The following is a 127,530-nucleotide window of genomic DNA, read 5'->3' on the forward strand; positions in this document are numbered from 1 at the left end:
TGTGGTCCCTCACAGTATCCAAGGTCGCGGCCGACTCTGGAGGCGCTGCCCTCGAAGACGACCCCGACTTCAGGAGACTGTGCCAGTCTGGAGGTAAGGCCATCTCCTACCTCGCCCATCAGACGGCAAACCTGTGGGCCAACTTGGTTCTCCGTCGTAGGGACGCTGTCCTTACACGAGTAGCCAAGGGGGCTGGGCGTGAGGCGGTAAATGGACTCCGTAACGGACCCAATGAAGAGTTCCTCCGCTCTCTTCCCGGAGAGATGGTGGACGCTGCGGTGGAGAGACGGCGCACTGATGACAGTGGACCGTCTGGTTCACCAGGCAGTTACGAAGGTTCTGGGCAACCTCGTACAACTGCGGCTAAGCCTAAGAGTTTAGCTAGCGCTTCCTCGGCTGCTAAGACGGCTGCTCCATCGAAGCCCCGAGGAAAGACTCTTCCTGCTTCAACTTCTGGTAAAGGAGAGGCCGTAACCAGCCCTCCTCCCAGCCCTCCTTTCCCCGAGGAGGTGCTGGGAAGAAGTCGAAGCGAGGTGGGAAACGCTAAGGACGGCGTTCCCCCTCACCAGCTGCCGGAAGTGGGGGGTTGCCTAGCGAGCCATTGGGCAACTTGGCAGCGCTACGGTGCCGAGACCTGGATAGTAGACGTCCTTCGGGAGGGATATCTACTACCCTTCGAATCTCGGCCACCCCTCACCTACCAACCCGGTCCATCTTCAGGACATATGTTCTAGGATCCTCAAAGGACGACGCTCTTCGGCAGGAGATCAAGACCATGCTGACCAAACGAGCTGTAGAAGTCGTAGTAGATCGGTCACCGGGCTTTACAGCCGCCTTTTCTTAGTGAAAGGCATCGGGGGGCTGGCGCCCGGTGATAGATCTCTCTTCCCCTGAACCGATTTGTTCGCCAGACTCGGTTCAAGATGGAGAAGGCACGTTCCGTGCTCGACTCCATCAGGGAGAATGATTTTTCATGCTTTCAGTGGACCTGAAGGATGCGTATTTTCAAATACCCATCCATCAGTCTCCAGAAAGTACCTCCGCTTCATCTTCGACGGGACGGTGTACCAATTCAGGGCACTTTGCTTCGGTCTATCAAACCGCCCCACAGGTGTTCACGAGAGTGTTCACGCTGGTGTCTGCTTGGGCCCATTTGCACGGGATACGTCTTCTGAGGTATCTCGATGATTGGATGGTCCTGGCGAGCTCCCCGCTCGCAGTTGCTGCAGGACAGGGATCGACTTCTAAAGTTTTGTCGCGATCTGGGGATCGTGATAAACTACGAGAAGTCCGATCTCGAACCCAAGCAGAAGATGAAGTACCTGGGTATGCTGATCGATACGGTAGCAGCTCAAGTCCGCCCCGCAGACTTGCGGATCAGCAAATTCAGGGAGGCAGCCGGCCGGTTCCTGTCTCGGCAGGAACAGGCAGCTCAGCAATGGCAAGTCGTGATCGGCCACCTGTCGTCACTCGAAAAGTTAGTTCTTCACGGACGTCTTCACCTGCGGTCTCTCCATGGAGACTAAGGGAGAGTTGGTCACAGGTAAAGGATCCACCTTACTCCCCGTCGTCCATCACGGAGGAAGAAAGGTGAGGCAGGACCTAGCCTGGTGGCTCGACGACAGGAACCTCGAAGAGAGTGCCTCTACGCACTCCCCCCCCGGAGATGCTGCTGTTTTCATACGCATCGACCGAGGGATGGGGCGCACACCTGGAGGAGTTGCTGGCTGCAGGAGGTGTGTGGGACCATCACGACAAGCACCTTCACATCAATGTCCTAGAACTCAAGGCGGCGTTTTACGCTCTCCAAGAGTTCCAGGACCGCTTGGTGGGACACTCGGTGGTGTTGATGTGCGACAACACCACAGTAGTGGCATACACGTCAACAAGCAGGGGGGCCTAGTGTCTCTCCCGCTACACCAGTTGACCGAGCAGGTGCACGAGTGGGGCCACGGCTCACAACAATAGAGCTGTCAGCACGCTACATTCCAGGCAAGAGGAATGTAGTAGCAGACAAGCTCAGCCGTCGGGATCAGGTGATAGGGACCGAGTGGTCCCTACACCCAGAAGTGGCGGAAAGGCTCTTCAACCTGTGGGGGCGTCCGGTCATAGACCTGTTCGCCACCCGGCACAACAACAAAAAACTTCAAGTTTTTTTGTTCGGCCGTGCCGAACCCATGGGCAGCTGCAGAGGACGCTCTTCAACACCCCTGGGACAACCTCTTCGTCTACGCCTTTCCTCCCTTTTGTCTGATTCGGAAAGTGATCAGTTGAGCGCTGGTCACTCCCAATCTCAGGATGATCCTGGTGGCTCCCAAACGACCTCAGGCCGTTTGGTATCCGGACCTGCTGGTCTTCTTGCGGAAGAACAGAGAGAGATGCCCCACTGGCACAACCTTCTAGCCCAGCCACACGTAGAGCGGTACCCACAGGGCAGTCCACCTTACAACTTCACTGGCTGGCTGTTATCCACCATCTCTTGCGAACGAGAGGCTTTTCCTCGCAGCGCAGCAACAGAGATGGCTGGACACGTCCGACAGTCCTCTGCAAGCTGTGTACCAGGAAGTGGCCCGTCTTCTGTGGTTGGTGTCGTAGACGGGGTCTATCTCCTCTCAGAGCCACTCTTCAGCAGGTAGCGGATTTCCTCGTGTTTCTTCGCCGAGGAGAAGCTCCTCTCAGTACCCACAGTTAAAGGATATAGAGCCACCCTGGCCCTTGTCTTAAAACTGAGGGGACTGGACATCTCGAACTCGTTCGAGATCTCCTTGCTAATGAGGAGCTTCGAAAGGTCTTGCCCACCCAGGGAACTCAGGGCCCGCCCCCTGAGTGGGGGGATGTGACTCTCGTCCTTAGGAGTTTGACTCGAAGACCATTCGAGCCACTCCGAGAGTCGTCAGACAGGGATCTGACCCTCAAGACCCTCTTCTTGCTGGACCCTGGCATCAGCGAAGAGAGTAGGGGAACTTCATGGTCTGTCCTTCAATGTTAAACATACCAGGGGCTGGGGATCTGTGACGCTCGATTTCGTCCCGAATTTCGTAGCTAAGACTCAGAATCCGTCGATCCCTGACGACAGGTTCGAGTCTTTCACGATCCCCTCCCTAATGGATTTCACCGACAACGATACGGATGAGATGCTGCTTTGTCCTGTGAGGGTGCTACGGCGCTATCTGAAGAAAACTCGACACTCAGGCCTGAGTGTCGACGCCTCTTCGTTAGCACTGGGGTTACCAAGAAAGAAGTATCCAAGAACACACTTTCTTTCTGGCTGCGTGAGGTGATCAGGAGGGCGTACGAGGCTGATGGTAGTGACGACATCCGTACGCTCCGACCGAGAGCCCACGAAAGTCAGAGGTATTGACCCTCTTTGGCGTTCCGTAAGAACTTCTCCGTGGCGCAGTCCTGAAGGCAGGTGTCTGGGTCCAAACCAGACTACCTCACGTCCTTCTACCTTCGGGATATTGCCCACAAAGTCCTTGGATACTTTTTCCTTGGGACCTGTGGTTGGCTGCTCAACACGTTGTGTAAGCTTACCAGCACCCGTAGCAGGCAGAACAGCATCGATTCCTGGTGTGACTGTAGGAATGAATGGTTGAATGAGAGTGCGACTGGCTTCTCTTCTCCTCTTTCTCTCTCTCTACCTGTGGGCAGAGGGTCACGGTCGTCACCATACTGGGAAGGAATTCCGATGCAGGTAAGCTACTCGACCGAGCCCCAATCTATCCCTTTAGTTGGGATCGAAGCAAATATCTCCACTCCCTCCAACAAGGGGAAGAATGTGGATGCCTACTTGAGACAAACCCATAACTTTATGTTGGCTCTTGTAAAGGAGCAAGTTCTTACTTGCTGGTACAACGAGATACGCTTGCCTCTCTCTTAGTACTTGGCTCAGAGGTCTGACCATTGATCCTGCGGTGCACACCCGATCAATCGGACAGAGGTTTGGATCCCTCCCTTGCTCTTACGACCAGGGAGGCATTCAAGGTTGGACGAACACCAGTCTGTTCATCAAAGACTCAGATTCCTCCCACCAAGAAGTGAGTCTTCCTATTGTTAAAGGACCGAGGGGTTTGTATTACGTATCGGAACAAATGACAATTTGTCCAAAATTGCATTTTTCCTAACTATACAAAACCTGAGGTCCTTTACATATAGTCCCACCTCATACCACCCCTCACTCTGCAACTTTTTGCATGGGCTAAAGCAAAGTGATTCTTCACCGCTCGGGCACGCGGCGCGCGCACGATCGACAAGCAGTTAACCTACCGTTGTCCCCTTGTTCGAAGCTTACGACCGTTTTCCCAGCTGCCGCTAGTTTACCTTCCATTGTTTAAAGGACCTCAGGTTTGCATAGTTAGGAAAAATGCAATTTTCGACAAATTGTCATTTTTGGGTGGGGGGAAACTGCCTCAATTGTATACAATATCCAAAACTTTTGTAATTCCCGGTGTTGAGCCACATGAATGTACATATTTATAGTTGACCCGGTTTCTATGTATACAAATCTTGGCTCACTACTTTGCATAAAAAAAGTTTGACCCATTACTTTGTGTATATACAAAACTTTGACCCCCTACTCTACATATAAAAGGACGGCTAGCCTAGGCTGCTACTGACTGACATTGCTGTGAAATTAGATTTTAATGTTAATTTTTTTTAAATATGCTCTGCTGTTAGTAAGGGGGTGGCAGAACGGTGCTTCATGCATTATCCACAGTTTTTAAAGATTATTGGCAAGCTCGTATATACTGGCAAGTGGTAATGTTGCATTGAACACAGTAGCCACAGGGGTTACAGGAGGTTAGTGATTAGGCACGCTACATACATAACGACATGGCTACTGTAGGTTATAATTCCTCACATAGCTGTGACATTAAACACCTTACTCGTTATTGCAGACTAACCTACCACTTTACATATAAACGGTAAGATCATGGATGTACTGATGTGCCCATTGTGGGGACTATAGATCTGTTTGAACACGTGCTTCGGCACTGGTTGCGATCTAACCAAAACAAGGCAAAACGTAACTTACCTAGAATGTCATGTCCTGACCTAAACTAACCAAACCATCCTAACCTTACTTACGGCGCCATGCCCATACTTAGCTGAGGCATTGGACCCCCCAAAGTTAAAACAGTAACCAGAAAATTCATGCATGTCCCGACGTTCGGTTGGCTGGAACTGAAGATCTGTTTGAATATGTCCTTCGATACGAACTAAACGACCCCAAAACGTTGTTATTCATAATGCAGGGACATTAGGCTAATAAAAATTAATTTACAACTTGCCTTATTCGAAATCTCTGCTGTCCGATGACCATGAAGGCATCAGTCTTGGTTTCTTTGGAGCGGGCGGGTGATCAAGTGACTTGCTTACGCTAGGTCCTGGTCTTATTGTTTTTGGCTGGGAAATTAAATCTGAGACAGGGCATGTTGGGTGGTTTTTGAACGGATAGACATGGTTGATTAGATCCAGAACAAACATCTGAAATGGACGCGAAAAACATCTATACAAAATAAAATTGTCTGCATACACTAGATTTGGGGACAAAATACTGTCAAGACTTAACATCGTGGCGGCTAAGCACTGAAAGAAACTGTGTATTTGAGTCAGGGCATAGGTTTGTGAATCATATCCATCAGACATATTTATTGGTCCGGTGTATTTTACCCATGTCCTCAGGGAATGACCTGGGACAACCTGACACATGATTGCTTGGATTTAAAATTCCCGCGATGAGGTTGGGGTGTTGTACGGCGCCTTACTGCGGCCTTCTTAAGAACTACTGGAGCTTCCTGCTTCATGTTACCGTTCGCATCACTGGGTACTACTAAGAAAAAGTTCTGTTCCACGGGCAAAATTGCGGTGGATGGCAATTTGGCATAATTTGGTCAGGTAAATGACTTTGGGTAGATTTCAGAATGCTGAACCACTTTCATTCTATGTAATTTTTCATTTGGAGTCATATATTAGGAGCTGTAGGCGCTTACTGTGGATATACGAATTTTAATAATGCAAAGCCAAGAATCATTTAAACCTAAACCTAGATTTGCCCGGGTGTGGAAAAGCAACAGTGCAATTGCTTTCTTTTTTCACCCTATGATGTTGATCTGCACACCGTTTACACCAAATGCTGTGAACATGTGTTCCATAAATGATACTTGCCCTGAGTGTTGCGAGTGTTCCCTGGAGCAATGGATAAGGTTCACTGGAAGAGGAAGTCAAGAAGATTGCTCGTCCTTCCTCAGAGAGATATTCCCCTCCAAAGGACACCTTGTCTCTTCCCATGCAATTCCAATCTGCTGCTTCTGATAGGGGAGAATTCATCTCCTCCACACTCCACTGGTGCTTTGCTCCTTGGTGCTTTGGGAATGCGGAGTTTGCATGGGGGAGAGAAGGACTGGTCTCAGTTCTCTCAAGTCTTCTGTTTTTTCAGCGGGGGAGCATTCCCCCTTAGTCAAGGTATGGTAGCCACTAAAATACCATCTTTTCGCAGGTTTAGGGGAAATCAGGAGGACCTTCTAATAATGAGAACCTCTGGCCTTCCCTAGGTCTTCTAGGAAAGACCATTGGTAAGGGGGCCTTCGGTTAGCCATCCGATCCCATCAGCATCGACGCACCCTCCGATGTCCTCCGATGCTAAGGATCATCTCCTAGCAGAATTAATGAAAAGGTACAAACAGAGTTGAAATTGAAGAAAAAGACCCCGTTCTCCTTCAACATCACTAGTACCTTCATCTCCATGTGCTTTCGCCGCCTCCTCTTCTTCTCCTGAGGGTCCTGTTAGGCGGACAGACCTGAAGAGGAAGAAGTCAGTGGCGCTAGATTACAAGGAAACCTTCTCCTTCTGAGGGTCACGTTAGGCAGACAGATCCGAAAGGGAGAAGGGCGGCAGATCTTTTCCTCTCATGATATGTCTTCGTCTACAGAAGAAGCACAAAGATCTCTCTATAGCACTCCCCAGGAACTCTTGTCTTGAGTGTCCTGGACATTCGAGGGCGCAGAATACAACTCTCCCACTGTCCCCAGGACAGGGGACCTGTCTCGGACGTCTCCGGACTTATGAGGTGTAGAATGTGCCTACCCCCTGACTTAGGACCAGGGACACAAGTCTCGATGTCTCTGGACATCTGAGTGCGCCATGTGTAGTACCAGCCACCCCCTTGAGGATACAGGTCAACTCCTGTATTCCCATTCTCGAGATTCGCGGACTCACCTATTTGTGGGGTTTTCTTTGGACCACATCTACCCATTATTCACGGGAAATTCGCCTATTCACGTTTTTGCCGATGATAAATACTATTCACTAATTAGTGTATTTTTGAATTTTCTTATTCCTCCTATTCTTCTATCTCCTCGCCTTTTTTTTAGGAAGCCTTAGGGTTACTGTGGCACCTAGAGTACCCTCCAGTCATTGTTTTTAATAGATGGGTGGGTTGTGTTTGTTCCTATACATTATACAAACCATTGGTCATTTAACATAAGGAATTACTTTCAGCTCCAGCTGGAACTCGGTCGTAAGATTCTAATAACAGAGTAGTTAGCAGTAACTGCTTGTCTGATAGTTTGGGAGTCCCCCGCCCGACTGGATGTAAACATTCCACTTTTGTACATGGAACTTACCCAGCAGATATATACTTAGCTATAGACTCCGTCGTCCCGACAGAAATTCGAATTTCGCGGCACACGCTGCAGGTAGGTCAGGTGATCTACCACCCCTGCCGCTGGGTGGCAGAAATAGGAACGATTACCGTTCTAGAACCAGATTTTCTCTGTCGCGGTAGTGTCAACATACGTTGTGCTACCTCCTGACTTGATTTTCGTTTTTTCATCGCCATCGACCTCTGGGCTTTCTTTTGCAGGGAAGTACTGGGTCTTTGGTTTGGCATACGCTTTTATTAACTTTTTAATGAATTTGGCTTCGAAATTTCGAAGAAAATATTACGTGAAACTACCGAATTTTTCTTTTTTCGGTAGACACTCATATATTTTGCAATAAGGGAAATATTTATTTTTTTTTTTTTTCACTAATACGTGTATAAGTGTTAGAACTTGATGAAGGAAATATAAGATCTAACTTCCTACTTTAGGAAGTCAGAAAGCATATAACTAGATACGCTTCCTTTAGAAGCTTTAAGAGCTCTCGTACTAACGAGCAGTTAGAGTATTGACAATTCTAGTAGTTGTTGCATCCTCATCACCTTACTCCACAGAATCTACAAATTCATATGTGCAAATTTGAAGATAAATGGATGGAGCTCAAAAGGCGAGCTCTAAAAAGGTAAGAAGTGAATATAGTGTTCCCAGTGCAGTGGAGGGTGCCTTTGATCGGCTCCGTAGCGCTTCCAGGCCTAGACCTCTTCCAAACTCCCCAGACCCAGTGGAGGAGGAAAGTCGACAGCCGCAGGAAGGTTAGGGAGAACCCCCACCGGTCAGGCGTCCCCTCGGCAGGTTCTGTAGAACGTCCCAGACTGCCAAGGATAGCCATTGATAAGGCATCCTTAAAAAAGTGCGTCTCTTCATCTTACATCCGAAAAGACGAAGAATGTATGTTTGGAGTTTCGATGATCTAGCGCGTTCTCTGAAAACTAAGAGAACACTGAGCAAGAGCCAGCCGCTGCCACACCTGCCAGGAAGCCGCGTTCCAGCAAGCTAGCGTGAGCTACGTTCCAATAGCCAGCAGCGAGGCGCGTTCCAGCTAACAGACTAGCGCGAGCCGCGTTCCTACAACCAAACGCGAGCCGCGTTCCTACAACCAAACGCGAGCCGCGTTCTAGAAAATTTTTCTTGGCGCAAGGCGCCTTCAAAGAGACGAAGCGCCAGCCTGGCGCAAATTGCGCCAGAAAAACAGCGGCTAGAGCAAGGAGCCTTATAGTAGCGTGGCAATCATAACGATCCTTCCAGTGAACGTTTCCGGGCAAGAGGCTCTTTCTAAAAGGGGTCTGGTAGGCGCTCGGAACTATCAGGGCGCACGGGTACCTTCCACGCAAGCGGAACGTTCCAGGAGCGAGCTCCCTTTCTAGCGTGCGGAACATTCCAGGCGCTAGTGCAAGGAGCCAGGCGCCAGAATATTCCTAATCTTCTTATGAGAGAGAGGTCAGTGCGAGGCTCCTCTTTGAGTTTTTAACTTGAGCAACTTTCCCTGGCAAAAGGTGCAAGATGTCGCACAGCGGCCGTCGCTTTTGCCAGAAGGATTCTGATACTAAGAGAAGCCATTTTTTCATTATTCAGAGGACTCTCTCCTTCATTCATGCTCTTCCCTCGTTATGAAGAGGCAAGAGCTTTGGGAGTTTTCTTATAAGAATCTCATCGATGTTTGGGTATGATGGCGGATAGGAAATATCTACTTCCTTCCGTGAACCCTACAGATGAACAGGAATTCTGTCTCTTCCACGATTTATGAGGAAATCACGAAGATTTAAAGAGTTCCTCCCGGATTAACTTCCTTCCTTAGGAGATATATACTCTTTCTATCGTTCTATTAACGAAAAGAACGAAGATAGTAAAAATTTTTCCTTTCTCTCTATCTGCCTCGGCAGGGAAAGAAGGTAGTAGAGTATCTGCTGTATGAGAATACAATACGGCAAATCATAAGCACATACCGTAGTTACTTCTTTGCTGAGGCAACTCAATTACCAGTATCCTTCCAGGAATTTCCTAGGAAGGACTACGCTTAATGGGATTGTTAAGACAACACCTACTTAGCTTCTAGATTTATCGAAGTCTTGTTTCTTCGCTTAGATATGCATTATAAGAAACTTCCCGAAGTTCGATAATAATTTTATAAGATTCCTTTATTAAATGGAGTAGCTGGCAACTCTGGAAGGATAAGGCCAGTCGGCTAACGAGGACTGCGATCGCTTAGACACCAACGCAGTCGCAGTATCATGTAGGTGTCGGCCATGAGTGGTCGGTTACATGTCTCTCTCCTGCGGGATGGAATGACTAACCGTCTCTCCCCTACAATCGTGGTTTTAGCCTCGGATTGAGGGATAGTTAAGCAAACATAAATAACAAAATATTGTCTGCCTTTTGCTAAGAAGCTTTCAATAAGAAAGATATTACAACATTTCAATGCTGTTACCGTAGGTAACATTTTTTAAAGGATTCTAACGCAGCGGAACTCTATATATTGTATAATGCTCTCATGCTTACGAAAAGCATGGCTTATTAGAGTACATGCTTAGTGAGAAGATGAATGTAGTAGAGAATTCACTTTAAGACTACGGTATGGTCAAGTCTTATGCACATACCGAGGTTAACTACAGAATTCCTAGTATCCTTACAAAGGCTTTCCTAGATTATGCTGTTTACCACAATGTGACAGTATTATAAAGGATTCTAATACGGCAGAGCGCGATATATATAATTCTCTCATCCTTTCGAGAAACGCACACAACCTTTTTAGAATCGGATATTGCTCAAGAGAAGTTGGGTGAGTCGGATGGAAACATTCTCTTAGTGGCAGAAGTTGTTCCTGGAATGGACTATACTACGTATATAAAAGTTTTTTCAACCCACTAAGAACGGAATTAAACATGTGAAGGATGTCGGGTACCCCATAAAGGCATAGATGTTATGGCACATAACCTAAAAAGAACTAGAAGGAAGAACGCCAGCCTGGCGCAAAATTGCGCCAGAAGCACCATCCAAGATATTTTCTCGTTTAGCGAGTATTAACCTAAGAGTCCAGTAGCCTCTCGGACAGCAGGTTCTCGGTAACGGCAAGATTCGTTCCTGATTTCGTTACCCATTTAATCGAAAAGGGGTAGCTTACAAGGAATGATGAAATGATTTATTTTAATCACTTAGGCCAATTCACGACTCTCTCATATCGCAAAGAGCATCGAGAATCTCTTTTTTTTCGCCCCTGTTCGCGTTAACAAAAGAGAACTATTTTGGGAACAGACACGGAACGTAACGATCCTTAAGAGGTTCGCTGCAAGATTTTGCATGTCCGTGAGAACCTTCTCGATCGAAGATAATAACTGTTAACGTATGTCTAACATTTATATTGAAAAAAGTTGTGAGAACCTGCGGAAAGGTCTTCTTCTTAGATCTCTTTGTAAGGTAGAAGACGAACAGGCTTCCTTTAGACTGCTTCTTTTTCCTCGAACCAAGAGAGGTAGCAATATAAGACATCTTCAAATTTAAAGAAGGGGAATAAACTTAAGTCTTTTTTTCCCCTAGTTATAAATTCTTAACAGATATTAAGATAAATGGGCGTCAAAGGAAGAGAGGATGTATGCCTCATTTTGGCCTTAGAGAGGTTGGATTCACAGAAGTCACGTTCTTCTCACAGCATGTTTCGTAAGGCTTTTCCAAGAGTATCTGGATATTCTATCAGAATCATATTATAAATAGACCTATAAAACCTCTCCACTCTGAGTCTGTCCGCGTGCAGACTGACCAGAAAGGGACAGAATGAGAGGTTTTTTCAAGGAAAAATGACAATAGTCATGGCTAAAGACATAGAATTGCTGCATATCGTGCTAGATGGAATGAAGAAAACTGTCCTCTTCCGATACCTCTGTGAACCACATAGCGAGGTTTTTCTTCACTTTCAGAGGAAGAATCACCTATGAATATATCTGCTATCAAAGAACGCAGTAGAAAAGGCTATACTCTGTCTCTACAAGGGGAATTAGAGATAACAGAGGATTAAGATCTTCGGGATCTTATACGATACCGCAATACGACAAGAGTAGGATATCATGTACTTCGAATGGAATCTTTTTGTGGCCACAGATTCCGTGTTTCCGACAAAATGGAACTGATCCTCATCAAAACATTCTTTTTGGGGAAGTTATTGAAGGAATTCTTTGTTTCTCTTAGCCCTAAACGACCAAGAAGACAAGTGAATTTTTGTGCATTGGAATCTCGCATCAGATTCAATGGAGACTCGGCAATGGGTTCTTGCCAGCATAGTATGTCTGGCAAAAGAACTAAATCCCTCTATTTCCTGACGCAACGCTTTCAGATAGAAGTTTCGTTGACCCAGGCAGGGTACTTACATTTTCATCTACAGAAGAAGAGATGGTTTAAACGTTTGCCTACAGAGTCTTCGGGGTCGTTGAGGGCTCAAAATGCTTCCAGAAGGTATTCAGAAGGATACAATAAGAGCTAGAAATCAGGGTTCCGCCCAATTTCAGCTCAGAGTCTCCTTCGACTTCCAGACTCCTTCCCTTCGTTCGGACAAGGATAGGGAAGATTCTGCAACGAGGAACCTCATCAACAAGTAAGAAGAGATCTCGTTAGCAAAAGAAGTGTTCACGAAGGATCCTCCTCGGAGGAAGACTTCTCTCTCGTATTGTTAGATATCCTGTCGTCTACTGGGTGTAGCTGGACTAAAATCACCTCCCCTTGCCAGCCAAAAGGGCCAAAAGCTCAAGGGGGAAGAATTTCTTCCACCCTTCTCCAGTCTCCTGATAAAACTATGTGGTTGTTCAGGACTCTCGGACAATGTAGCGCCAGCCAAGCGCCAAATGCCAATACGTACAAGCGAAAAACGCCAGAGGCGGACAGTTCCAAGGAACTCTGTCATGGTCGGATACTGAGAAGGAGCGGGCCTCCAACCTGGCGCAAATGCGCCAGAGGCGCGAACAAATCGGACAGATATAAGAGTGTCCGATGTGGACATCGCCAGACAGCCTAGAGAGACTTCCAAGCTCGAAGCTCCAGCAAGTGTGGAGGAGCCAAGCCAGGCGCGAGGTGCCAGCCAGGCTCTAGGAGCCAGCCAGGCTCTAGGAGCCAGCCAGGCTCTAGGAGCCAGCCAGGCTCTAGAAGCCAGCCAGGGCGCCATCCAGGTGCCAGGCTCCTTCAAGGCTAGGCTCCAGTCAGGATTGAGGATCCATCCAGGCGCAAGGCTCCTTCCAGTAAAGAGAAACCTAAAGCTCTGTCATGTAAGAGGGCTAGTCCCCATTGATATGATACAGGTAAGGCTCTGCCATGTAAGTGGGTCAGCCCCCATTGGCACGATCCGAGAAGGCTCTGTCGTGTAAGCGGGCTAGCCCCCATTGACATGATCCAGAAGGGTTTGTCAGTCATTAGGTCCCTACTCGCTGAAACTCTGAGGCATGCAGACTCATAGACAGTAATCATGAAGTCTTCTGCCAGGCTCCAGGTGCCTTCAGGCGCAAGGCACCAGCCAGACGCAAGGCTCCAGCCAGGCGCGAGGCGCTAGCCAGGAAGGAGGAGCCAATCAGGCACCAGCCAGGCGCGAGGCGCCAGCCAGGCGCAAGGCGCCATCCAGGCACGAGGCTCAGCCAGGCTCCTAGGCGCCATTCAGGCGCAAGGCTCCAGCCAGGCGCGAGGCGCTAGACAGGCGCTAGGCGCCTGCCAGGCACGAAGCGCTAGCCAGGCTCCAGGCTTCACCCAGAAGTGATCTATATCAAAGAACGCCCTGGCCTTCTTTGAGACATTGTGATCTCCTAAGCACTTGATAAGTGCATTGATGATTCCTTCAAACAGCTGAGAATTAAAAGCGCATGAAGTGCGAGCTTTTCCGAATTCTTGTTCTTTCCCTAACAATATGTCATAAGGACATATTAGCTGTCAAATACGGGAGATGCAACTCTGTGTTGACTTCCCATTATCGAAGGATGTCAAGATAACCTTCGAGGGATCCTTCTCTCTTGGTTGATACGTGTCTGCGGATACATTGCTGGGATAGGGAGCAGATACTGATCCTTAACTAGTGAGTTAAATTTTATTTAACGTCGTGTTTTTTCTTTGGGTTGTTTGAAAGGAGTTTGTAGATAACTCTTTTCAACTTAAGCACTAACCCTCGTGTTAGGATCAGGTGATCGGGATCGGTGTTGTGCTCCTTAATTATGCCACTAGGCATAGGCATATCTGTAAGAGGCTCTGTCGAGTAAATGGATAAGACCCCATCGACAGACCCACAGAAACTCTTAGCCATAGGTCACATCCTCGCTGAGGCTCTTGAGGCGAAGCAGATTCCTAGGCATTAGCCATGGAGTCTTCCGCCTGATCAAGTAGGAACCAAGGTTTTATTTATTTATTACCCACAACGTATGTTGTTTACCTGTCTATTCAGTAAATAGTTTGTCTCTTTCCCACCACCAAGGGTGTCAATCAGCTAAGTATATATCTGCTGGGTAAGTTCCATGTACAAAAATGATATTGTTAAGATACAATAAAGTTTTGTACATACTTACCTGGCAGATATATACGATTGATGGGCCCACCCAACCTCCCCTCAGGAGACAGGTGGAAGAGAAAATCTGGTTCTAGAACGGTAATCGTTCCTATTCCTGCCACCCAGCAGGCAGGGGTGGTAGATCACCTGACCTACCTGCAGCGTGTGCCGCGAAATTTGAATTTCTGTCGGGGACGACGGAGTCTATAGCTAAGTATATAGCTGCAGGTAAGTATGTACAAAACTTTATTGTATCTTAACAATATCAGTTTGCTTTCGGACCGCCGCCGTATGCAGATGTTCTCTCTGCCCGTCTCTGTCATGAGATCTTTCCATACTTTTTTTTCTTTTGCCTAATATAATTGTGATGTTTTGTATGATTGTATATTTAATAATGCAAACCCACGAATCAGATAAACCCTCTTGCCTCCCATCTACACAGCGAATGTGCCCTGGAGTAGGGGGCACACTCGAGCCTCGAGGTTGACCCTCACACCCTTTGTGCGAGGTGCCGAGGGCATGAGTGTAATAAGGATAATACATGTGATACTTGTATCTCTTGGTTGGAAGAGCAGTGGGAGAGATACGAGGGAAGGAAGAAGCCGTGTAAGTCTTCCAAAGCAATGTCAGAGTGGTTCTCTTCAGTTCCCTTGGCGACTGATACGTCGTCTTCTTTCCTTCCTCCACTAGACTCCCCCGTCCCGCTCTTCTTACGCTTCTTCTCTTGATGTGTTGAGTGCAGAGGATGGAGTGAGGCATGCCGACTTGGAGTTGTACTTGGGAACTTCTGTTCGCTCAGTTTGGGATCCTTCCCCTTCTGGGCGAACAGAAACTCCCCCCATTAACCCGACTTCGCTCCCTCAGGTTCGTCTGACTCCGCGGGGTCGGGATCTGGGGCAGGTATGGCGTACCCTGAATCTACTGGCATTCCTTTCTCTTCAGGGACTGCTGAGCCATCTCGCAGCAGCCCCAGTGACCTGTGGGATCAAGTCAAGGATGACCATGACCATCTCGACGCTGGGTATGTGGCACCGCCACATCTTTGTATATCCAGCATGTAACATCAGTCACTCCATCTGCTTTGGTTGCACTGGTGTCGCATACCTCGAGGGTGGAATATTTCCCACCTCCTCCCCCAGACTATGCCGTCCTCACTCCCCCTCTTGATTTCAAGTGCCCGAAGAGCTTGCCCTTTGATTCCCTCCTGTCACTGTTGCTGTGCCTGTTGCCCCTGTTCCTGCCTGTGGGAGTGCTGCAGCAGCGTCAGTTCCTCCGCCCCAGGCTGTGCTGGAGCCCGCTGCTTCGGCAGCCGCTGCAGCCCCGTCCTGGGTGGGGAATCTTTTCTGTTGTTCTGAAGAAGCTGGCAAAAGAAGAAGTCTAAGAAGAAGCGGAAGGTGTCGTCGTCGTCTTCTTCGTCTTCATCTTCTTTGTCGTCGTCTGCCGCCTCCTCCACTTCTTCTGAGGCTGCCCGGCCGAAGAAGAAGGTGGTTTTGCCCCCCCCCTAAGAAGTCTCGTTCAGGGACTTCTAAGGGCCTGTCTCATCATTCCGGTGAGACAAGTGGGCCTTCCGCTGGTCCTCCTGTTCCTTCTGGAATGGGAACCGCCTCGCTGTCCCCAGGGACAAGCAAGGCGGGGACCGTAGAGGTACCAGCTACTGCCAGTACTTCTGCTCCGGATCTTGAGGCTCTGCCTCTGGGCTGAGAACCGTCTCGCGTACTCGGAGAACGTTGCAGCTAGGGTCTGTGTGGTGAGTACGCTCACTATCAGGACTTCAGTACGGGGCGGAAAGAAGTTGGGAGTCACCCAGGTTATTCTCGCCTAACTGGTGATCGTTCCTGTAATGATCATCCGATTCCCAGGGTAGAAGTGACAGTCCTGTGGGACTGTGCACGAGGTGAGACCGGGAGGAGGTCCCCCCAGTCTCCTGGAACAACTTCGGCTGCTTATGGACAGTGACGTCGAGTGGACGGTGCTCGCTCCCATCATGTTGGTGTACGCTACCTGTCGCCCCGACCATCGATAACACCAGCGTGATTGGACGGTCAGGACAGCCGTAGTGGTTCCCCTGAACTCGAGAAATCGACGCTACCGTCCTCGGACCAGTGCTTCTCCACAGTGAGAATGCTTGTCTAGACCTGAAGACTGGTCATCACACCGGGCCGGGAGGAGTGAACGCGACTAGGGGGTATAGTGGAGGAGTGCGCTCCTCACGGTCCATCCAAGAGAGCGTATGTTCCCGGTTCGGTCCTAGAACCGAGAGGTCATATGCTCAAGTGGTCAGAGGAGATCACAGGGGGTCTAATGAGGTTCTTCCTGCTGAAGGAAGAGTATCTCAGGAGGGACCTGATGGACAGTCGTCGCCTCAGGATGCTGGCACTCCGGAGATACAGAGGTCTTTTGCGGAGGTAATAGCACTGATTCGTCAGCACAATGACCTCGGGGAAGGATCAGTGGTTGCCCCCTCTGACCGCCCCTTCCGATTAAGAGTTGTTCTGGGGGCCTAAGAAGGAACCCCAGAGCTTCCTTAGGGCTTCCATGGTCCTCTTTGGCTGACAGTGTGCTGGACCAGGTGAACACTCTTGTCTCAGGACAGGAGGCTTCGATTAAATCCAGCAGGTCGCACAAGTTGCTTCCCCTCCTCTGCCTCGTCAGCGGCGCTTTTATGTGCCCTTGGAGAATCCTTTCCCAACCAAACAGGTTGACCCAGAGTTAGCTCGTCTAACTCCTCGCTTGCCTCTACAACACCTGCTGTCTGAGAACCTCTGGTTCATGCAGCAAGAGGCAATGGTCTTGGAGTCTACTGCTATGCAGCCTTCCAGTCCATCTCCTGGGTGGATCTGTGGTCTCTCACATATCCAGAGCGAGCTTCTTCAGGACTGGTAGTTTCTTGGAGAAGACTCGGCTTTCGGGAGACTTTATCAGTCTGGGGGTAGGGCTATCTCCTACCTGGCCCACCAGACTGCCAAACATGTGGGCCGACCTGGTTCTTAGGAGGAGGGACGTTGTCCTGAATCGAGTATCCAGGTCGGCTGGTCTGGAGTTGGCATTAGGTCCAAGGAATGGACCGTTGCTGGGTTCCTCCCCTCCCTACCCTAGAGAGAAGATGGATGCTGCGGTGGAAAAATGGAGAGCTGAGGATAGCGACCATTTAGTACACCAGGCAGTTACGAAGATGTCTGGGCTGTCTCGTTCAACTATGGCTAGGCCTTAGAGCCAAGCTAGCTCTTCCTCCACCCACAAAACTTCTGGACCATCGAAGGGGCATGGGAAAAACCCAGCCTTCCTCCTTCACTTCGAGTGGCGAGTGTCAGCCCTCCTCTCAGCTCTCCTCTTGGCCTACTCTCATGGGAAGGGAGGTAAATGAAAGGGGAAATGCTAGGGACGGCATTCCCCCTCACCTGCTGCCAAAGTAGGGGGGATGCTGACGAGCCATTGGGCAACATGGCAGTGCTATGGGGCAGAGACCTTGGTAGTAGATGTCCTTCGGGAGGGGTATCTTCTCCCCTTCGAGTCGAGACCACCCCTCATTTTCATCCGGTCCATCACCAAACGTATGTTCCCGGATCAGCCAGGGACATAACATTCAAAGAAGAAGTGCAGATGATGCTGAGCAAGGGAGCTGTAGAAAATCGTGTGAGAACTGTCACGGGGTTCTACAGTCAGCTTTCCTGGTGGAGAAGTCTACGGGGGCTGGAGACCGGTTGATATATCTCACTCCTTTGAACCGGTTCGTTTGCCAGACACGGTTCATGATGGAAACTGCACGTTCCGTGCTTGATTCCATCAGGGAGAACAATTTCAATTTCATGCTTTCGATGGACCGGAAGGATACATATTTCCAAATACCCATCCATTGGTCCTCCAGAAAGTACCTACTCTTTATCCTCGACGGGACGGTGTTCTAATTCAGGGCACTTTGTTCCCGTGAGTGTTCACACTGTTGTCAGCTTAGGCCCACTCGGCTGGGATAGTCTTTTGAGGTATCTCGACGATTGATTAGTCCTGATGAGCTCTCGCTCGCAGTTGCTACAGGACAGAGATCGCCTTCTCAACTTTTGTTGTGATCTGGGGATCGTGATTTAAAATTTCGAGTGGTTGGATCTCATTCCCAAGCGGAGGATAAAGTACCTGGGCATGCTGATCGACACGATAGCAGCACGAGTTTTCCCGCAGACTCGAGGATCAGCAGGTTCAGGGAGGCAGCTCAGAACGGTTTCTATCACGATAAGAACAACCAGCTCAGCTTTAGCAGGTCGTGATCAGTCACCTGTCGGTCACTAGAGAAGTTAGTCCCTCACGGGCCGTCTTCACCTGTAGTCTGTGCAATGGAGACTGAAGAAGTGTTGGTCACAGGCTTGGGATCGGCAATCCTTCCTTGTTCCTCTCATGGGGAGGAAGTGGGAGGAGGAACCTCTTAATAGGAGTGCAGTTGCACCACCCCCTCCAGAGATGCTTCTGTTCTCTGATGCATCGAACGAGGGTTGAGGAGCACACCTGGAGGAGTTGCTGGTTTCAGGTGTGTAGGATTGATACTACGAGCACCTTCACATCAATGTCTTGGAACTCAGGCAGCGTTTCTGATGCTCCAAAAATTTCGGGAATGTGTGATGGGACACTCCGTGGTGTTGTTGAGCGACAAACACCATGGTAGTGACATTCGTCAACAAGCAGAGGTGTAGTGTCGCTCCACCTGTTGTATCAGTTAACTGTGGCAGGTGCACGAGTGGGCTGCGGCTCACTCGGTGCTGTCAGCCAGGTACATTCCAGGTAAGAGGAATGTAGTGGCAGACAAGCTCAGCCGCCAGAATCAGGTGATTGGGACAGAATGGTCTCTACACCCAGACGCAGCGGAAAGGCTGTTCGACCTGTCAGGGCGCCCAGTGGTGGATCTGTTCGCCACCACCCGGCAGAACAGAAAACTCCCAAATTTCTTCTCCATCGTGCCGGACCCATGGGCAGCTGCAGAGGATGCGTTCCAAACACCTGTGGGACAACCTTGAAGTGTACGCCTTTCCCCCCGTTCTGTCTGATTCACAAAGTGATCAGCAGAGTGCTGGTCACAGCAACCTTTGGATGATTCTGGTAGCTCCCAAACAGGCCTCAGGCCATTTGGTATCTGGACCTGCTGGCTCTTCTCTCGGAGGCACTGCAAGAGATTCTCCCATGGCACAAACTGTTGTGCAACCACACGTGGAACGGTACCACCAGGCATTACATTCCCTGTGTCTTCACGGCTGGTGGTTACCCACTGTCTCTTGCGAGCAAGAGGCTTTTCTTGTCAAGCAGCAACAGAGATCTTCAGCAGGTAGCAGATTTCCTAGTCTTTCTTCGCCGAGGAGAAGCCTCTGTTTCAGCAGTTAAGGGATGTAGGGCTGCTTTGGCCATAGTCTTAAAGCTGCGGGGCGTGGATATTTCCTCTTCCATGGAAATATCCCTCCTTATGAGAAGCTTCGAGAGGTCTTGCCCACCCAGGGAACTTGGCCCCCTGAGTGGTATGTGACTCTCGTCCCAAGGCGTTTGACTTGTAGACCCTACAAGCCTCTCCGAGAGTCATGAGACAGGGATCTGGCCTTCAAGGACCATCTTTCTGCTGGCCCTGGCATCGGTGAAGAGAGTAGGGGAACTTCATGGTCTCTAACACTTAAGGGGATGGGGATCAGTTACGCTCAATTTCGTCCCAGATTCGTAACAAAGACGCAGAATCCCTCGGTCTCTGACGATAGATTTGAGTCCTTTACAATCCCTTCCCTAGAGGACTTTACTGGTAATGATGCAGAAGAGATGCCACCTTGTCCTGTTAGTGTTGCTGCCTCTTCATTAGCACCGGCGTGACCAAAGTGTCCAAGAAGACTATTTCTTTCTGGCTTCATGAGGTAATCAGGAAAATGTAAGCCTAAAAGGAGTTTCTACACCAGTACCTTTCATCCGAGAGTTCACGAGGGTTAGAGGTATTGGTCCTACCCCCCCCCTGCATTCCGCAAGAACTTCCCGGTGTCGCAGTTGCTGAAGGCAGGGGTGTGGTCCAACCACCTCCTTCTACCTTCAGGATATTGCTCACAGGTTCTTGGACACTTTTTCCTTGGGACCCGTGGTGGCTGCTCAACAAGTTGTGTAGCTTACCCAGCTCCCTCTCATAGGACAAGGTTGCAGCTCGTCCTTGTGGTGACAGTGGGAATGAAAGGTGAATGAGAGTGTGACTGGCCTCTCTTCCTCCTTTCTTCTCTCTTCCTTCAGGCAGAGTGTTGGTCATCACATACTGGAGAGGGTGACAGATGCAGGTAAGCTATGTGACTGAGCTCCATTCTTTCCCTTTCAATAGGATAGAAGCATGTACTATCTGTCCCTTCTCTAATAAGGGTGGGGGGAACGTGGACAGCAGTAAGAGGCAAACCCAATACTATATATTTGTCCTCTTGCTTCTGACTATAAGTTCTTGTTTGCAATTCATAAGAGGGTACGCATGCCTCCCTCTTATGAATTAAGGTCTAGAGGTCTGCCAATGGTCTTGCAGTGATCTCACTACGATCATTTGGACAGAGGCAAGGCTCCCTCCTTGCTCTTATGACCAGGGAGGGAATCTTGGGTGGGCAAACACCAGTCTGTTCACAAGACTCAGATTTCTCTCAACAATCAGTGAGTCTTCCTTTTGTAAAGGACCGATCGTTTGTATAACGTGTAGGAACAAATCACAATTTTTGAAAGTATAAATTGTATTTTTACACAGCAACTTACCCGGCAGATATATACTTAGCTTATGTCTCGACGCCCGACAGAATTCAAAACTCGCGGCACACGCTACAGGTAGGTCAGGTGATCACCCCCTACCGCCGCTGGGTGGCGGTAATAGGAATCATTCCGTTTCTGACAGAATTTTTCTGTCGCCGGTGCTGACAACAACTTTGTAGTTAGCTCCTGATTAGAATTCTTGCTTGCTTCGCCGAGGATTATTTGGGAAGTATTTGATCTTTGGTTGTTGGCATACGCTTTGTGTTAGTAATATGTCCGAGTTAACACCTGGAACTCTGTTTAGAGTATGTGTAAATGAGGGATGCAAGAGGTTGCCTAAGGCTACTTTGGACCCTCACACTGTTTGTGTAAAATGTAGGGGGAGGGATTGTTCGGTTTAAGGAACACGTGATGTATGTGAGAACTTAACTGAATTACAATGGAAAGAACTAACTTCGTATGTTAGAAAGTTAGAAAAGGATAGGATTAGAAAAGCTTCAGCTAGAAGTTCAAGTAGATCCTGTTCTGCGGAACAGGATAGTATTTCTAACCCTGTAGTAGCTTCGCCATCTTCCTTTTTGGTTTCAGCTCCTTCCCCCGCAGCGAACCGCAGATGTGTCTGTCGAGAGAGCCGCTGTGGAAGCTTCAATCCGCAATTTGCAACAGCAATTGCGGGATATGAATCAAGGGTAAGGGTGAAGTGTCTAGTGATAAATGCAGTGTCCCCAGTGCAGTGGAGGGGGCGTCTGACCGACTCCGCATCGCTCCTAGGCCTAGACCTCTTTCAGACTCCCATGCCCAAGGGAGGAGGAATGTCGAAAGCCGCAAGGGGGATGTAGAGTATCCCCAACGGTCAGGCGTCCCTTCAGCAGGTCCTGTAGACTCGTCCCAGGCTGCTATAGAGAGCTATAGGAAAAGCCTCTTAGGAAATGTTTTTTCCGACTCTGTTCGTCCTCTTCTAAACGAGGATGGAGCTCCTTCTTACAAATCGCGCCCTCTCAAGAGAGCCTGGAAACCTCCAGGAGTAGGCGCTCTAGACTCCAGCCCGGAGCCTTTTCCGGAGTATTCTCCTGCGCCTAAGAAGGCTATGAAGGATCCGGAATCCTCTCCAGAAGGGATTCGGTCATCTACTAAGAGATTCCTGTTGGATCTCCAAGAGAATCTCTCTTCGTTAGTAGGCTCGCTTTCGACTAGTAGGCGCAAGGAGCCTGCTCGCAGGAAGGACGCCTCTCTTCCAGTCAAGAGATCTGTTAGGAAGGAGGAGTATGATAGACGATCTTCTCCAGTAAGAGCCTATTCGCCTCCTAGAGTAGACGACTCCTTTGAAACTTCGTCGAGGCAGGGAAGATGGTATTCTCCTCGTAGAAGCTCGGAAGCTAGGAGTCATAGCGCACGGCAGGAAGGAGTCTCCTTGCGAGAAGACGATCGGTTCGTATCTGTAGAACGATCTCCGAGGAGTAGGATCTCCTCTGCAAGTGGTAGAAAAGGACGAGAACGCTCTAATAAGAGAGATAGAAGCGAGAAAGGCTCTCCTTCTAAGGATGATTCTAGAAGGCGCCAACGTTCGAGAGGACGACTGGATGATCGAGTCTCGTTAAGTTACTCAAGACCTTATGGTAGACTTTCTTCGAGGGAGTCAAGCGCTTCTCCTAGTAGGTTCCAAGAGTCTACGAAGAAAACCTAAACAGGGTTTCGCGCCCTACTCCTGGAAGAGTATATAGAACGGACGCTTACCGTTCTCCTAGCAGGCTTCGAGAGCCTGAAAGGAGCCTAATCGAGGATTTGCGCCCTACTCCTGTAAGACGATCAAGAGTAGGCGCAAGCGCTTCCCCTCAAAGGCAGCAAGAGCCTAAAAAGAGCCTTTCCAAGGATTTGCGCCCTAATCCTGGTAGATCAGGAGTAGGCTCTGACGCCTCTCCTCGTAAGATTCAGGAGCCTGAAAGGAGCCTTCTGTCAGGCGCTCTCCCTACTCCTAAGAGTTACAGAAGAGTAGGCGCAAGCGCCACTCTCACAGGCACCAAGAGCCGGAAAGGATCCTGACTTTGGATTCGCGCCCTACTCATAGTAGGCGCTCGAGAATGGAAACGAGTTTTTCTCCGGATAGGCGCCAAGAGCCTAATAAATCAGGCTCTCGATCCTCTCGATCCTCGCCTAGTAGGTATCAAGAACCTAGGGAGAGAAGTAGAGCGGACTTTTGTTCTTTACCGAGGAAACAGAGCTCGGGGATTGAACGGACGGCTACTTCGGACGAGCTCTTGAAGGATAAGAGTCACATACCGGCCAGGACTTCTTCACCGAAGAAGTCTCCCTCTCCGAATGTAACTTTGGAGGAAGTCTCGGAGGAGGAAGAGACGAAAGAAGTAGGAGTCTCTGATTATAAGAGACTTTCTGCATTACTTCTTCAGGAGTTTGGGGACTCACTTTGTTCAGCTGATCCTCCTTCTCGGGATCTTTGCTATCAAGTACGAAGTTGGCAAAATCCCCTTCTTTTGTCAAGATGCGGCCAACCTTTCTATGAGAAAGGCCATCAAGAATCTGGAGAACTGGCTCTGGTTAAGAAGGAGGCAGGTAAGACGGTGTTTTTGTGTCCTCCGTCTAGATTGACAGGTAAGCCGGGTGTCTGGTACGACACGAAGGAACCCATGGGGTTAGGCCTTCCAGGCTTCTGCAAACGCGGATTTTTTCTGCTTTAGTAAGAATCTTCTAGAAGACGCTCTCATACTGTCGGCTAAAGCGTCTTGGGGAATGTGCGAGATGGACCATTTACTCAAGGGTCTATTTCGCACACTTGAAGTCTTCACTTCATGGATTGGGCCTTAGGAGCTCTAGCAAAAAGAGCGCAAGATCCGGAGTTCGACTGATGGAGGTGCTATCAAGTGTCCTTTCATGTTTGGACAAGGCAGTCATGGATGGATCCACAGAAGTTAGCATCTCTCTTTGGGGCAGGAGTGCTCAAAAAGAGATCTTGTTTATAGCTCGTTCCTCTCCAAGTCTGTTTCGCCATTGCAGAGATCCTCTTTGCTTTTTTCTCCGCTCTCGGAATACCTTTTCCTCAGGAGACAGTGAGGGACATTTCCAGATCACTGTCGGAGAAAGCTACGCAGGATCTTCTGGCTCAGTCCGCCAAGAGGCTTAAACCGGCGGTGCCGATGACTAAGAGAGAGGGAAACAGCGAATCAAGGTGTCGTTCCAACAGCCCTTTCGAGGAAGAACAACCTCAAGACCCGCAACTAAGAGTAGAAGGCCGTTCAAGAGAGGAAGATCTTCTCGAAGGCCATTCTCGAAGCCGCAGTGAGACAGGAGTCCTCCAGACTCCAGTAGGAGCCAGACTTTTGAGGTTCTCGAAAGTCTGGGCTCAGAGGGGGCGGACAAACTGGTCCCTCTCGATCCTCGAGAGAGGATACCTGATCCCCTTCAGGGAAAAACCGCCCTTAACTTCCACTCCAAGGGAGTTAGCGGCAAGATACAGAGATCCTTTAAAAAACCAAGCACTATTACATCTGGTGCAACAGATGCTAGAAAAGAAGGCGATAGAAAAGGTGTTAGACAATTCACCAGGATTTTACAATCGCCTCTTTCTGGTACCAAAAGCCTCCGGGGAGTGGAGACCAGTGCTGGACGTAAGCGCTCTGAATCACTTTGTGATCAAAACAACGTTCACGATGGAGACGACGTCGTCAGTTCTTTCAGCGCTGAGAAAAGGAGATTGGATGGTGTCATTGGATCTCCAAGATGCCTACTTTCATGTACCCATCCAATCCCTCGTCCAGAAGGTATCTAAGATTCATGATACAGGGCCAAGTATATCAGTTTCGCGCCCTTTGTTTCGGTCTTTCCACAGCTCCCCAAGTTTTCACGGGATTGATGAAAAATGTAGCACATTGGCTGCATTTAAAAGGAATAAGGATATCGCTGTATCTCGACGATTGGTTGATTCGCTCGCAATCCAGGGATCAGTGGGTCTGGAGGACCTAAGATCAACGTTGGACTTGACTCAGTCTCTGGGACTGTTAGTGAACCTCGGGAAATCCCAGATGGATCCCCAGCAAAGCATTGTCTATCTGGGGATTCTGATGGATTCTCGGGGTTTCAAGTGTTTCCGTCCGTAGAAAGACAGGAACGGTGCATTCTAAAAGTGAAGACCTTCCTAGAGAAAGAACAATGTTCCGCGAGGGAATGGATGAGTCTTCTGGGGACCCTCTCCTCTTTGGAACAGTTCGTTTCTCTCTAGGGAGGCTTCACATAAGACCTCTTTCAATTCTTCTTGAAGGAGAATTGGGACCAGAAGAATCAGGATCTGTGGGAATCTTTCCTCTGTCCAGAGAGATAAAGGGAAAGAAAAAAACCTCAGCTGGTGGTTAGAACCAGGCAGACTGAACGAGGGACTATCGCTGCAGTTACGAACCCCTCCCTAGTGTTGTTTACAGACGCATCGGAGACGGGATGGGGTGCGACGTTGGGCCCCGAGAGGAAGTGTCAGGCACCTGGAGTGGGGACAGGTGTCCTGGCACATCAACGAGAAAGAGTTAGTGGCGGTGCATCTGGCTCTCAGGCAATGGGGGGGGAAGCCCAAGTCGCAAACTCAGTGTTGCAGGTAAATTCCGACAACACGACAGCTCTAGCCTACATAAGGAAACAGGGGGGGGACTCACTCCCGCTCACTGTACAAGAAGGCGAAAGAGCTTCTTCTATGGTCAAAGGAGCGGAACATCACACTCTTGACGAGGTTTATACAGGCGAGAAAAAACGTCAGAGCAGACGTGTTGAGCAGGAGAGATCAAGTCATTTCCACGGAGTGGACTCTACACTCAGAGGTCTGCAATCAAATTTGGAACCTTTGGGGAAGGTCAAACATAGACCTGTTTGCAACTCATTGGAATGCCAGGCTGGAGAACTACTGCTCTCCGATTTCAGATCCAAGAGCAGTAGAGTAGCGATAGACGGCCTACTCCTAAATTGGGAAGGAATAGACGGCTACGCTTTTCTCCTTTCAAGATCATAGGAAACGTAATAAGGAAGTTTGTTCTGACGAAAGGAGGTAAAATTGACCCTAATCGCCCCATTTTGGCCAGCTCAAGAGTGGTTCACAGAGGTACTGGAATGGATGATAGATTTTCCAAGGTACCTTCCTTTACGGAACGATCTTCTCAGACAGCCCCACTTCGACAGATTCCACAAAAACCTCCCCGCGCTCGGTCTGACTGCCTTCAGACTGTCGAAGGACTCGTCAGAGCGAAGGGATTTTCACGCGCTGCTGCAAAGGCAATTGCAAGGGCCAGGAGGCCGTCAACGATACGCGTGTACCAGTCGAAGTTGGAAGTGTTTCCGAAGGTGGGCCAGGAATCAGAATGTATCCTCTTCCAGTACCTCTGTGACGGAAATAGCAGATTTCCTCTTATATTTGAGACTAAAATGTAACCTTGCCAGTCTCGACTATAAAAGGTTATAAAAGTATGCTTTCCTTGGTGTTTAGACATACAGGGCTAAACATCGCAGATGACAAAGATTTACACGATTTGATTAAATCATTTGAGACTTCGAAGTCCAAGACAGCCAGAACACCCAGCTGGAACCTGGATGTGGTACTGAGGTTTCTCATGTCAAAGAAATTTGAACCTCCCAATAACTCAACGTTCAGAGACTTGACTAGAAAATCAATTTTTCTCTTTGCATTAGCATCAGCTAAAAGGATTAGTGAACTCCAGGCTTTAGAAGGCACAGTGGGCTTCAGAAAGGATTCTGCAGTGTGTTCATTTAACCCCCTATTTTTAGCAAAAAATGAGAATCCTTCTAAGCCTTGGCCAAGGACGTTTGAAGTTAAAGGATTGACTTCCCTGGTAGGGAGAGAAATAGAGAGAACTGTGTCCGGTGGTAAGGAGCCTCAAGGTTCTATTCTAGAGAGGAAAAAAAACAAATGGGAGGAAACTCAGAGAGCCTTTGGTGCTCGGTAAGAGATCCGAGAAGAACGATGTCAAAGAATGCACAGGCATTCTTTATCAGGAGAACTATTAAAGAAAGCACATGTTGCCTGTGAAGAGGAATACCTCGGGCAGCTGAGAGTGAAAGCGCATGAGGTCAGAGCCGTAGCAACCTCATTAGCTTTCCACAAGAATATGTCGTTAAACGATTTAATTGGATCCACATATTGGAGATGCAATTCTGTGTTTGCGTCTAACTATTTGAGAGATGTACGTGTGACTTATGATAAGTGCTTCTCTCTCGGACCTTACGTGTCTGCGGATTCGGTGCTGGGACAGGGGGCTGAAACCATCTAGCTAGTTTAGATAGATTAGGGATTTTAATCTTGTGGTGTTGTTTTTATGGTCGATTGAAAGTGGTCAGAAAAAGTACCATTTTCAATTCGTAGTGTTATAACAAAGTAGTGTGGTCAGGTGGTCGAGATTGGTTGTTTTCATGCTCCTTGTAATGTTTTGGACCTAGGCTCTGTCTGTAAGAGGGTTGTCCCCCGTTGATACGACAAAGGTGAAGGCTCTACCATGTAAGTGGGATAGGCCCCATTGGTATGATCCAAATAAGGCTCTGTCGAGTAAGCGGGCTCGCCCCCATTGACATGATCCAGAAGGGTTCTCAGTGTAGGTCTCATCCTCACTGGAACTCTCGAGGCAAGCAGACTCATAGACAGTTCTCATGAAGTCTTCTGCCCAATAAGGTAGGAATCAAGGTAATTAAGTTTATTTTTAGTACCTACAACAAAAGTTGTTTTCCCTGTTTTTGAATTGCTATTCATATTGATTAACTATCTCTTACCCTCCTCCAAGGGGGGTGTCAATCAGCTAAGTATATATCTGCCGGGTAAGTTGCATGTGTAAAAATGAAATTGTTAAGATACAATAAAGTTTTACACATACTTACCTGGCAGATATATACGTTTTAATGGCCCACCCATCCTCCCCTCAGGAGATAGGAGGGAGAAAAATTCTGTCAGAAAACGGGAATGATTCCTATTACCGCCACCCAGCGGCGGTAGGGGGTGATCACCTGACCTACCTGTAGCGTGTGCCGCGAGTTTTGAATTCTGTCGGGCGTCGGAGACATAAGCTAAGTATATATCTGCCAGGTAAGTATGTGTAAAACTTTATTGTATCTTAACAATTTCATTTTTTATACATTCAACTTACCTGTCGATATATACTTAGCTGTAGACTCCATCTTCCCGACAGAAATTCGAATTTCGCGGCACGCGCTACCAGGTAGGTCAGGTGATCTACCTCCCTGCCGCTGGGTGGCAGGAATAGGAACCATTCCCGTTTTCTATCAGATTTTTCTCTGTCGCGCCCGTATTGTAAACATACGTTTGCTGGTACCTCCTGACTTGATTTTCGTGTTTTCATCGCCATCGATCTTCTGGGCTGTCTTTTGCAGGGAAGTACTGGGTCTTTGGCTCGGCATACGCTTTTATTAACTTTGATGAACTTTTTAATGAATTTGGCTTCGAAAATTTCGAAGAATATATGACGTGTAACTACCGAAATTGTCGGTAGACACTCACATAGTTTGCAAGAAAGGGAAATATTAATATTTATTCATTAATACGTGTAATAATGTTAGAATTGATGGAGGAAATATAATGACTTCCTACTTTAGGGAGTCAGAAAAGCATATAACTAAATACGCTTCCTTTAGAAGTTTTATTGGCTACTCATACTAACGCGCAGTTAGAGTATTAAACAGTACTAGTAGCGTTGCATCCTCATCACCTTCTTACTTCACAGAAACTTCAAGTTCATAATTGCAATTTGAAGACAAGGGATGTAGCTCAAAATGCGAGCTATTGAAAGGTAGAAGTGATTACAGTGTTACCCCCCATTGCAGTGGAGGGTGCGTCTGATCGGCTCTGTCTCGCTCCCAGGCCTAGACCTCTTTCAAGCTCCCAAGCCCAGAGGAGAAGGAATGTCGAAAAGCCGTAAGGAGGTTTCAGAGAATCCCCACCGGTCAGGCGTCCCCTCGGCAGGTTCTGTAGAGCGGTCCCAGACTGCCAAGGATAGCCATTGGAAAGGCATCCTAAAACAGTGTTTCTCCCTTATTATTATACTACTACTTACCTTCGAGGGATAAGGTTAAGAAAGTTTCATCGACGAAGATTCTCATGAATATGCAAGATAAATCTCGTCATGGGTATGAGTAACTGGAAAGGAAGTTTTCCTTCCAATCAATAGTCCCGTCCTGTGGACTTAAACAGAATGAGAATTGGATTGACACGGACAACTTCATCCAGGCGCCAACTAGGCCCAGGCGCCAACCAGGCGCCATCTAAGATCGAAGATTCAAAAACAGGCGCAAGGAGCCTGCCAAAATAAGACAACTTTCAGGCTCCAAGCGCCGACCAAGCTTGGGCGGCGCCAGAAACAGGCTCCAGTTCGCCATAGCGCCAGCCAGGCGCCAGCCAGGCGCCAGGAGCCAGCTAGACAAGAATCGCCAGTTAGCGGATATCCCTTAGAGACTGAAACATCTCATGCTTTCCAACATAGAGCTGCGAAGTCACTCAGCCCTCACACATTAGAAAGGCCTTCTCATTCATAAGAAAAGGGGGGAGGGCTACGGAGGAATTATCCGATAAAAGGGATCAATCTCTTTCTGATCTACTCGAATTAGAGGAAATTTCAGAAGACGAGGCTCCAACAAGGGAAGGACTGTCGAATTATAAGATTCTTACAGCACTTCTTCTTAATGTATATGGAGATTCTCTGACCCCGGCTGCGAGAAACGAGCCACAAAAAGGCTCCAGCCAGGCTCTAGCCAGGCGCCAGCCAGGCGCCAGGCTCCAGGATCTCCAGCTTCTTCGTGTTTGGAGATAGAATTCACCAAGAGTCTCCTCTTTGAGATTTGTCATAAGATCAGTTGTTTCCTGACAGGGACGCAAGATGTCGCACAGGTGGCCGTCGCCCATGTCAGGATGGACTGAGATTGTGGGAAGTTTCTAGCAAGAACAAACTTCTCATGACAGGGAATCTAGTGGTCGCATAAGCGACTTCATCTCTGTCAGGAGGGTTTGATTTGGAGAGACATTCTTTGCAAGATCAGCCTTCACCTGACAGGTATTCAAGATGTCGCACAGGCGAACGTAGCCCTTGTCAGGATGGAGCTGGTACTGCTTAAAAGCCCTTCACCTTGTGAAGAGAGGCGCTCTCCTCAGGTGACTCACTCTTCTCCCAACATTATGAGACAAGAGATGAAAGATATATTGGACTCGTAAGTCAATTAGGGTGCAGGTCTTTCAGATTACAAGACCTTGGCAGCCCCTTTTATTGCACGATTGGGCGAGTCTCTTGAGTCATGCCACCCCTCTTTCTCCTCGTTCATTGCTAATAATAGGATTTTAAATCATCCTACTTCTTTATAAATATGCAACAAAGAGAGCTTTGCAATTGTTTGGAACTGGACAAGACTCATAGGAGCTCTCATTATTGGGTTAGAGGCTCTTTCAAGTATTTGAGGCGTAGTTTACGGCCTTATGTCCAAGGAATAGGAAACCTGAGTGATTCTCTTCGATTCTTGCTTCTCAATTAGGTTAGCCGTCATCTAACACTAATTTGTTTTATTGACGAAAAGAACGAAGATAGAAATTTTCCATTCTCTCTCTGCCTCGGCGAGGAAAGAATGTAGTTGAGAATTCACCTTAAGACTACGGTATGGCAAGTCATATACACATACCGAAGTTAACTCTATGGTTGACAACTGAATTCCTAGTATCCTTACAAAAGTTTTCCTAGTTTAATGCTGTTTACCACAATGTAACAGAAGTATAGAGGATTCTAATACGGCAGAGCACGATATTATATAATGCTCTCATGCCTTCGAGAAGCGCTTGAAGAAAGCATATCTTTATTGGTGAACGGAGCTTGCTCAGAAGATGGACGAGTCTGATGGGAAACATTCTCTTCGTGTCAGAAGTTGTTTCCCTGAATGGACTATATTACGTCTATAAAAGTTTTTTTCCTTCCAAGAAACGGAATTAACATATGACATGGTGACGGGTTCCATAATAGAGGCATAGATGTTCTGGCACATAATCTGAAAAGAGTTACAAGCAATTTAGGTAACTGGTTCCAGCCAGGTGCCAGGACGGGCGCCTGGCGCCACCTCACAAGGTGGAATACCAGACCAGAAGCGCCAGCCTGGCGCAATGCGCCAGAAGCGCTAGAAGCGCCAGCCTGGCGCAAAGGCGCCAGTAGCGCCGACCTGGCTCAGTGCGTTAAAAGCGCCAGAAGAGCCAGCCTGGCGCAATGCGCCAGAAGCGCCAGCCAAGATAATTTCTCGATTTAGCGAGTTATTAACCTAAGAGTCAAGTAGCCTCTCTGACAGCAAGCTCGGTAACGGCAAGATTCGTTCCTGATTTTGTTCCCCGTCTAATAGAAAAGAGGTCGATCCCAAGGAAGGATGAATGATTTATTTTAATCATTTAAGCCAATTCCACAGCTCTCTCATATCTCAAGGAGCATCGAGAATCTCTTTTTTCGCCCCTGTTCACGTTAACAAAGAGAAACTATTTGGAACACAGACACGGAACGTAATGAACCTTAAGGGGTTCGCTGCAAGATGTTGCACGTCCGTGAGAACCTTCTAGACCGACGATAACTATTAACGTCTGTCTGACATAATTGGAAAGAGTTGTGAAAACCTGCGAGAAGTTTTCCTCATAGATCTCTTCGCAAGGTGGAAGACGAACAGGCTTCCTCTAGACTGCTTCCTTATTCTCGAACTAAGAGAGGTAGTAATATACGCCATCTTAGTTAAAAGGGGAATAAACTTTAGTCTTTTTTCCCCTTCATATAAGATTCTTAACAAATATATTTAAGATAAAGGGCGTCAAAGGAAGAGAGGATGATACTTTATACCTCATTTTGGCCTTAGAGAGGTTGGATTCACATAGGTCACGTTCTTCCCTAAGCATGTTTTGTCTGTCTGACATAATTGGAAAGAGTTGTGAAAACCTGCGAGAAGTTTTCCTCATAGATCTCTTCGCAAGGTGGAAGACGAACAGGCTTCCTCTCGACTGCTTCCTTATTCTCGAACTAAGAGAGGTAGTAATATACGCCATCTTAGTTAAAAGGGGAATAAACTTTAGTCTTTTTTCCCCTTCATATAAGATTCTTAACAAATATATTAAGATAAAGGGGCGTCAAAGGAAGAGAGGATGATACTTATACCTCATTTTGGCCTTAGAGAGGTTGGATTCACATAGGTCACGTCTTCCCAAAGCATGTTTTTTTGGAAGGCTTTTCCAAGGCATCTATTATAAATGGACCTTAACAACCTCTCCACTCTGAGTCTGCGTGCAGACTGACCAGAAGTGGACATGAATGAGAGGATTTTTCAAGGTAAATGACAAGTATCATGGCCAAGACATAGAATTGCAAGCAGATCGTGCCAGATGGAATGAGGAAACTGTCCTCTTCCAATACCTCTGTGAACCACATAGCGGTTTTTCTTCCCTTTCAGAGGGAAGAATCACCTTGGTATATATCTGCTATCAAAGAACGCAGTAAAAGACTATACTCTGTCTCTACAAGGGAATTAGAGATAGCAGAGGATTAAGATCTTCGGGATCTCGTACGATACCTCAATACGACAAGAGTAGGATGTCATATACTACTTTGAATGGGATCTTTTTTGTGGCCTCAGATTCCGTGTTCCGACAAGTTGGAACTGCTCCTCATCAAACTTCTTTGAGAAATTTTATGAGGGAATTCTGTGTTTTCTCTTGGTCCTAAACTACAAGAAGACAATTTTTTTTGTGAATTTTTTGTGCATTGGAATCTCACATCAGATTCAATAGAGACTCGGCAATAGGTTCTTGCCAGCATAATGTCTGGCAAAAAGAACTAAAAACCCTCTATTCCTGACTCAACGTTTTCAGGTAGAAGTTTTGTTGTCCAGGCAGGTGCTTACATTTTCATCTACAGATGAAGAGATGGTTTAAACGTTTGCCTACAGAGTCTTTGGGATGCGATGAGGGCTCGAAATACTTCTCAGAAGGTATTCAGAGGGATACAATAAGAGCTAAGAAATCAAGGTTCCGCCCAATTTCAGCTCGGAGTCTCCTTCGACTTCCAGGACCTCCTTCCCTTCCTTCGGGCAAGGATAGGGAAGATTCTGCAACGAGAAACCTCATCAACATGTAAGAAGAGATCTCGTTAGCAACGGAAGTACTCACGAAGGTTCCTCCTAGGAGGAAGACTCTTCTCTCTCGTACTGTTAGATATCCTATCGTCTACTGGATGTAGCTGACTACAATCACCTCCCCTTGCCAGAGGCCAAAAGCTCAAAAGGGGAAGAATTTCTTCCACCCTTCTCCATTCTCCTGATAAATATGTGGTTGTTCAGGACTTTCAGACAATGTAACGCCAACCAGGCGACAAATGCCAAAACAGGCGAAAATACGCCAGAGGCAGACAGTTCCAAGGAACACTGTCATTGTCTGATGCGGAGAAAGAGCGGGCCTCCAACCTAGCGCAGATGCGCTAGAGGTGAACAAATCGGACAGATAAGAGTGTCCGACGTGGACATCGCGCCAGACAGCCTCGAGACTCTACCAAGCTCGAAGCTCCAACAAGTGGGGAGGAGCCAGCCAGGAGTCAGGCGCGAGACGCCAACCAGGTGCGAGGCGCCAGGCAGGCGCGAGGCGCCAGACAGGCGCGAGGCCCCAGCCAGGCTCCAGGCTTCATCCAGAAGAGATCCGTTTCAAAGAAATCCCTGGTCTTCTTTGAAACAAGTGTGATCTCTACAACACTTCATGAGTGACTTGATGATTCCTTCAAACAGCTGAGAATTAAAAGCAAATGAAGTGCAAGCTTTTGTGAATTCTTGTTCTTTCCATAACAATATGTCATAAAAGGACATATTAGCTGTCACATACGGGAGATGCAACTATGTGTTGACTTTCCATTACCCGAAGGATGTCAAGATAACCTACGAGAGATCCTTCTCTCTTGGTTGATACGTGTCTACGGATACGTTGCTGGGTATAGGGAGCCGACACTGATCCTTAACTAGTGAGTTAATTTTATTTAACGTAGTATTTTTCTTTGGGGTGTTTGAAAGGAGTTAGGGGATAACTCTTTTCAAATTTAAACACCAACCCTCGTGTTAGGGCAGGTGATAGGGATCGGTGTGTGCTCCTTAGTTATGCCACTAGGCATAGGTGTATTGTCATGTAAGTGGATAAGACCCCATTGACAAAGGCCATCAGGCTCTGTCGAGTAAGTGGATAAGACCCCATCGACAGACCCACAAGAACTCTTAGCCATAGGTCACATCCTCGCTGAGGCTCTTGAGGCGAAGCAGATTCCTAGGCATTAGCCATGGAATCTTCCGCCTTAACAAGTAGGAACCAAGGTTTTATTTATTTATTACCTACAACGTATGTTGTTTACCTGTATATTCAGTAATAGCGTCTCTTACCCTCTCCAATGGTGTGAATCAGCTAAGTATATATCTGACAGGTAAGTTGAATGTATAAAAATGATATTGTTATGATACAATAAAGTTTTATACATACTTACCTGGCAGATATATACAATTAATTGCCCACCCAACCTCCCCTCAGGAGACAAGTGGAAGAGAAAATCTGATAGAAAACGGGAATGGTTCCTATTCCTGCCACCCAGCGGCAGGGAGGTAGATCACCTGACCTACCTGTAGCGCGTGCCGCGAAATTCGAATTTCTGTCGGGAAGACGGAGTCTATAGCTAAGTATATATCTGCCAGGTAAGTATGTATAAAACTTTATTGTATCATAACAATATCATATTTCTTAACTATACAAACCTGAGGTCCTTACATATAGACCCACCTCATGCCACCCCTCAATCTTTCGGGGCCTGGGTCCTAAAGCAAAGTGGAATGTCGGGCGGGACTCCTGACTATTGGACAAGCAGTTACTGCCTAACTACCTTGTTATTGAATCTTATGACTGAGTTCCAGCTGGCACTGAAAGTAATTCCTTATGTAAAGGACCTCAGGTTTGTATAGTTAGGAAAAATACAATTTACTTTCAAAAATTGTGATTTTTATGTGTTGTGTAGGCAAAATAATTTTATGGTTGATTTCATACTGTGCCTAGGGCAAGGGCACTTGTTTTTATTTTGTAGTGACTGGCAAACCTTGGAGTACTCCTCGGCTGCAAAGCTCCCACTGCAGTAGAGATGATCCTTGTCTTTACCACTGAGCCACTACAAGTTGAGATGAACACTGACCAGAGGCAGTATCTTCTTGCTGTAGCTCTCTCACCAAGTAAGTTTACAACAAGCATTTCACCAATGCTAGCTACCCTTTGTCTCAAATTCATCTCCATTTATGAATGTTTTTGAGTAGTATATGTCCATGTATCCCACCTCCTTTCAATGAAATTTTTATAATAAAGTTTTATACAGGCAGTCCCCAGTTGACAGAGGACTCAGTTAATGGTGATCCGGTTTAATGGTGCTTGTTTAGCACCATAAAATCGGTGACTAAAGGCGCCATAAGGTGCCGATAATAGAGTTATGCACCTTAACATACCTAATAGATCGCCATTAACCCTTAATCGCCGAAGCAGTATTTTAAAAATCATCTCCCGTATGCCGGCGGCGTTCATGAGAGAGCGCTGAGGCGGAAAAAAAAAAAAAAAAAAAAAAAAAAAAAAAAAAAAAAAAAAAAAAGGGATTTTGACGTAGGAAAAATCTATTTCTCGGGCGAGGAAGCCGTGTCGCCCAGTGAAATATGTCTGCTTTAGCACTATTTCTAGTAAAAATATTGCTATAATACAGAGAACTGCTAAATTGGACATGTCAGAAGCTTCTGACTCGCTCACCTATATAAAAGGAGTCGGTATAAAACTGGGGCGAGTGTTAACACTACCACAGCAACCCCTCCAAATTAGCCTTTTCCTCATCAAAAGACCCTAAATACGGGGAGCCGACCCATAGGTCACACCTAGCGTACCCCATTGAAGGCGTCTGTGACGTCATACTTATCGATAGCAATGAAGCTTGGTGCACCTGCAAGGGGGGGGAAAAAACCAGGGGGGGATTTTCACTGGGCAACACGGCTTCCTCGCCCAGAAATAGATTTTTCCTACGTCAAAATCCCTTTTCTGGGCTCAGCCGTGTCACTCCCGTGAAATTGTCCCAGAGAAACACCAAGCTACATCACCCTGAAAACGAAATAGAATATATTAAATTGTATAAATTAACACCATACACCAAGTCAAATAAAGAAATGTGCTTGCGGTAGGTAGAATGTTAATAATGCTGGCATAATAAAATATTCATATGACACCAAGGACAGTACTACAGTAAGTCCTCGGGTTACGCTGGTCTCGACTTACGATGTTTCGTGGTTACGAACGCGCCCCCATAAAAATATATATATATTTTGCGTCGTTCCGTCTTACGCGGTTTAGAGTCGTAAGCAACGTAAACAAACGCGAACTAGTTCCAGGGCGCACGGCGGAAGAATATGCTTTGTGGGGGAGAGGACGGCGTCGCTTCGCTACGCTCATTCCTCGCCCATACGCCATTTTGTTTTGGTTGTTTACACTGCCTTCTCTCTCCCTCGTGTTGTATCGTTTTTGTAACTTTTGCTCTTTGTTATGGCTCCAAGCGCAATGGCGGACTCTTCTGATGGTAGTGCATCGAAGAAAAGAAAGGAAACCATCACCATGGAAATTAAAGTGGACATTATAAAGCGATCTGAGAAGGGAGAAACGCAACAACATTGCCGCTCGCTTGGCTTAGCCGTTCGACCGTTGCTACCATTATCAAAGATAAAGAGCGCATCGTTGAACATGTGAAAGGATCTGCTCCTATGAAAGCGACAGTGATAACTAAGCAGCGTAGTGGTCTAATAATTGAAATGGAAAGGTTATTGGTGCTTTGGTTGGAAGACCAAAATCAACGGCGTATCCCAGTCAGCCTTATGGTGATTCAGTGTGCAAGCCAGTCAAACTAATAAAGGTAAGGAATTGTTCTCTCGTTGTTATTGATAGGTATTTACATTAAATCATGTGGTATTTTTCAATGTTCCGACTTACGCTGAAAAATCGTGTTACGATGCATCGTAAGAACGGATCAACGTCGTAACTCGAGGGACCCCTGTATATTGATGTTGTAGCAGGAGACACTGACCTCCCTACAGCTATTGCATGATATTTAAGATCCTCCAAAGACTTAAGGTAATGCTTTGGAAAACCCAGTGCGACTTCCAACCATTATACTTCTTCAGATTATCAAAAGTCCACATATTTGAAGAAATTTACAGAAGTTGTTATAGCCCGAATACCACGCGCTTTGGGAAAAAAGGGAAAGAACCCTGGGCTGACTTTCTTGGTAAAATACAAAAACTGCTGCGCAATGCCCTTTAGAGATATGGTACCACACCGCCCCACATGAAAAGGGGGGGAGGGGGGCCTTCGGAAAAGGTAGATGTTCTAGATAAATAGTCCTTAGGAGTTTTAACAGGACATAAAGAAGGATGTTGTGGAATCGGAACAACCTTCCATGGGGATCACCTTACCAAAGGGTTCTCATTCTTGTCCATAAAAATATTATTTGTGAAAGCAACACGTCACCCGAGGAAAGGAATTCTATATGCCCTTGGCATTAGATAAAGATGACATCTGCGATGTTCTGGCACCTGAAGCCAGACTTAATAAAAACAGTGCCTTACGCAAAAGGGTTTGGCAATCACATTTGAAGTTGTCTGTTTTAGAGTCTAACCTGAGAACATCGTTAAGAAACCATGACACTGACGACGGCCTCGTGAATAAGCCGCAGGCGTGCACAAGCCCTTGGGATTGAGGTGAAATAAGACTCAGATTGATTTTATACCAAACTCGAGAAGAAAAACCTTTTTCAGAGCTGATTTAGTGGTTGTTATTGTGGCAACTGCCGAAGCCTTGTTCGAAATAAAGTCCTGAAGAATGTTATAGCCACGTTCATTGTCATTACTTTGACATTTGATTCCCTGAGAAATGTAGGCAATTGTTTAACTGCTGAACCATACTGGCAAAGTGTAGATTCTCTTTTGTCTGACTCCAAGAACAAAATGTTCTGTGGATCAATGTCCCCTACCCTCCTACCTGCAAACTTCATGAAATCCATAAAGATAGGGTTTTGTGAAGACCTGAGGAATCGAACACAGTCACCGTTTGAACATTGTTTGCAACAGCCTCAAGTCCGGGAGAGGGTGAGGACGAAGACCTAGTTCAGGAGAAGGGGAAACCAATTGTTCTTGGGCCAGTAAGGAGCTATGAGAGCCACCTGACCTTGAAGGATTTCAACTTGTGCAGCACCTTCAGGAGAAGGTTCAATGGAGGGAATAATAAACCTCCCTCCACTGGTTCCAACTTATACTCAGGGCGTCCGTAGCGTATGCTAGAGGGTCATATTTGGGGCTACGTAACAAGGCAGCTTGTGGTTTGCTGTAGCGAACATATCTACTTTCAGACCGGTACTCTCCTACAAACCCTCTTGAAGGATTCCTGGTCCAGTGACCATTCTGACTCCAGGGGGACTGACCGGGACAGTGCGTCTGCTACTACATTGTGGACTCTGCCAGATGGGTAGCCGATAGATGCCACGGTGTTCTTGCTAGCTAGAGAAAAAGTTGCTATCACCACGTGGTTCACATGACTTGACTTTGAACCACCTCTGTTTATACCGTGTATCACTACCGCACTGTCGAGAGCCAATCGATATGAGTCTCCTCCGGAGGACGGAGCTTCATATGGGTCAGAAACATACCATAGCTTCCAGGATGTTGATGTGAAGCTTTTGGAACTGAGGTGACCAAGTTCCCTGAACCTTGTCGTGCTGTGAATAACCTCCCCAACCTGACAGTGATGCGACTGTATGCACCAGTAGGGACGGGGTTGGGGGAGGGAAACTGCCACTGTAAACTCTTTGGCTAGGTTTTCGGGCCATTGCCCATGGATGTAGGCGTTCTTCCTTGGGAATCAGAGGTACCCGGCCGAACTTGTCGCGACACTTGGCATTGGCCTTTGAACGTCAAACTCGATTGATGTCCTTGAGCTTGGCTTTCAACAGAACGTCTGTGACTGAGGCAAATTGGAGCGAGCCTAGGATCGTCTCCTGATTCCTTCTCGAAGCCTTTTTGCATTTTTAAGAATTGGCTTGTTACCTTGGCATTCCCTTCCCTGATGGAATGGAAAGATTGTGTGAATCCAAGCCCAATGGATACCTAGCCACTGGGACTTGGATTCTGGGGTCAATCGGGACTTGGTCCTGTTGATCTTGACCCCTATATACTTCCAGGAAAGATATGACTCGTCCGTGGCTTTTCATATACTTGTCTTTGGCCATCTCCCAGATTAGCCAGTCGTTTAGGTACGCCACCACCAATAAAAACCTGAGACCTTAGCTCTTGCACCACTACCTCCGCCAGTTTCGTGAAAACCCTTGGGGCTATATTCAGCCTGAAGGGCATCAACCTTGAAGGAATAGGCTTCTTTCCTAGTTTGAAGCCCAGGAATGGATGGAAGTGCCGAGCCATCGGGACATGATAATAGGCGTCTGTAAGATCTATAGAGGTGGTGACGCCCCCACGGGGAAGTAAGGCCCGTACCTGAGAGATGGTCAGCATTTAGAACTTGTCGCAAGGAATGTACAAGTTTAAACGGGACAAGTCTAAGATCACCCTTCTTTGGTCGGTCCCTTTCTTTGGGACACTGAATAAGACGACTCTGAAATTTCAAGTTCTTTGACCGGAGACTGCTCCCTTCTGGAGAAGATCCTGGAGTAATCCATCAACCCTTGGGTTGGATGCTGATAGATGGATACTATGCTTTCCGCTCAGCTGCTGACCCCATAACGATGTTAAAAGAGATACGCCTGCCTCATATTGAGGAACTTCATTGAGATGATGAGGGTCGGGTTCCTTTCCTGACCATGCACCTCTAGCTCGCCCTTGGGCTCCGGTTCCTCCACGCTGACGAAAGGGGCCTCTAGCCCTGCAACCCCTAGCAACCTTGGTAAAAGGTTGAAATACCCGATTCTCATAGACCGGGTTAAAAGCAGGCACACTGAATACAGTGGGGGAACCTGTTGGCTAGCCGACGGCAAAAGGAAGACAAATTGATGCTGTTGCCGAGGCTGAGCCTTAGAAGATGAGGTTGGGGAACTTTCTGAATTAGAACAGCTTGTAGCACAGGATGCTGTTGCAGAACTTGGAAAGGTTGGTACCTTCTTTGACCTTCCTAGCCCTAAAACTGGAGGAAGAAGACTCTAATTTCCTTTTGAAAGGAATGCCCCAACGCAATCTGATGCTTGATTAAAACGTGATGCCTCGTTCTGAACTTGTTTACTGCCGAAGCTGGGAAGAGATCTGCACCCCATATTGAGGAAGCCAGAAGCTTGTTGGGTTCATGCCTGATCGTAGCTCGGATAGAACATGCTTCCTGCCATTTTCTCTTAGTAACCGCAAAGCGTACGATCACATTGCATGCTTAAAAGTAAACTATCCGCAATGACCTTAAACAGCGGTTCATGAGCGTACTCAAGAGCCGCCGTCTCCGTCATCACTAGAGAGTTAAGAGACCTTGCAAAACGTGTCCTAGCATCAAATTCGGCTTGGATCAGTGCGTCTGACAGAGGCGCTCACTAAACAAGTTGATTGCACAGTTTGGCTTAAGCTTGCCTACCGAGAATGTAGCCGGCAAACTTCCCACAAATTCTCCCTACCTGGAGTAGCAATGATGTGGGATCTGTCTTGCTAAGCTGGGGCTCTTCCGAGTCACTGCCTGAATGGTAAGTCCTTGCTACCTTTATGTAAAAGGTAAGGAGTTCCCGTCATCAGATGTAAACATCGTGAAAGGGCTTTTAAATGCTGTTACCTTAGTATTTGAGCAGATCCACTTCTAGGCTCCATATCCATACTTGATGAGCCTGATGCTAGAAAGGATAACAGTCCCCTTGGAGACCTTGTCCTACCTAATCGAAGCTGCCTCCATAAGCCTAACATAACTATAAATGGTGGCCATAACCTTTCGGGGAAGAACTCGAAATCCTCGAGTCTACGTGTACCACAACCTTCTGCAGTCAACATCCGCTGACAAACGGAGCGAAGTTCACTACCCTTTAAGGATACACAGGGTGGAACGGAGGGAGCGTGAACCCGTCAGGCAATGCTCTGACCTTGCACCAAGTTACTAGGAGGTGCCGGAGCTGCTGACCCCTGTCTGAGACCTGCAATCAGGGAGTCCTGTGCACCTAAACTTTTAAAAAACACCCTTTCAAACCTTGCTGCGACTGAACTGACTAAGCTAGCAAGACCACTGACCTGATTTAAAATATTCGTGTTGAACAGGTCTTTGCCGAACTAAAGGGGAACCTTCCAGCCCTCCCTACTGTACCTTATGAGGTATCCGACTCAAGACGTTGAAGGGATAGGACTTGAGGGGGCAATGGGAAGAGTTCTCTCCTTAAGGCTTGGATTTGCAGACTTAGAAAGAAATCTCAGCCTAGGTTTAATATGTGTATGAAACCTCTGGCACCTGCCCAGGCCTTGGCTTTGTGTCTGATTGGCTTTTAAGCAAGGTTTACCCGAAGGTTTTCTCTTTAATCTAGGAATCACAGAGAAGGAATGCGACCTGGGAGGGGGCAAACCTCCTGTGAAACCCATGAAGGAATTGGGAGTAAAGGGAGAGGAAGAATCAGAGTCACTCGAGGGAAAGACCCCCGGTGACCAACTAGGTTAGCCTCATTAACACTGTTACCTGTAACCATATCTAGTGTAACGGGCAAATCCTCACTACTTCAAGTGAGACTACTTCCAAACCAAGGTCCGGCAACTCCGCCTCTTGCTGTTCCATACTGAATCTTGAATTGATTTGATAACTGGTGCTGCGACTTTTGGGTCAACGTATCTGGCAGCTTTCCCGGCTGGGAAGGCTGCCATATCTTGAGGTAGAATATAAGGCTGTCCAAAACCTCCAACCCAGATCTTGAGGGTGGAGAGTGCAGCATGCTTAACAGACTGCTCCGTCTGTAATGCAAGGAATGTGTCAATTTCGAGTAAAATCTTTGAACATTACCCTTACATATGTTGATTATTAATAATAATTTAATTTTAAAGAAATTTTTATTATTTATTTATCTATTTTTTTATTTCTTTATTTTTTTATTTATTATTTATTTTTTTATTTATTTATTTATTTATTTATTTATTTTTTTTTTCACTAACAAAAGTAGTGTAATATAATTCCATCACAATATGCATAGAACAAGCAGTGCGGTAACTTACTGAACAGGTAACCTGTTGTACAAGTCGTAGCAGGCAAAGCAGATTTCGTGATGCCGGACTACGGAACCGGTAAGCAATACTGCGCACGGGGCATGGTTCCGGCAAACGTCATGGTTGCACGATCCTGTAGACCGGCAACCAGACACTGAGTGGCCTGTAAGTGCAATAATATATAAGAACAATTGCACAAACTTATTAGGATATTATGATAATAATGTCACATGCGGAGCATTCAGGACTGAAATAATATATATATAAAAAAATATGTATGTATATATATATTCATATATTTACGTCCCGGGGACTGTGTAATAATTAAAACAACCCGGAGCTGTATGACCTGGGGTTGGGGTGGGGTACACGAAGTAACCCGGGACGGCCACATGAACTCGCAAGTTCCGTGGCAAACAAAGAAAGGAAAATATATAAGGGATTTTGACGTAAGGAAAAATCTATTTCTGGGCGATTGGCTCGTGTCGCCAGCGAAAAATATATCCTTTAATCTATTATTTCTAGGGTAAATGTACTAACACATACCAGAGAATAAATAAATAAAGAAAAAGGTCAGTATAACTGACTCGCCTCACCCTCCAAGAGGGTGTCGGTATATGAACACTAGGCGAGTGAGACCACTACCACGAGCAAATACCAATAGAAATCTCCCACAACAAAAAACCCTCCATGAGGAGCGCCACCCACAGAGTGAGCAGCTCGTACTACTACTACTCCATCCCATGCTGCCGACTGCTGCGCCTCTGGTGGCCATCCTGAAGTTAGCAGGACAATCTTGGGCGAAGGGATGGGTAGGGTGGGATTTCGCTGGCGACACGAGCAATCGCCCAGAAATAGATTTTTCCTTACGTCAAAATCCCTTTTCTGGGCTCAGCTCGTGTCGCTGCGCGAAATCGTACCAGAGAAATAGCACAAGATTGTAAACAAAAGTAATAAAAAACAAATCAGAATAGGTCTCAAATAAAAAAATAAAGTAAATATAAAAAGAATATAATTGCTAAAAAGATACAAATACACAGTGATACAAAATAAAAATATGCTTAAATACCCTTAATTCTAAACATGTTTCTTAACATAAGGTAATTTACATATGTACAGAGGTAAATTGGCTTACATGTAACAAAATGGTATCTGTGTAAAGGCATGTATCAAAAATATAATAGCAATTAAAACAATCAAATGAACAAATTAATCAACAATGATAATATATAAGGAATGTATATGACTTTAATATACAAAACCCGTAACCATTATAAATGAGATGTATCCCCTAGCATAAAAATAAGGGGAACATCCATGAGATCAATATCCATACATCTGGAGTGTCCCTAGCAAAAAAATAAGGGGCACCCACTACATCATCATAAAAGCAGCTAAGGCACAAGGTGAATGTAAATGAACACGGTAGGAATAGACGAACTGTTGGGTGAAGCAGGTAGAAAGGAGGACTGAATCTTCTACTACAAATTAACTAGAGTCAGGGGAAACTATGTTTCCCGCTGCTACTGCTGAAAATTTCAGAGCTTCCAAGGACTTAAGGTAATGACGTTTGAACACTGTCGGCGATTTCCATCCGGTATACTTTTTCAACTCATCGAAGTTCATGTGTTGGAAATAATTAATTGAGGTGGCTACTGCTCTGACATCATGTGCTTTTTGGGAAAGAGTCAGGATTGGCTTGTTTAATAAAGTACAGGATTTGTTGCCTGATGCCTTTAATGGATAAAGTTCCACCTTTTTCCCTCTTAAAGAGGGGCCCCGATGAGGATGAGGAGGTCCTGGATAGAAAGGCTCGTAAGGTTGAAACTGGACCAAAGGGACATACATCTTGTGGAAGAGGAAGTACTTTCCAAGGTTCCCACCTCATCAAAGGATCTTCATTCTTTGCCAAAAAGCTACGTTCCGGAGAAAGTAAAGGTAGGACTTCCCCTGTGGGAAGGAATTGAATAAGATCCGGATCTCTGGATAAAGCCGACAGTTCTGAAATTCTTGCTCCTGAAGCCAGGCTTAATAAAAATAGGGTTTTTCTTAGGAGCATCATAAACGAGCATGTGTCATTATCGGTTTCGGAAGCCAGTTTTAGAACATCGTTTAAGAACCATGAAACTGACGTAGGCCTCACAGAAGGCCTAAGTCTAGCACATGCCTTAGGAATAGACGAGAAGTAGGTATCCGTCAAGTCTATGTTAAATCCAAATTGAAATATCTTTTTCAAGGCTGACTTGTTTGTCGTAATCGTGCTAGCTGCTAAACCTTTTTCAATAAGGATCTGAAGAAGGATATAGCTGAATTAACTGTCATGATTCTGATATCTGACTCTCTCAGGAAGGTTGCTAACTTTTTGACAGCAGCATCATACTGCCTCAAAGTTGAATCCCTTTTATCGGATTCCAAGAAGAGATTCTGAGGGTCAATATTCGCATCTCTTTTTGCCGCAAACTTCATGAAATCCATAAAGTTAGGGTTTTGAGAATCCATGAGGAAGCGAAACACAGTCTTCGTTTGTACTGACTGGGAGAGCTTGGGACTGGGATCCGAAGAGGACGAAGGCCCAGTTCCAGAATTAGGGGATACCAATTGCTCTTCGGCCAGTCTGGGGCTACTAGAGCCACTTGACCCTTGAATGTCCTGAGTTTGTTCAATACTTTCATAAGGAAGATTCACTGGAGGGAAGACGTAAATCTTCTCCCAGTTGTTCCAGTCCAGAGCCAGGGCGTCCGTGGCGTAAGCCAGAGGGTCCAGGTTGGGGGCTACATAACACGGTAGTTTGTGGTTCGCGGGTTGGGATGCGAAGAGATCCACCTGTAGCCCTGGGACTCTTTGAAGGATCCATTGGAACGAACTGTTGTCTAGTGACCATTTCCGACTCTAGGGGTACTGATCGGGATAGGGCGTCTGCTATGACTTTCTCACTCCAGCTATGTGAGTGGAGGAAAGATGCCAACTGAACTTGTCTGCAGGAGAAGATGGCTACCATGACGTGATTTAGATACGTGACTTGGAGCCTCCTCTGTTTATACAATGTACTACCACTGCGCTGTCCAGGACTAGCTTTATGTGGGAGTACTCTTTGGGTGTAAACTTTTTTAGAGTCAAGAACAATGCCATTGCCTCCAGGTACGTTTATATGGAACTGACGGAACTGGAGTGACCAAATCCCTTGAACCTTTTTGACCTGGGAATACCCTCCCCAGCCGCTTAAGGACGCGTCTGTGTGGATGGTGATCCCTGGTGGAGGGAAACTGAAGGGGGTACTGACACTGATAGATTCTTGACTTTTGCCCACGGCCGAAGCCGATTCTTTAGAATCAGAGGCACTGAGGATAGCTTGTCCCTTGACCTGACATTTGTCTCGCGAGCGCCAGATCCTGGTTAGGTCTTTCAGTTTGGCTTTCATTAAGACGTTCGTTACTGATGCAAACTGGAGAGAGCCGAGGATCCTTTCCTGAGCTCTCCTTGATGTTAGTTTGTGACTTAGAAATTGCTTGACTGACTTCGCTATTTCTTTCCTTTTGGTAGATGGAATCGACAGAGTGTGGGAGGATAGATTCCATTGAATGCCTAGCCACTGAAAGTTTGACTCTGGAGTGAGTCTTGACTTGGACTTGTTTATCTTGAATCCTAGATATTCTAGGAACTGGATCACTTTTCAGTGTAGCCTTGTTGCATTCCTCGACTGATGGGGCCCAGATCAAACCAATCGTCGAGATACGCCACTACCATAATCCCTTGCGATCTGAGTTGTTGCACTACCACTTCCGCTAGCTTCGTGAACACCCTGGGTGCCACGTTGAGTCCGAATGGAACTACCTTGAAGGAGAATGTCTGGTCTCCTATCTTGAATCCCAGATACGGACGGAAGTGTTCTTGCAATAGGGATATGATAGTAGGCGTCTGTAAGATCGATAGAGGTGGTGACGGCCCCACGGGGAAGTAAGGTCCGCACCTGTGAGATCGTGAGCATCTTGAACTTGTCGCAGCGGATGGCTAAGTTTAAGCGGGACAAGTCTAAGATTACCCTTCTTTTTTGTGAGCCTTTCTTTGGCACGCTGAACAAGCGACCTTGAAATTTTAATCTCTTGACTCTCGCTATAGCTCCTTTCTGAAGGAGGTCCTTTGCGTACTCTGTCAATTCTTTGGAAGGAATTGACGGAAAAAGGTCTGGCTGGAGGTGGTGTTCGTCAACCAGCTCCAACCCAGCCCTTTTGACACTATGCTCTGAGCCCACTGCTGAAGTTCCACCGGTGGCGAAAGTGAAACAGCCTCCCTCCTACCTGAAGATCTTCATTGGTTTTCTGGTAACCGCCTCGGCCCTCCTCTGAAGTGCTTTCCACTATTAAAGGGGCCTCCCGATCCTCTCCCACGAAAGGACCGCTTACCTCTGCCTCCCTTACCGAGCGGTCATACTTCTGAGAAGCTTGACTCCTCGAAGGCTTGATTGTAAGCTGGAGAGATGGCGTATGAGGTAGAGTTGAGCTGAGGGGATATCACATAAATTGGCTGTGATTGACCCTTAGAAGTGGAAGGTTGGGCTGTCTGCACTAACGGCACTGCTGGAACTTGTTGAGGAAAGCGTGGTTGCTTCTTCTGGTAAGGTTGGAAACGCCTAGGTTTCCTCTGTCCCTTACCTTTAGTGTCAGGTCTTGCCTCCTCCTAGCCGTAAGGCCCAACGGTCCTTAAGGCTCTGGTTCAACCTCGTAGCCTCTGCCTGGACTTCCTAACCATAGCCTCTGGGAAGAGATCTGCGCCCCAGATGTTAGAGGAGAGTAACCTATTCGGCTCATGTCGAATGGTTGCCTCTAGCAGGACATGCTTCCTACAATTCGTTCTAGCAGTGGCAAACTCGAACATATCTGACTGCACCGTTTGAGTCAGGGCTTGGTCATAAGCTTAAAAATTGGTTCTGATCCATAGCCATGGTTGCTACCTCAGACATAGCCATAGAGTTGATTGATCTGGCTAGTCGTGATTTTGCGTCAAATTCAGCCTGAATAAGACTATCTGGGAGCCTGGGTAGCTTTTCACCAAACTGCTCCATAGCACAGTCCGGTTTGAGTTTGCCAGCTGAGAATGTATTCGGCAAGTCTTCCCACAATTCTCAATTGAAGGGAGTAACGGAGATGTGGGATCTGCTTCTTTCAACTGAGGCATGGTTTTCCCCCTTTCTGGGCCGCTGAGATGGTCGACCTTGCTATCTTGGTTAGGAACGGGAGCGGGGTACTCTCATCCATTGTGAAAATGGTAAAGGGACTTTTAAAGGTTGTATCTTGGTGTTAGAACAATCCATGTCCCTCTAAACATCTGAGCCATTCTCTCTGAGCCATGGTCTCGTGAATAGAGGACTGTCTCCTTTGGTACCCTATCGTCCCGAACCATAGCCGAAGGCGTGAGCCTTGCGTAGTGCCTATGAAAGGAGGCTGTAGGCCTTCCGGGTAGAAACTCGAAGTCCTCTATTCTTCGAGTTCCAAACTCCGGTATGGAGATGAGACCGTCCTGGAAGGGGCGTATTGACGCTACTCTCCATGGGTTTTGTTCATAGAGAAAGCAGGAAGTGAGTCATACGGAGGAAGCTGAGTTCCACTTGTGTTGGAAAGTGAGGGAGAGGCTAGAGGAGCTTCTCTTAGCCCGGCTATAATAGTATCTTGGGAAGTGATCCTATCCGACAGGCGAGAGATCATTTGTTCCATACTAATCTTTAGGGACCCAACTAGGTCGCCCACCTGTTGCAACAGGCCAGCATTGAGTCCAAAGCCGGAGCTGCTGCGGAGGTGGAGGGGAGGCTCTGAATTGGAACCAATGTAGCGGAACTGGTGATTCTGCCGGATTGCGAGATCTCTCCTTGGATTTACTTTTTGAGGACTTAGAGCCGGAGCTAGAAGCTTTAGACCTGTCTGGGCCGGGATTGCGAGCCGGAGACTTACGTGAGGAAGAAGACGAGGACGTCTTCTTAGACGACGATGACGTCTTAGTCCAAGGTCATCACTTTAGCCTTGACCTTAGGTCTAACCGAAGCCTCAGGAGGAGTATATAATTCATCACCCGTAAAGCCTTGGAAGGATGGAGAGGTTGCAGGGGTAGAAGAAACAGTCACACCCAAGGGCGACCCTTGGGTGCCCACCTTACTTACCTCGACCAACAGGTCGTCTATACCTACCATCGGTTCAACATTAATATCCAGGGTTGCGACATCCGTGGAGATATCCTGGTCTTGTTCAGTTAAGGAGGCCGCCAAGCTGTTGTTGGATGAAGCGATAGTCGGGTCCGCCTCTACTGGGTCGAGTAACCTGTCGCCTTGCCTCCGGGGGAAGATTAATAGTGCTAACCGCTTCTCGAGGATGTAGGGCTGACCCTTGCGGCGTTCTTGCCAAAACCTCCGACCCAGGCCCGCAGGGTAGCCAGTGCGGTATCCCTTACTGCCGGAGCCTGTAAGAGAGGGCGTATTTTAGATTTAAGAATCACTTAAAAAAACTAAAACTTAGTAGTATACTTAAACTAGATGCCTTAAGTTAAAGTAAATGATGAAAACTTAAGCACTAAAAAAAGAAGCGGGGAGCAGCTACCTGGAGATGGAATAAACTTACCCCTTCCAAAAGCTGGCTCACCAGATCGTAACATGGTACCGTTCTCATGGTACCAGACCTGGATGTCCCCGTGCGGAGTCGCGCATGTGAGCATGGGACCGGCAAACTTCGTGTCCACAGGGGTCCTGAAGTGTAGCGGAACCTCCCGATGCTCACAGTTGTGGCCTGTAAGTGGGAAGAACATAGTATCTTAAAAGGCATCACTTACAACTAAAGGACAAAAGAACTCCGTTACATGCCGGAGCTCGGAAAAAAATTTGGGCATAAACCCCTCCTGCATTGCCTGAATAGGCTTATAATCCCGGAGAGATCCGGTAAGTATAGAAAGGGAGGGGGGATGGTTTTAAGGTACTTAGATAAACTTATAGATAACTTAAACCTAAACACAAGCGAACCGGACTAGGTTCAGTGTGAAGCGGAGTGTAGTAACTCAGCAATACGGTAAGGTTAGTAGTGGACCTACTGTATGTTCCGGTCCACTCTGCTGGGTGGACTAGCCCCTTCCGCTGGATACCAGGACTCCGATCAGGGAGGAGCTCTAGTAAGGAGGGAAGGGCGAGAGACATACAATGCTCGAGCTAGCCCGGAGCGACAAGGTAGTAACAGAGGGGGGGAAGCCAGGGCCCCCCCCCACACAAGTACCCCACCCGGCCGGACCGAGAAGCCGGAGAGGTCGAGACCAGTCTGGGTCTGTCCCGACTCCCTAGCCCTCCGCCTTGAGGGGAGAGAGGGAGGCATGCTCGGGTATGCGGAGCGAGCATGGGCAGACCGACCCACCCCCGCCCGACTCTATGGAAGAGCGGGAGGGGGGGGAAGGGTGGGTGACTGGGCAGGCTCTGGCTGTCCCGTGATCACGAGTGACCACGAGGCGGTAAACTGAGATACGATAACCAAACCTAGGCCAACCAACTGATCAGAGAGAAGCTATCGGGAAGCAACTTGAACTGAAAAGCGTAGCATACAGGCCCACAGGGCTAAAACCAACTGATCAGAGAGATGCTATAGGGAAGGCAACTGAACTGATCAGCGGTAGTATAGGCTCTATGAGCCAGGACCTAGGCTAAGCCAGACGCCTAACTAACCTAACGATGACAAAATACATATAATAAATAAATAAAATGAGAGAGAAAGTAATATAGCAGAGAAAAAATCCAGGAGTGTACGACTAACCCGAAGGCAAGTCTACCACTCAAAGCTAGTCAGAAGCCGATACTAAGAACCTGGACTAGGGTCTGGATAGAAAAAAGCCTACATAAGGTGAAAATACATGCATGCATGACAACCTGAGTAGACCTTAATCTAAACAAAGCGGATAATCAAATAGAGCGTACATAAATAATGGGATGTTCTAGGTATGGGAGACCAAGAACGAACCATCACGCGGCAGAACCATGCTGCCATGCTTCCGACCCCGAGAACGTATTTATACCTAAAAAACGGCAAATACTGTCCCAGGGTCGGAAAAAACCAACTAATCATAAATACTGAGTACTTAACTTAGCTGCTGCGATAGCTGCACGCTCATTATAGATAAATCCAACGAAAGGGCACACACAGAGAGAAAAATAAAAAAAACACTGTGACTCGTGTGCGCTAACTGAAAAGGATGGCCACCAGAGGCGCAGCAGTCGGCAGCATGGGATGGAGTAGTAGTAGTACGAGCTGCTCACTGTGGTCGGCTCTCCTCATGGAGGGTTTTTGTTGTGGGAGATTTCTATTGGTATTTGGCTCGTGGTAGTGGTCTCACTCGCCTAGTGTTCATACCGACACCCTCTTGGAGGGTGAGCGAGTCAGTTATACTGACCTTTTTCTTATTTTATTTATTCTCTGGTATGTGTTAGTAACATTTACCCTAGAAATAATAGATTAAAGGATATTTCGCGCAGCGACACGAGCTGAGCCCAGAAAATATATATATATATATATATATATATATATATATATATATATATATATATATTCATATATTTTACGTCCCAGGGACTGTGTAAGAAATAAAACCAGCGGGAGCTGTATGACCCGGGGGGGGGGGGGGGGGGCCGGGGGGGGGGGGGGGGGGTACACGGAGTAACCCGGGACGGCCACTTGAACCCCTCCCGCAAGTTCCGTGGCAAAAAGAAAAGAAAATAAAAAAAAAAAAAAAAGAGAACTAAAATAACAAATATCATATCTCCGCCTATGGAGAGTAACTTCCGTAAACATAGCCTCAACGACTACCGGAGAAGCTGGAATCTAAATCCGCCTTATGCGGAGAGGGAATGTTTTAGGCGGATGGATGTAAGCTCCGGGAGCTGAAAGAAGCAGAGCGCAACAAATCCACGGAAGCCGAGACTGCATACGCAAAGCAATCATCAACTCCGGAGGCGGTCGGCTGAGAAGCGACACCCACCAACCTAAGGTCCGGGAGGACCCTCTACATCCCCCCCTCCGCTGATGGGAACGGCTGTCAGCGACAACCGAGGTGAGAGGAGCACCCAACTACTGGGGGCCCCACGTGAGGGGGAGGGAGGGAGGGCTGATGGGGTGACGATCGTGTGAGCAGCGTACCCTCGCAAATAAAGATCACGAGGGAAACGCAGGCATAGCCTATGTAGGCTAACCGACCTAACATCCAACATATACATAGAGAAAATAAAATCAATTACTTAAAGCTAAAAGAAAATCATGCTTTAACACGGGGGAAATGAAATAAACTTACGTAAAATATAAAACCGCAATGAAGGCCACTCGATAACGTTGGGCGCAAAAGGGAAAAGCTACTTGCCTACTGACAAAACGATAAGAAACGGCAAGCTGACGAAAAGAAAAAAGGGAAAATTCTTGAATGAAAAATAAACCAAACTTAAAAATAACAGGAGGGGGGGTGGGGGGGGGGGGGGGCGGTGGATAAACGGCGAAGCACGAATAAAGAAACGTGCTCGAATGAAGACCCCCGTGAAAAACATGAAAATAACAAAACATAAACGAAAATAGGATCGACTAAAAACTGCCACCCAAGAAATAAATAAATATATGTACTGAAATATCACATGTTACAAGCAGAGAGGAAGAGACCACTCGAAATAGGTACAATTCAAGGATAAGCCGTAAAGACGACTTGCCGCCCGCCCGCTACTTATAAGTGACGCCTAACAAATCCTAATAAAGGCAAAACGAAAGGCAAATTCACTTCTCTAAATATTGAAAAAGGGCGGAAACCAGTACTTAACTTGGGTGAAGAGGTAGATTGACGATCCGTAACCAAGAATAAAAATAAAAGAACAAATAGCTATATTTGAATGTACGAACATGATATGGCTATCGAAAAGTATGTCGTCACAGACGCCTTCAACGGGGTAGCTAGGTGTGACCTATGGGTCGGCTCCCCGTATTTAGGGTCTTTTGATGAGGAAAAGGCTAATTGGAGGGGTTGCTGTGGTAGTGTTTAACACTCGCCCCAGTTTTATATACCGACACCTTTTATATAGGTGAGCGAGTCAGAAGCTTCTGACATGTCCAATTTAGCAGTTCTCTGGTATTATAGCAATATTTTACTAGAAATAGTGCTAAAGCGACATATTTCACTGGGCGACACGGCTGAGCCCAGAAAATATTTTTTCAAAAAATCACAGCACGCTTAGTTTTAAGATTAAGAGTTCATTTTTGGCCCATTTTTTGTTATTGCCCCTGAAGTTTAGTATGCAACCATCAGAAATGAAAAAACAAATATCATTATCATATATAAATATTGGGATATATGACAGCGCGAAAAAAATTTCATATATAATTGTATACATATCGCGCCGTGAGCAATACGGTTAAAGCTAATGAGCTAATTTTTTTTTTTTTTGTATTGTACACAAAATTGTGACCATTTTGGTATATCACACATTGTAAAACGATCAAGGCAACACAGAGAAAATATTATCACAAAATGATGCATGAATTCGTAACGAGCGGACATAAAAAAAAGCTGTTTTCAAAAATTCACCATAAATCGAAATAGTATTGTGCTACAGACTTCCCGTGTGTTGCAAAATGAAGGTAATTGATTGAATATTACTAGACTGTAAGTGTTGTAGCTTACAATTGCAGTTTTTGACCATTTCGGTCGAGTTGAAAGTTGACTGAAGGACAAATTTTTTTCTATTTATCGTTTATTTATATGAAAATATTTAAAAACTGATTAAAGCTACAACCATGGGTTGTTTTTTGTTGTATTCTACATGAAATTGCACACATTTTCATATATAAAACTTTATGTAATGGCTAATTTAAAATGGTGCAAACATTATGACAATCGGATGAAAAAATTTTGATTTTTTCGGAAGAGTTACCGTGCGGACCGTAAGGAAAATGTTTTTTTTTTTTCATAAATTCACCATAAATCGAAATATTGTGCTAGAGACTTCAAATTTGTTGCAAAATAAAGGTAATTGATTGAATATTACTAGAATGTAAGAGTTTTGTACATGAACTTCCCTGCCAGATATATACTTAGCTATAGTCTCCGACGTTCCGACAGAATTTCAAATCTCGCGGCACACGCGACAGGAGGTAGGTCAGGTGGTCTACCTTACCCGCCCCCGCTGGTGGCGGGCGTATGAACCAATCTATCTCTCCAGCCAGATTTTTTTCTTCTGTCGCTGAAGCGATAACAACTGTTGTCGTTTCATTCCGATATATTCTTCATTTCTCGCTTGCCTGGAGATTGATTTGGACATTTTGGTGACGTATTCGCTCTATGTTGGCTTGGCATACGCTGATTGTGGACCGTTATTGACTTTGCGCTGGATTTTCTGTAGAATGTCTGATTTTGATTCTGTTTCCAAAACTCGGTTTTGTTGTTTAGAGTATGTTTGACCGATGGATGTAAGGTGAGGTTACCGAAAGCTGCGGTTGACCCTCACACTTTCTGTGTTAAATGTAGGGGGAATGAATGTTCGTTTAGTAACCCCCCATGTCAAGAGTGTGAGGTTTTGACGAAGATGAATATAAGGCTCTTTCTTCTTATATTAGGAAACTTGAAAGGGATAGGGTACGTAAAGCTTCTTCAAGGAGTTCGAGCAGGTCGAGAATGAGTGAGAATGAAACTAACATTAATGTAGTTATTTTAGAACCTCCTCCCAGGTCTCAGCTCCTGCTCCCCGCACCGAAGCCGTAGATTCGTCTTCGGAGGCGGCGGCCTCAAAAAGCTTCCTTGTGTTCTAAGGAAGACAAGAATCTTCGTACTGATCAAGGTAAGAGTGTCAGTGATGATAAGTGCAGTGTACCCAGTGATGTGGAGGGTGCGTCTGACCGGCTCCTTAGTGCCTCCAGGCTAGACCTCTTCCAGACTCCCAGTTCAGTGGAGGAGGAAAAGTCGAAAGCCGCAGGAGGGCTAGGAGAGCCCCCACCGGTCAGGCGTCCCCTCGGCAGATCCTGAAGTTCGCTCCCAGGCTGCCTTGGATTGTAAGAAGAAGAATATTCTTCGTCAGTGTTTTTCGTCATCCTCTTCTTCCTTGCGCCGAAGCGTGGTTGGAGCGGTCTAAGGAGGCGTCACGCCCGTTGAAGAGGGCTGCGGAGGCTCCCTTCAGTACGTTAGCGTCCAGCCCAGAAGACTTTTCTGATGTAGCTTCCTTGCAAGCAAGAAGCCTAGGAGATCCGGTGATCGCCCTCCTTCTCCCGCTCCTCGCGCTGAGCTTGCTTCGGAAGAAGATCCTGGGGACTCTCCTTCTCGAGTGCTAGCGGGCCTACAAGCTCAGATCACAGCCTTGGCGGACTCCTTGGCATCGAGATCGCGTAGAAGAAGGATTTGTCTCTCCCTATCAAGAGATCGAGGCGCGTTTCGTCGGAAGAGCGCTCTCCTTGTAATCGGCGAATCTCCTTCTTTTGAGGATACTTCTACACATCGTAACATTTCACGAGAGGAACACCACTCCCGCTCGGCGGAGGTGTCGAGACGCCCATTCGACGGATAGGCGCTCCTTGGACTATGAAGTATATTTCCCCAAAGCGGATTCCTGCCTCGGGTAGACGCTCAGCCCCTTCTGTTTCTCCTTCTTCTAGAGTTCGTGCAAGAAGAGAGAGTCGCTCAGGTCATAGAAGACTTATTTCGTCGTCTCCGTCTCATCTTTCTTCTCCTCGTCATTCTCAGAGAACCTAGGGAATGCCCTTCTGAAAAGTAGGCGCACTTCTCCTTCCGACTACTGTAGTCGGGCGTTCGGATACGTGACTGGTAGGCGCTCATCGCATGGAGTTTCGCTCCTCCCCTGTAAGACATCAAGAGTCTAGTAGGAGCCCTGCTCCTGGTAAGCGTCATTCTTTTAGTAGTCTCCTGGAGAAAGACACCTTGATCCTCGTTTGCTTCGTTCTCCTAGTAGGCGCTCTTCGTTCTCGAGACTCCCTACTCCTGATCGGTCTCCTCTTGCTAGAAGTCAAGAACGCCTCAAGCGCCCTGCTTCTGTTGTTAGGCGCTCGCCTTACAGACGTTCTCCCCTTGGTAAGGACCAAGATCTCGCCGAACGCCCTGTTCCGTTTAAGCGCTCGGAGCGTAGCAGCCGCTCTCCGCTTCGTAGGCATCAAGAGCCTCTCAAGCGCCCTGCTCCTGAAAGGCGCCCTATTTTTAGCAACGTTTCGCCGCTTGGTAGGCGCCAGGATTCCACTAAGCGCCCTGTGACAGATAGGCGCTCGCGCCTAGTAGCCGTCTCCTCACGATCGGCGCCAGGATCTTAGCAGGCGCTCTCCCTCTCATAGTTTCCCTAGGGATAGACGTGGTCTTTCTAGAGAAAGGAGTCCTTCCTCTTTTGCTGTTAGGAGTTTGTCTGCATTTAGGAAGGAATGCGAGTTTAGACAAGAATTTTCGGATAAGTGTCCTTCTTTTACAACTCGTCGTTCTCCTGTACCCTCTCTACTTTGGAATCTTCTCCTCATTCAAGACGTTTGTCTCCTTCATCGCACTGTACCCCAGCTAGGAAATCATCTAAGGATTCTCATAAGGATCCTCATCCCCGTTCTCCTCCTCAAGAAGACCAGGAAGCCTCTGAGGAAGAAACTAATACATCGCAACAGTTTCTTCGTACAAGAAGCTCACAGAGCTTCTCCTTCAGGAGTTCGGAGAGTCTTTGAGCCCTATTGCTCCTCCTTCTCCACACTCGTTGTTCTCCACAGCGAAAGCAACGAAAGGATCTTCGTGTGTGAGAATGAAACCGACTCTTTCTATGAAGAAAGCGCTCAAGAGTTTCGGTTCATGGATGCGTACTAAAGAAGAAGCGGGGTGGGAAAACTATGTTTGCCTTCCCTCCGTCGAAGCTTTCAGGACGGACAGGATTTTGGTATGAGACAGGAGAACCCTTGGGACTGGGCCTTCCGTCTTCAGCTGACGCAGATTTTTCGGCACTAGTAGACGCCACTAGAAGATCAGCTTTGAATTCGGCCAAAACTACGTGGGCAATGAATGAAATAGATCACATTCTAAAGGCATTTTTAGAGTCTTGGAAGTTTCAACTTTCTCGATTGGTCCCTCGGAGTCCTAGCCAAGAAAACTCAAGGACGCCGGACACCGTTTTCCTCCTCCGGAGGATTTGAATTGTGGTCTTATCCTGTATGGATAAATCGGTGAGGGATGGGGCCAGCGAAATAGCTTCACTGTTTGGAGCAGGGGTCTTGAAGAAAAGATCAGTATTTTGCTCATTTTTAACAAAGTCTGTCTCACATGCTCAGAGATCGTCTTTGCTTTTTGCCCCTCTCTCTACGCAGCTGTTTCCTAAACACCTGGTTCAAGACATTTCGAAGGCTCCTCTCTGCAAAAGCTACGCAGGACCTTCTAGCGCAGTCTGCAAGGAAGCCGCGCCCTACCTTCCAGACTAAGACGAAGAAAGCTAAGCCGACCTCTCAGGAACCCTTTCGAGGGCTTCTACCTCTAGATCCTCTTCGTTCAGAGGTCGGAAACCAAATAGAAGAGGGAGGACTTTTACGAAGTCAATCAAACTCCCAAGTAAGACTCAAGTCCTTCAGACAACTGTAGGCGCCAGGCTTTTACAGTTTGCAGAAGTCTGGGCCCAGAAAGACGCAGATGCCTGGACCCTGTCAATTTTGAGGAAGGGCTATCTAATCCCGTTCTCTTCGAGGCCTCCCTTGACGAATACCCCGAGGGAGTTGAACGGCCAGATACAGGGACCCACCCCATCATGAATCAAGCCCTCCGACTAGCGGTAGATCAGATGCTGGAAAAGGAGGCGATCGAACTAGTGGCAGATCATCTTTCGGCAGGCTTTTACAACCGCCTGTTCCTAGTTCCGAAATCCTCAGGGGGATGGAGACCGGTGTTGGATGTAAGCGCCCTGAACTTCTTCGTCGAAAAGAAGAAGTTCACGTGGAGACCACTGCCTCGGTGTTGCAGCACTCCGTCCGGACGGATGGTGTCCTTGGACTTACAGGACGCTTACTTCCACGTACCAATCCATCCTTCCTCGAGGAAGTTTCTAAGATTCATGATGGGGGGAAGAATCTTCCAATTCAGGGCCCTGTGTGGTGGCCTCTCCACGGCCCCCCCAAGTCTTTACGGCCATCATGAGGAATGTGGCACAATGGCTTCACCTAGAAGGGGTGAGGATTTCACTCTATCTCGACGATTGGCTTATAAGGGCCAATTCCAGAGATCGTTGTCTGAAGGACTTGAAGAAAAACCCTGGATTTGACTTATTCCTTAGGACTTCTGGTCAATCTGCAGAAGTCAAGTCTGATTCCCGCTCAAGAGTGCGTTTATCTGGGGATCCAGATGAACTCTCTGAGTTTTCGGGCTTTTCCGTCACAGGAGAGGATAGCCCGGGGACTCGAAAAAGTAACAACCTTCTTAGGGAAAGAAGTATGCACAGTGAGGGAGTGGATGAGTCTGCTGGGGACGCTCTCCTCACTGGAGCAATTTGTTTCCCTAGGAAGGTTGCACCTGAGACCGCAATCCAATTCTTTCTTCATCGGAATTGGAGTCGTCCTTCTCAGGATTTTGAAGTTCTCCCTGTCATTTCTAATCTTCAAATCAAGAAGGAGTTAGCATGGTGGGCGGATCCCGACAAGTTCTCGCAGGGACTGCCACTTCAATCCCAGAACCCCAGCCTGGTGTTGTTCTCCGATGCGTCGGAAACAGGTTGGGGGGCGACTCTGGGAACCAAGGAGGTGTCAGGAACCTGGGTGGGGGACCAGTCTTCCTGGCACATCAACAGGAAAGAACTAATAGCCGTGTGGCTTGCTCTGAAGGAGTTCGAGTCAGATGTGACAGGAGCAGTTGTGCAAATAAACTCGGACAACACCACGGCTCTGGCATACATCAGGAAACAGGGGGGGACGCATTCCTTCTCTCTGTACGAAACAGCAAAAGATCTTCTTCTGTGGACATAAGAAAGGGGGATAAAACTTCTCACCAGATTCGTACAGGGAGAAATGGAATGTAAGGGCAGATCTCCTCAGCAGGAAAGATCAGGTCCTTCCCACAGAGTGGACTCTGCACCAAGATGTTTGCCAGCCTTTGGAAGTTGTGGGGCAGGCCTCTCTTAGACCTGTTGCAACTTCAAAGAACAAAAGACTGGATCTGTATTGCTCGCCCATCTCGGATCCAGGAGCAATAGGGATAGACGCTCTCCTACTCGATTGGAAAGGACTCGATGTATACGCGTTTCCCCCCTTCAAGATTCTGGGTTGACTTTAAAAAGTTCGCAGAGTCAGATTCCGCGAGGATGACTTTGATAGCTCCCTTTTGGCCAGCACAAGATTGGTTCACAGAGGTGCTGGAATGGCTAGTGGATTTTCCAAGATCGCTTCCTCTAAGGAGCGATCTACTCAGACAGCCCCACTTCGACAGGTACCACAAAACCTCCCCGCTCTCAGTCTGACTGGCTTCAGACTGTCCAGAAACTGGTCAGAGCGAAAGGCTTTTCGTCAGCAGCTGCTAAGGCAATCGCTAGAGCGAGGAGGTCTTCCACTTACGAGTGTACCAGTCGAAGTGGGATGTCTTCAGAAGATGGTGCAAGAGGAATAACGTTTCCTCTTCCAGTACCTCTGTGAATCAAATTGCAGACTTCTTTTTTTATTCTTAAGACAAGAATGTGGCTTAGTCGTTTCGACGATTAAAGGCTATCGTAGTATGTTGGCGAATGTCTTCAGGCACAGGGGCCTCAACTTATCGGAAGATAAGGACCTACAGGACCTTATTAGGTCTTTTGATACCCACACGAAAATGCAGTCTCCTAAGACACCTAGCTGGAATTTGGATGTAGTCCTTCATTCCTGGGTCCTCTAGGTTTGAACCCCCTAATTCAGCCTCATTCAGAGACCTTACCAGGAAGACTCTGTTTTTGATGGCTCTAGCTTCCGCCAGAAGAGTGAGTGAGCTTCAGGCGATTGATGGTAATGTGGGTTTTAAGGAGGACTCTCTCATTTGCTCTTTCCTTCCTGGTTTTCTTGCAAAGAATGAGAACCATCAAGTCCATGGCCCAAGAACTTCGAGATTCGTGGGTTATCTTCTTTGGTAGGAGAAGAACCCGAGAGAACTCTTTGCCCAGTGAGAATGGTGAAACTACCTTAGTAAGAAAGAGCAACTGAAAGCAACCGAGAGGTCCTGTGTGTTCAGTAAAAGAGCCTACTCGTCCATTGTCGAAAAGAACGCATTGTCCTTCTTCTTGAGAAGCCTCATCAAAGAAGCACACGGATCCTGCAGAGAAGAACATCTTAGGCTTCTTAAAGTGAAAGCACACGAAGTAAGAGCCATAGCAACTTCTCTTGCTTTCAACAAGAATATGTCCGTGCGCAATCTTGATGGAGACAACATTCTGAGATGTCAGTCAGTGTTCCGCGAACCACTACTTACGTGATGTGATAATTCACTTTACGAAAAATGCTTCGCCTTGGGCCCGTACGTATCTGCGGATTCAGTGCTGGGGCAGGGAGTTGGAACTCATTCCTGTTTAGTAGTATAAATTTTTCCCCCTTGTATTTGTTGTTGTTGGTTGCCTTAAAGAGGATGCATGAAGGCATCTCTTTAGGTCGTAATACTAATCTTTAGTAGTTTGGTTAGGTGGTCTGATAAGTGTGGCTCCTTGCAGTAGTAGTGGTTAGGACCTGTTAAGATAGGGACGAACTCCCTTTAACAGGATCCGACTTGGATTCTACCCACACAAAGGGATCACATATCCCAGTGGTAGATCCGAGAGTCTTTCAGCATCAGGTCACGTCCTAGCTGTAGCTCTCCAGGCAACGCAGACTCAGAGAAAATATCAATGAAGTCTTCTGCCTGAACAGGTAAGAACCAGGTTATTTATATCCTACAACATCAGTTGTTTCTTATCTCTCCTTATTACTTTAGCTGTCTCTTAACCCTCCACCAAGGGTGCCAATCAGCTAAGTATATATTCTGGCAGGGAAGTTCATGTACAAAATGATATTGTTAAACTACAATAAAGTTTTGTACATACTTACCTGGCAGATATATACGTCTAATGGCCCACCCAGCCTCCCCTCAGGAGACAGGTGAACGAAAAAAATCTGGCTGGAGAGAATAGATTGGTTCATACGCCCGCCACCCAGCGCGGGTAAGGTAGGTACCACCTGACCTACCTGTCGCGTGTGCCGCGAGATTTGAAATTCTGTCGAACGTCCGAGAAAAAAAACTGATAGCTAAGTATATATCTGCCAGGTAAGTATGTACAAAAAACTTATTGTAGTTTAACAATATCATTTTTAGCTTATTATTGCGTTTTTTTCGACCATTTCGGTCTAATCAAAGTTGACCGAAGGTTGATATTTTGGCACTTATCGTTATTTATATGAAAATATTTCAAAACTGAAAAAAGCTACAACCATGGATTGTTTTTTGTTGTATTCTACATGAAATTGCACACATTTTCATATATAAAACTTTATGTAACGGCTAATATAAAATGGTGCAAAAATTATGTCAAAGTGACAAAATAATTTCTGAGATGTGTCGCTGATGTTTTTTAGTACGAGAAGAAAGAAATTCGCGCTTGCGTGGCTGGGTAACGATTGTAAACAAAACAACGCCTTGATCCGTGAGCTCTCAGCATCCCCCAAGGCACGTGATTCAAAAGTTTTCGCTTGGTAGGCCTATTAAGTATTTTTCCGCGAATTAAAAAAAAAAAAAAAAAAAAAATTTTTATATCGACGTACCATACGTCCAATCGGCACCCAACAGACAATTTTTATATCGACGTTTAATACGGTCCAATCGGCGTTAAAGGGTTAACTGAACTTAGTGCCAAGCACCACAAATCACTGAGTTTCTGTTAATGGTGGTTTTTGTTTATCAGCACCCCACTTAGAATGGAACCCCTGCCAATAACCTGGGACTGCCTGTACAGTGGTCCCCCCATATTCATGGGGGATGCGTACCAGACCCACCCACGAATAGTTGGAACCCCTATAAAAATGCTGAAAAGAGCCTATTTTGTTAGTTAAAACTCAAGAAAAACCCACTAAAAAAGTTCATACTTAGTTTTATCACAAAAAGTGCATGATGAAATTATGAAATTGATTTAAAAAACTAGGAATTTGTGGATATTTCTCATTGAAAAATACTGCAAATTTGCGAATTTACCGCGAATATTGCGGGGAAACGTTCCCGAGAGAAATCCACGAATGTGTGAGTCCACGAATCCGTAGGACGCGAATATGGGGGATCCACTGTATATACTTAGCAAGTAATTATATGAGCGGAGCCCCTTCCTCCCCTCTCATGGACATAGGGCGACATAGGGCACAAACAAATTGAGCTCTTTAACTTGTTGTGTCTATTCTTCCCCGAAAGTGGGTGGGACTAGTTACCTACATCAGAACAAAAGAGCACTACCGTAATTTCAAATTTTGAGCTGCTGTGATAACTAGAAACTAATAGCTATGTAATTACTTGGTAAGTATCTATAAAACTTCATTTTATTATGAAAACTTGTCATATTTCTTATTTCTTTAAGAAGTTGAATTGATTATTATTTTATGATGAATTATGCTGTTATGGCCCAAATCTGTATTAATTAATTGGGAACTAAAAACATTTTTTGACTAATACAATTTTCTTTATATTTAAAGGAGATATTTTCGAGTTGAAGTTTAAGGTGAAATGTCTCAAACTTTCCACACTATCAGCTCATCAGATGAGAATTCAAATGAGAGGTGAGTTGATGCTTCAGATTGAATTTTCCTGTCTTAAATGGCTGCAACTTTTAAATTAATTACTAAAAGAGAACTGATGGCAGTTACTATGAGAATATAAACCATCACCATTTATATGGGAGTATGTCAGAGGTAGCTGGAAGACTGATAACAAGAATTTTGGGTAGTCGCTGTTGAGTCCTCAAAGTACATGGTGTGCCAGTGCCCTTTCAGCATTTCCCATTTCTATATGGGGTTAGCTGTTCTAGTCAGCCTTCTCCATTTTCCTCTGTCCTGTACATCTTATTCTCTTAGACCCTTTTCCTTCATGTCATTCAATAATTTATCTTTCCACTTGAACTTTGGCCTTCCCCTCCCTCTTCTGCCTTCCACCTCCATGTTCATAACCCTTTTACATACGTGCTCATCTTCACTCCTCATGACATAGTGACTAGACTAATATCAAAGAAATATCTTTTAGCCTGGTCTTGTAGCTGGGTATTGTATTGCAATGATAAACACTATGACACATGATAAGAGTATAATGGACTTAAAGACAAGCAGGCATTTTGTCTCGTCTGTAGCGAAGCTGTACCCAGTTTTCCTACGTCAAAACTGCAGAAGAAATGATTATTGCTCATGTGCATTGACCATCTTGGTTTACTATTGAGCCGGTAAAAAGACCAAGAACCATTACTCTGTTGGTCAATGCAGGACGAACTTTTGCCCTAATCCCCTGCCTTGTCATTAGGGAAGTGGGAGGGTTTTGAGGATAAACAGCGACTACCAAGAATAGATTTTTCCTACATCAAAACCTGTTTTTTGATAGCGTAGTGGCTGTTTCTTCCTCAAAGGAGCATTATGTACATACAAAGAAATTGACAGGGGATGAAAAGCTTCAGCTCCCAAACTAATAATCCCAACAATCCCAAAATTAAAATAAACTATTTCTGTCCAATGTCAAGCACAACTATTTCTGGTCCAATGTCAAGCCACAAATTAGTGTGAAGTTCTGTAGTGACTTACCTAAGAATGCTGGTATGTTGCGGTCTTGTCGCATCCCCGGCAATAGTCAGCATACCCATCCTTTCAGAAGACCCCTGGTTTTCCTCTGTAGCACCTATGGGGTCAGGACTAACCATACCACCTTCTGATCCACAGTGCAGTCAAATTTGCTTGAGCTTATGGCAGTAGTGTTTTAAGAATACTGTCTCTGATGATCATCAGACCACCCTGTACATTCAGAGACTATCAAAAGAGACATTTCTGAAGACGGCCAACAATGTACTTACTTTCTTAACACTATCATGCGACCTAGGAAAGGAGTGTGGTTTTGCCTTTTTATTGAGGGACACTAAAATTATTCTTAGGTCCTTATAGAGAGATGGTTAATTTGTGCTTTGTGCTAGGGTGTAGGAAAATCAGACTTCTTGGGAATAGTTTTGCTGTGACCTCTAGGTAAACCTCAAGTGCTTGAACTGGGCGTAATGTTTTGTCTGCTAAATTGAGTTTTCTTATTAAAATAGATTTCCTTCTTAAAGAATCATCATTCTTGGCCAGGAATGATGGACCAGGAGACAATAATAATTGATTATCAGCAGTTTGTGAGATATATCTTCCCATCTGAGAGAGCCCAAGTAATTAGTAATATGGGCTCCTGATGCTAATGCAACCAGTAAGATTGCCTTTTGTAGCTTGTGAGTTTGTGGTTGTCTTGGATCTGCTGAGTTGAGGAGTAGATGGAAGTCTTAATTACCTTGTTCAGGGACCAAGTAATTGGAAGCCTTTTGGGAGTCGGTCTTTATAGAGCAAAAGACCGCAGAAGGGAAGTGAGCCACTCTATGCTGGAGTCAGTCCCAAATCCATAAAGCAATGGTTCCATTAACACTGCATTGTATACTGTAATTGTTGTAACCGCAAGATGCTTGTCTTCAAAGAGCTATATAAAAAAAAAAATTTAAAAGTATTTCTATAGAAATCTGGACGTGGGGCTCTCAGTATGGACATAATCTAACCATATCTTCCACATGGATTTGTATTGCCGGATAGATGGTGTCCGTAATTTTTGCACTAGTTACCTAGCAGTGCTGGGTAAGGTAGTTTTCACAGTGTACCGTAGTGTTATTTACAAAAAAATCCACACGTGAAGGTCTCAGCTCAGAAAGGATGATGCGTAAACGACTTTCCCTCCTACTTTATGGGATAGCACAGTGGACAATATTGGAATTGATCTTTTCGCCCTGTGTTGAAGTAATAGGAATCAATGCCTGTTTGCCCAATTTGGGGTGGGGCTGTTAGGTAAGCTGTTCCTTTGAAGGTTAGGAGTTTGTTCAAAACCTTTGAAATCTAGGACAGTGGAGGAAAAAGATAAGGCATCTCTTGCTGTTGCTTTACTCTCCAAATTCAGGGACACATATACTGGAGTTTGTGATTCTTTTGTGTAGCAAACAGGTCCACTTCTGGTTGTGGAAGCAGGTTGACTATTGTTTGAAAAGAGTGGGTGTACAATGTCCACTGTTTAGGCTGTTGTTTTCCTTGACAGTCTGTTTTTACAGTGTGAGACCTGTGAATTGCAAACAGGTCCCACTTCTGTACTTGTGCCCTTCAAAGGATGGCTTACATTAACATATTGAGATTAGGTGAGCGTGATCCCAGTTTCTTGATGCAGGACATTGCAGTCATGTTACCAACAGAATATGTCTTTTCTGGGGGTTTGAGTTTTTTGAGAGACAAAAAGACAGCCATCAGCGCCAGGAAATTGATATGACAATTCTTCAGAGTAGCTGACCACCACCCTGCCACCTGACGATCCTACCAATGTCCTCCCCAACCTGTCAATGAGGCATCTGTGTGTATTGTTACTCTCACAGCTGGAGGAGTCAGGATAGTCAGAGATTCCTTCTGGGTCTCAGGCCAACTTACTGATTATTTTTATGAGTTTTGTCATGCATCTTTTTTCTTGCGTGCCAATATTTGTTCATGTTTTTCAACTGCAATCTGAGTATTGGATCTACTATTACTGATGTAAACTGCAGCAGATCCATCATACGTTCTAACTGCCGTCTGGAAACACTGGTCTGTGTCAGGAACCTTTTGAGGTTTTTCCTTATTCTGTTCGTAGTTATGATGGGGGGGAGACAACAGGCCATGAATTAGTATCCCAACAGAGTCCCACCCACTGAAACGTCTGCTGGGTGTGAGGCAGGATTTTTCCAATTTATGATAAAACCTTTTGACTTGAGTCTGTTGACCACTGCTCTTAGGTCTTTCAAGCAACTCTTTTCTTGTGGACCCCAGATTAAGTAGTCGTCTAGGTGAGCTATTAGTTGGATTCCTTCTTTCCTGAGTTCTCAGACAACTACTGTTAATAATTTTGTAAAGATTCTTGGGACAACGTTTAGCCCAAAAGGCATGACATGGAACCTGTACGTATATTTCCCTATCCAGAACCCTAGGAAGGGGTGGAAAGGAGCGGCGATAGGGACGTGCCAGCATGCATTTTTCAGATCTATAGAAACTGTCGATAGGTCAAGGATCATTCCAGAGAGGGGTTTGGTTTTTGAAAGAACCCTATTAAAGCTGGGGTTGGCAATAAGACCATTTCCACCTCAGCCCATTGAGAATAATGTTGTGTCCCCTAGAAAAAGATCTCCAATCTTTGTGGTGTCTTTGAAGGCGACCCCCGACCAAATAAGTTCCTGTTGGTATCCCCCTCTTCCTCTACCTTTGCCCTTGATAGGCATTCCAGGTGTTGCTTTTCCTTTCCCTTTATAAGATGGTTTTGGGACCTTGTGAAAAGGATGTGAGGTGACTGAAGGCTGATATGACTTTTGATCAAAGCAAGCAAGCCTTTTTTAATTGGGTTATGGAAACTTTGGGCTTCTTGTGCCCTGAAATCTTTTCCCAGAAGAGCATACACTGTGCAATTTTGTTGGCATGTTTGCTCTTTGACTTGAGTCAACAGAATCCTGAAACAGGTCCCTACAGAAGGTGTTAGACTTTAATAAACAATGTCTCCATTCACGCTTTGATACTCTAGTCAGAAAAGTCATAGAATGCTTCCCATAATGTTCTCAGAAGGCTTTGAGCCATGGCAACAAAAATTGTCCTGGATTCTTCTGGAAGTCTTTTGGTGGCAATTTCTAGCAAGGTGGAAATGGTTAAGATACTAAGGAGGTGGGTCATAGCATGAAATTCTGATGCTGATGTCTCATCTGATATTCTTCTCATAGATGTATGTACCAAATTGCTGAGTTGCAATATCTAAACTGAAGCATTAGCCATTCTTTGGTACAATTTTGTGAAACTGGGAGGACTGAGATAAATGGTTTTAATTTTGCCATTGGTTCCCATTTTCTAGTTATTACATGATAATTCTGAAAGTTTGCCTTCACATGGCTAATTATTTTACAAGTGAAGGGGCAAAAGGCTGGGAGTACATGATGAGCAAGTTGAGTTTTATTCATAATGGGAGTATAGATTCATTTTCTATTTATCTATAAGAGTTTTGTCTATGGCTCTCTAAGCTATATTTGTAAAGAGTCTATGGCTCTCTAATATAGTTTTTTCAGGCTCCTAAGCTATATTTGTAAAGAGTTTTGTCTATGGTCTCTAAGCTATATTTCCAGGTAAGAGAACTGTTTCCTTTTGAGGTTCTTCATGTCTGGCAAAGATAGTGTCAGGGCAACCATTTCACTCATTAATTAGATACTTACCATCAGGAGACAAAATGCACATTGAGACATCTTGTCAATGATTATCAGTATCAGGAGGATCTTGAAGCCTCTGTTATGCTTTGATCATAAATTTTGTAGTCCGAACTGGCCATTTTCTTGGTTCCAGTTGTGATTATAACCTTAGCCCTTGTTTGGGCAGATTTGGTTTCCACTCTCCCTTTCTTGTTGCAGGATGCAGTACTTTTACACTTTGGTGTGTAAATCACTGACTTTATTAACTTCATTTTTTGTTCAGAATCATGTGGTATGTCCATCATTTGTTGCCGTTCAATGGCAATGGTGTCGATGTTACTCATTGTTTCCTTACGGAACCTGGTCAAATGCTGCAAAACTGTGTATCCCCTTTTCGTGTGAGCTTGCGTAATCTGACTGAGCCCTACAAGCTGAGCTGTAAAACTTGCCTGTTTCCCAGGGGGCAGAGGTCCTTGGTGAATTACTATACCCCTATGAAACTGTAATTATTTTCATTGGGTTTAGGTGGATCCCTGTATCCCTTTTGGGGAAAGATCCTGTTCAACTTCTGAAAGCTGCATGGGAATTGACCTTCCTTTTAGAAGGTTTTTCCCCCATGGTTTAACTTGAAAGTTGTGTCCCCTGATTCCTTCTGGGTTCAGCAAGGTCCCTTTCAGTATCAATATCCACTTCATTTTCTCAAAGAAATTCACATCCAAGTGAGGATTCCTCTATTTCCTCTGCAAGATTAACCGGGGGATATAGGAGACTGATGTTACTGGGTTTTAACCCAAATATGAATCCTCAGAGAAGGGGTTAAGTATAACTAACCCAAGCTACTGTTTTATATGGCTCAGGTTAGTACATCGAGTATAATCTACATTAAGCTAATCATAAAGTATTTCTTAGAGGGTTCTTGCTTAACTTATTTTTGGCTACTGCATAAATTAGGTTAGTCAAAAACTTATGGATATATATACAACAATACAGGCAGTCCCCGGCTTACGACGGGGGTGCCGTTCTGGAGACTTGGCGTAAGCCGAAAATCACCGTAAGCCGAAAAATCATCAAAATACAATTTATATATAGAATCCTAGGCTTATTTCATTTCTTGTGTAGTATAAGGTGTTACTTAATCTAGATAGATAAATAGCAGATATTACCTAATCCAGATTATTATAGATCAAATTTAATTGTAGTATAGACTATACTAAACGAAACAACTAATGCATAACCTTCTTGTTAGGTTACTACTTTATCTAACCTAGGAGTTGTTGTATATCACATCCTAGTTAATTTGATCTATTATATAAAACAGTAACCAAAAAATATTTACCTACTTTGTGGGTAAATCTGTGGGGATATAGTTTCGGGCGGGTCCAGGGAACGAGGCTAATTCAGGTGTTCAGGGTAAGTATTACAATATTAGTTTTATTATGAAAACTTCATGTTCCAGTTTCCCAACGTCTCCATTCGTGCTTTTATGCGCCAGTCAAATAAATGGACAATTCTGTTGCCTATTTATCAAATCCTAGGATCTTATTCTCTCTTATAGTTCCTTAATTCAGGTTTATTACCTAATCCAGATTATTTAAAGCACCTTTAAGATATATAATCCTAGGTTATAGGCTACAAACAATAGCTATCATAGTCTAAAATTATTTCTACTGAATCTGTTAGCCTATCATCTCATGTAGGCTACTGCCTAGGATATTGTAGACATCATTATCTGAAAGATTAACCAAATTATTAATAAATTGAGGAATAATTCATTAGCTAAAACTTCTAAATAGAATGATAAATTCTTTAAAAGTTTAATTTTTCATAGACTAGCAAGGATCGTGTAAAGCACTGACCAAGTGCTTGCAAAACAAAGGCCATTTTCCATATACAAAACAAACATCTGTCTCACCGTTTTACCAGACCCCCTGTGATAGTTGAAACCCCCATAAAAATGCTTAAAACTGCATATTTTGCTAGTTAAAACTCAAGAAAAACTCACTAAAATGTTTATACCTGGTTTTTTAATAGTTTTGTCACAAAAAGTGCATTTTATGATGAAATGGATAAAAAAAAAAAACAGGAATTTGTGGATATTTCTCATTGAAATATACCGTGAATAGGCGAATTTTCCTCGAATAATGGTGGTACTATATGTTCCAGAGAGAAATCCGCGAATATGTAAGTCTGCAAATACGGGGACGTTCACTGTAAACTAGAATTTTACTGGTGCTTAAAAGTAAGCTCTTGACTTTCAAATTTTAATGAATCCATGATCCTCGTAGAAGATATTGAGGATCGAAACATCTTTAAAGAGGAACACTGGCTTGATACACTTCAGTCTGTGCAGACTAGAGGGGTAATGGTGCCTGGTCTTTTTACTGGCTTGATAGTAAAACAAGATGGCGAACACACGACCAATAGTCACTTCGTCTGCAGTTTTGACATAGGAAAACTGGGTACAGCTTCACTACAGACGAGACAAAATTCCTTCTTGTCTTTGACTCCATTATACTTAATCACGTGTCATAGTGTTTATCATTTCGACACAATATCCGGCTACAAGACCAGGCTAAAAGATATTTCTTTGATATTAGTCTAGTCACCATGGGGCACTGTCACACACCATGAAGGGTAGCTCCTTTGAGGATGAAACGGCGACTACGCTATTAAAAGTGAATATTTCCAATATGCTAAATGTACCAAGTTATATGATTTTCTAATATAATTTTTTAAAATTATTATTAGTACAGCTCACACTATATCAAAATACATAAGCACTAAGATCAACAAGAAATTCTGAGAATTTTTATTGTAAAATTTTTACGAGCATCATTGGATGGGATTTTAATTTTGGACAACATTCCCCTATGACTTCTCAAGGCAAACTGATCTGTCTCTCTAGTATTGACTAGCTATTAGAGTTTGGGTAAAAGTTGCTATGAGTCATGTATGGCTCATTGAAGTGATCTGAGCGCTTTTGCTCAAAATTTGTCCAAACTGTTATGGCGAGAAACCTGAACATATATATGTACGCAGTCCCCCAGCTTACAGCAGGTTCAAACTTACGGCGTTCCGAGGTTACGATGCTTTTCAATTGTATTCATCAGAAATTCATTTCCAGGTTTACGACAACATATTCCAGGCGTGACGACACTTGTGACGCTAATCTGATGGAATAAATATGACTCCAAACATGCAAAATAATCAATATTTGAAGTTTTTTTCTTTTTTTTGTTTTTTTTTTTTTTTTTTTTTTTTTTTTTTTTTTTTTTTTTTTTTTTTGTACATGCAACTTCCCCGCAGATATATACTTACCTATAGTCTCTGACGTCCCGACAGAATTCAAAACTCGCGGCACACGCGACAGGTAGTCAGTTGACCCAGCCCACTCCCGCCACTGGGTGGCGGGAATAGGAACCATTCCCGTTTTCTAACCAGAATTTTTCTGTCGCCGGTAGCAACAACACCGTTGTTGGTACCGTGAAACTTCCTGCTTTGGGAATTCTTTTCTCGTTGGCCGAGGATTATCTGTTTGACCTTTGGTGATGTACATTGATCTTTGGCTTTGGCATACGCTTATCGTGGACCGTTTTTTGGATTTTGGTTTGGATACTCTAAAATGTCTGACGTGGTGGACCTGTATTTAGTGTGTACGAAAGAAGAATGGTAAGGTGAGGCTACCGAAAGCATGGCACGGTGGATCCTCACACGGTCTGTAAAAAATGTAGGGGGAATGATTGTTCTGCAACTAACACCGTCTGGAATGTGAGGGTTAACGGAAGTGGAATGGAAGACCTTGGCTTCTTATGTAATGGAAAAACTTGAGAAAGATAGAGTTAGGAGGGCTTCCATCAGAAGCTCAAGTAGATCCTGCTCTATTGAGCAGGAAGTAGCTCCTAACTCTTCTGTTAATTCACTGCTCATAGTTTTGGTTTTCAGCCCCTTCCCCCAGCAGCGAACCTGTTTAGATGCGTCTACGGAAATGGCTGCAATGAGAGCCTCAATAATCAACTTGAAATCGCAACTGCAAGCAATGAAGGAGACAGGTAAGCGCAGTGATGTGTGCAGTGATTTGTGCAGTGTCCCCAGTGAAGTGGAGGGGGCGTCTGACCGACTCCGCATTGCTCTATGGCCTAGACCTCTTTCAGACTCCCATGAACCAAGGGAGAGGAATGTCGAAAGCTGCAAGGGGGATGTAGAGTATTCCCAACGGTCAGGCGTCCCACCCTTCGGCAGATCCTGTAGCCTCTTCCCAGCTGCCAAGGACAGCTACTGCAAAAGCGTACCTCAGGAAGTGCTTTTCGGACTCAGACTCTTCGTCTCCAAGAAGAGGATGGAGTTCTGCCTCTAAGTCGAGTCCTCTTAAGAGATCCTGGAAAAACGCCAGCAAGTGAAGCGTTGCATTCCAGTCCTGAACCTTTTCCGGAGTATTCTCCTGCTCGCAAGAAGAGAGCTACGAGATCTCCGGACTCTTCTCCGGAAGGTTTCGCACACAACCGACAAAGGAAGTCTTGGTAGGACTCCAGCAGCAGTTGTCTGCCTTAGTAGGAGTTCTTTCTGAAGGCTCTTCTAGGAAGAAAGACGTTTCTCTTCCCATTAAGAGTTCTTTTAGGAGAGCCTCAGAGAGTAGGCCGCCCTGGCGTTTAGCAGACGCTCCTCGCCTGAAAGGTTTTCGTCCCCAGCGAGACCTTCTTCAGTTGGATATGACGGACTCGTGTGTCCTCTCCTTCTAAGATCGCTAATCGGAAACTCCCTACGAGCAAGAGTTCTCCCAGGAGTTTTTCTAGAGGCAGATTACGCCTCTCATGGCAAGTATCAGGAGCTGATTCGTGGATTTCTCGTGAGAGAATTCGTTCGGCTAAGAGCTCCGGGAGAGAAGAGAGCCCCTCTCTTTTCAGAGCTCCGCAAGAAGGAAGGACGTTCGTTGTCGTCCTCTAGACTTTTCCTGAAGGAAACAACCTTCTCCCTCCGGCAAGTACCCAGGAATCAGGAGTCCCGTAGGATCTTATAGATATCCTTCTAAGGACGCAAGAGTATCGCCGAATAGGCACCACGATTTTGACAAGTGTTCTTCGCCTCCCAGGAGGTATAGGAGAGAATCTAGCGTCTCTCCGAATGGACGCAAAGGGAAAAGGAGCTATTCGCCTACTCTAGACGCAGTTACCAGGACGCAGCGTCTCCGCTACTGGACTACGGGAACAAAGGGTTCTCCTTTCTCCTCGCAGGTGCATTTCGCCTTCCAGGCGTCCTCATCAGGACGCTAATCCTCTCCTTCTTGGACCAGGCATCCTCACCAGGACGCAAGCGCCTCTCCCTTCTTGGCCCAGGCGCACTCACCAGGACGCAAGCGCCTCTCCTTCTTGGCGCCAGGAACAGGATGTTCTCCTTTCTCCTCGCAGGCGCTTTTCGCCTCACAGGCGTCTGATTCAGGACGCAAGCGCCTCTCCTAGCAGGCGCAAGGAGCAGAGCAGAAGCCCGAGTATAGGGAAACTCCAGGACCCTTCGTGCAGGAAGGAGGATAGAATCAAGGTTTCGGATATCCAACAAGGGAATTTGATTCTCCTACAGATAGGATTCACGAGAGAAAAAGGCTTCTTTCTCCGGATCGGTCTCGTGAAAAGGCAAAGCCCTCTTCGCCTGCATCGCTTTTGGAAGAAGTTTCGGAAGAAGAGATCTCCAAAGATGCAGGAGTTTCGAACTATAAGAGACTTGCTTCTCTTTTGTTGCAAGTGTTTGGAGACTCGCTACGCCCATTGGATCCCCCTTCTCCGGGATGCTTTATTATTTAGCACGAAACTGTTCGAAGTCCTCCTCCTTCGTCAGGATGACCCCTACTCTTTCTATGAGAAAGTCTGAAGAGCCTCGAGAGCTGGCTCAGATCTAGGAAGGAGTGGGGAAGACGGTATTCGCTTGTCCTCCTTCCAAGCTGACGGGAAAACCAGGTATGTGGTATGACACCAAGGAGCCAATGGGCCTGGACTCCCTTCATCCTCAGATGCGGACCTTTTCCGCTCTTGTAGATTCTTCAAGACGACGCTCTCTGCATTCTGCAAAGCCTCTTGGGGAATGTGTGAAGGTTGATCATCTCATCAAGGGCCTGTTCAAGACTCTCGAAGTCTTAACTTCATGGACTGGGCTTTGGGAGCTTTAGCCAAGAAATCTCAAGAACCAGACTTCGTTACCATGGAAGAGTTTGGCAGCGATTAACTTGCCTAGACAAGGCGGTTATGGATGGCTCCAATGAAGTGGCATCCCTTTTTGGATCCTGTATATTGAAGAAAAGGGCAGTGTTTGAGCTCCTTCTTAACGAAATCTGTTTCGCCTCTGCAGAGATCCTCCCTGTTTATACGCGCCCCTCTCTAGTCACCTTTTTCCTCAGGAAATAGTGAGGGATATATCGAAGACCTTATCAGAAAAGGCCACACAGGACCTGTTGGCCCAGTCAGCTAAAAGGCTAAAACCTGCTGTTCAGGTTTCGAAGAAGGAGAAAGTTCCCTTCCAGCAGCCCTTTCGGGAAGGTCTGCCCCTAGATCTTCTCTCAGAAGTAGACGATCGGAGAAGAGAGGAAGGTCTTCTCGAAGGCCGTTCGTCAAGACCCAGTGAGACTGCGGTCCTCCAGACAAAAGTGGGTGCCAGGCTTCTAAACTTTTACGAAACTGGGGCACAGAAAGGTGCCGATGCCTGGTCCCTATCCATCCTAAAGAAGGATATTTAATCCCCTTCAGGGAAAACCTCCCTTGACTACAACTCCAAGGGAGTTGACAGCAAACTACAAGGATTCTGTCAAGAAACAAGCCCTTCTACATCTCGTGGAGCAGATGCTTTACAAGGAAGCCATAGAGGAAGTAAAAGATCTCTCTTCTCAGGGGTTTTACAATCGCCTGTTCTTGGTTTCCGAAAAGTTCAGGAGGTTGGAGGCCAGTTCTGGACGTGAGCGCCCTGAACGTGTTCGTAGCAAAGAGGAAGTTCCAATGGAGACGACATCCTCGGTGTTAGCAGCCCTGCGTCCAGGGGACTGATGGTATCCCTGGACCTGCAGGATGCTTATTTCCACGTGCCAATACACCCGTCTTCCAGGAAATACCTCAGATTTATGGCTCAAGGAAGAGTATTTCAATTCGGGCCCTATGCTTCGGACTCTCAACAGCCCCTCAAGTATTCATAGGACTGATGAAAAATGTGGCTCTCTGGCTTCATCTCGAAGGGATTCGAATATCCTTGTATCTAGACGACTGGCTGATACGAGCACAGTCGCGAGTCAGATGTCTGGAGGACTTAAAGCTGACACTGAAGTTAACACAGTCCTTGGGACTGTTAGTAAACCTCGAGAAATCCCAGATGATTCCCCCAGCAGAACATTGTTTATCTGGGGATTCGGATGGATTCTCGGGGTTTTCATGTATTTTCCATCACAGGAAAGACAGAACCGCTGCGTTGGAAAAAAGTAGCACCTTCCTAGAGAAAGAACAATGTTCCGCGAGGGAATGGATGAGTCTTCTGGTGGGACCCTTTCCTTGTTGGAACAGTTCATTTCTCTAGGAAGGCTTCACCTAAGGCTTTACAGTTCTATCTAAAAGGAACATTGGGATCAGAGATCCTAAAATCTGTCCGATTCCTTCCAGATCACGAAGGAAATAAAGAGGACCTTCGTTGGTGGATGAATCCCGTGCAGGATCAACGAAGAGTATCCCTTCACGTTCCGAACCCTCGGCTAGTGTTTGTATTCCGACGCCTCAGAGCGGGTGGGGCGGGGAGCCACTCTAGGACGAGAGAAGTGTCAGGCACCTGGAGGGGAGAACAGGTGTCCTGGCACATCAATATGAAGGAATTAACAGCGATTCACCTGTCTCTCATACACTTCGAGGCTCAGATCTCAGGTTCAGTCTACAGATCAATTCGGACAACACAACAGCCTTAGCTTACATCAAGAAGCAAGGAGGGACGCACTCGTTCTCCCTTTACAAAAAGGCAAGAGAACTACTAGCTTTGGGCAGAAGAGAGAAGAATCACTCTCCTGACGAGATTCATTCAAGGGAGAAAAAATGTAAGAGCCGACCTTCTGAGCAGAGAGACCAGTACTGCCTACAAAATGGACGTTGCATCAGGAGGTATGCAACAGACTATGGAACCTCTGGGAGAGATCAAATATAGATCTTTTTGCCACCCATTGGAACAGCAGGCTGGAAAGTTACTGCTCCCCGATCGCCGACCCAAGGGCGATTCTGTGGACGGCCTTCTCCTCGATTGGTCCGGAATAAACGGGTATGCTTTTCCTCCGTTCAAGATCATATCGGAAGTAGTAAGGAAGTTTGCAGCAGCAGAGGGAGCTAAACTGACCCTCATAGCCCCGTTCTGGCCAGCGCAAAACTGGTACACAGAGGTACTGGGATGGATAGTAGACTTTCCGAGATCTCTCCCAAACAGGAGCGATCTTCTCAGACCCCACTTCGACAGGTATCACAAAAACCTGCCCGCTCTCGCTCTAACTGCCTCAGACTATCGAAGGACTTGTCAGAACGAGAGGTTTTTCTCGAGAAGTTGCGAAAGCGATCGCAAGAGCAAGGAGACCATCTACTATTCAAGTCTACCAGTTGAAGTGGGATGTGTTTCGCAGATGGTGTAGGACTCAGAAGATATCCTCTTCCAGTACCTCTGTGACAGATATAGCTGATTTCCTCCTTTACTTGAAGGAAAAATGTAATCTAGTAGTCTCTACAATTAAGGGCTATAAAAGTATGCTATCGTCAGTCTTCAGGCATAGAGGCCTTAACATTGGGGAAGACAAAGATTTACATGATCTGATTAAATCCTTCGAGACGTCAAAGAACAGAGGTATTAGAGCACCTAGTTGGAACTTGGATGTGGTCTTAAGTACTTGATGACCCCCAAATTCGAACCTCCCCGTAAGGCTACGTTCAGAGATCTGACAAGGAAGTCTTTATTCTTGGTCGCGCTAGCCTCAGCAAAAAGAGTAAGCGAACTACAAGCCTTAGAACATAATGTTGGCTTCAGGAACGACTCGGCGTTCTGTTCCTTCAAACCGATGTTTTTGGCGAAGAATGAAAACCCTTCGAAACCTTGGCCTAGAACCTTCGAGGTAAAAGGACTTTCGTCTCTAGTAGGTACAGAGCAAGAAAGGGCTCTTTGCCCAGTTAGAAGCCTTAAGTTCTACTTAGAAAGGAAGAACGAACTAAAGGGAGTAAGGAGAGTTTAAGGTGCTCAGTTAGAGATCCCGAAGACAGATCTCAAAAAATGCTCAGGCGTTCTTCATCAAAGATGTAATCAAGGAAGCCCATTTAGCGTGTAAAGAAGAACAACTGGACCTCCTTAGAGTTAAAGCTCACGAGGTAAGAGCAGTCGCTACCTCTTTGGCATTCCACAAGAACTTGTCGATACAGACTCTAGTGGAGTCAACTTTTTGGAGATGCAATTCAGTCTTTGCATCCCATTACTTGAGAGGACATTCAACGGTGACCGTACGACAAATGCTTTACTCTAGGAGCGTACGTATCTGCGGATTCGTTGCTGGGACAGGGAGCTGAACCCAATCCTTTTTAGTTTTATTAGGTTAGGGTTTTTAATGGTTTTTTGGTGCGTTTAATTGGTCGATTGAAAGAGGGTGCAGGAGTTGACCCCTTTCAAATCGTAGTTCTAACATGTTAGTGTGGTCAGGTGATCGGGATTGGTCGTTATGCTCCTTGTAGTGTCTTAATTACCTAAAGCTCTAATCATGTAAGAGGGTTTAGTTAGCCCCCACCCGGTTGGTATGATACAGGTTCAATGGTTTCTGCCATGTAAGTGGGTCAGCCACCCCCATTTGGTACGATCCAAGAAAAGGCTCTGCCATGTAAGCGGGTAAGCCCCCATTGGCATGATCCGAAGGGTTATCAGTCACAGGTCTCATCCTCTCTGAAACTCTCATGGCAAGCAGACTCATAGACAGTATCAATGAAGTCTTCTTCCATATCAGGTAGGAACCAAGGTTGTTTTTAATATACCTACAACGTATGTTGTTTCCCCGTTTTTATTTTCATTAATATTTAGTATGTAACTGTCTCTTGCCCTCCACCAAGGGTGTCAATCAGCTAAGTATATATCTGCCGGGGAAGTTGCATGTACAAAAATGATATTGTTAGTATACAATAAAGTTTTGTACATACTTACCCGGCAGATATATACGATTAATGGCCCGCCCAGCCTCCCCTCAGGAGACAGGTGGAAGAGAAAAATTCTGGTTAGAAAACGGGAATGGTTCCTATTCCCGCCCACCCGGCGGCGGGAGTGGGCTGGTCACCTGACCTACCTGTCGCGTGTGCCGCGAGTTTTTGAATTCTGTCGGGACGTCAGAGACTATAGCTATGTATATATCTGCCGGGTAAGTATGTACAAAACTTTATTGTATACTAACAATATCATTTTTATGAAAAATGCAATAAAAATGCTGTTTACATAGTTTTTAATACACCCAAAGCAATAAAAGTGAGGTTTTCTTAGGATCCATGATGATTTTCCCAGCTTACGGCGATTTCGCATTGTAAAGTGGGGCTGCCTGTTTGTTTTTACCTGGAATCCACCCTAAAGCTATAAGTAATATATATGTTACCCATCCACAAGGGGTTAATTGGGGGTAGGTAGGTGAGTGGCATTGTACTGTCCACACACCTAGTATCAGTAACTCAATGGTTTTTTTTTCATCTGCCTCCCTGTGCAGACATCTTGCTGTAATCTTCACTGATCTTTGTTCTTTTGTCAATGATTTCTGAGTATGCTTGGGTTCTTGTACTATAGATGTTGTGTAGAATAAGGTATTGTAAGTTCTGAACAGTGAAAATGAGTGGACTTGACAGACTGTGTAGGTGTTTTAAGTTGACTTTTATTGTAGTTCTTTCCTGCTTTGCTCCTTGTGTAGGAGTATTTGTAGTCCAGATTTGCCCTGCAAAAGAATGTGCTGGCTGGTCTCATTCACAGTGGAAGTGCCACAGGGAGAAGAATTGGTGGATCAAGAAGCCCTTGCCATTTTCCTCAGGTTTGGGGGTAGGATCTCTTCCTTAGGCATCACCAGGTCATTTTGGGTCATTCATGCCTGATGTCCCCACTGCTTCAATTGCTCCTCTCGTCATTAACCCCTTGCTTCCCTGGCACCAGCTGATCTAAGGTCCAAAGGTGAACAAGCTGGAAGGTGTTGTAGCATCTGCTCTCTGCTTGTGGCAGTTCAGCTGTGTGCTGGGGGTTCTCCCAAGGGAGGTACCTGCATGTGCGCTTGGTTTATCCATGCCTGAACCTGCAATGATAGCTTCTCTGGATATATCAATGAATCTTTGGAGTACCTTATGATGGTGTGGCCCACCCTGGGTATTCTGGGTTACCCTTTATGAGAGTCGTTTAATGTTCCTGATGATACTGATCGGCCTGTTTGTGAATTCAACATTCTTCTCCTTTTCTTCGTCATCATCTGCTCGTAAGACATGCCCTCTAAATACATACTGTATTACCATAAAAAAAAGACACTTGGATGTCATCAGTAGGTTTCCAAATTTTTAAGTAAAAAACAAAGGTTTCATGGAAAAATTAGTTATGATAAAGATTAAAAACTAATACCATTTGAAATTAACAGCAAAATTCTTAAGCTTAGCAGTGATATGCACCTACTTGAATGGTAGAACACATACATAGCACATATAACATAGGAGGAAAAGTGAACGATGCATTAAGTTGATAACAAAGGAAAAACGTATCGCATACAATATGGGGAGCTTACAGATCAACTTTGATATTACTGTACAGAACAACTGTTGTATCTGCTTGAGGCTATGGAAGCCATTTTATGCTCATTATCATAGTCAACATTATGAAGCTTTAGATCCAACAAAGATGAAGGACTTGAGAATCTGCACTGAACTACAGCATTCAAGTCCACCACAAAGAAATTTATAAGTACCAAATGGTAAGCCTCTTCTTCCTCCAGTAAAACTTAGTATGTAACCATAAATGTAAAGATTCAGACAAGTAACTCATTAACTAGAAAGCTTGTCAGTCAAAGAGATATTTTTATTAATATGTAATCATTCACCACCATTCCCAATCAGAGGTAACACAATATTTTAATCAGTGAATGTAAACATAACACTATGTAAAATTTATGTCTGCGCTGTACTTGCTTGTATTGTACCGCTGAACATAATAAGCAACATACAGTAGAACATTTGTGATGTGAATTCTGCATTTTGCAATCTATATGGATGGATGAAAATATTCCACTGGTGTATGATTTGCTGAATATTTTTAATGAAACGAGAGTTTTCCTTGCTCAGCAGAATTGTCTGCAATATTTTCAACAGTTAAGGTTATCAACACTAACATGCTGCCACAGAACATGTAATTTTGAGTGACTGGAAATGTCGCAGAAAGTCTCAAAATTATTATCCTAAATATCTGTGTTCAGCTAATTAAGTTTTGATTCCATGCTGTATAAAGCTGTATAAATGTTGAATTAAATTGGGTTCTATACATGTAGGCATTAAAGTCATAGTCTGTATGACCAGATCAAATACAGTACTATATCTGTTTTTGTTAGTGTTTTGCATACTATCTCTTAAAATACATCTTCTTCGGCAAATGGCAGACGTTGTTGAGTCATGAATCTGACAATAACATATTAATACAAATTTTACTATCTATTGGATTTTGGTGTTTTTCATTGCAAAAAATTACACACATAGAAGGAATATCATCTTGTCTGACCCATGGGCATTTGATAACCCACATGCCATAATCCTTTGAATGTAGAAAATAGAGAATGAAACTTTGTTAGAATCTTCATCACTTAGTTTATCCCTTTCAGATTCTCTAAGATCTCTAGCCTTGCTGGCAGGACTTAGAGAAATGATGGAGGATGGTGCTAGAAGTTATGAGGGACCAGTCTCTGAGGTATATCATAGTCGCCTTTAATGGATGAGAGGTTGGCTGGGACAGGAGTAAGGTCTCCAACCCCTGTTAGGGAATATATGTTACATACTCTTTATAGATGGAATGACACAAGCTGTGAGGTAGTCCATCATAGGGAATGACTTCTTGCTTAGTTCTAAGAAACACACTTTTGAGCGCATGTCTGTTAGAACTTTAAGTTTTTCCTCTTCTTGTCCATTACGAAGACAGCTCTACAGGTGGGTTACTAGGTTCTCTCTGAATGCCGTCTTACATGTCTTCTGGCTGTAGGACACACCTCATCTGCATATCAGTGTTTTGGGAATGCAAGAAGCACTGCTTCCAAGTAGGTTTCTGGGAATAGTTAATAGGTTACTCGGTAGTGCTGTTTGTAATCTCACAAATATAGTGAAACTTTGTCAAGCAAAGAGACTTCAGTGTGTGGTTCTGGATGGGATACTTCTTACACCCATTGCAAGCTGTGTGATACTTTCTGAAGGACCCTGGCTTGTATTTTGGAGTATTGGCTATTTTTCATCTTCTTAGGTTAGCTTCGGAGGAGGTGTCCGGGAACATCTGTCCTTCCCTTGCTTTGTGAGATATCTGATGAGCTTATGACTCCTCAGAGGAGGGAGTCATTAACTGTGCTTGTTTGAGGATACATAAACTCAGGGCATAGGACTGTCTTTTGCTGTTTTGGATTAGATATTTACTTGGAACCTGCAGTGGTTGCTCAACAGACTATATGCACCCAGCTTTGCCTAGACAGACAAGTACATATCTTGTTTGTATAATTAAGCCTTGGGATGAGTTCAGAGTTACTGTACTTTTTTTTCTCTGTAATTCCATTTTGGGTTTGCATCTTGGCCTTAGTATCAGCTGGGTTAGGCTAGATACAGATACCCTCACTTCGAGTATCCAATCTTAGCATAGTGTCTAAGATGTGTCGCCCTGTGCTCTCCCACAAGGTAGGGGGATAGGTAGAGGTACAAGTAGGACCCTTTTTGGTTTGACCAGAGGAGCTGCCTTTCATATTGAGTACCCTTATAGGTGATTTCATGGTGCTCCAATGTTTATCCATGACTACCCTTCTGTAATGTTGGATACTCTGGTCCAGGGCTGTACTTCTCTGGTCAACCATTTAAGTGGTAGGAGGTTAAAGTTATGAAATCTGCTTGCATGCACAACTCAGAACATGAATTGTCCAAGTTGGCATTCTAATCCTGTCAGTTGACAGGGACTGCCTCCTACTCAACGAGTAACTCTCCTATATAAAAGGCAATGGTTTTTGTTTCTGTAGGAATAACATTTTAAAAGTACGTAAATTTGTATTTTTCCAAGGTATATAGACCAGAGTCTTCCAATATAGTACTTAAAACCCACTTCGCCTCTCCTTCTGGGAAAAAGGAAGACTGATTAGTTTTGGTGGATGAGTGAGGGCTATTCCCCATTCACCCCCTTTAGCCACCAGTCTTGTTACCAAGTTGAACGAGTGATTCAGCTTGTGCTGAAGGGTATATATTCTTATGTAAAAGATGCTGGTTTGTATACTTAGGGAAAACAAAATATTTTTTAGATTTGTTATTTTTGATAAAATAGACATAATGTGAATTCAGATTAGAGCAGAATTGCAATAGAATATAATGTAAGCAATAACAACTTTCAATTTCAGCTTACCTGATCTTGAGACCCGTATACTCAACAAATTACAAAAGTCACAAACTCCAGTAGCTGTTCATACTTTGAGTGATAGTGATGAGGACGATGAAGTATGCAAAAACGAAAATGTTTCCGAAGGTAAAATCAGTGTCAAACTTTGTGCTGATGACGGTCTTGACATCCTTCAGTGCTCCAGAAAATCGCAATCTTGTTTACCAAAACACTTGAAGTTTCCTTCACTTGAAACAGGTTAGTCTAATTGTTTTTTAATGTGTTTAATGGTTTTTCAGTGTACTTGGTATCTGTCATCATACTAGAAAAACTTTGTACTTTTGTTTTTTTATACCAGACGGAATTTCAGTGTTCCCATATGCTGTAGAAAGTCCGTATTCTTCTGCTAATAATACGTTATCTAAGGGTTGAAGTATTCACTGGGGGAAAGAAATTTTGATTCGTTTTACCTAGCATGTATCACACCATCATGTATCACACCCCCTTACCCACATCCTCAACCATCCAACCCAGCCTTCCGACTCACCTCCTCCCGCTTCCATGAAAAACTTTCCCTAGACTACCTCCCCCCCCCAACAATAACCCTCTCTCAGCTGGCTTATGTCTGTACACAGCGTAACCTACACTTCTTTCTGTGCCTGTACAACATTGCTAACCATTCGAGTTTAGTTTTTTTAATTCTTCTAAATTGTACTAGTATATATCGGCAGTCTCCGGTTCTGGACAGGGTTTCTGTTCTCGGTAGGGTGGTGATAAGTGAAAACCGCCATTGACCGAAACTCTGAGATTTATTGTGCTTATGGTGCCGAGTTTCGGTAAATGGCGCTGATAACTGGTTAATGGCACCCCTGTTAGTTATGTTATGGTAACATAACTTTATTATTGGCACCTTATGCATAAACTGAAACTCAGCCTGTTATGGTGCCATGAAACTGAATCACCATTAACCGAATCTTCCGATAACCGGGACTGCCTGTGCATTTAACATATGCAGTGCATATTCTCTCCATCATCTGGATTTACAATAAAACGAACCTCAGCATTATCAGTTAAGATCCAAGTAAATTACTTTCCTAGAAATGCAGATATTTTACTTATTTCTTTTGAAATATAGAATCAAGTTTACACATTTATTGGCTGATATTCATAGTCATATGAAATATTTACACCTTACAGTGAAATAATGATAACAATGAGAGAAAACGTTATAAATATAATGGTAAAAATACGAAAACAAAATAGCTCTAGCAAGTGATTATGTCTCCCTATCCCTCTCACCCATCCAACAATGTGTCCTCACAAAACTTTCCCAGGCCTCTCTCTCTCTCTCTCTCAAAAAAAAAAAAAAAAAAAAAAAAAAACCTTTCTCAGTTTGTTTATGAGTGTGAACAGTATAACCAATATTTTCTTGAGACTCTGCAGCATTGCCAACTGCTGGAAAGCAATATTTTTATTTTTAAAAGATTGTGTATATACATCTTTGGGCCTTGGTCCCAGATTCTCGTGTTAGATAACTTAGAGTTACAGATAATGAAGATCCAGAAAATTGATTGATTTTTCTTTTATTTGGAAAGTTTTCTGTGTGCATTTTGTTGTAAACACAATGAGCAGTATGAGGAAATGGATTGGTTTAAAACAAATTATTTCATCCAAATAAAACATTTCTCCTATCAAACAGTGCAGGACAGATAACATAAAAGACTAGACAGGTGGCAACAAGACATCTGGACATACTAAGTACCTGCTTAAGATTTAGAGGACAGACGAAACATAACGAACAGGAGACACTAGGACTTGTCCAAGTATGTAGACAGGCAGCCCAAAGGTTGAAGTAGAGACTATAAAGTGTTTCAAAATGCTATGTATGATTAAGCAGCTTATATAAGGGTGCTAAAAATCTTGAATTTTATAAATGGTAAAAGTAAATTGAAAATAGTATATTAGAACATAAGAATCCTTGACAGGTAGAAAATAAATTCAGGATATATGGACTTGACAGTTTAGCTGTTTGTTAATTATGATACAAAGGAACGGGGAAAGAGAGATTGGAACGAGTTAATGTGTACAGTATGTTTATTGAGGAAGAACAAATTAAATTGGTAGAGAAGGATTAAGCTTGATCTTAACACCAAATGCAGAAAAGAAACTTGACTGACTGGTGAATAAGGAACAGTAGATTTCTCCTGGTAAGATTTAGATTAAAACAATGCATTTTTGATTTTATAGTTGCTGTGCATCAACAAATGAGCTCTCCAGAGAAATATAAGATATCAAATATGGGTAAGACTGCAAATGAAAATGGAGTGCAACAATTCAGTAGATATTATGCTGCAAATAATTTGGCATTTGGAGGTACTTTTTTTAACATTAGGACATCCATTTCTATACTTGGATATCTATATATGGTAGTTAGAAAACCAAATAAATGATGTAGCCATTAATTGGTAGGGAAAGGAAACATTGAGAAGTGGAGCTACAGAGCAACAGAAGTCGGGAGCGATTGCCACCTTGTTATTGCCATACTAGAGATGAAATTAAAAGTACCCTTGAAAATAGCTGACAGAGTATCTGGGTTTGATACAGTAAAGTTTTTTGAGGATGAACACCAAGAATTTATACAAGTGCATAACAATTTTACATTTTTAGATACCATAGCTGAGGAGGACTGACTGGACAATCAGTATGGAGTAACTTGACATTAGGATTGTGTAACAATCTGCTGGAAAAGAGTAAGTAGGATATGTGATAAGTCGTATAGCATAGGTGTCAGATGAGACCTGAGATACAATAAAGAATAGAAAAAAAAGAAATGTGTTGACAAATTTCAGGGAAAAGATGAAGACTGCCAATAAGAAGGTGCTAAGCACTCAAGTATAGATAGTGAAGTGAAATAAAGATCAAGGAGAGATAAGGGAGATTTATTTGGATAAATTGGCTGATGTTAACTATGCCATGTCTTCAGGGAGTGATACTGGTGTTAGGTAAGCCCACAGAATTATAATTGAAATATCCATGGGTGAAAAGAAGAGGAGGAAATCACCTGTCAAAAGAAGCAAAAAGACATTGCTGGGTAGAACATTTCTTTGAAGTCATGAATAAGAGATATGAGTGGAATATGATTGATATACCAGAGGTTGAGAAAGACCTGAATGGGCCTATAAATTTTCGAACTGGAACTAATAATAAAGAAACTTCATAGATAGAGAAAATAGATTAGTATAATTGAATAACTGCAGAGGTAATTTTATCTGAAACTGAAATAACACTTTACTAACTAGACTGTTTTGCTGAATATAAAATAAGGAAACAAAAACTGATGATTTGTACAGTAATTGGAAGTAATAGCTAAGGTACCGTTGCAAGGAGCATATAAATAGGCAAGTGAAGGCAAGAGACCCATGGCAGTCGAGTTTGCGAGAACAGGTCAGTACTTGGGGACCAGAAGAGTACGTAAAAGGACTCGTGTGTGCATAGGAACATGGAAAGAAGCTTTAAAGTATACGTACTTGGAAGCAGGAGGAGGCGCTGACCAGCAGGAAAAGCAGACAGAGTGCCAAGTTGTGAGGTTATCATTAGCTACTGCATACAGGAATCAGCTGTGATGCTTTCAGTATTGAAAAAAAGAACACTTTTTAAATGTAAATTTAACAATATAGTACTGTGAATACAGTACATTATGTTACTACACTGTACTTTTTAGTAAGAATTTTTAAAAAAGATAAAATAACCACACTGACTTTACTTACAAAAGCAAACACAAAAAGATCATTATGATAATGTAAACACAAGTTTTTTTGCAGGCCAGGCAACTGGCACTGAGTAACCAGCTAAAATTTAAAAGCAGTCGGGCATGCCAGGTACTCACCTTGGAAACAAAGGACCTACTCTCATATGCATGAACAGCAGTCAGTTATTTCTGGGCTCAGCTCGTGTCGGCCTATGAAAGTATCCTTAATATCATTCTTTCTAGGTAAAATTAGCCTTAAAAAGTTTACCATACAAAAACAAAATTAAGAAAATGTCAGTAAAACTGACTCGCTCACTCTTAAAAAAGAAGTGTCGGTATGATATAGGGGCGAGTGTGGAACACTACCACGAGGCAAACACCAATTAGAACTTCCTTATCAGAATCCCCCCAAGAGAGAGCTGATACCAACGGGCGAAGCAGCCTCTACTACTACTACTAGAGGACGCCACGGACAGCAGCGCCCCTAGCGGTCATCCTTAATTTTTAGCGCCAGCGACAAGTCGCCATTTTCTTGTGCTTGTGCTTTTCTTGCGATTTATCCGCATCTTCATCATGGAACGCTCTGCAATTGCCACGGCTAAGTTTAAGTAACTCATAAGTAACATTTTACCGTATTTTTGTCTTCCGGGTACCAGTATTTTCCTTTTTATAGGTCATATACGGTTCCCCGGTTGTCTCGTGGCGGCCATGCCGCCTCGTAAGAATTCCCGGTCCTCCATACTGGGACTTCTTATGCTTATGGGCTTACTTTATCACATTCATGTTTACATCGAGGTTTTAGCTAGTTCAGCCCTCCTACCATTCTCTTAGCTTGGTATTTAGGGCTATTATTATTATTTTCGGCCCAGCATCCCGGCTCTTGCTCTACATCGGCTATCGCTGGCTCCGAGTAGGCTCCTGTTTCTCGGAACAGTCTGCCTCCTCCTGGGCTTCTTTCCCTTTTACTAAAGTGTCTCTTCCTCCTTTCGATGTAATTTTTTATTATTTAGGGTGTAGCTGCCTAGGTGCTTGTTCCACATATTGGTACAGCTTGGTTCACGTGGCCATACCACGGTTGTGTTGCTCGCGGCCTAGGCCACTTGCGGTCAGTGTCCTATAGCACCTTACCCTGCCCCTTCCCCTCCCTCTCTGATGTAGGGAGGGGCTGGGGGGACCCCTTGGTTGTTTATAACAACCTCATCGCCTTCCTCTCACACTCTCGGAGGTGACCGGGGGGTCCCCCCAGCAGGGGGTATAGGGCGACCACTATGAGGTACCGGGTCTCATGCGGGTAGTTGGTGAGGCGGGGAGGAGTAGGCCATCCCTCCCCCCTTTTCTCGCTCCCGCCGTGTTTCGCCGGGACCTTCCTCCCCCCCTCCCCATTGCTCAGCCACCTCCCTCCAGATACGTAAGGAGCCTTCCGTCGCAGCCGGGGCCCTTTGGTTATAGGTATTGGCTCCGCTAGCGGGCAGGGTGGGCGCTATGATGGGTCGGTTGCTTGCCTACTATATCCTTATATCTCTCCCCCGCTACCAGAAGGGAGCTTACCCTTACCTACGCACTCTTCTAGTAGACGGGCGGAGAGAATTTTGTTTTAATTTTTGTTATTTTAAGGATATATACCCTAATTATAAGATATTTTACAATGAATTGTGTGTTTTATTATATTATTTTATCAACCATCCCCGCCATTGTCCGTCGTGGTTTCCATTACCACCACTCCTAGTTGGTGATTCTTGTACCTCCGCCATTGGCGGAGACCATAGCCTATCTTCCAACCTGGTTACCAACACGTATTTTAGCGGGGCTTCTGGTTTTATCTAAGCTTTATCGACTTCCGGCACCAGCGGTAGCAATATGTTAGGCTGTAAGTTGTTTACTCTGTACTCATGTACTTTTTCACTTACAGGCTACCAACTGCCAGGGTCCCAGCCTGTAATGCGACGCTCTACGACCCCTTGTGGACATGACGAGTGCAGGTCTCACGCCCCGTGTGCCACGTCGTACAATGAGACGATCGTCTGGCACCCCGAAGCCTGCGCTATATGCTACGACCTGGTCGGTCAGCTGGGAGATGGGGTATGTCCATTATAGGCTTACTTATGATTTTACTAACAACTTCTAGTCGTAAGTTTGTAACCTGTCCACAATTGGTAGCTAATCTCACCTTTCTTTCAGGCTAGCGGTGTGAGGGAAGTCGCCCTCGCCACCCTGAAAGCGGTGTGGGCGGCTTTGGGAAAAACGCCGCCAAGGGCCAGCCCTACATTTTAGATAGGAAGCTGGCCATCCAGATCTTCCCCGCGGGCAAGTCGACGGGCTACGTCGACCCCTTGTCCGCTGCCCCATTGATAGCCTCCATCCAGCAAGACCTCCAGCAATCGTTTGGGGTCGTAGCCTCCCAGGAGTCGGTTCCGGACGTCGCTGCCCTGGACCTGAACCCTTGAGCCAATTGGCGGTAGTTTAGCGAGGATTTTGTTGGTTGAGGTAGGTTTGTCGGGCGCCCAAGGTCTTTCCTTGGGCGCTCCTGGATCTTCTCCTGTCCCTTCTTCTTCCGCCTCTTTCCAAGGCTTTGCGGGATCCGAGATCCCTAGCCGCCCTCCCGCTCTCTCTGTACCTCCTAAGGAGAAGGGAAAGAGAGAACCGAAGACCTTGTCTAAGTCGACTTCTAGGAAGTCGTCTTCGTCTTCTTCGGCCAGGAAGTCGTCGACTTCATATGCCGATGCGGTGAAGGCTAAGCCGAGCTCTTTCCGAGGGGCCCCAACCCAGTCGAAGAGCTCCAGATCAAGGCTTCGAAGGAGAAGACTCGCGCTACCGCCGAGTCATGCCTTCTCCCGCCTCCGCTGCCTCCTCTCCGGCTATGCCGGCAGGGGTGGCAAGCACCAGCACCTGCGTTCCCTCTTCTGTCTCACCAGGGATGATGGAACAGGTAGGGGTGCTGGTAGGTTCCCAAATTTCAGCATTGGGAACACGTTTTGAGCAGATGTTCGCGCAATTATCGAACAGTCTGTCTCAAACTGGACAGTCTATCCAGGACCTCTCTAATAGAATGAGAGAGAATGAGGACCGATGGCGGCTGGGCTAACTCAGGCTCCTCCCCCAGTCTCCACCCCTGCATCTAGCACGGGGATTCTCCAACTTCCGCCCTTACGACTCCTTGCCAGCTTTCTCTATGGAGAATCCATGGAGAGTAGCGGCCTACGTCCCTTTTAAGGACGGGATGATTTCGATCCCGGAGTTTGGTACTCGAAGGATTGAGGACTTCGAGTTCTACCCTCCGGGTGCTGACGCAGCCTTTCAGGGTGGGGTATGCTAGGCTGACGACCAACGGCTCTCACGAGAGAGGACAAGATCTCGAAGGAAGTCAGTTCTCTACAGTAGAGATCACGCCAGCGAGAATGGGTTCACTGCCTTGAGGACTGGGAGTGTACTACACTAAACTCCAGGCCTACAAGAGTCCCTTCACTATTTTCGCGACGGAAGAGGAGGTCTCTCTTCCGTTCGCCACGAAATTGGTGGAGAGGCTCTTCAGGCAGTCCTCAAAAGGATGAGCCCATTCCACAGTTGAGGGAGTCGGAGTCTACTTCTCCACTCTTCCCCGCCTTCGGAGAGTTAGTGGGAAAAACCTGCCAGCTACATTCACGCTGGGTAAACAAAATCAAGCCGGACTGCGCTATGGACCAGTTCGGTGAGAAATTACCTAGGCTGCCGGATTCCCTGATCCAGGCAGAGTTCGATGCGCGAACTAGGTTTGGCAGGTCCCTCCAACTCTCTCATCGTTACGGAAATGGCTGCTCTTTCCTACGCTACGGAACCGCTGTTCAAGATTCTGGCGAAATCTCAGTTTCAGACGGTTCTGTCAGACGCTTTTGACTTCTTCCAAGCCAGAGGAAACTGCCGGAAGCATGTCCTTCAAGAGTGCACTATCAGGCCATGAGCCTAATAGACTCTTGGCTGCGAGCATGTGGGGAGCGGATCTCTTCCCAGAGTCCGCAGTGAACGAAGTCCACCACGAAGCTGCTAGACCTCAACCAGAGCCTTAGAGCTAGGTGGGGTATTTCCTCTAAGAGGAAACAGGAATCCGTTCCCACTGCCCTGGCAAGAAACCAAAGAAGGCTGGTAAGAGGTTCCAGCCTTATAAAAAAAAACTTCAACATCAGCAGCAGTTTGTGCAGGCAGTCCCAGTTACCCAACAGGGACAACCTTCCACATCTAACAGACCCAACCTTTCCTCCTGGTGCCCCAGCAATCTCAACCATCTACTTCCTACGCTATCTCGCCGGCCTTTAACCCTGCTTATGAGGCTCAAGGCTACTCCTCAACCGAGGGGTAGGGCGAGAGGTTACTTTCGTCAGCGTGGCGCAGGAAGGGGCACGAGGAGGTAGGCAGTTCAGAGGAGGGCGTGGTGGCCAACCCACCCATCAGCAATGAGGCTCCCCAGGTAGGAGGGAGGCTGTTCCTCTTCCGCCACAGGTGGGGGTTCAGCAATTGGGCACAGAGCATAGGTCCAAAGGATTAGGCTGGAGTTGGATCAAAGATCCCCCTCCAATCAAATTGATTCATCAGGTACTGTCAAAGGAATTGATAGATTACGCGGAAGAACTCCTTCAGAAAAGGAGCTATTGCGAGGAGTCAAACATCTAAAATTTCAAGGGCGCTTATTCAGCGTCCCAAAGAAAGGCTCAAACAAAAAGAAGGGTAATCTTAGACTTGTCAAAGCTAAACTCATCGTTCTGCGACAAGTTCAAGATGCTTACCCTCTCGCAAGTAAGGACCCTACTTCCGCGTGGAGCCGTCACATGCTCCATCGATCTTACAGACGCATACTATCATATCCCTATAGCCAGGCACTTCCGCCCATTCCTAGGATTCAGGCTAGGAAATCAGACATTCTCATTCAAAGTGATGCCCTTCGTCTGAAATGTAGCCCCCAGGGTATTCACAAAGATAGCAGAAGTGGTTGTACAACAATTGAGAGCTCAGGGAATCATGTAGCGGCATACCTCGACGATTGGTTGATCTGGCACCAACAGTCGAGGAATGTCTCGAAGCATACCAAAAGGTAGTTCACTTTCTGGAACATCTGGGGTTCCAGATAAACAAAACGAAATCCAGACTTACTCCGGAATCTCATTTTCAGTGGCTAGGAATCCAATGGGATTTGTCTTCCACAATCTATCAATTCCAGTGGCCAAACGGAAGGAATAGCAAAATCTGTCAGGCAATTCCTCAAATGCAAACAGACATCAAGAAGAAACCAGGAGAGAATCCTAGGGTCTCTTCAGTTTGCTTCGGTAACAGATATCCTTCTGAAAGCAAGGCTGAAAGATATAAATCGAATTTGGCGGTCAAGAGCAAACTCCAAATATCGAGACAAGTTGTCAGTAATTCCACAGATCCTCCGCAACCAACTACGGCCTTGGTCAAAAGTAAAGAACTTAGCCAAGAAGGTACCCCTTCAATATCCCCTCCCAGTGTTAACCATTCACACGGATGCTTCCCTGTCCGGGTGGGGGGGATACTCTCAGTTCAAACAGGTTCACGGGGACTTGGTCAGTTCAATTTCGCCAGCTCCACATAAACGTGTTGGAAGCAATGGCAGTATTTCTTACTCTGAAGAGACTGCTTCCCCCGAAGAAGTCTCATCTAAGGCTAGTTTTGGACAGTGCAGTGGTAGTTCACTGCATCAACAGAGGAGGGTCCAAATCCAAGCATGTGAACCATGTCATGATAGCCATCTTTGCATTAGCAAACAATCACAAATGGCATCTGTCTGCCACTCACCTGGCAGGAGTAAGAAATGTGATAGCAGACGCCCTGTCCCGGTCAGTTCCTCTGGAATCCAGAGTGGTCTCTGGACGTCGGGTCTATTCCAGTGGGTAAGACCGGAGAGTCCCAGGTCTCCAAGTGGATCTCTTCGCCTCACAAGCGACCACAAGCTCCCTTGCTATGTGGCCCCCAACCTGGACCCTCTGGCTTATGCCACGGACGCCCTGTCGTTAGATTGGAATCAGTGGAGGAGGATTTATATTTTTCCTCCAGTGAATCTTCTCTTGAAAGTCCTAGACAAACTAAGGTCTTTCAAAGGGATGGTAGCTCTGATTGCACCGGATTGGCCCAAGAGCAACTGGTATCCTCTTCTTTTGGAATTGGGTCTCCGACCTCAACGGATCCCCAATCCCAGACTGTCACAATCAGTACAAATGAGGACTGTGTTCGCTTCCTCAAGAACTCTCCAGACCCTAACTTTATGGACTTCATGAAGTTTGCGGCTAATAAGATGCTGACATTGATCCACAGAACATTCTCTCCTAGAATCAGATAAGAGAGAGTCAACCATTAGACAATATGACTCGCGTTAAAAAATTAGCATCTTTCTTGAGAGAATCGAACACCACAACCATGACAGTTAATTTGGCTATATCCTTTTTCAGATCCTTGTTTGAAACAAAAAGGTTTTAGCAGCTAGCACGATTACCACTCACAAATCGGCTTTGAAGAAAATCTTTTCAAGTAGGTTTTCAGATAGATTTGACTGAATCTTATTTCACTTATCTAGCCCTAAAGCCTGTGCTAGACTTAGAACCCTCTCAGAGGCCTACTACAGTTTCATGGTTCTTAATGATGTCCTCAAACAGCTTCAGATACTGACAACTTATCTTGTACATTCATTATGCTCCTGAGGAAGACATTATTCTTATTAAGCCTAGCCTCAGGAGCTAGAATTTCAGAACTGTCGGCTCTATCCAGGGATGCGGGTCCATGTGGAAATTCCTCCCATCAGGAGAAGTTCTACTTGCTCCGGATCGTAGGCTTTTTAGCCAAAATGAAGATCCTCTTGCAAGGTGGGCTCCTTGGAAGGTTATCCCACTTCCACAGGATCCTTCTCTCTGCCCAGTATCAACTCTTAGAGCCTTTCTTTCTCGCTACTTCTTCTAGATCCTCAGGTACTCTCTTTATGAGAGAAAAAGGTGGTACTTTATCAGTTAAAGGCATTAGACAGCAAATCCTTTACTTCATTAAACAAGCCAACCCTGAGTCATTCCCAAAAGCACATAATATCAGGGGAGTAGCCACCTCAATTAATTATTTCCAACATATGAACTTTGAGGATCTTAGGAAGTATACTGGATGGAAACCTCCCCGACAGTCTTTAAACGGCATTATTTAAAGTCCTTGGAATCTTTAAAGTTTCAGCAGTAGCAGCGGGAAACATAGTTTTCCCTGATACTGTTTAGTAGTGTAGTATGATCCAGGTCCTCCTTTCTACCTACTTCAACCAACATGCCTCAACCTATCGTCAGGCTACTCAACATCATAGCCTTAGCCGTTGTATCATATAGTGGATTGTCCCTTATTTTTTTTGCTAGGGACAACCACTTTTGTACTGATATGTACTTCTTGTACCTACCCTTATTTTTATGCTAGGGTAGGACACAATATGTTTGTATATTTCACCATTTTGTGTTTGTGATGAACTTTCAAGTCACAATGTGTTTTTGTAGATATGTTTGGAAGCTTAATTGGTATATTAATGAATGGATTTCAGTGTACCTACCCTTATTTTTTGCTAGGGTAGGGACACATGTATGTATATATTTTGTAATTATTTATTCTAATTAAGTAAATCCCAAATTTTGCCTTATTTTACATGCATCTCTGTAATTTTATTTATTTACCATTTAAGTACTTTAAGTTTACTAACATTCTATTATTTTACTGTTATAATAAGTTAGTTTAGTGCTTAATTTGTATGCTGTATTGATTTACTTATATTATATCCATCATTTTAAACTGTTTTTTATTGTTTCCTTTTCCATCTTGTCTGTTTCTCTGTACTCTTTCATAGGCCGACACGAGCTGAGCCCAGAAAAAGGGATTTTGACGGAGGAAAAATCTATTTCTGGGTGATTGGCTCGTGTCGCCCTATGAAACCCCCCTTTTTTTTTTTATGGTTTGTTTTCACCCCCCTTGCAGGACAAGATGTATTTACTGTTTTAATTAAGGATGACCGCTAGGGGCGCTGCTGTCCGTGGCGTCCTCTAGTAGTAGTAGTAGAGGCTGCTTCGCCGTTGGTATCAGCTCTCTCTGGGGGGATTCTGATAAGGAAGTTCTAATTGGTGTTTGTCTCGTGGTAGTGTTCCACACTCGCCCCTATATCATACCGACACTTCTTTTAAGAGTGAGCGAGTCAGTTTACTGACATTTTCTTAATTTTGTTTTTCTCTGGTAATTTTAGGCTAATTTTACCTAGAAAGAATGATATTAAGGATACTTTCATAGGGCGACACGAGAACCAATCACCCAGAAATAGATTTTTTCCTCCGTCAAAATCCCTTATTTGTGCCTGCATGCATTGTTCACCATCCACCCTAACAGGCACAAAGAGGAAAGCATTTGGTCATGTGCTTCCATTCATTTGCTTACCATCTGCCCTCACAGGCACAAACAGGATAGCCAGAGTTGCATAAGTGTACTTATTCATACATTCAGCATTTGGGGGTTATCCACTGAGGACAAGAGTTCAACTGCTTACCATGCTCGGTCCCCCTTCCCTTCTTCAAACAACTCAAGCAAACTCACTGTATTTTTTTTTGTAAGTTTGACTTACTGTATTTTTATTATTTTTATTGGACTCATGTGAGACCCTCAAGTAACGAAATCTGTAAAGTTGTGGTGCCAGAGTACTCCACAGTAAATTGGTTGCCAATCAAATGCTAAAAAGAATAACATTGAATATCATGCTTAGGTGAATAACGAAGAAAAAGAATGAACAATAGAAAATGGTTAAGTAGGCATGGCAGAGCAAAAAACTGATTGGTCCACATGCTACTAAGATGGAGAGAAGAATGTGTAATGATGCCTTTCTTCCTGATGGAGTTGGCTGGTAAATACACACTGGGTTTCTTCTTTCAAATCTCTTGGCTTGATGCATCAGGTTACATTTTGCATGGAATTAGGGTATTTTCAATATATTGGTTTGCAATACCAAATGTGTTGATGAATTGCATAGATATTAAGTCCTCTACATTCATACTGTTTTAGCAAAATTCAGTTTTAAATAAAGATTTGAAAGGCAACTGGCTAATGTAGGTTTTATGATTAACTTACTGAGGAAAGAAAGAAATCTTTTCTTATATAAAAAGTAGGGGAAGATTGCAAATACAGTGCAGTGTTTGTGTTCAAGTATGACTTCTATTGTCATTAGATTAGTCCAATGTTTTATTATATCTTTATGAATATTTCTGTTGATAAATTTTGAGGAGGATATAAGATCAAATAAACAATATCCTCATCAACGCAAGACAACGAATGGAAAGAACTCTTGTCATGTCCAGCCCCAGGAAGTGAAAAGCTCATGAAATAAAACATGTATGATGATGACATGCTTAATCTTTAAGTATGAAGGCTAAAATTTTGGTTATATTTAAACAGATGCTAGTTAAAAATCTTGATTTAGCTACCTGGTTCTTTCTTCTGAAAAGGAGATGAGTGTGGAACGCTTTTGCAGAAGAGGCTACCTGATATCTAAAACTTCACTCTTCTTTCAGGAAAGCGAGCTAGTACAGATCCTTTTGATGAAGAGCTGCCAGATATTCAAACTTCACTCAACTTTCAGGAAAGCAAAAGAGTGCAGACCCTTTGAGGAAGAGCTGCCTGATATTTCAAAATTTCACTCTTCTTTCAAAAGTTTAGATCATGAAGATGAAGAGATCAAAATGGTAAAGTATAATCCATTTGATATATATCTGCTTTTAATAATAATATATTTTTGGTTTTTGTCTTTATTGTGTATTGTTTTCCTGTTAAGAAAACAAATACCTGAATAAAGAATTCCTATTGAATTTTCAGGCTGTATGCCTACTAGAACCAATTAATATTAGTATCTTGAAGCTTTACTATCCAGAATTGTGTAAGGAGAAATTGCTTGTGATTTTAGGTACCTGAGGAGTGCCCCTCAGAAGATATGCTTCTTCTTCACTTTATTTTGTTCTCTGAAGTTATAAGTAGTGGACCCCCGCTTATTCGCAGTTCTGGATTTGTGGATTTTTCTATGGAACATATATGCACATTTGTGAAAAATTCACCTATTTTTGGTATTTTTCAGAGAAATTTTCAATAATGACTGTATTTTCTTATCATTTTTGAGACTAAATGGATTTTTTGTGATAAAACTATTAAAATACTCAGGTATATAAGCATTTTTAGAGTTTTTTTGTGTTTGAATTATCAAAATAGGCAGTTAATAAGCATTTTTACAGGGGGTGTCAAGTATTCGCAGCTTTTAGCTTCATTAGCTTGGTAGTTGTGGTATGTATTCCTCCCCTGCGAATATCAGAGGTCGACTGTGTGTAAATTTTGATGTATGTACTACTTTTTCCTTGTTTCTTTCTGGATGATAGAAACCATGATTTGAGGCATTTATTGGTTCATATTTGTCATATATTTATAGTGTGTATGTAGTATTGTTTTCATTTCACATGCTATTTTGTTTTGCAAGGGAAGCTTATCTGATTTAATTTTGTGTATACCTGTATATACCTATAACTTACTTGTTTTTATCAGGAGCTTAATATTGAGTAATAATGAATTCTTGTCTACAGTGCATCAACTCAGTCTGTTGTGTATTATTTTGTACAACTGTAATATCATGCCTCGCTAGAGGAAATGCCTTTGTAAGGAGATAGGACAGTTGACCTTGGCACCTTTATGTCCAGAAATTTGTTCAACCTCACTGAAGAAGCTTGGTCATAGTCCTTCTTTTCTCAGCTTCCTAAAGTTGGTGCTGTTCTGATCTCTACTCGCACCTTTGAATAAGCAAGACATTTGGTTCCATTTACATCTGAAAGCTTTACCTTTCGTCATTCTACGTTTCGAAGGTGATCAGTGAAATGGATCGTTCTCCTTCTATGGTCCTATGGTGCCAATGACAGTATGACATCTATGTTGCCTCCATAAAACTAGTCTTTCAACCTCAATCTCAATGACTCGTTCTTTAGCTTTGAGATGCCGGAGAATTGGTGTCCAGATTGTCATTTCTCTGACTCAGATGATCAAACGTGCATACCCTGCAGCTTCCTGGTGGACATCAGTACATTACGGACTAGATCTCTCGAGGACAGGGTCATCGATCTGTCCATTGCATTCAGTTGGTTGATTACTAATCGTGCAGATCACATTCATCTCCTTTTACCTTGTAACATTGCCCATAGGTCCTTGAACTTCTTTTCCTAGGATCATATCTTTTTCCTAGGATCATATGGTGGATGCTCAACAAGTCATGTAGTTCACCTAGCTCTTGAGGGACAGGTGCATCTTACCTAAGTGTGTGGCTGCAAAGGGAAAGTGTGTGTGGGGACTGGCCTCCTCCCTTTCTCCTGTCTTCTGTCCTCTTCCAGTGGACAGAGGAATAGTGAACGAGCAATTACGTGCTGGACTGAGAATCCTATTTTTTATAATCAGTTCTGTTTAGATTAGTAGGTGCAAATCCTTCCTCGTCTCTAGCAAGGGGGAGAGAGGGACTGACCATGATCAACGCCAGTGGGTTAATCTTAGCTTGACACTGTGGGTTCATCCAAACCTTGTTGAATCAAGGATATTACATTCCTTTAATTCAAAATGCCCGGAAGTCTGAAGAGTGAACATCTTTTTGTTCGATAGGTCAGAAGCACATTCTCCTTCCTTTGCTCTTTCATGACCAGGGAGAGAGTACCCAGATGAGCAGAACTACCAGTAAGTTCAGAGGTTTACTTAGAATCCTCTATCCAAAATTAAGCCTCCCATATGTAAAAACCGAGGGTTTGTATTCATGTAGGAACAAATGTCATTCTTAAAGAAATTTGTATTTTTCCTTACAAACCTGAGGTCCTTACATAAAGGGCCCACCTCTTACCACCCTTCATTCTCTTACCTGGGCCAAAAGGTAAACTGCATAGATTTGAGATTTGAGTGCACCCAACTTGGTGGCGGTACTTCCGCCCCTGCCTTCAGTAACTGTTGCCATAACAACCTTTCAAAGGTTAACAGGGCAGATTTCCAGCTCACTGAAAGTTATTCCCATATGTAAAGGCCTCAGGTTTGTATGTTAGGAAAAATACTAATTAATTTAAAAATTTGTCGTTTCCTGGCAGATTTTGAGCAACTGTTGACAGTTTTTGTGATTCTCATTTCACCCCCTCTTCTCTCTCCTATTCTTATAACTTAAATACTTCTCTTTCATCCAATTTTTACCTCAGGTTTAATTGTGCTAGGCAGAGATAAACTTTACATCTCGGACTGCTTGAGATATCTGATAAAAATTTATTCTTCCTTCACTTATCCCTCTACAGCCCTTGCCTTTTCTATAAGTTTTGCATCAACCAACTCCCTGTTAGGCCTTTTGCCAGTCCTTTGCTGCATCATGGTGGAGCCCTATTATAGTCCTTAAAACTATCTTGATGAAATCTTAGTATAATTAGTCAACACTTGATACAACAGACTGCAGATATGACTGCAAGAATTGTGCATTACCCAACTTGACCTGATGCCATTGCTGGACTTCATAGAACTGGGTACTTGATTGATTGTTTGAGTTGGATAGCTTTCTTTTTATAGTTTGAACCAAACCATCAAACTTGATGCTAAGCTCTTGCATGGCTTATAGTTATGACTGATTAATGTGTTGTAATTTTAACATGCAGAATGATTGATCTGACTGCTATTACACCTAATGCAGGGATCATGGGCTAAGACATCCAGTGTGAGGCTTTGAAAACAACGAAAAGAAGGGAAGTGGTTTATACTTGCTTCATGATGAGGGAAAATAAGTCATGGAAAACAGAAGCAAGAAGAGTGGTCGAAAGCCTGACACAGAGAGAAAGATTGAAACTGCTGCTTGCTAATGCCACACAGAATATGTGAGAGGGTTGCCTGATGGTCGTTGCAAGGTGTATGAGAAGAAGGACTGTCTTTGCTCAATAAATTGGCCAGCCCTGTGAGAGCTAAATAGATTTGTTCATTGGTCTGGTTAAACTGCTTGATAATAATAATAATAATGATATAATAATAATAATAATAATAATAATAATAGTAATAGTAATATTGATAATAATAATATATAAACCCTCAGTCCTTTACTATAGGAATTACTTAAGGTGAAGCCTTCGACACGGCCGTTGAAATCTTAGACAAGGCAGTTTGGTAGTTAATACCGTTCTGGTTGTTGGGAGTCCTTTCCGACTGAACATAAACATTTGAATTTGCTTTAGCCGTCATCGTGGATGGCCGCATGTATCACTTACTCTCTGAGTGACTGTTATTCAGCTGATTTCTTTTCTTTTCCATCCTGATGGGATTCTATCCCGGTGGAATTTTTCCTTGTTTTTTTCATGAATATCTGTATATTGTGTTCTGTATGTTTGTGTTTTTTGCATTATACAAAGCCATGATTCACAGTCGCCTAAGTCTGCCCTGGTTGGTGGTGCCCTGGGGTGCAAGATAAGAAGTGCTGTAAACTCCGCTCTTCCTTGGAGGTGGATCCTCACGCCCCTCTGTTCATCTTGCCCGTGGGCGTGAGTGCAGTGTTGATAACCATTGATCAGAGTGTTGTGTTTGGTCTATGGCGCATTTGGAGAAGTTTGCTGGTAGGAGAAGGTATCACAGGAAGACTCCTTTTATCTGTGTTGGGGTAAAATGCCCCCCTACCACACCTGTGGTAGCAAACACATCATCTTCCTACCTCTCCCCTGACAATTGTTCAGTGCTCGCTGCCTCCCCCTCGGGGGAAGCCTCTGCTTCTTCTTCCTCTTCCGATGTGTCAGAGGGGGCTGTGGACAGGGCAACACTCCTCTCAGTCCTAAGGTACTCCTTCAGAGGGATGGGGTGCTCCCCTCACTAACCCGAATGTTTCTTCCACAGGTGATGTGTCAGGTTTGAATCAGGTATGGGCTTTGCTGGGCTTGGTGGGGCCTCATTCAGTTCATTCTTTGCTGGCACACCTAAACAATACCCAGTGCCGCAAATGCAGTGTCCTGTGCTGTTGGCACCACTACTACTCCTACGCTGACTCAGCCAGGTTACTGTATGCCACCACACCTGGTCTGGTCTCATCACCTGACTAACATCTTGCCATACTATAGTGATGGGGACTCATCCTCACTACCCAGTGCAACACCTCCCCAGTGCTTGTAACTACAGTGCCTCCTCCTCCTGTTTTCAAAGTGGCACCTATGCCTGTCCCTATGGCTCCTGTACCTCCTTTGTTGGCCCTTGGTGGTGGCAGAGGTGACCCCCACCTGCTGTTCCTCTACCTGCTCCTGCCCCTGGACCTGCCATTGCTCCGGTTGCTGGACCTGCTGAGTTGTCTGCTGCCCCGTTGGGGGACTCTGAGGTCCAGGAAGGTGTTGTCATCGTCTTCATCGTCGTTTGGCGCCTCCTCACCTCCCTCTTTAAGGCTTCCCGGCCTAGGAAGAGGAAGGTAGCTTCTCTGCCCTGAAGAGGTCTGCATCCTCCCCTGGAGAGGAAGCAGGTAGCTCTCTCATCGGCTCTCCTCCTTCAGGAGTAGGAACCATGGCACTGTCCCCAGGGTCTAGTGTCTCAGGAGCCCCACTAGTTAGTCCCAGGTTTGTTCTCCTGTCTCTAAGTCCAAGGGTGCTGCCCATGGAACCGGAGCTGTGTCGGATGCTTGTTCGTGAGTGTCCCCGAGTGTACGACGCACCAAAGAGAGTCTTCTCTCCATTGTGACAGTGGCACAGGGCGAGGGAAGGGACCTAGCTGTGTGCTGGTGACTCGGTCTCACCTGTGAAGGGCCTGGTCTGACTTCATCAGGTGCCTGGATTGATGTCGCTGTTTCAAGGGACAAGACATCGGGTAGGTCCCCTGTTCAGCCTTCTTCGCTAGAGGCTTCAGCCTCAAAAGAAGGCTGGGATGCGTCGTGAGGAGGATGCATTTTCCCTCCAAGCTGGTGGCAAGCACTGCTTCACCTGACTCTCACCTATGTTCGCGTGAACAGCAGAGTACGACGAAGACCAGCACTTCAGCAGCATGGCAAAAACCTTTGCAGTCTCCTCGGGAAAGCATCTTGCTGAGGCAATCATGCTCTCCTAGACCCAAAGTGCCACCACCACCGCGGGTAGTTGATCGTGTGCGGCTCATCCCTCCTGATAACGCTGCTGTCGAGATGGATGGGTGCATCTGATCCTCACCTCTCCTATTCCCTCTACTTCTTTAGGATACTCTGGGAGGGGTGAAGTGGATAGGAGGAATCCTGCAGAGTGCTCTCTGCAGGATTCAGCATCAGAGACCTTTGCTCCTGGACGGGTTTTATGGTCCCACCAGACATATGCCCACGTCGTTGAGGAAGGATCAAGGGGGTTAGGTGAGGGTCTCCTCCGGCAAGAGCAGATCATGAATGGACCAGTCTTTCAAGGGACTTGAGGGTTCCTTTTGCCCAGAACCTTCGCCGAGATCGTAGTGCTGATTCGTCAACACAATGATCTCAGGAAAGCAACCGTGGCCTCTTCTTCTGGTGACTGCCTCTCTCGTCTCAAATCCTTCTGGTGGGGTCCCAAAAAAAGAACCCAAGGTTTTGATGGGGCCGCCATGGTCTGTGCTTGCTGACGGAGTGTTGAACCAGGTGAACAATCTTGTCTCAGGGCAAGAGAATTCACCTAGGTCCAACCGATCAGACAAGCTGCTTTCCTCCCTTACCTCGCCAGAGGCATTTCTATATGCCCTCAGAGAGGTCTATGCCAACTAAGTAGGTTGACCCGGATCTGGTTTGCTGGGGTCCTGGTCTGTCGCTGCAGCAGCTGACTTGTGATAGTGTATCTCTCTCACAGCAGGAAGGAGTGACCCTGGGAGGCTACCGCTATGACAGCTCTCCAGGCAGTCTCTTGGTTAGACCTGTGGTCCTTCACAGTGTCTAAGGTTGCTGCTCCTTCTGGAGCTATTGTTCCAGGAGAAGACTCAGCCTTTTGGGGGACTGTGCCAGTCTGGAGGTAGGATTATTACCTACCTAGCCCACCAGACAGCATCCCTGTGGGCAAACCTGCATCTCAAGGGTAGGGACATTGTTCTCTCTCGTGTAACCAGGTCTCTCGGTCCCGGTGGGTACTGACCTTACGTAATGGACATTTGCTGATTTCTGCCTCTCTCTTCAACTGAGAGCAGGTAGACACTGCGGTAGACAAGTGTTGGGATGATGACAAAGACCCCCTTGTCCACCAGGCAGTGGCAATGGCGAAGACTTTTGGGTCTGTGCTCCACTGCAGTTAGACCTTCCAGTCTAGCCAGCACTTTGTCAGCCTCACAGAAGTCCTCTTCTTCTAAAGGGTCTCGAGAAACAACCCAGCCTTCTTCTTCCTCTTCGAAAGGAGTACAGTCACACCCTTTCAGCTCTCCTTGCCTTTGGGAAAGGGGAAATAAGGGAAAGAAGAAGAAGGGGAAATGCTAGGGATGGCATTCCCCTCCAGCTGCTGCCACTGGTTGGGGGTGCCTATAGAGTTATTGGGCAACACGGCAGATACCGAGCAGAGACCTGGGTAGCGGATCTCCTTTGGGAGGGATATCTACTTCCCTTGATCTCCGCTCCACCTATCACCCCAACCACCCAGTCTGTCTACAGTCCTACCTAGAATGTTACGACCTTATTGACGGCCGTAATTTCAAGGGTTCTTGTCTCTACTCAGAATTTACGGTCAGTAAAAATGTAACACAGCAACTCAGGAACAATAGAACAACACCTCAACAAAAGTTACAATTTATTTACAAACACACAAAAAGAGGTAATGGTTGGTAACAATAATAAACCAAAATAAATGAATGTATAAATCAAGGGAAAACCAACCTTAAGATCTTTAAAAGATCACCTACAGCTAAATTAAACCTAAGATTAGAAATAGGAAATTTTAATGAGACACTTCAGGCAGGTACCTGTCAAATTACTGGCCAGAAAAATCTAACCTAATAAAATAAGTTAGGTAGAAGGAAGCAAGAGAAAATAAATGGGAAACTTAATATTATTCCTACCTAACACAGACAAACTAACTTAAATGCTAAATTGAACTTAAGTAAATAAACAATGAATTACAAAAAATAATCTTACAAATTGATGCAACGTAATAATCACAAGACGCTTAGAGAATTATCTCCTCAGGTTCATACCAAGATCCAGAAGACCGTGCTGCAAACAGGGGCGTGCAAATCTACAGGTACCCAGCGATCCACGATCGTCTTAATAGTTATAAAAATATCTCATACCTGTAGAAAGCCGCCCCCTACTTGTCTCCACGAGTTCCAAGAACTCACTGACGCCGATGAGCAGGTCACTGGTCAAGCTGCAATGCCAGCAGGCAATCCAAAATAACACTGGAATACTAAGGGTGGTAGCCTCCGAGAATCCGGCACGTTAACGGATCTCGCACGCCACAAACTGCACCGTTCCCATTAGATACGGGCCAACTCGCTCGGAATCCTTCCGACGAACGAGGGAAGGGGCGTGGCTGATGAATGCCGCGAGTGACAAACACCAGCGACCACACACAAGGCAGCGAAGGATTGAAGAAGCCGTGATCCAAATCTCCAAATCTCCGTACAAACTGCAGAAGTGACCAAAGATTAAGTGGCAAAGCGTCAGGCTGTGAGGAGGAAACTCGAACTAAACCCTGTCACGAATCACCACCCTTACGATCAAGCCTTCCACTCGAGTCAACACAGCTCATAGGAGAGAAAAACAACGATCGTTAATAAGGCACTTCAGTGGTTCACTAATACCGGGGGAGAAGGTGGTAAACAAAGCAAAACTGCGAAGTCATATGACTCCCTTACAGAGTTTCATCAAAACTAAGAAAAGCTTAAATATACGAAAAAACGACGCTAGCTTATTAATAAACTTAAAACTAGAAAAAGATCAAAAGGTTGGAAAAGTATTAACAACTCACAATTAAATTATAATGAATTTAACTTTAATCTAATACCTTTCTCCCCTACAAAAAAATTTTTTTTTTATCAAATAGAGTAAAATTTTTTATACAACCTAAAGAATCAATTAAATCTTAAAATAGCATCCATCTTAAAAGTAAAGATAACCTTATGTAAACATGCATAGAATTATCTAATAAAGCACACACAATTGTGCATTACATTCTGAAATAAAAAGGTCGGCATTAAATATACCTCAAACATACCAATATATAAACATTCTAATTAAATACAAAGCCTGGAAATAAAAAAAAATTAATCGAGCATAATTCTAAGCCAAGAACCAAAATGTACTAAATCACAGAAAATTATAAAGTTCTGAAATTCCAAAAGTTCTTGCTAAAAATTAAAGTCTAAACAACAAATGGCACAAAGACCTACCTATCAGCTAATAAGAAACTATGACTAATATAGAATATTTCTTACAACTAATACTTAAACTAGAAACACACTGCCAAAAAAAAACAAAAAAAAAAAAAAAAATATCATATAAATAACGAAACAACCGAACAACGTCGGAACAAACCATAAAGTCAGCACTTGCTTTCACTCTAAATGAACACAAAGAGAAAACGAGCAGGGCGAAAAGGCAGGGAGAGACCAACAAAAATAAACACTTTACATCCTAGACAAGGTGTCCGGGATCTTATTATCAGATCCTTTAATATGTTTAATTACCTAGTTGAGCTCTTGCAAGGGCAAGGCCCCAAGTAAAATCCTTTGGTTAGACCCTTTTCATCCGTTCAATAAACACTAACGGATTATGATCCGTCCATACCTCCACTGGAAAAGAAAGATTAGTTAAGTATGGTTTAAAATGAGATATGGTACGGATCAGGGCGAGAGCCTCTTTCTCAATAGTTGAATACTTACGCTCTGCCGTTAACAACTTTTTGCTGTAGTAGGATATTGGATACACCTCTTCGTCCTCACCCTTTTGAAAGAGAAACGCCTCCAATGCCTACATCGCTAGTGTCAACAGGAATTATAAAGGGAGCTTGAAAATTCGGAGAAATCAAAATAGGTTTAGACATAAAAATAGTCTTAATTTTAATGAATGCTTCTTCACAATCGCTTGTCCAAATAATTTCTTATTTTTTAGCAAAAGATCATTCAAGGGACGAGCAATGTCAGAAAAGTTCCTAACGAACTTTCTATAGTAACCCATCATACCAAGCACCCTTCGAACTTCTCGGACATTGCACGGTCTCTTTAGATTAGTTATAGCCTCGACATTAGCCTGTTTCGGAGCTATATGACCCAGACCAACCTCATGACCCAGATACACAACTTTAGCCTTACCAAATTCGCATTTAGCGAGGTTAATGACTAAACCCGCAGCACGGAGAGCTTCAAAAACATTACGTAACCTGAGTAAATGAGTTTTCCAATCATTACTGTGGACAACAGATCATCTATGTAGATCTCGGTACCTTCTAATCCACAGACCACACGGTTCATTAATCTTTGAAAAGTACAAGCAGCATTCTCATCCCAAAAGGCATGACCTTGTTTTCATACAAGCCGAATGGGGTGACAAATGCTGAAATTTCTCTTGCTCGATCCGACAAAGGAACTTGCCAGTAGCCCTTGAGCAAATCCAACTTTGTAATATACTTTGCTGAACCAATGCGGTCTATGCAGTCGTCAATTCTAGGAAGAGGAAAGGAATCATTTTTAGTATGTGTATTAACTTTACGATAGTCCACACACATCCGATACTGTCCATCTGATTTCTTCACCAACACTATAGGGAGCTCCAAGGACTAACAGAATGTTGTATTAAATTATGCTTCAGCATATATTCTATTTCCTTATTGACTATATCCATTTTAGTGGGATTTAGTCTATAAGGGCTTTGTTTAATTGGTGAACGCTTCTCCTACTACCACATCATGTTCAATTAACTAGTCAATCCGGGAGAGTCTCTAACCAAATCTGAAAAAGAATGAATTAAATCTTTCCATTTATTTCCCTTCTTTTTGATTTAGATCAAGATGCTTCAGATGCTCATCTAACCCATCCAAACATTGCACATTCTTGATAAAGCTCTGAAGGTACTTGATTAATTATTTACCTCAGACCCATCAGGAAGCACCTCTCCACAAAGAAACCGATTCATACCCTGTTTCCAAAGGATCAGATCTACTAGACACATAGGTTTCAGTCCTGTTAATGTGAAAAATTCGACACTTTCGTTTGGTGGTCCCCGGGAGCTTCTATTTCATAAATTAGATCGGATAAACAATTCCTCAACACCTTCCAAGGCCCCTTATACCTTGGTTTCAAGGAAGTTATCCGAATCAGTACCTAACACCAAAACTAATTCCCCAGGCTCAAACGACCGTGCTCGAGTTTTCTTGTCATAATTAATCTTCATAGCAGCCTGAGAGCTAGCTAAATTTTCTCTAGCAAACTTCCAGGCGCTAGAAAGTTTTCCTCTAAGATTATCAACAAATTCACCCACGTTCGTCTCCCTTATTTCATCAGATTCCAAAACTTCATATAAATTTCTAAAGGGCCCCGTATTTATGTCCAAAGACTAATTCAAAGGAGCCATGCCCGTGGACGAATTTGGATGACTTCTAAGAGCAAAGAGAGCAAAAGGAAGACCCTTTATCCCATTCCTCTCCATGCTCATAACAAAATCTTCTTAAAATTGATTTAAGAGTTTGATGGAATCTTTCCACCACTCCCTGACTCTCTGGATGGTAAGAACACTAGTAGTGTGCAGAATGGCCAGATCTGCACACTTACTTCGAAATTCCTTACTAGTAAAATTAGTTCCACAATCAGTTTGTATTTTACGAGGGATCCCATACCTCGAAAAGAAAATTACCAACTGGTCAAATACAGCCTTAGATGTGACTTTCTTCATGGGAATGGCTTCTGGAAATCGTGATGCCCGATCCATCACAGTCAGTAAATAGATAAAACCAGTTTTAGTTTTAGGCATAGGGCCTACTATATCAACTACCAGCTCATTAAATGGCTCCCCAATAGCTGGTATGGGATATAAAGGTGCTTTTACAATTGTCTGATTGGGTTTACCTACCACTTGGACACTGGACATTGTTTCACATATTGTTTTACTGACGATTTCACTTCCTGGCCACCAAAAACATTTAGCCAACCTACAGAACGTCTTCCAGACACCAAAATGACCAGAGAATGAATCATCATAAGATAAATTTAATATTTGTCTCTGAAATTGAGAAGGCACCACTATTTACTAATACGGACATTTGGGGATCAGTAGCAACCAGGGGACGACTCACCCTATATAATATGCCCCTTTTTACCCAGAATCGAGGCTTCGTCAAGTCAGAAGTATCTCCTAAATCAAAATTAAACTCCCTCTTCTGGGCTTCAATAAAAGCTGCTCGATCCCAATCGGGAATTACATTATCACTACTTACTACACTACTTACTACAGACCCGGGTCTTCCTACATCTACGTCTACCTCTAAACTACTCAAATTTAACTCTTCATCATTATTTAATAAGTCTGCAGCTCTTGCGGCAGCTCTAGTGGTAACTGCTACTGGACACTTATTGATTGACAATATTGGGAATAATTCCTGGCCATCACTATTAATCATATCATTTCCTAATATGCCATCAATACCAGCTATAGGAAGACTCTCGACAACGGCCAACTCGGTCTTTCCATAATACCCAGGGAATGACAACATTACCTCTACTAAAGGAGCTGAAACTATTGTGTTCGGGAAACCTCCCAGAAACAATAAAAAGTTCCCTGAATACTTCACCAAACCTTTTAAACTGCTTTCCAGCACTAACGACCGAGCAGACCCGTATCTCTCAAAAACCTAACATCAATATGACGGAATTATAAATTACTTTACCAGGCCATATGTATTTATCATATTTTAGTCATTCCTGTGGATTATTATTTCCATCTCCAGGCGTACTATTACCACCACTACCACTATTTATTATCGGTAATTTTACGTCAGGAGATGCACTTGGCATTAAAGCCACAGGATTATTCCTTTGAAGATAATTTGTTCTGGCGTGACACTGAGCTTGGAAATGACCAGGTTTATTACACCACAAGTCTTCATATTACTATTTCTCGTTCCAGAATTACCTCCATTGGAAAATACACGAGTACCAGGTTTACTCGTGAATTTTCCATTCTTACTAACAGGGAAATTATTCTGAACGACAGAATTCTTAGGCTTATTATTATCACCTCTTATTCCTTTATGAAAATTCGCTGACTTGACTACGTTATTACTTATATCCTTGCTGGCAAAATTGCCTGAACCTGTTCTATGGGTCAAGACAAATTCGTCAGCCACTTGAGCTGCCCTACCTAAATTAGTGACCTTTACTTCTTCCAAATAAATTCTTAGTTCTTTGGAGCAAGATTTCTTAAACTCCTCCAAAAGCATGAGTTCTCTCAAGGAAGAAAAGTGACAACTTGACGACTTTTTAACCAGTCGTCAAACTGTTCCTCCTTGAACCTGGCAAATTCTACATATGATAAGGATGGCTGTTTATTAAAGTTCCTAAACTTCAACCTGTATGCCTCAGGGACCAAATCATAGGCTTTTAAAATTAGTGCCTTTACCTTGTGATAATCCCTGGCATCCCTTTACTCCAAGCATTATATACCCGGATCGCCTTGCAACCAATTTACACTGAATCAGCACTGTCCACATCTCTGGTGGCCAAGACAAACCGAGCAGACACCCTCTCAAAGGCCCCTTGAAGAATTCATGGAACATTCCTTTCATCAAAAATGGGAACCAATTTTAATGCAGACCCCAATATTAAAACCAACCTATCAGGCTGACTACCTCGTGGGGTGCTAAATTGGTTAGGAGCCCCCTGTAACCTAGCCATTTCCAAATTAAGGTTGGCCATCTCTATCTCATGCTCTCACCCTCTCGTTCTCTGCATGCTCCAATTTTCAACAACTCTATTTTTTACAAATTAAATCATATTCCTGAATTTCCTTTGATTCAGAATTTACAGGCATTGTAGGCACTGCTGGCCCTAAATTCTCTTCAGTTAAGAAGGGGTTTGTGGTAATATTTCCTCTTGGAGGCAATTGGCCGGACCTTCATAAAGGACTCCAGTCTGAGGAGGATCATCAAATAACGAAAAACCTGCACCACCACTAATTCCATTATCATCTACAACTAACCTATCATCATTTCCTAATTCACTACCTCTATCACTAATATTTTCCCCAACTAACCTTCAGGCCTCAGCCAAACTGCATAACACTGTTCTTTACCATTATTAGTAACTTCCTCTTTGTATCCGTCATTTTGAACGGAATGCCTAACCACCTAGCACAACTAACAAGATACTCCTTACCCAAGTATGGGTAAATGCCTAATACAGTCGGCAGACCCTAAGAACTCTGCAGGACTAAACTCAAAGTCTTCCAATTATCCATAGTGGTAAGAGAGAACGGTATTTCCAAAAATAAATACTATAACCACCACTGAGGAGCGTTCTAAAGTCCCAGTTACTGTGTAGACCTGAGCGCAAATCCTGTCACGGTCGCCAGATTGTTACGACTTTACTTACGGCCCGGTAATTTCAAGGGTTCTTGTCTCTACTCAGAATTTGTTTGCGGTCAGTAAAAATGTAACACAGCAACTCAGGAACAATAGAACAAACACCTCAACAAAAGGTTACATATTTATTTACAAACACACAAAAAAGAGGTAATGGTTGGTAACAATAATAACCAAAAATAAATGAATGTATAAATCAAGGGAAAACCAACCTTAAGATCTTTAAAAGATCACCTACAGCTAAATTAAACCCTAAGATTAGAAATAAATAGGAAATTTTAATGAGACACTTCAGGCAGGTACCTGTCAAATTACTGGCCACCAAAAATCTAACCTAATAAAATAAGTTAGGTAAGGAAGCAAGAGAAAATAAAATAAATGGAAACTTTAATATTATTCCTACCTAACACAGACAAACTAACTTAAATGCTAAATGGAACTTAAGTAAATAAACAATGAATTACGAAAAAAATAATCTTACAAATTGATGCAACGAATAATCACAAGACGCTTAGAGAATCATCTCCTCAGGTCATACAAGATCCAGAAAGGGGACCGGGCTGCAACAGGGGCTTGTGGCGGGATCACAAAAACAAGTAACCTCCCCACATAAACTTAACCTCTGTCCCCCTGGCTATCAAACCCACCGCCCAATCACACTTTCCACTTAACACTAAAAAAAAAACAGCAGGAACAAAATTGCCCCAATACCTACATACAGAACAAAAACACAAACAGGTACTCCACCGCTGGCTTCTGATACCTAGGACTAGGCTGTGCTGTCGTCAACTGGATATAGGCTATAGGCTAGCCAACACACCAACCACCGCCGACAACCAAACACAAATCAACCACCCGAGACCCACAACCCACAAAAACTCAGTAACCCACAACTAACAAATGCAGATGAACACCAACCGCCTGAAAAAAACACGACAATCACACGACTTACAGCAGTACAACAACCCGCCAAAACCAACCCTGCCCCAACCACCACTCATAGACACCGAAAAATGCACCACCAACCTTCTTAACCTCACCACAACCAGACAGACACACGCACAACAAACTTCAACACCCCAAAATCTATCAAATAACACCCAAACAACGAAACACCAAAGGAAAACTGCTGCCAAAACCAACACTGACTTTGACCAGACGACTCACTGTTTACAACTCTCGTAACAGACTTCCATTGACTACCTACAGAGTGCCCACAACAGACATGCTTCCGACCGCCATCTAACCACTCCCATTCATTCTTCCACCACCTCTCTCTCTTCTCTCACACAACCTTTGGAGATGTTTGTCAAATATAAACTAAAATTACTCCTCATATTACCTCCCCCATTACATTTGACAACATCTCTTACACTCACAACATCCCACTAAATTGCCTTTCGCAACACCCAAGGATGCTCAGATGCAGGTCCCCTGGATCTTGTTTGAGGACCATCATACACTCTTTCAGTTACATCGCCATTCACTTCTTCCAAACCACTTTTCTTCAAACTCCCATTATCTCCCTCACTACCATCCTCCCAAATTCCATTCACTACTTCACCGATGTCTTCCAACTCTGGTTCCAACATCTCCCCTATTTCAGCCACCAAACACTCAGTTCATCCATACTTCTGTCAAACTCTGCAAAGACTTATCCATCCTATCAACCACCTCCTCACTATTTAGTTTCCTTCTCACTGAAGTCTTACTTGTCCCTGTCAACTCAAACCCACATACACTACAAGTATCATTCATTCCCCCAAAGTCATCCGTAGCACACGCTTTATCAACCGTTTGCACCCTACCACCAACCCCTTTACCATGCCGTTCACGCTTTCCCTTCCACTTCCTCTCTCCACACACTTCTGTTTTCTTCCATACTCAACAACACCAACTGTCGATCTCCCAGACCAATTTGTCACCAACAGTCGCTCATACTTATTCACCCTCAACCACTCACTCATCGCATTCTCCCGAACATAGTGTGGTACTTCCCTCACTTACGGAGCTGGTTATGGTGTGCCTTAACCTCATCCAGTCCCCACCTACTCGCAATTTTTTTTTCCCCAAAACATAATTCAATCCACTCGGTCCCACTTCCAAAATCTCAAAAGGTCCTTCAAATTTCTCCCTTACTTTATTCACATTCATTCTTCCCATCTCAAAAACCACCTCTTTCAACAACACCTATCCCAATCTTAAAACTCTCAAACCTTTTCACTCGCTTTCTTCCACAAATCCCGATCACCTTCTGACAGACCCAACCGCGGTCTGACAATCCTTTCAAAAATTCAAAACACATATTTACAAGGAGACATACCTATACTCTTCTGCAGTGTGGCGTTATATACCCAAACTGCACGTCCTACATACATATCCAATCCTTGTCGCTCTTACTCATCATTCGCAAATCTCAGTCATTGTCCTAACAGTCCTTTCAGCCAACCCATTCGCACTGGGCATATACGGTAGAATATACATGCACAATACCCCATTTCCTTCAACATTTCTTCAAATCCCATCCCACAAACTCAGGTCCATTATCACTCAACATTTTTGCCGGCTTACACACACACATGGGCAACATCACTTGACCCACCATTCGTGCAACAGTTTCACTCCTCTTATCTTTGATGGGAACCACATAAGCAAATTTACTCATGTGATCCACCATCACAATCATCCCCACGTGTCCTCTCGCAGTCCTGGGCAAAGAAACACAATCAATCACAAGCATTTCAACGGCTCTTTCATCTGCAATCGCAACACAGGTGGACTTGCATGCACACTCTGATACTTTCCCCTCTGACAGTCTTCACACGTGACAGCCCCACATCCACACAAATCTTACTCAACCCAGGAGCATACAATCTCTCTCTCATGCATTCCCACAACTTATTTTTTCCCATATGCCCAAACCGATCATGCACCAACAAACACATACTCCACAGCTGACTCAACAGAAAACACTGGCACATACACTTCCTTGTCATACACCCCCCTTCCTGATGCAAAAAGTACACTATGTTTTTGACCAACACAAAAGTTTAGCAAAACCCTCTTATACATCCAAACTCACATGGCAGTCTTCCACACGCACTCCTCCTCCCAAAACACATTGTCGCAACACACTTATCTCCAGGCACTTATTTTGCATTTCCTCAATCTCTTCCTCACTCAACAGATCATTCTCACTCCTAGCAATATCAATCATACCCACAAAGTTTGCTACAAACACATTACCATCTTGAATCCTAGCTACTTGCCTGCCCCCCTTTCTAAGAATTCCATTTCCTACATCTACGTCTATATCGTGGATCCTCAAAAAATCTATCCCTATTAAAAAACAAGATGGCATATCATTTTCTCCTATAAACTATAAAGTTATGCATTGACCCTCACGAATCTCCCAACCTAACCTTTAACCGTACCTCTTCCATACTAAAACACTTCCTTGTCCTAACCCATGTATTCTCACACTTGTAGACTGCCTTTTCACTTCCCAATCACATCTCTCAAGTTCACTCACCACTGACCCACTCACCAAGGAAACTTGTGCCCCTGTGTCAACCAAACTACAATACTCACTATCATTTACTTGGACAAACGTCACCATTTTCCCTCGAGGTCCCATGCATACAGACATTCACTACCACGTCCACCTGGTTATCCACATCACAATCCTCCTCATCACATTCATCCTCAGTTAATTCCCCATTTCCACAATTCTGACTCAGATCCCCTTCACAGTCCCTTTTTGTAACCAACCAATTACAACCACGTTCCCCGCACTGAATCATCAAAACCCCACGTTCATTACCAGTATTCACCCTTCCTCGATATTCAACCGGTCTGTCCCATCCAAAATACAACAACACTTTTATTCCAAACAACTCAGCTACTACTGACAACAATCCATACAACACTTCTCCTTGCCCACCTTGTTCCTCCGCACATGCCACTTCCTTCTGCACATCACTCATCAACTTCCACTCGCAACTCATTCACAACTACCGGGTACCTCTTCAACCAGAACACCCTTACCTTCCAAGTTTTTCAATGCTGAAAACAAACATTCACACATTCTGTCATTTCCCTTCAAACCTCTCTTTTACAACCAACCCCTCAGGTACCATATTCGGATCCCAGTCACTTTTCACAACACTGTCATTACCATGCATCCTAGACATCGTATCAGCAATCACATTTTTACTCCCCGGCACATATTCTAAGCTAAATCAAACTCACTCAATCCTCAATTGTCCTCGCAATCCTAGCATTCACACTTTCCTTCTTGATCATATAAACTAACGGCCGATGATCTGTCCTTATGACAAATTTTACCCCATACAAAAAAACACTTTCAACGCTTTCATTTCACACAAAACCTTATTGCCGCAAGCTCCTTCTCAACCACCGAATACTTAAGCTCTGCTTTAATTAAAAGCTTTACTCACATACGCAATCACTCTCAATTGTCCCTCCCCATTCACCTCTTGCATCTGCACCAAGCATCCTCCATACTAAACTTACTAGCATCAGCATACAACTCAAGCTTACTGGCATCCTCACTGTAGTCCGGAAAAGCCAAGGTGACGTCCCTAGCGCCTCCTCTTTCAATCTCTCAAATGCTCCCACCATTCGCTCATCCCACCTCAGCTTAGTACAATTTTTCTTCCCAGTCCATTCAGTCAACGGCTTCCTATACCCGAACAATCCCTAACAAACTTCCTCCCAAACTCAATCAGACCCACCCAAAAACCCTTTTACTCCCGCACGGTCCGGGGACGTGGAAACTCCTTTACTTTTTCCACAAACTTTCTTTCACTCTTCCTTACACCACTCGCACTCACCTTATGACCAAGAAATTCCACTTCCCAGCCAACCACGTACACTTCTCCAGCTTCACTTTCTTTTCACTCAACCTCTTCCAACCGTTCTAACACCTTCTCAAGCAGTTCCACATTCTCCTCAACAGTTTCACTTGCAATCAAACATCATCTATAAACACAGTCACCTTCCTTCTATCAAAACCAGCCAAAACTACATTCATCGCCCTCTGGAAGGCAGCAGGCGCATTAGCCAATCCAAAGCTTAACCTCTTGAATTGATAGTGGCAGCTACCACTCGAAAAAGCCGTAACATGCCTGCTCCCTTCCTCAAGAGGCATCTGGTAATAGCCTCTTACCAAATCCAATTTTGTGAACGACTCTCATCCATGCATCTTATACACACAATCAGACACCGCATGCATCGGGAATCACTCCTTCACAGTCACTTCATTCACCTTCCTCTAATCCACACACATCCTCAAACTCCCATCTGTCTTGCGTACTGGGACTATGGGACTATTCCAAGCACTCTCGCTCCTCTCGATCACTCCCACTCTCTCAAGTTCCTTCACACTGTTCCTCAATCTCTCGGGCAATAGGCCGCAGAAAAGTGTCGGGGACGCTGATATATGGGGGTATCGTCATTCAAAACTATCTTGAACTCTGGGAGCTTAGATTCCCCTGAAATCCTCGTCACCCGACTCAACGCACCCCGCCTATCCCACAACATCTGCATCATCAACCGCTCCTCTCATCATCACCAACATTTTCATCCACCTCAATTCTTTCTCTCAACTCATCATACTTCCACTCATCACTTTTTTTCATGCTACCTGTCATCACCCGCCGCACCCTAACATATCTTTCGTCGTCCACCATCCACCAACGTATACAACAACCCCACACAATCACCCTCACGGATACCCCTCCCGCACTTCGCTTTTTCCTAACACTCGGCCAATGAGGCCACAAAACCTCAGGAGACTCCAATATTCCAAAATCCCGTTCGTACACATGCACACTCGCTCTTACCAACTTGTTCGCATCCACAACCCTCAACCACATAAGCACACTTGTCACCTTTGACAATCCCAAGACCATCGGGCACGCAACTTTCACACTAACAACTTCTCCAACTTCTCGCGGCACTTTTACACTCTCTTTCGCAACCAACGGCACTCCCTTCCATATTTTACTGCTTACTCCTCCATCCCTATCCAAGTACAACTCTCCATGTACATTCCCCTTCCTATGCAACTCATCATATTCCTGCTCGGGATGGACCACCATCCCACACTTCTTCAGGAACCTGTATCCTAACAACATATCATACTTATCACTCATTCCCTCGATCACACAAAAGTCACCTTCATCCATCACTACCCCTTCGATTTCTACATTTTCACGCAACATTCCCACCACAGGCATACCCAAATTTCCTATTCCTCGTACCTCCCCTTTACATTTCCTAATTTCACACTCACTCCGCAACTTGTCACATCCATTCTTAAAAAGAACACTGACACTGCAGCCAGTATCAATCAAAGCAACCAAACACACCCTTTGCACCTCACTTTTACACTCATACATTCATGAGCTCTTCTCCTCAAACCCTTTTTCATGCAACAATCCTTCACGCACATGCATCACTCTTACTGACCGCACACCAGAGGACCCACCCAACTGAAGCCCCTTTGTACCTAGTTTTCCCGAACTCCCAACCTGACTCATCCTCTTTCGCCTACACACACTCGCCACATGACCTTCTATTCCACATTCAACACATTTTGCCCACTGTTCCTTACACATCCTAGCATAATGCCCATTCTTCCCGCAATTACCGCAAACCTCAGTCACACGAGTACCTCGACATCCACTTGCTATATGCCCTACTTGCCAACACCTGTAACACTTAACATCCCTATCTTTCTTACACTCGCTCACCAAATGCCCTGTTTGCACACCCCAGCTCCCGAGCAAGCTCCCAACGCCCACCGACATTCATTCTTCCTGTGCCCTAGCTTCCACATCTGTAACATTGCTGCTCTCGTTCACGACTAACCGACCCTAATCTTCCAACGCTTGCACTCCGATCTCTCTTAGGGCTAAACTATACTACGTTACTGGCTCTAACGCTCCTATCAGCCCACTCGCTCTGCCATTCGCCTTGGCCCTTCCAAAACTGCCTCCCTATAGCTCTTAAACTCTGGTATAACATCAGCCACTTCAGTCCTAATACTACTAAACACTTCTACTCTCTTTCATACACCTATCCAACTCATAACCTCTACTATTTCCAAAATGTCGTTCCACGACAACCTTTCATTCGTCCATCGCATTTTCTCCTTACGTTTCAGATTTACAAACTCATACACTCTCAGGCACAGTCGCCAACAACTTCCTCACTAACTCTTTACACTCATTTATCCCTTCGTCCCCAAACTTTTTCCTGGCCAATGTTTTCCAACCTGCACACCTACATCGACAACGACTCACCAACATTCATTCTTACCTCATCAAAACCATGTTTTCTCCTATATCTAACACTACTCCTTATCCTCTTCGCCTGTTCCACAATCCTGGCTTTCACACTCTCATACGGCACATTCCCTACACTCATCATTACCCCATACATATTCAACAAAATCCCGTCAAAAAGCCACCCGAACTCTCTTGCCCAAAACGTCGCTTGATTAATCCCCATACTTTGCCTCACAATACCTCTCATATTCCTTAAAAAATAAAAAAAAATCCCCTATGTCCCTACTACCATATTCCTCGTATTGTGCACATCTAGGTATCTCTCTCATATATACAGCCTTTCGTACTTCCCGCTCACTCTCACTTTCGCTACTACCATTCTGATCCCTCTTAACCTCGTCCGAATATAGGGAATCAACTTCCATACTAACATCCATGCTCCTCATTACGCTTTCTTACCCTTCTTTCTACCCACCTGTTTCCACTCACCGCTATCCAAATCACTCTTCAGCCCTTTCCCCAACCTGTATTCAGTCCTAGTCTCATCCTGTCCGTCATCCTTTCCTAACCTTCTTTCCCTTAATCGTCTTCTTTTCCTCAGCCCCCTTCTTATTCTTGTCCTCAGGTTTATCCTTATCCTGTCTCTTTCCCTTCTTCCTTTACCTACCACAAACAAGTCACCTTCGTCACTCGTAGTTTCATCCCCTCGCTCTTCCACTGTCTTTACCACTTCTGGCCTATCACAAGACCCAGTAGGCCTACCCCCTACAGCTCACCTCTCCCATTGAACCCCTTCATCATCTCCTGCACTGCATTCATCATCCCTAAGAATTTTTCATCATTTTCTCAACCTTCTCTCTTCTGCTCCTTTCACTTCTTCTTTCATTTCCACTTTTGCACTCCCTAGCATTCCTCTCATTTCCTCTAACTCGCTCTTCAGCTCCTCACACTCTACCCTTAACCTCTCATTATCCACTTCTAATTGTCCTCTTACTTCCCTCTCCAACCTCAACTCCTCCTTCAGCCTCTCCACCTCACTCAATCCTTCCATCTCAAACTTTCTCACCACTTCATACACACTAGCCTAGACAACAAATTGTCTGCAGCTGCCACACCAACAGTCCCTGTTCAAAGGGCGCCAAAAAATAATGTGGCGGGATCACAAAAACAAGTAACCTCCCCACATAAACTTAACCTGTCTGGCTATCAAACCAACCCTCAATCACACTTTCCACTTAACACTAAAAAACACAGCAGGACAATTGCCCCAATACCTACATACAGAACAAAAAACACAAACATACTCACCGCTGGCTTCTGATACCTAGGACTAGGCTGTGCTGTCGTCAACTGGGATATAGGCTATAGGCTAGCACACAACCACCGCCGACAACCAAACGCAAATCAAACCCCCGAGACCCACAACCCCACAAAAAACTCAGTAACCCAACAACTAAATGCAGATGAACACCAACCGCCTGAAAAAACACGACAACCACACGACTTACAGCAGTTCAACAACCCGCCAAAACAAAACCAACCCTGCCCCAACCCCAACCACTCATAGACACCGAAAAATGCACCACCAACCTTCTTAACCTCACCACAACCAGACAGACACACGCACAACAACTTCACAACCCCAAAATCTATCAAATAACACCCAAACAACGAAACACCAAAGGAAAACTGCTGCCAAAACCAACACTGACTTGACCAGACGCCCTCACTGTTTACAACTCTCGTAACAGACTTCCATTGACTACCTACAGAGTGCCCACAACACAGACTGCTTCCGACCGCCATCTAACCACTCCCATTCATTCTTCCACCAATCTCTCTCTCTCTCTCACACAACCTTTGGAGATGTTGTCAAATATAAACTAAAATTACTCCTCCATATGGGGCTTCAAATCTACAGGTACCCAGCGATCCACGATCGTCTTAATAGTTATAAAAATATCTCATACCTGTAGAAAGCCGCCCTACTTGTCTCCACGAGTTCCAAGAACTCACTGACGCCGATGAGCAGGTCAACTGGGTCAAGCTGCAATGCCAGCAGGCAATCCAAAATAACACTGGAATACTAAGGGTGGTAGCCTCCGAGAATCCGGCACGTCAACGGATCTCGCACGCCACAAACTGCACCGTTCCCATTAGATACGGGCCAACTCGCTCGAATCCTTCCGACGAACGAGGGAAGGGGCGTGCTGATGAATGCCGCGAGTGACAAACACCAGCGACCACACACAAGGCAGCGAAGGATTGAAGAAGCCGTGATCCAAATCTCCAAATCTCCGTACAAAACTGCAGAAGTGACCAAAGATTAAGTGGCAAAGCGTCAGGCTGTGAGGAGGAACTCGAACTAACCCTGTCACGAATCACCACCCTTACGATCAAGCCTTCCACTCGAGTCAACACAGCTCATAGGAGAGAAAAACAACGATCGTTAATAAGGCACTTCAGTGTTCACTAATACCGGGGAGAAGGTGGTAAACAAAGCAAAACTGCGAAGTCATATGACTCCCTTACAGAGTTCATCAAAACTAAGAAAAGCTTAAATATACGAAAATGACGCTAGCTTATTAATAAACTTTAAAACTAGAAAAAGATCAAAAGGTTGGAAAAGTATTAACAACTCACAATTAAATTATAATGAATTTACTTTAATCTAATATAGAAGGATCACAGAAGCACCTAGTTCAGTTGCAGAGGTGCAGAAGACGCGAGCAATGGCTCAGTGGAAGTCGTGTCAGACAGTCTCTGGGGTTTTACAGCCAAGTCTTTCTTGTAGAGAAGGCTTTGGGGATGGAGACCTGTCATAGACCTCTCTCGCCTGAACCGATTTGTTCACCGGACTCGGTTCAAAATGTGCTTACCTCTATCAGGGAGAACAACTTCATGTTTACAGTGGCCTTGGAGTTTGTAGTTTCCAGGTACCAATCCATCAGTCTTCCCACAAGTACCTTCACTTCATCGTCGGGGAGACAGTGTACCAATTCAGGGCACTCTGCTTTGGGCTTTTGACCGCTCCCCAGGTGTTCACGAGTGTTCACCCTGGTCTCAGCTTGAGCCCATTCGCATGGAATATGTCTTGAGGTATCACCAAAATTGGCTGGTCCTGGAGGACAGGGTTAGGGTTGTCTTCTCGAGTTTTGTCACGATCTATGGATCAGGTTAAATCTCTAGAAGTCCGATCAAGCAAGCCCAAGAAGAGGACAAAGTACCTGGGCATGCTAATTAGACATGGTAACAGCAAGAGTCTTCCCCTCAGACTCTTGTATCAGCGGCTCAGAGAGGCAGCGCAACTGTTCCTGTCATGACAGGAGCAGTCTGCTTGACAGTGGCAAGTCGTGATAGGTCACCTGTCGTCTTTGAAGAAGCTGGTCTCTCATGGGTGTCTTCACCTTCAGTCTCTCAAATGAGACTGAGGGAGTACGTACTGGTCGCAGTCCTGAGACCCTCAGTCCTCTCTTGTTCCCCCTCCCGCAGGAGGTGAGAGAGGACTTGCACTTGATGGCTCAATGACAGGAACCTCTTAATAAAAGTGGTTCTCCGCACTCCCCCTCCGCACGTGCTTCTGTTTTCAGATGCATCAACCTAGGGAAGGGGTGCACACCTGGAGGAGTTGCTGACTGCAGGGGTATGGAACTGTCATGACAAGCACCTTTACATCAACATCCTGGAACTCAGGGCAGCTTCCTGTCTCTCCAAGAGTTTCAGGAGTGTGTGATGGGACACTCGGTGGGATGAGTGACACTAGCACAGTAGTGGCATACATCACAAGCAGGGGGACTCACCTCTGCAGTGCTCCACCAGTTGACAATGCAGATGCACAAGTGGGCCGTAACCCATTCAGTAGAGCTGTCAGCCCGGTACATTCCATGCAAGAAGAATGTAGTGGCAGAACAAGCTCAGTCACCAGTATCAGGTGATAGGAACCAAGTGGTCCCTACCTTCAGGATATTGCCCACAGGTCCGGACACAGGTCCTGACATTTTTCTATGGGACCAGGTGTGTTTGCTCAACAAGTTGTGTAGCTTACCCCAGCTCCTCTTAACTGACAAGGTCACATCCTGCCTCGTTATATTGGTATGAATGATGCATCACTGCATAGTGACTGGCTCTCCTTTCATATCTTTCATCCTACTCTTTCCCTACGGGCAGAGAGTACGTGGACGGATACATGGTGGACTGGGCGGTAAATGTAGGTAAGACTCTCCTTAGAGTATCCTTTCTATTTCCTTTGACTAGTAAATAGAAGCAAATATCCTCCTCTTCCCTTAACAAGGCAGGGAAGACGGCTATGCCATAAGACAAACCCATTGCTGGTTTTTGCCTTACTGTTATCCAACTTTAGGGATCTTGCTGCTCATGAGTAGGATTCAGCCTCTCTCTTATGAGTAAACCCAGAAGACTGACTCTGATTTCGCAGTTCCTAACTCCCACCAGATGCCAATAGTTGGATATCCTTCCTACGACCGGGAGGAAGGTCCAAGGTAGACTGGAACCCCTGTCAGTTCTTAGAGGCTTACTCAGATTCCACCCACCAATCAGTGAGTCTTCCTATAGTAAAGGACTGAGGGTTTGTATGTTGTAGGAACAAATCACAATTTTTGAAAGTAAATAATAAAATTGTATTTTCCTGAACTGTACAACCTGAGGTCCTTTACTCTAATTGTCCCACCTCCTGCTACCCCTCAGTCTGCTACCTAGGCCAGAAGCAAATTGGAATGTTTACGTTTGGTCGAGAGGGATTCCCAACGAACCGGACCAGTAGTTTAACTACAGAATCGCCTTGTTTAAGATTTCGTGGCTGTGTCCAGGCTTTGCCTCAGTAATTCTTATAGTAAAGGACCTCAGGTTTGTAAAGTTAGGAGGAAAAATACAATTTACATTTAAAAATTTTTAAATTTTTATTTAATAAAGTTATTCTTTCTGCTAAAGACTTTATAAGAATCTTAACTGATTATTCTAACATTCTTAAGTTTGCTTTTACTCTGTTTTTTCTTTTTTATTTTTACTGATAATGAATAATGCTGAGAAGTTATGCTTTTTTTTATTGATAGGCTTTAAATTTTATGACAATACGTACATGGAATGCAGATATCTAAAGCGTTCATACCTTTTCTTGTTAGGTTGAATCTCCTGTTGTTACAAAGAGAAAACTAAAATCGTATGAGGTTAGGGAAGAGAAAGAAGCTAAACGCAAGGAGCGGGAGGCTTTGAAACAGAAGCGAGCATTAGAGGAAAGCAGAAGCAAAAGCACAAAGGGAGGCAGAAAGACATCACGTAAACAAAGCAATGAAAACCAGGAGAGTGTTTGAAGTAAGAGACCAAAAGTTTAACATTTTGTAGGTAATTCAGTGGTCGCATGCTAAGATCCTTGTCGATGGTTCGACTTCTCTCTTCCATTAAAGTTTTGTCTTTATTGCCTATGTTTCAGGAATTAATGAGTGTTATTATTTCTTTTAAACGTGTGTTGAACACTTGTCATTGTTCATCAGTATAAAACTATTCCTTCAATAATACAAATGGTAATACAGTGCAGTATTTTATGTGTAAAATTATCCCCTAAGTCAGAAAAGGAGCACATTAAAAATGTTATCAATATCAAGAGTACACCAACAGTGGTTAATAGTGAAGAATGGTTACTGCTTTTGAGTAGAGGTACCACTTGAAATAATTTGATAGCTCATACAACAACTATATTTGATATAGTCTTGCATAATTATTGGGAATATTTTTTTAGCTAACTTCCTTTATAAATGAATACTGAAGCAGGTAGGGACACCGTAATTCATCAGTTTTCACCCATGTAACCAAAGGTCGCTCAATGCCACATGCAAACATGTTTACTGGTACTGTATATGATTGTTCTACAGCCAGTTCAAAGCGTTGATGTTAACTATTTTGATTTTTAAGCAATATCAGCAGTTTGTTTGTTTTTACATGAAACACAAAAAATAACAGAAATTTTCTTATACTGCATCATGAGATTGTTAAATCCAAATGAAATTTGGAAATATCTCTTTCTGGTGTCACAAATTTTAGTTTTTGATATTATGAGAAATGATTAAATTTCCCAACAAAATTTGCTGAGTTGTTTTTCATGCAGATAAACACATTTCAAATGTATATATAAAAAATGCAATTTATTAAATAAAAATAAAAATTAATAATGTTTGGGCCTATGTATTCCTGTAATTGATACTAGCATCATTTATATTTTGAAAAATTTTACATCCCCAAAAATTAATTAGTAATTCATTTTCAACCTACATGTAACAGTCATAAACTGTGACAACTGAAAACTTTTCACAACTGTATTCTGTCAGATGCATTCAGTTTTTCATTAATTAACAATTAAGTATCATTCCAATTCATACCATATATCAAGTGCATATGAAACTTAGCTTCAAGAATGTTTTGTATCATTTTAAATAATAATTTGATGTTTCCAGTTGCAAAGATATGCCTTCTTTGCCCTTCAAATGAAAGTCAAGCTCTATGTCCAACTGTGATATACAGGTCTTAAAAAATCTTTACTCTTAATGTGCTGTGCAAGATTTTTGTGCGAATTGAAGAAATAGATATAGTTTACCATAAGTGAATGTGCAGTCAGGAATAAAGCAAAGAATCAAGAATAAAGCAAAGAATCTAACTGAGTTGCATGTATAAAATAAACACTGCAAATAAAAAGATCTGGATTTGGAATCCAATATTTGAAGACCCACTTTTCCATATTGTGGTTTTTGTTAGGTTCTAATATACAGTGAAGCCCCATAGTATTCACGTGCTCTGGATTCGTCAGCCCTCATGTATTCACGTATTTCTCTCTGGAACATATACCTCTCTGTTATTCGCATAAAAATCGCTTATTCGCAGTACTTTTTAATGAGAAATATCCACAATTCCTTTTTTTTTTATCAATTTCATCGTAAAATGCACTTTTTGTGATAAAGCTGTTAAAAAAAAAACCAGGTACAGTGGAACCTTGATTTTCGTACATAATCCGTTCTGGAACCTTCAACGATATCCGAAACATATGAAAACCAAAAACAATAATTCCCATACGTAATAATCTAAATAGTATTACGTATTGCATTCCAGACCCCCAAAAATATTAGCCAAAAATACATTTTACAAGGAATAAACAGTTTTACATACAGAAAACGATGAGAAATAAATATAAATGAAGAATGAAATGAATAATGAACATTTAACATCACTCTTACCTTTATGGAAGGCGCTTGTTGGCGTATGGAAGACAGAGAGTAGCGAAGAGGGAGGAGAGGTTACTGTTTGGAAGGGGAATCTCCCTCCAGAAGGACTTCAGGTATCATGAACCTATCTGTTTTTACTTCTCTACATTTTTTTAGTGGCAATGTCTGAGGTTAGTTCCCCATTTTGTTTTTTACTGGCATTAGGACCAGCTTGAGAATCACTGGACCCCTGTCAAATAACAAAACTGTCCAGAAACATTTGTTTCTGATGTCTCTTCAATATCTGCTTAAAATGATACAAAGCATTGTCAATAAACATGTTAAAGACACAGATTGCAATGTCTTTGGTAGGATGGTATGTCTCTAAAAAAAATTTTTATATCACTCCACTTCGCAAACATTTCTTTAATTACTGAAGTAAGTACAGTATCCCCTCTTCCTCCTCCTCCTCGGATTCCTCATCTGCTGTCTGTTGCTTTTCCTGCTGAAGGTCTTGCAACTTTTCAGTGGTTAGCTCTTCCCTGTGGGCATCCACTAACTCTTCCACATCCTCACCACTCACATCCAAGCCCATGGACTTTCCCAGAGACACAGTAGATTCCACAACAGGTGTATGGTCGTCGGGCTCAGCCTCAAACTCTTTGAAATCCTTCTCGAGATAACACTGGCCACAGTTTTCTCCAAGGAAAGTTCATTGTCTTGGAAGTCACTCCCTGCCAAGCCTTATCTATATAAGGCTTATGCAGTTGAATATATTGAATGATCCTTCCAAAACTCTTAGGGTCAATTCAGCATCTGAGGTCACTTCAAAGAACCTTTGAAACAGTGACTTGGTGTAGAATTTCTTGAAGTTTGAAATGATCTGTTGGTCCATGGACTGAATGAGAGGAGTAGTATTAGGGAGCAAGAACTCCACTGTGATGAATTTAAATCACCAGCAACTGGTCTTCAAGCCAGGAGGATGTGCAGGAGCATTGTCCATTACCTGGAGGCACTTTAGGGGCAATTGATTTTCTTGCAGGTATTTTCGCACACTCGGGCCAAACACTTCATTGACCACTCAACGAAAATTTGCCTCATGACCCATGCCTTTTTATTAGCGTTCCACATCGTAGGCAATTTATTCTTGATCATATTGTTTTTTCTTGAACACTCAGGGAGTTCAGAGTGATACACATAGGAGCTTCACTTTGAAATCCCCACTGGCATTCCCACAGACCAAGAGTTTTAGCTTATCTTTCATAAGCTTGTGCCCTGGCAATGAACTTTCCTGCATGATGTAGGTCCACTTTGGCATTTTTTTTTCCAAAACAGGCCTGTCTCATCAGAATTGAAGACCTGTTGAGGGAAGAATCCTTCAGCTTCAAGATACTCTCTGAATTCATCAACAAATTCTTCGGCAGCATGTTTATCTGAAACTGCAGCCTCCCTATGCCATACAACACTGTATGCCTGTTCACTTTCTGAATTTTTCAAACCAGCCTCTGCTGGCCTTGAAATCACTAAGAGCAGCACTTGCTGTCGGAATTTTCTTATTTAAATCGGCATGCAACATCCTAGCTTTTTCACAAATGATTGCTTCAGACACACTATCCCTCACTAGCTGTTTTTCATTGATCTACACCCAACAGCAGCTTCTCAACATCTTCCACTAGTTGCAATCTCTGTTTCGATTATGATAAGACCCCTTTCTCAACATCAGCTGCCTTGATTTCATGTTTCTTTGCTAGAATAGAGCTGATTGTCGACACTTAACTTGCCGTACATCCTAGCAGATCAGCTACATGGTGCACCACTTTCATACTTAGCTACAAGTTCTTTCTTGAATTCAATTGTATTTCTGGTCTTTTTTACCAAAAGGCTGGCTCACTTGCAACTTTCTTTGGCCCCATGATGGCTTCTTTTGCAGTGAGTTTTAAACAGAAAAATTAGCACAAAACGCAACAAACTGTGGTGATGCAGACTACAAGCACAGTGATTCCTTCGGTCAGTGAGAAACAAAGCCAGAATTGGTCACAAGAGAAGACAGGATGCTTTGTTTAGATATGTGAGATGGGGCCCGGTCACACGCTGGGCCCGGGTGGAGCGTTTCTGAGTGTATGAAAACCAAGGAAATGCATGATGACTGAGACAAAATTTCATAGAAAAAAAGTCTATGAAAACCGATGCATACAAAAAGAGAGGCGTACAAAAAACCGAGGTTTGTTGTATAAACACTTTTTAGTGGTTTTTTTCGTGAGTTTTACCAACAAAATAGACAGTTTTAAGTGTTTGCGGATTCCAGCTATTGTTGGGGGGATCTGGTACACATTCCGGTGAATACGGGGAACACTGTAATCCCCATAATTTGTACTCCATCCACTTGCACCAATTTTAGCTAAATTTCCATGGAATATTAGAGATTATTTTCAAGTACTATTTACAAAGCTCATCACATCAACAACTCTTGCAATCTAGTCTCTGTCAAAGATTCAATAATGGTACTAAGCAATGCTCCCTCATTTCTCTTCTTTCTAAGTTTGAAGACAGAGGTCTCATGAGTATCACAATCAATAACAGAACTTAAATTGAGATCAGTCGTGCTGAGTTCATGACCAGAATCACGGGTTTTTCTGTATGACACTGAAAATTGAAAGGTCATTGTAAAGTCTTACTACTTACTACAAACTTACAGCATAGGCATTTAGGTTCTGCCCACAAAAATTTTAAAACTTCTGCTGACACATTTTAAATTTAGTTTTTGTTATTAAATATATTTATCTAACACACTTATAATCACTTAGAATAAACCCTTGAGAGCAGCCCCAAGAGAGAGAAGAATGTTAACTTAGTAACACATGTTTTATTGGTATATTATTTATTGGTATTTAATGCTGTTCCAAATTAGCATACCATATATGCTGAGTATAAGGCGACCTTTCAACGTTAAAAAAAATCTTCCACAAAATAGGGCCCATCTTATACAGAGTATAAAAAGCAAACTGAAGTGTCAATAGTTTGTGTCAATAGTTAACTACTGTCACAACTATTGACGCTGTAAACAAAACAAGTGTAATAACAGTAAAAACCATAGGTAATTCAAGTGAATCACTAGCAACACAACTATTGATACTGTAAGTTACCATATTTAGACATTACAATGAATGAGCTGTCACTTTTGATACCAGCTTTATCCAGAGTGTCATTATTATAAGGTAATAATATTAGACAATTTTGTTATTGATGCTTATTATACAATGCCCTTTTAACAATAATAGATAGTTTGAAGTTACTGAAAGGGTAAATTTGGGTAGTCTAACTTTCTTGTTTACGAAACATAGCCATGTTCGTAGTTACCATTCGTGCTTGACTTATGAACTTTGTTGTTTACTAAAGCCAATATTTCCTTGGTAGTAATTTGTAATTAAACTGAAGGGTTTTGTGATATTGACAGTTCCCCAGTTATCCATAATATCAGGGTTCTTTCCAGCTTTAAAGGAATACATTAATTTGAATCTACATTGGTCTCCCCGTATTCGGGGGTGGGGGATGCGTACTTGACAACCCCCGCGAGTAGTTGGAACCCCCATAAAAATGCTTTAAACCTCCTATTTTGTTTAGTTAAAGCTCAAGAAAAAACCCACTAAAATTTTCATACCTGGTTGGTTTTTAATAGTTCTATCACAAAAAAGTGCATTATGTTGAAATTGATTAAAAAAAACCAGGAATTTGTTGATATTTCTCATAGAATAATATTGCAGTAGGTGAATTTTTCTGCAAATAATCCGGGGAAATGTTCAGAGAGAAATCTGCGAATCCAAAGGACGTTTATTTGGGGGGGGGGGGGGGTCCACCATGTACTTTCAACAGATATTACTCCGCCGATAGTGGCTTAACAGACTTGAGCATTTGTTGTGATATTTACTGTATATTTTTCCTTTGGGAATACAAAAGTATTATTTTCATAATGGTGAGCTTTGCTAAACATTTAAAAATCTCAAGGTACTGAATTCACACATTTTTTGTACATTAATTCCAATTACTATTATCGAGTTTATTTATGTAACGGTGAACATACCTCCAATCTACATTTTTGTACAGTAACTTACCCAGCAGATATATACTTAGCTATAGACTCGGTCGTCCCGACAGAATTTCAAAACTCGCGGCACACGCGACAGGTAGGTCAGGTGATCCACATTCCCACCGCCGCTGGGGTGGCGGGGTCTGGAACTATTCCCGTTTTCTAAGCCATAATTTCTCTGTCGGTTGAACGGACAACACCTATTGTTCGTTCCTCCATCTTGGATTTCAACTCGTTTGCCGAGAATTTGGATGGTTTTTTTTGGTGACGTATTCTGTTTTTTTCTCTGGCTTGGCATACGCTTATTGTGGACTGTTTTTTCGACTTTGGTTTTGTACTCTCTTTCACGATGTCTGACGCTAAGGCTTCACCTATGTTTAGAGTTTGCAGTAGGGAAGACTGTAAGGTTAGGCTGCCTAAATCGGCATTGGATCCGCATAGTATTTGCGCTAAATGCAGGGAGAATGAATGTTCTTTTATTAACACCTGTGTGGAATGCGAGAACCTTACGGAGCTTGAATGGAAGGAATATCATC

At 44.4% G+C, this 127,530-nt stretch overlaps 1 protein-coding gene across 1 annotated transcript; it reads left to right on the plus strand.

The window, feature by feature from the left end:
• The first annotated feature begins 34,964 nt into the window (after positions 1-34,964).
• Positions 34,965-94,516, plus strand: LOC135217536 (uncharacterized). Its single transcript, XM_064253502.1, has 4 exons — positions 34,965-35,143; positions 61,798-61,881; positions 81,148-81,383; positions 94,422-94,516. Exons 2-4 carry the CDS (start codon positions 61,829-61,831, stop codon positions 94,514-94,516), a joined length of 384 nt encoding a protein of 127 aa, XP_064109572.1. The 5' UTR covers positions 34,965-35,143; positions 61,798-61,828.
• Positions 94,517-127,530: the final 33,014 nt, after the last annotated feature.

This window comes from Macrobrachium nipponense, chromosome 7 (genome assembly GCF_015104395.2).
Source record: "Macrobrachium nipponense isolate FS-2020 chromosome 7, ASM1510439v2, whole genome shotgun sequence".
NCBI classification, from domain to species: domain Eukaryota; kingdom Metazoa; phylum Arthropoda; class Malacostraca; order Decapoda; family Palaemonidae; genus Macrobrachium; species Macrobrachium nipponense.

Excerpts from the sequence above, each read along its gene's own strand:
- LOC135217536 (XM_064253502.1), top strand. The coding sequence starts at position 61,829 with ATGTCTCAAACTTTCCACACTATCAGCTCATCAGATGAGAATTCAAAT. Across the intron at positions 61,882-81,147 it reads GATGAGAATTCAAATGAGAG|CTTACCTGATCTTGAGACCC; the intron begins GTGAGTTGATGC and ends TTTCAATTTCAG. Across the intron at positions 81,384-94,421 it reads GTTTCCTTCACTTGAAACAG|GAAAGCGAGCTAGTACAGAT; the intron begins GTTAGTCTAATT and ends CTCTTCTTTCAG.